Source organism: Gopherus evgoodei, chromosome 1 (genome assembly GCF_007399415.2).
Source record: "Gopherus evgoodei ecotype Sinaloan lineage chromosome 1, rGopEvg1_v1.p, whole genome shotgun sequence".
NCBI lineage: Eukaryota > Metazoa > Chordata > Testudines > Testudinidae > Gopherus > Gopherus evgoodei.
The window spans coordinates 362,564,885-362,707,523 of record NC_044322.1 but is presented as its reverse complement, the minus strand read 5'-3'; the positions used below and the strand labels follow the sequence as shown (position 1 = coordinate 362,707,523).

At 47.3% G+C, this 142,639-nt stretch overlaps 5 protein-coding genes and 1 pseudogene across 6 annotated transcripts in view; 3 read left to right on the top strand and 3 right to left on the bottom strand.

The window, feature by feature from the left end:
• Window positions 1–12,532, top strand: part of LOC115647706 (carboxypeptidase A1-like) — a 32,076-nt gene extending 19,544 nt beyond the window's left edge. Inside the window, exons 4-11 of the mRNA XM_030554426.1 lie at window positions 2,598–2,696; window positions 4,471–4,572; window positions 5,874–5,975; window positions 6,514–6,624; window positions 7,555–7,645; window positions 9,551–9,750; window positions 10,750–10,834; window positions 12,345–12,532. Of these exons, the coding sequence (XP_030410286.1) occupies window positions 2,598–2,696; window positions 4,471–4,572; window positions 5,874–5,975; window positions 6,514–6,624; window positions 7,555–7,645; window positions 9,551–9,750; window positions 10,750–10,834; window positions 12,345–12,532 (978 nt within the window). The remainder of the gene's footprint in view (window positions 1–2,597; window positions 2,697–4,470; window positions 4,573–5,873; window positions 5,976–6,513; window positions 6,625–7,554; window positions 7,646–9,550; window positions 9,751–10,749; window positions 10,835–12,344) is intronic.
• A 2,536-nt stretch (window positions 12,533–15,068) lies between these two features.
• On the bottom strand, window positions 15,069–45,359 carry CEP41 (centrosomal protein 41). Of its 2 annotated transcripts, XM_030579267.1 has the most exons (11): window positions 45,287–45,359; window positions 44,389–44,452; window positions 40,008–40,055; window positions 34,856–34,917; window positions 33,610–33,679; window positions 30,723–30,867; window positions 28,391–28,557; window positions 27,542–27,609; window positions 23,034–23,148; window positions 21,549–21,764; window positions 15,070–20,014 (listed from the first exon to the last, which is right to left on the bottom strand). In XM_030579267.1, the coding sequence occupies exons 1-11, from the start codon at window positions 45,317–45,319 to the stop codon at window positions 19,869–19,871; spliced, it is 1,134 nt and encodes a 377-aa protein (XP_030435127.1). In that variant the 5' UTR covers window positions 45,320–45,359; the 3' UTR covers window positions 15,070–19,868. The 2 variants fall into 2 exon arrangements, with proteins under 2 accessions (XP_030435222.1, XP_030435127.1); XM_030579362.1 differs by lacking the exon at window positions 40,008–40,055 and having other exon boundaries at window positions 15,069–20,014.
• A 10,932-nt stretch (window positions 45,360–56,291) lies between these two features.
• MEST lies at window positions 56,292–84,070 on the top strand. Its single transcript, XM_030579178.1, has 12 exons — window positions 56,292–56,380; window positions 59,016–59,170; window positions 60,720–60,799; window positions 62,325–62,402; window positions 63,456–63,592; window positions 64,957–65,015; window positions 65,843–65,883; window positions 67,544–67,614; window positions 70,611–70,712; window positions 77,652–77,728; window positions 79,681–79,744; window positions 82,380–84,070. The coding sequence occupies exons 1-12, from the start codon at window positions 56,304–56,306 to the stop codon at window positions 82,495–82,497; spliced, it is 1,059 nt and encodes a 352-aa protein (XP_030435038.1). The 5' UTR covers window positions 56,292–56,303; the 3' UTR covers window positions 82,498–84,070.
• Window positions 84,012–121,711, bottom strand: COPG2 (coatomer protein complex subunit gamma 2). Its single transcript, XM_030579058.1, has 24 exons — window positions 121,604–121,711; window positions 116,489–116,541; window positions 115,585–115,665; window positions 114,362–114,433; window positions 109,854–109,933; window positions 108,911–108,986; window positions 108,268–108,360; window positions 106,424–106,510; window positions 102,099–102,256; window positions 101,183–101,316; window positions 100,141–100,208; window positions 99,157–99,345; window positions 97,939–98,034; window positions 97,203–97,446; window positions 94,973–95,048; window positions 93,148–93,251; window positions 91,867–91,992; window positions 90,801–90,863; window positions 90,156–90,295; window positions 89,595–89,766; window positions 87,255–87,352; window positions 86,064–86,202; window positions 85,528–85,626; window positions 84,012–84,459 (listed from the first exon to the last, which is right to left on the bottom strand). The coding sequence occupies exons 1-24, from the start codon at window positions 121,638–121,640 to the stop codon at window positions 84,329–84,331; spliced, it is 2,616 nt and encodes an 871-aa protein (XP_030434918.1). The 5' UTR covers window positions 121,641–121,711; the 3' UTR covers window positions 84,012–84,328.
• Window positions 121,712–123,074: 1,363 nt separating this feature from the next.
• On the top strand, window positions 123,075–135,792 carry LOC115645318 (annotated as a pseudogene).
• A 1,236-nt stretch (window positions 135,793–137,028) lies between these two features.
• The window catches only part of TSGA13 (testis specific 13), an 11,858-nt gene continuing 6,247 nt past the window's right edge, over window positions 137,029–142,639 (bottom strand). The window contains exons 4-5 of the mRNA XM_030554413.1: window positions 141,119–141,231; window positions 137,029–137,225 (exon numbers count right to left, since the gene is read on the bottom strand). Coding sequence (XP_030410273.1) covers window positions 137,029–137,225; window positions 141,119–141,231 — 310 coding nt within the window. The remainder of the gene's footprint in view (window positions 137,226–141,118; window positions 141,232–142,639) is intronic.

Below are 142,639 nucleotides of genomic sequence, written 5' to 3'. Positions count from 1 at the left end.
AGGGTACAGGAGGGAGGTCGGGTGAAGTGGGAGGTGCAGGAGAAGTGGGGTGTGATGTACCCGGGGAGGAGGGAGGAGGAGGAGAGGGGTGATCAGGAGGGTTGGGGGAGAAGAGGGGCAGGGGAAGGGGGAGGTGCGGGAGGCGAGGGCTGGGGAGGGTAGAAGGGGAGAGGTGCGGGTGAAGGGAGAGTACACGGGGAAGGGGTGCAGTGAAGGAGCGATGGGGGGAGGTACAAGTGAAGAGGCTGAGAGCGGGATGGGGGATGCAAGGGCTGAGAGGGGCAGGCACTGACAGCTGCTTCCCCAGCCCCGTGCAGGCAGAGCCGTGAGGACAGACACTGACCCCGCAGGTACCTGAGCCACGGGGATCCCCCGGCGGGGCAGTGTCCCTCGCTGCCCCTCCCGGAGCCAGGCTCTGCCTCTCCCCACCCGTGGCGCTGTGGGGGCCCGGGGCAGGCAGCGCAGGGTGGAGGCAGGGGAAGTGCGCAGCGGGCTAGGCCCGGGGGCAGGAGGGGGCAGCTTCCTGGCAGCTCGGGCTGCCCAGCCACTCGCCCCATCAGTGCCTGAGCCAGGATCCACGTCCCCTGCCCAGCCCACTCGGGCGGGGAAACGCTGCGCCGCCCTGGGGAGACTCGGAGCAGAGCAGTAGTGGCAGCAGGACCCCTCCCTGCATCCCGGGCCCCACTTCCCTCCCTCCCCGGCTCCTCACACCCAGGTTGGACTGCAGTTCAGGCTGCCCTGCCGCTGGAGGGCATCGTCCCCCGGAGCTGAGCCCCTCTAGCCACTGCAGAGCCAGAGCATCGTCCCCCACCACAGAGCCAGAGCATCGTACCCCGGAGCTGAGCCCCTCTAGCCACTGCAGAGCCAGAGCATCATCCCCCAACGCAGAGCCAGAGCATCGTCCCCCGGAGCTGAGCCCCTCTCGCCGCCGCAGAGCCAGAGCATCGTCCCCCGGAGCTGAGCCCCTCTCACCGCCGCAGAGCCAGAGCATCGTCCCCCGGAGCTGAGCCCCTCTCACCGCCGCAGAGCCAGAGCATCGTCCCCCGGAGCTGAGCCCCTCTCGCCGCTGCAGAGCCAGAGCATCGTCCCCCGGAGCTGAGCCCCTCTCACCGCCGCAGAGCCAGAGCATCGTCCCCCGGAGCTGAGCCCCTCTCACCGCCGCAGAGCCAGAGCATCGTCCCCCGGAGCTGAGCCCCTCTCGCCGCCGCAGAGCCAGAGCATCGTCCCCCGGAGCTGAGCCCCTCTCGCCGCCGCAGAGCCAGAGCATCGTCCCCCGGAGCTGAGCCCCTCTCACCGCCGCAGAGCCAGAGCATCGTCCCCCGGAGCTGAGCCCCTCTCCCCGCCGCAGAGCCAGAGCATCGTCCCCCGGAGCTGAGCCCCTCTCGCCGCTGCAGAGCCAGAGCATCGTCCCCCGGAGCTGAGCCCCTCTCGCCGCCGCAGAGCCAGAGCATCGTACGCCGGAGCTGAGCCCCTCTCACCGCCGCAGAGCCAGAGCATCGTCCCCCGGAGCTGAGCCCCTCTCGCCGCCGCAGAGCCAGAGCATCGTCCCCCGGAGCTGAGCCCCTCTCGCCGCCGCAGAGCCAGAGCATCGTCCCCCGGAGCTGAGCCCCTCTCGCCACCGCAGAGCCAGAGCATCGTCCCCCGGAGCTGAGCCCCTCTCACCGCCGCAGAGCCAGAGCATCGTCCCCCGGAGCTGAGCCCCTCTCACCGCCGCAGAGCCAGAGCATCGTCCCCTGGAGCTGAGCCCCTCTCGCCGCCGCAGAGCCAGAGCATCGTCCCCCGGAGCTGAGCCCCTCTCGCCGCCGCAGAGCCAGAGCATCGTCCCCCGGAGCTGAGCCCCTCTCGCCGCCGCAGAGCCAGAGCATCGTCCCCCGGAGCTGAGCCCCTCTCGCCGCCGCAGAGCCAGAGCATCGTCCCCCGGAGCTGAGCCCCTCTCGCCACCGCAGAGCCAGAGCATCGTCCCCCGGAGCTGAGCCCCTCTCGCCACCGCAGAGCCAGAGCATCATCTCCCGGAGCTGAGCCCCTCTCGCCACCGCAGAGCCCGAGCATCGTCCCCCGGAGCTGAGCCCCTCTCGCCGCCGCAGAGCCAGAGCATCGTCCCCTGGAGCTGAGCCCCTCTCGCCGCCGCAGAGCCCGAGCATCGTCCCCCGGAGCTGAGCCCCTCTTGCCGCCGCAGCCCGGGCCCAGCTCCGGGGTATGATGCTCGGGCTCTCCAGCGGCAGGGAAGCCTGAACTGCGGTCCAGCCTGTGCAACTCAGGCTGTCGTGATGCCATCTAGCTACTGAAGCCAGAACTGCAGGGTCAGTTCCAGCTCAGCCTGGAAGCTTCAGCGGACAGGGAACATCCTGGTTCAGGGCTGGCTCCTGGTTTTTTGCACCCCAAGCAAAAAAAAAAAAAAAAGGGGGGGGGTGAAGGGGGCTGGCATGCTGCCCCTTGTAAAGTGCCACCCCAAGCACATGCCTGGAGCACTGGTGCCTAGAGTCGGCGCTGTTCCTCGGTATAATCAATGCTCTTTCTTCTCCAACGCCTGCCTGCTCTTGGTGATGCCTTTGCATGACTAGTCCTGCCTAACAGACTCTTCTCCCTTCCTCTTCCAGGCGCTGGTGGATGAGGAACAGACTCAGATGATAAGTCATCATTTCATGCCCCGGTCTGTGGAGACTTTTAACTATGCTTCTTACCACACTCTGGATGAGGTAACGGCTGGTGCTCACCCATTGACACGTGACCCACCAGGGTCTGAGAGGCGCATTTGCGGAAGGAGAATATGAGACAGGCTTTCACCATTGAATAGGCCACGTGCACCCTCTCCATGGGTGGGCACACACTTTGCATTGTGGGACAGATGCGTTTTGGAATTGCTCTCTCGGCCGTGTTGAGGGGCTGGGATAGTTTGGAGGCTGATTTTAAAGGCATGGCACCCAAACTTCCATCTTCACCACATTCACATGGGTAGGAACACATCCAGCTGCAGTTACATGCAGGCTCTCTAGCCACCAGCCTCCCAGCCCAGGACCCCAGAGCAGGACCACCCTGCCCTGGTCAAAGCTGGCCGGCATATGGGTTTAACACCCAGTCCGCCTCTCCCTCAGTGTGAAGAAGACCATGCACACTTGTTATAACCAAGCAGAGATTTTCCCCAAGCACTCCAGTCAAAGCTCACTGGTTTAGATTAAAACAAAAACAAGTTTATTAACTACAAAAGATAGATTTTAAGTGATTATAAATGGTAGAAAACTGATCAAAGCAGATTATCTGGCAAATAAACAAAAAATGCAAACTAAGCTTAATATACAAGATAGACTGGATATGAATTAGTAGATTCTCACCGTAAGAGATGATACAAACAGACTGCAGATCCTTAAGGGGCAAGCTGCATTTTCTTGACAGCTTGGAATCCCCAGGCCTTTCATGCATAGGCTAGAAATCCCATTAGCCTGGGTCCAGCACTTCCCCCACATCAGTCTTTGTTCCTCAGGTGTTTCCAGAAGTCTTCTTGGGTGGGGAGAGAAGAACAACAGATGATGTCACTTCCTGCCTTATATAGCTTTGGAATATGGCGGGAACCCTTTGTTCCCAAGCTGGTTCCCAGATCAGTCAGTGGAAAAATACTGACATCCCAAGATGGAGTCCAGCATCACATGGTCTGGTCACATGTCCCTGTAGAGTCATAGCAGCCATTACTTACAGGCTGTCTGTAGAGTTCTCAGGAAGGCTCATTAGGTAGGAGATAAGCTTCTCCTAAGGCCTATTGTTTTCCCTAATAGCTCATTGCCCTGAACAGGCCCTTGCCAACCAGCTATCTAGACTGAAAGCATCTTATCTAGTGGGCATTACCCAGGTGTAACTCCATTTGAAATACAGATACACAGTCAATATTCATAACTTCAGATACAAAAATGATACATGCATACAAATAGGATAACCATAATCAGCAAATCATAACTTTTCCAATGATATCTTACATGACCCATCTTGCATAAATTGCAGCATAATTATTCCTTAATCCTATCATACGAAGAATATGGGGTGCAGTGTCACACTGGCCTATAATTTTTCACCTCCAATTCATTGCATTTTCTGTGCAAAAACAAAAAGGAAAGATAACCACTGGCCATATCATCTGAGACTTTCTGGTGAGTAGGGCAGTCGGATACACAACAGCAGCTGGGCAACATGAGGAAGAGCAAATGAAAGTCCCATTCAAAGATTTCAGCAAGCAGTTTCGTTAGAAAGGTCCCCTCCTGAGCAGCTATATACAAATGGCAGAGTTTGTGTTTAAAATTTGGTAAAGGGAAGATAATGATTGGCTAGCCCCTTCCCAAGCCCTACATCATGGATCAGAAAGCACTTGAATCAAACTAGAAAATCGTCCCAGGGATTATCTGAAGCAAAAGGAGTGTGGTGCCAAAACAGATGTATGCCAATCTGCCGTTTAGACCTAACTCCAGCGGCCTCTTTATCCACCAGATCTATGACTTCTTGGACTTATTGGTTGCTGCAAATCCAGACCTGGTCAGCAAAATTCAGATCGGGAACAGTTACGAAGGCCGCCCTCTCTACGTCCTGAAGGTAAAGTCACAGGGGATAGACATGGGGCCTGATTCGGATCTCATACCGACTTCTCGTCGCTGTACCTCCACTAATCTCAGTGGAGTAACTCCTGATGTATAGCAGGGGAGAAGAGAATCAGCCCATATACTCTGTGTAAACACACAAGCTCAACCCCTACCCTCTGTTGCATCAGTGTAAATCAGCAGCAACTTCATGGCAGTCAGTGGAGTTACCCTGGTGAAAACATGGTGTGAGCAGTAGGTTAATCTAGCTTCCTTGTTAATGAAGTTCTGCCATTGCTAGTTAGCAAAGAGGCATTTACTTCCTAAATACCACCACAGAGATTCTGCAAAGCATATTTACCCCACTCTTGCTCTGCCCCCTGCCAACCAGTCTTTCCTGGGGAATATTTTAATTGCTTTCAACACCCTTTTTGAGTTCTGGTGGACGATGTTTGCCCCATGATGGACTCTTCTATTGTCTTCCGTGGGGCCAAGTCAAGCCTTGGCTGGTGGCCTTCCAGGAGAACCCAGGGAATGGGATTTGTGACTCAGTAGGTGATTCCTAGAGATAAGATTTTTCCTGCAAAAAAATGTAGACAAAAATGACATTTTATTGTGGAACTGTTCGAGTTTTGGTCAAAAAAACCTAAAAACCTAGGACAAAACTGGATGTTTTTTGTGAATATTTCCTGTTTGTCAGAAAACCCATTTTCCGTTGAAAAGCTTTTGATGGACACTTTTCTGCCAGGTGTATGACTCAGTTCTTCCCACTGAATCAGTGCTAAACCAATGCCCTGGCATGACATAGAGGGAGTTGTGCCGCTGGAGATGCTGTCTTTTGTATGAGATGTAAAGCAGTGGTCCTGACCCCGTATGGTCATTAAAGATTCCCACAACATGTTTTGCAGGGGTACAGTCAGTAACTCTGGTGCTGGGGCTAAATTCCAGACTGGGTTATTGGTACATTCTGCTGACTTAAATTCCCCCAAAATTGTTTTCCTCCTTTCATAAACTACAGTCTAGTGCTGTTGCTATGTTCCACCCCAGAAGCAGCTGCATTTCAGGGAGGAGTGAAGAAATATACAATACAGTGTATCTATCAACTGCCATAAGGTCTAGTCATTATGGACGATGGCTCCTCTGGGAATATATGAGCTCCCTGTTCCTAAGTATGATGTCATTTAAAAAGGGGGAGGGAGATCTCTGAAGCTCAGAGACATCTGGCATGGCATAGACTCCCTGAGGGGTCACCTGAGCAGCATTCAGATCCGTGGTACTAAAGGATGGTACCCCCTGCATCTTTGCTTTTCCATGCAGTTCAGCACTGGAGGAGCCAAGCGCCCAGCTATTTGGATTGACACCGGCATCCACTCCCGGGAATGGATCACTCAGGCCAGCGGAGTCTGGTTTGCAAAGAAGGTACCGCCGGCAGTTTCAGCTGAGAATGGCACATTCCAGAATGAGGGGTGAAGAGAGACATGGGACCCCACTAGATGGGATTAGGGTGACCAGACAGCAAGTGTGAAAAATCAGGATGGGGTGGAGGGTAATAGGAGCCTATATAAGAAAAAGACCCAAAAATTGGGACTGTCCCTATGAAATTGGGACATCTGGTCACCCTAGCTGGGATGTGCTGGCAACATCAAGCTCACCTGACAGAGTCACGACAGCTAAGGGCTGGTGAAGTCGGTGGTGCTACTTCTGTGAGAGGGTTGGGCCCTAGCAGAGGCAGGAATTGTGCATGAAGGCCAGAAAAGGCTGGGATAAGCTGCCTGCTCCCTTGAAACAAGCCCCCAAAATTGCAGGGTTTCACGATCTGCAGCTGGCGAGGGATAATGGGCCAGGTTCTCAGCTGGTGTAAAGTGACAGCTAATCTACACAGGCTGTGGCTCTGGCCCTATGAATGCAATGAAACCCAGTGTCAGAATGAGTAATGTGCCTGTGCCTCCCTCTTCAGATTGTTGATAGTTACGGCAAAGACCCTTCTCTCACCTCCATCCTGGACAACCTGGACATCTTCCTGGAAATCGTCACCAATCCCGACGGCTTTGCTTTCACCCACACCAAGGTATTTCTCCTTGGCCGCCTCAGCCGGCCTTTATAACAGTGATCAGATCTCTGGCTCGGGACTTCCAGGCAACAAGCTTGTGAGCGGAGGTGGAGGGAGGCGGGGGGCTGGATGGGGAGTGGCAAGAGGGGTCCCTGCAGCTTGGTGAGCCGTGCATTGGGTCCTGATACGCTACTGTTTTAGTGCTACGTAATGGGAGCCATTTCTCCACACTTGGCACATTGTGCAATGCCCACACAAAGGTGAAAGGCCATGGAGCATCACTGGAGGCCACAGCGCTTGCTTCAGTCCTAACAGAGAAGAACTTGCTATGTGGGTCAAAGACTCAGTTGGACCTTGCTGGGTCAGGAAATTGACCTGTAGTTGCCATGAGCCTCTGGATTTAGCTATAACAAGGCAAGTACACTCAAGAGAAGTTAAGGGAGACCAGATCATAGGCACCTGAGTCTCCATATCCTTATTGTTTGATATCTGTATTACAGTAGAGACATCAACCAAGATCAGGATACCAATGTGGTAGCTGCTGTACAGACACATAGTGAGAGGTGGAACCTGCACCGAAGACTTGGCCAAGGCAGGTGAAGGGTGGGAGTGGACAGAGAGGGAGAATTATTTGCCCAAGGTGAAGCAGCAAATCAATGGCAGAGCCTAGAACAGAATCCAAGATTCCTGAGTCCCAGTCTAACACCCTACTGACTGCTCTCCTCACACATTTATATTGGCGTAACTGCATTGACTTCAGTGGATTCACTCCAGCGTGAGCAAAAAGAGACCCGGGCTGCTACGTGCCTAGAGAACAGACTTTCTCCCCACCAGTGCAGTGTGACCCATCGGTCCTGGGAGACGCTAGCCTCATTCAGCCCTGTGGAAAGGGCTGTTAGCAATGTGGCCCTGGCTGGCGCCCTGATAAATCATTCTCCCCTCTCCCAGAACCGCATGTGGCGTAAGACCAGGTCCATCAACTCTGGGTCAGCCTGCATCGGCGTGGATCCCAACAGGAACTGGGATGCTGGTTTTGGAGGTACAGTTTTCCTTTAACCTCTCCTGGGGAGAATTTACGTGGCCTTCTCTGGGCCCAGGGAAGGAGTGAGCAAAAGGCCTGGCCGTGCTATCTACAGCTGGTTAACAGCTTTATCCTGGGGGGCCCCTACACAGAAGGAGCATCTTCTATTGCTTTGGAGTGACTCCAGCACCAGCCCACATGCGTGTGCCCACTCTGCTCTGCTGCAAGGATAGATTGGGTCGTTAAGGACCAAGTGCAGGGGGAGGGCGATAAACAGAAAAGTGGGGGTCGTTTGGGGCATTGCCAGAGAATTTTGTTCCCAGGAGAGAGCCTGGAAGAACCTAAAGGGAACTGAACATGCAGCCTAATCCATGTCTCCCTCTGTCTGGGATAGTCTCGCTTTACCCCACCTCTAAGCGGGAGAGGGGAGTTCAGACTATGGTTGCCAACTTTCTAATCATACAAAACCGAACAGCCTTTCTCCGCCCCTTCCCCCAGGTCCCTTCCCTTCCCTTCCCTGGCCCTTCTCCAAGGTCCCGCCCCCACTCACTACATCTCCCCTCCCTCTCACTCACTCTCCCTGACCCTCGCTCACTTTCACCGGGCTGCGGCAGAGGGCTGGGGTGCAGGAAGGGGTAAAGGTTCCAGCTGGGGGTGTGGGTTCTGGGGTGGGACAAGGGATGAGGAGTTTGGGGTGTAGGAGGAGGCTCCAGGCTGTGGCTGAGGGGTCCGGCATGCAGGAGAGGGCTCAGGGCTCGGATGGGAGTTTGCAGTGTGGGAGGAGGTGCAGAGTAAGGACTCTAGGAGAGAGTTTGGGGGAGGAGGAGGCTCAGGGATGGTGTAGGGAGTTGGGGTACAGGAGGGGTGGGGGCTCTGGCAGGTACTGGGGGATTTAGCTGGTAGTGGGGGCTATGGGGTGGGGCTGGGGATGAAGGGTTTGTGGTGCAGGAGGGGGCTCAGGGCTGGGACAGGGGTTGGGGTGTGGGAGGAGGTGCAGAGTAAGGACTTCAGGAGAGAGTTTGGGGTGTGGGATGGGGCTCAGGGCTGGTGTAGGGGGTTGGGGTGCAGGAGAGGGTGCAGGCTCTGGGAAGGAGTTTGGGTGCAGGAGGGGGCTCAGGGCTGGGGCACAGGGTTAGGATGCAGGAGGGGATGCAGGGTGTTGGCTCTGGGCAGCACTTAACTCAGGCAGCTCCTGGAAGTGGCCGGCGTGTCTGGCTTTGAGGTGGAGGCGCTGGGAGGCTCTGTGCACTGCCCATGCCCACTCAGAACCCCCATGGCTGCCCTTGCACTAGGAGCCAGACATGCCGGCCACTTTTGGGAGGCACAGAGCCAAGGTGGACAGGGAGCCTGCCTTAGCCCTGCTGCGCCGCCAACCAGACTTCTAGCACCCTGGTCAGCGGTTTCGACTGGAGCTGTCAGGGTCCCTTTTTGACCAGGCAGGGCCAGCTCCAGGTAGCAGTGAAGCAAGCACGGATCTGGGGCAGCACATGCTAAGGGGCGGCATATGCTAAGGGGCGGCATTCTGCCCATTCTTGGGATGGTGCAGTCCAGGCGGCTTTTTTTTTTGCTTGGGGAGGCAAAAATGGTAGAGCAGGCCCTGCGACCAGGCATTCCGGTCAAAAACAGGATGCCTGGCAACCCTAGTTCAGACTCCATGGCCCATTCAGTCCTTGGTCTCTGGTTTGCCAGTGGGGGTGGGGAGGAACTAGTTACACTAGTGATGTGAAAACTTGGCTGCTAGAAACTGGGAGGAGACCTCCAAATTCATTCCACCTAGACCACCAAACAGCTAATAGCCCCAAAGAGCTTTGGGTTTGTGCTGGCTGGAGATGGATAACTCCCCCCTGCCCCGTCCATTACTGAGCCACTATGTTTTTGAAGCCACTATGTTTCTGAAGCAAAGATACCCTCTTCCCTTTGCAGGGGCCGGGGCCAGCAGCAACCCCTGTTCTGAGACTTACCATGGCCCCTACGCCAACTCGGAGCTTGAGGTGAAAGCCATCGTGGACTTTGTAAAGAGCCATGGGAACATCAAAGCCTTCATCTCTATCCATAGCTACAGCCAGCTCCTCATGTATCCCTATGGCTACACCAGAACCCAGGCTGCCGATTACCAGGAACTGGTAGGGTCTTCCTCACACCCTCAGGGTGAGGTGGCTGCCGGCTTGAACCCCTCCACCCCAGCTGTGGATTTTCTCCCCACATGGGTTTCTCCTCCATAATCACATCCCCTTTTCTGCTCACACACATTTTTGGTTCAAAGGCCTCTCTGCTCTCCCTCCGTGGCTGCGTTGCAACCAGAACAAACGGGCTTAGGGTCTCAGAGGAACCATTTGCAAATGACTCTGGAGCCTGCAACGACCCCGCTAGGCTGGTGAGAGGGGGGCATTCAAAGGGGTGAGTTGAAGGAAGAGCCTAGGAAACGATGGAGGACGGGTAACAAATCCCATTTTACCATAAAGCAGAAGACAGCTGTAATGCACTCACTGGCTGAGCATGTGCCATCAATACTGCCCTCTAGTAGATGAATTACAGGGAGGGTAAGAGCCCAGCTACTGTTGCAAGCAAACTGAGATCCTTCTTTACATCAGGTAGCAGGTGCCTCTGCTCTGCTTTGGAGCCGGAGGTCGTGGGCCCCACTGAAGTTGCGCACATATGGTTCAGTTGACCTGTGTCTCTCAGGTGGGGCACTAGGTGACGTTGTCTGTCTAGTTCAAGAACTGAGACGTCAGTCAAACCTGAGCTTGGTGTTCAAATGGCGCCATAATCTGCCTTCCCTATTGGGCAGGAGGAGGAGAGCCCAGTACCCACAGGAGGGAGGGAAACATAGGGAGAGTCCCTGGAGGAAAGAAGGGGAGCTCCCGCAATGCCATAATACCAGGGTGATGGGCAAGCAGGAGGACTTCTGCAGGACAGATCCACTCAGCCCTGGTCAGTTGTATATTCCCAATGCCGCTCTGCTTTACTTTTCCAGCCTTTGCATCTCTTCCCCCTGGAAAGATACAACAAGCTGCCAACCTCTCCTGCCCCAGTCTGGCATCCTGCCCCCGCTCCCTCTGAGCACAGACACCACTCACATCCAGCGTCTAACTCATTTTTCTCCCCTTTGCATTTTTCTCCAGGATAATATTGCTAAAGCAGCAGTAGCTGCCCTGTCTTCTCTCTATGGTACTCGGTACAGATATGGAAGCATCATCACAACCATCTGTAAGTTACTGGGGATGACCTGCGCCCTTTAGCCATGGCGGGTGGAGGAGGAACCAGGCAGCTTAGTCACTCTACAGGAAAGTACAACCACCGCGAGAGCCTTTTCCTAGGTCAGACATCCTAGGAAGCCAGTCCCCACTGTCCAGCTGTTAGGAACATTGTCGCTCACATATCAGACCGTTGGTCCCTCAAGCCCCTGTAAAGTCCAAGGACACCCCCATCAGATACCTGACCAGGATGTCAGAACATCTTTAAAAAATGCCGCCCTAGTCCATCCTAGTTTTCACACTGAGCCCAGTGCATGCTGGGTTAGGATTTTGGGGGTTCAATCAGTGCTGTGTGAACACACTAATGCAATGGCGGTATGATGGGTGTCATGACTCAGGCAGTCTCCATACGTTAGTATAGCCACCCCACAGACGCAGCATCTCGCCTTCAACGGAGGGCAATAAGTGGTACTTCAAAGTAAGGCAACCTGATCTTCATAAGGCGTCTGGCCAACGGTGCAGCGTCGAGCGCCTCTGTTTGACCACTGCAGTAAGAGTCTAAAAAAAAGCTTTGAAGGATTCATAGATGAAGGCCAGAAGGGATCATGCATTGTAGTCATCTAGTCTGACCTTGTGCATAAACAGGCCACTGCTAGAATTTCACTTAGGGCTTGTCTTTACTACGGCGCTATATTGGGATAGATACATGGATGCAGCTGCGCTGTTGTAGTATGTATGGTGAAGACACACCATGTCAATGGGAGAGTGCGCTCCTGTTGGAGTAATTACTGCACCTCAACGAGAGGTGGAAGCTATATCGGCAGGAGATGCTCTCCCGCCAACATTGCCTGGTGCAGTTTTAAGTCGATGTAACTTGCGTTGCTCGGGGGGTAAGCAGTAGCGTCGATAAGCCCTGAGTGATTTCTGCGTCCAGCCTATATCTTTCGGTTGAGCTAGAACACATCTTTGAAAAAAGAATACATCCAATCTCTCCATTGCTAAATCAAATCCACCACATCCCTAGCTAAGCTTGAAGTTTGTTTTCTCCACTGTAAATGCCACATTCTAGCCCGTGATGTGGGCTGGAGAAACCCACATGCTTTGTCAGACAGGAGAACGGAACTTGGGCTTTCCCCACTCTTTGTAGCCTCTGTAATTTATTCTTTGAGCGATATGCCTGTGCCACAAGGCTCAGATCAAAACCATCCTGCTGTTCACAGAACTTGCATTGTGGGTTTTTAGATCATCATCTAAGGACCAGTGGCAAAGTTTAACCCCCCTCCCCAAAGTTTGGAAGATGGAGGGTGATGTTGGCCCCTAGCTCTTGTTTTATTCATTTGGTGTAAGTAACTGAGAGCCAAACATTCCCCCTTGTTGCAAGGGCCCATCCCTTGCAACAATTTGCTTCTTGTATTTTTCAGCAGTGACATTTAAAATGACCTTATAACTGGCCCCTTCTCTCTGCACCCATTAGTAATGCTAGCCATCATTTGTTTCCTTTTGGATGTGTTTCCTGAATCTAGATCAAGCTAGCGGTGGAACCATTGACTGGACTTATAACCAGGGCATTAAATACTCCTTCACTTTTGAACTGCGGGACACAGGGAGTTACGGGTTCTTACTGCCTGCCAACCAGATCATCTCTACGGCCGAGGAGACATGGCTGGCACTGATGACCATTATGGAGTACACACGGGACCATCCCTATTAAAACAGGACAGACTGTGAGCTCAGTTTACTTCTCTGGAGGAATCCAGTGAGTGATTCAACTAGCTAAAAACAATTAAATAAAAAAAAATCAAATGAACAAAAAGTGTGTTATTTTTCCATCTGGGTTTGGGTAACTTTAATGGATTCACTTCAAGTCCATCCCAAAAATCTCTCCAAAGCAAAGCAAATGCTTTGTTTTCCTTATGCGGTGGCCTGCACAAGTACAGCTCATAATGCTGACATCCCTGCCACTAGTTTTAGACCCACAGCAAGAAAGCGGGTGTCACATTTCCCCTAAGAGCACAGGCATTGCCCTGCCAGATCTTCTGTTGTCTCCATGGATAAGAAGATTATTTGGTGTCCCTCTAGAACAGCCTCGCTATTGTCTCTCCCATCCTTCACCTGCACCTCCTCAGGAAATCTCCCCTCCATTTTATATCTTAGACTGAACACATCTCTATCCTGTAGAATGCTGCATCCTTAACTGCAACAGGGATGACTTCTTCCAGGAAGCCCATGGAGGGGATGTGATGGGTTGGGTCACAGAAACCCCCTTGGGACTGCCAGCTGATGTGCTGGGACTACCTCTCAACCCATTTTCCCTGGCAGCTTGGGACTTCAGTACTCTGTCTTGTTGAGCCAGACCCGCTAGCCTGCTACAGAACAGACCCAGGTCTGAACCATGTTCCCCACAAGCTGCAGACTTAACTGAAAACAGTTTAAAAAGTGCTCCTGTCTCTAGCACCCAAACACCCAGTTCCCAATGGGATCCAACCCCCAAATAAATCCGTTTTACTCTGTATAAAGCTTATACAGGGTAAACTCATAAATTGTTTGCCCTCTATAACACCGATAGAGAGATATGCACAGCTGTTTGCTCCCCCAGGTTATAATTACTTGCTCTGGGTTAATTAATAAGTAAAAAGTGATGTTATTAATCATAAAAAGTAGGATTTAAGTGGTTCCAAGTAATAACAGGCAGAACAAAGTAAATTACCAAGCAAAATAAAACAAAAACATGCAAGGCGAAGGCTACTACAGTAGGAAACTGAATGCAGGTAAATCTCACCCTCAGAGATGTTCCAATAAGCTTCTTTCACAGACTAGACTCCTTCCTAGTCTGGGTCCAGCAATCACTCACACCCCTGTAGTTACTGTCCTTTGTTCCAGTTTCTTTCAGGCATCTCTTTAGGGTGGAGAGGCCATCTCTTGAGCCAGCAGAAGTCAAAATGGAAAGGCTTCCAGGGCCTCTTATATTCTCTTTCTGCTGGGCAGAAATCCCTTTGTTCTTCTGTGCAAAGTCACAGCAACAAGATGGAGTTTGTAGGCACCTGGGCACGTCACATGTCTATGACTGATTCTGTTTTTTGCAGGCCAATGCCATTGTTTACATGTTAGTTTGAGCATTCCCAGGAAAGCTCAGATGTGGATTGGCGTCTCCCAAAGTCCATTGCTAGTTAAGTACTCCCAATTACTTGAATAACCCCTTCACATTATGCTGACCAAATCTGCCTTCTGTGCTTCCTACAGGAAACACTTTAAAATACAAGCATAGAGCCAATGCTCATAACTTCAGATATAAAAATGACACATGCATACAAATAGGATGAATATATTCAGTAGATCATAATCTTTGCAAAGATATGTTACATGGCATACCTAGCATAAAACATATTCCAATTATGTCATATTTACACTCATAAGCATATTTCTATACAGCATTATGGGATGCAACGTCACAGAGGAAAAGGAATAATTCTGCTCTTTGCTGTGCCGTTCCTGTTTCTAGTGACTGGGCATGAAATCTTAGGACTCTTTTAAGTGCTACTGGCAAAGAGAAACCAAGCTACAGTGAGTTCCAGGTCCATTGTTCATTCCACACAACTCACGTGAGCTTGATCATGCCAAGATACAATTCTTTTCAGTCTGGTTTTCCAAGTGACTTTATGACAGCTGGAAACTTACGTTGGAATCCAATCACTTAACAGTATCCTTTGTTGTATCAAGGAAGAGTGACGTCCACACAGTGTCCTGGGAGACAATGCAGGGGTTAACAATGGACTGACTGGGAGTCTTACAAAAAAAAAAAAAAAAGTGCTAGTTTTTGATCTACAATGAGCCACTCACCATCTAAAACACACATAAAGGACAGAGCTTGGTCCCATTGGGCCTCAAGGGAGCAAGACTGGAGCCCTGCTCTCTAACAGACCCGAGAGCTGGCTAGATCCTCTACTCTGCTGGTTCAAAGTCAGGGCAGGCTGGCAAAGGCCGAGAGTCATTAAGTGTGGTAGCCCACATGGTGCAAGCCGGATGGGCTCAGTTTTTAATGGACAATCCCACATCTCACAAATATCAGAGAATTAACTCCTCTCACCCATAAAGAGAGGTTGCTATCATTTAGGGCTGAGGCACAGGGTGGGCAAAGCTTGCACTGATCATGCCTGTGCTGTATTTGTTTTTAAATGCTAAGAGAGAACGGTCTCCGGCACCATCCTCTCCCCACACTCCCCTGCTATACTGGGAGGCTGCAGCAAAGTCCCAGTCAAGGCCCGTTTTGACACCCTGGCTCTGCAGTTACTGCCCCCACATTATTACTCCCCGCACTGATTTTTCTGTTAGCCCTTAAAAAAATAAAGTCAATTAAAACAATACTCAGCCATGCTGCATCATTTGCTTTTTATTGAATCAAAATTTAAAAACCAAAAAACTCTACAGAAATCTATTCCACCCCCTCCCCCCGGAAAACAAAACAAAAGCACCTGCCTAATCATATGACACAGTTAAGCTAAGATGCAAAACATACGAACCCTCAAAGACAATAAGAGGATAAGAAGATATGTTCTTCAGCTCTTTCTTCGATGCACAGGATTAAGATGATCTTAAACAACCCTGACTGGCTTGGACTCTTCCTCTGATGCAGAAAAGAGTTTCCTAGTAACCCAGGGCAACAGAGGATTTCAGATCCTAGTACTGTAGCTGGATAATAAAAAATCCTTTGCCTCACAATCGCTATTTGATTTCAGCTGAGATACTGTATCCCTCCCCTCTGAGTTTACTGCGCACGTGTGTGTGTGTGTATGTGTGTGTGTGTGAGACAGCCGTTTTGAAAGCGTGCACACTTTAGATACCTCGCATTCAAACATAAAATGTGTTCTTTTTAAGTTGCATTTGTCCCAGTGTTTTAAGCATGTAACTAACAGACAGACATTCTCTTTATTCCACCCCCCCTTATTTTAAACATTCAACAACATTGACCAGATGCAGCAATTTTTAGGGGCACAATATTATTGTCAATTGTCTTAAGCAAAAAGCCGATTGGATTCTGTATGAGATGCCATTTAGCTCACGCTTTTATTTCATGATAGCATGAAAAAGTCAACTCTTACTGCCTGAAAGGGAGTGATGAATGCAGCCCATCAAGCTAACATGCAAACCAGCATGAGTCAGTTTCAGCCTGGATGTTCAAAATTAATAAAATACTTCACATTTTTATGACACTTTCCTAATATCAAGTAAAATCTTTTCAAAGCCTGTAACCGACATCAAATAACAAAGCCTGATAGCACCTCTGTGAGGTAAGGAAGGATTATCAGTCCCATTTTACAGATAGGGAAACTGAGGCAGAGAGCAGCTAAGTGACTTGCCCAAGGTGTAAGAGCCAGAATGAGAACTTGGGATCCCAGGCTCCCAGTTCTGAGATCCAACCACCAAACCATACTTTGCTCTCCAGTTGACTCGCAATATCACTGATCAGTAAATAAAAGATCAAATTTGGCAAAGCCTAGCTGGTTCGTTAAACTTAAATAAATGCACAAAAAAACAAAAAACAAAATCTTTCTTACCAGAAACCTGATAACATAAGTCAGACTATGTGAGAGGTAAGACCAGTTAATACGATTGTAAGACTTACTGAGCAGATCGCTTCCTATGGCTAGGCAAACAGGAGAGAGAGATAGTACCTTACATTCACTGTCCCAATTCAACCGGCCTTGAAATCCCGCACATCTGATTAACCCAACTATTCAATACACACAGAAGTCGACTCTGTAGAAATCCAGTGTATTGGGCTATCCTTGGACAGTCAAGAATTTGTACAAACTCAAAAAACTTTTCTTTCTGAGTAATTAAAATGGAACTTACTGGATTTCCTTGGGAAGTGGGGAGCTGTAATTTATGAATTGGGATCAGGGTTTGTTACATATAAAAATACATATATTTTAAAATGTATAAAAATGCCAAATGTGGCGTAGGGTCTTAGAAGTGCTTGGAGCAAGATGTACTGGGTTGTGTTGGCTGGCATCTGAAACCCATTAATGCCCCACTCAGCAGGTCCTATCCAGAGTCCCCTTGCACATTTGATCTCTGCAGAGCGTGGGAATAGTTTGTATTCATGGGAGCTGTGTGTAGAAGGCTGCTTTCCTGCACAGGATTACAACATGTACACACATAGACCAGCTCCGAGCATCCTCAGTCACATTCTCTGGAGGAAGCCAGATCCAGGTGGCCAGCTTACATCCTGCATCCCCAGGGCTGTTGGCAGTTTTTGTGGCACTTGCCTTTAGGCAGCACCGATTGCACGGACTAAATAAAAACTGGTCTGTTAGTGCTAAAAGGCAGAAACGAAAGCAGGGAATTTTTGGCATGCTACAGGACAACAAAGCCTCTCTCAGGAAAGTGAGACTATGCCATATGCAGGGAGCCGCCTTCCCATACATCCAATGTCCCAGTGCCACCAACTGGTTCTCTAAGGAAGGAAAGAAGTGAATCTATTTACAATCTTTACACCACTTAAAGACATGCTGCTGTTGGCTATACACATACAGTGGCAGATTGCTACAGAGGAGAATAAGATCAAGGTAGGGCTTATCCTGCACAAGGCCAGAGAAGTGTGTTCTTCAGCTTGGCTTTTGAAGGTCACTAGCAGCTGCTGAGCATCCACAGTTCCCACTGAAGTTGATGGGAACTGAGGGCACTCGGCACATTGTAGGGTCAGGCCCTAGGCTTTGACAGCGCTAAGCAGGATCAATTAGAGCACCAATTCCTGGCCACTGGGAAGTCACCCAAGCAAGCAATCACTCTTTCTATGAGGATTCAGATTAAGAGCCTTGAATTACTTCCATGGCTTTAACTGCTACCTATAATTGACATAGTCAGGGTCCATACCAGACTGTTAGATGAGTGCTGACCCCACTCTACTAACACCCTCTTCCCTCCATCTAAATCCACCAGCAAAATCACAGCTCATCCCCCAGAATTTCCCAGTGATGGAAGCAGAAGTGTAGACAGGGGGCAGCAGTGCTGATCACTCACCCTGCTCAGAGTAGGGTGAAGCAGCACTGTGGTAATATGCCAGCACCCTGTGTAAACTTGCACTGTCGCTATTGCTACTTCCAGCTGAGCACTGTCTGTGGTGAATTATGGGCCTGATTTTTCTGGTGCAGGTGAAGCCACAGAGGACAGCAAACCTTAAAGGACAAAATAAAATAGTTGGACTAAGGTCAACCAATACACTAGGTAAAAACTAGAAAGCGGGGCCCACAAGTGGCTGTCCGGAGTCCCCAAAACACAGCTATGCAGGGTGAAGACAATGCGTCAACTAGGTTTCTACCGCTAGTGGGCTCCAAATAACTTCTAACCAGCCACCAAGGAAAGTGCAAGCATAAGCCAATACTGCTGGCTTGGGAGCCTTGTGTTTGATTAAGAGGCATTTTAAGCTTTGATACATTCTATTCAAATCCTCAGGCTCCCAGAAAGTCACCAGATTCATGGCCTCAAAAATTCTGGGCAGCCCCCACCACCAGGGAGCCTTGCTGGAATGTCATTGTGACTATCGGGGACAGTTTTTTCCTAGCCCTGCTAACACCAAGGAAGCTGCAGAGAGATGGTCATGCAATAGTTTCATGCCTCCACTAGTCAGTTAAGATGCAGATCCCCTCGCTACTCTAGTGATCAAGACCTACTGTCAGAAGCTTCTGTTTATTAGGTTATGACAGCTCCATCAGAGGAGCTCAGCAGAGCAAGTCTGAGTTCTGCCCCTTAACTTATTTTAAGGTGATCCATATGCATCGTGGAAAGCAGGCTCATGACCATCTGCCCTTCAGACTGTCTAGACCAGCGATCTTCAGCTTGTAGCTCGGAATAGCTGTGTGAATTACTCAGAGACCCACATGCCAGTTGGGAGTCTGGTCTCAGGCAGAGCGAATGAGCGTTGCTCATCTCGTGCACCCTATACCACCCCGACACACGACTCAGCAGAAAGCAACTCACTGACCAAACTGGCTGGAGCAGCCAGGATCCTTCCAAGCATCCAGGAACACCCTCACGCTCAGCCACCAAGATGGAAGCAGAAAACACCGTGTTGAGAAGAATGGCTGGAAGTCACCAGACAATGACAGGAAGGCTTGACATTGAAAGGTTGTGACAAAGACCTCACGACAAATCATTGTGTGATCAGTTCACTCAGCACTGCAATGTCATAAGGAAAATATCACCACAAAGGACCAGGACATTTCCCCCAAGTCACTTTGTGGTTCTCTTCGCTACGCCTGTCACCAGCAACCTGGCTCGGCAAGCAGAAATTCACCGGGAGAGATTGAAGCCGGATGAGTCAGCTCCAGCTGTGAGCGAAGTCAATCGGAGTTTTGCTCAGCCCATTTCAGCATCATGCCCAAAGTTACCTTCTAATCTCATTTACAAACCAAGAAACACATTGTAACGTACCTTCGCTCAGAATCAGAGCATTATACCACAGCCTGGAACACAGAACAGAGACAAAGGGCCCTGTCAGCTGAAACATCATTCTGTACACTCCTTACAAGAATGCCCTTCTTACAAACACTTTGGACAGTTAAAAAAGGCGTTTCTGGCATCTTGCTCACTTGTCACCAGTTGTGCTATTCGTTGGCTCCATTTCAGCGAGACATCAAGACTTTTGTTTACAGATAGCGGCTGGTCTATTCATCTTTCGGGTGCTCACGTGCGAGCACAGCGCTACATTACTAAGATCCCAGACCCCAGGGGGAATATTTTCTAAGAACACAGACTCCACTGGCAATTTTTAAAGACACAGATTTCATGGACCCACTTCTGTGGGTCAGGGACTTCGGGGAAAAGTTCGTTTTCACAAAACAACTTTATCCCTTTAGATCAGTCTTGGAAAGTTATACCTTTACTTCTTCTACTGAATGTCAGCCTGCTGCACCCCACCCCTCTTGCCATTGTTAGATCATGCATCTATTTTTCCTCTTTGCAGCTTCCTAAAATGACAAACGGGATGTACTGATCAGGGATTCCCAGAACTGGGACATTCGTTTATTCAACTGAAAGAGACACTGTCTTTACTTCCAGGGCTTGTTCTGGAGGCTGCTGCTGCTGACGGAGCGGGTGGCGAGGGAGCCAGCTGGGCTGGCAGTGGGGAGGTTCTGGGTGCTCCGTACAGCCATCGCCTTGGAATCTCGGCCTGAGGAAGCACGGCTGAGACGGCCTGGGGGAAGAAGAACAAAAACTCGTGTGATTTTGTGCTGAACAGACAATCAGACAAAAGGGTTTTGTTTTCCTTTGCCGATAGCCGGGTTGGGGCTGATGGGAGATGCTGGGGTGCAGTTACAACCTGCCCTGTCATTTTTAACTGTGTCCAGACAGGTAGAGATACAGCCCAGGTACATAACAGACCTTTCACGCTCCCTCAAAGAGCCAGTGGCCTGCCACAGAGGGAACGTCCAGACACCCACTGCTGGCTTGTGCCAGCCGACTTGGGCTCGTGGGGCTGTTTAACTGCAGTGGAGATGTTTGGGCTCTGCTAGAGCCCGGACTCTAGGACCCTGAGAAGCGGGAGGGTTGCAGAGCTCAGGCAGTTAAGCAGCCCCGGGAGCCAGAGCCAGAGTCAGCTGGCACAGGCCAACTGTCGTGCAGACATACCCTGAGAGGCAGGCTGTGTGTGTGGAAGATGCAGGCCCAGTGCTGAGAAAGCTGGACCTATCACACCACACTACAGCCCCAAGCCTGCCCGATGCCAGCATTTAGGTGAGGCAGCCTGCCTGTGTAACCCACACACCTACTGGGTGTGGGGTTCTGTCCCATCTAGTGGCACCCAGTCCACTTAGAGAGATTAATGAGTGTTCTATAGCCTTAGCTAACAGCTAGTTGGCCTTTAGGTCATGCGGTAGAGGCTCATGCATGAAGGTCCCAGGTTCAATCCCGCCTGCCAACAACCGGGGTCTGTTGAGTTACACCTGCACTCAGGAGGCAGAAGGGATGAAAAACGTTCTGCACAGAGGGTCTGAGGTGACGGTGGGGCATGACTGCCGTGGCTATGCTTGTTACCACCCACACAGTCTGCGCCTGGCTCATCACCTTCCCCCAGGAAATCCTCCCACACCATTCTGGGGCCGCTAAATCCCACGCGGTGTCCCCTCATCACTGCACTCGGTCTGCCATTAGGAAGTTAAACCTTCCTAATGGCAGACTGAGTGCAGTGATGCTCGGGAGAGGGCTGGGGATGCTCCTCGCAGAGCACAGAAAGCAATCTGAAAGATATACACCCTGCTGAGCCCCAGCATCCCAGTGACAGACCTACACCCCCACAGGCCTTTCACTAGTGCAGCAAGCAGCTGGAGGTGAAGTGATACCGCAGTGTTTTAGTGAAAGGCCTGATGAACTGTGAAAACCAGGAAATTGTCATAAGGCCTCACAGGTACTATGCAGTGCGGCACGTGCCTTCCAATCCCCTGGATTATTTTTAATAGTCTATGGGACAAATCCTGAAGTCCTTACTCAGGCAAAGCTTCCATTGTCTTCAGTGGGAGTTTTGGTGCTCTATACATACACACAGAAAAGCCCCTGTCCACAATGGGATCAGCATGGCATATTAGGGCACAGGTTCTAGCCTACAGTCCCTGGTCAGTATGAAAAAGCACTTTCTTTCCTCAGAGATCTGGTATAGAATGGTGCTGTAGCCAGCTCAGGGGAAGTCTATGGAGTTTGAAGGCACAGTCCCATTGTTTGTCAAGGGGTCTTACTGGCAGTATCTGAGGGGATCTGCTCCTCTTCCAGGTAGTATTCTATCTTTTGTAGATCTTCTGCAGTAAATCTCCATTTATTCTCAGCACGTGCGGGTGTCTCTCTTGGGGTGACCCTTTTCCGGGCAGATCCAGTGTACGTTGCCAACTGGCAAGACACTGGGAATGACCCAGTGACCAGCCCTTCAGGCACCTTCTGTGCAACAACCTTCAGGCCTGGAGACAATACAGATCATATGGTTAGTGATCACCAATTATTTGCAGTGATTGGTCAGACTCTTGACGTAACTTTCACCTCCTGATCACAAGTGACAGGAGGAGAGCTACTGACAGTACTCCTCTGAACTCTGGGGTGAGGCTCAGGAGACACCTATATAGGAGGTCATTCTTCTCAACTGCTGGTGCATTTCGAGTCCTATTCCAAGAGGTACGGAGCTCCCTTGACTGCCACAGGTTTCGGTGGAAGTTGTGGAGGTTTAGCACATGGCAGGATCAGCTCCTAGTCTGCCCTTGGGAGCAGCAAGTCTCGTGAAGCAGCTACAAGATGCAGGCTCTCCAAAGGGCTTTGGAGACTGCAGCATATTTAGGGAATAAAAATGTATAATGCAAAGCATAAAAAAGGGCAATAAAAGTCCAAGTGTCCCCCACTTCCATCTTATCCTACACGCTCTTTGGGAGGGTACTGAGATAAGGGATGTTAATGAAGCTAAGAGAGCCAACCTCTGCCAGTTTTCCTAGGTCCTGAAGCGATGGGCTCTTCAGATTTGCTCAGCGCACACAGAGGCTGGATGTCTCAGGCTGTTCTTGGTAAAAGCTATTTATATAGTGTTGGTACTATAAATCGTGGAATCAAAGTGGGGTCTCAGTGGTGGGATGGATTTGACACCAGCCTTTCACCATTGGTGACGTGGGTTAAAGAATGACCTATTTTAGGGCATGTGAAAACAAGTTGCACGATCACATATTATCCCCCCAGCCTTTGTTTACACCAAGGACATCAGAGATTATTCCCACGGTTACTTGAGCACAAGTGCCTCTCCAGCCGTGCTAGCAATGGCGGCAGCAGCACTATGTGCAGGGCGTTCTTCCATCAGCCCTAGAAAAGTGGGAGCATTTGGTATAGATATCAGCGTGGTTTTTTTTTTAAAAAGATCCCACGTCCTCTTGACCTGGTCTGAGCAGGGTTGGATGTCACAGGGGTAAGAATGTTGCAGTCTAGCACTCCCAGTGAGCGAGAGAATTCCTTAAAATTCTCAATGCAGACACAGCCTAGGAGATACTTGCCAAAGCAAAGCCAAATGGATGGCAGTTTCTAGCTAAGAGAGGCCGAAGACTGGAACAGCCATGGTTTTGTTGGCCAGGACTGTAACACACAGGCAGAGCCATGTATTTAGTTCCATCATTTAATTCAGGCAAGCCTCGCCCCCAACTCTCAATTTTAAGCCAAGTCCCCACATTTATGATGCAAAAGGAAATCCCCCTCACCTCCAGATAACATGAATAAGTTCTCAAAGCCTCTCTCACACATGGTAGTGGCAGCCTGGCTGGCTAGTCTCTCATCATCATCATACAGGATGATAATCTTCCCATGAGCATTTTTCTGGTAGGCAGAGATGTTAAAGATCCTGTATATTTTTTTATTAAAACTTAACATGAATTTGATGTCTGATGTCATCTTCTTGATGCTACATAAGTGGCAGCGACAAGTTGATATGGTTAGCCTGGGGATTACAGTAGATGAGAAGCTGGACAGGAGTCAGCAGTCTGCCCCTGTTGCGAGAAAGGCTAATGACATATTGGGCTGAATTTGTAGGACAACTGCCAGCAGATCAAGGGAAATGATTATTCCCCTCTGTTTGGCACTCCTGAGGCCATATCTGGAGTATTGCGTCCAGTTTTGGTCCCTTCACTACAGAAGGGATGTGGACAAATTGGAGAGAGTCCAGTGGAGGGCAACGAAAATGATTAGGAGTCTGGGGCACATGACTTACAAGGGGAGGCTGAGGGAACTGGGCTTGTTTAGTCTGCAAAAGAGAAGAATGAGAGGGGATTTGATAGCTGCTTTCAACTACCTGAAGGGGGGTTCCAAAGAGGATGGAGCTTGGCTGTTCTCAGTGGCAGCAGATGACAGTACAAGGAGAAGTGGTCTCAGGTTGCAGTGGGGGAGGTACAGGTTGGATATTAGGAAACACTATTTCACTAGGAGGGTGGTGAAGCACTGGAACGGGTTACCTAGGGAGGTGGTGGAATCTCCATCCTTAGAGGTTTTCAAGGCCCAGATTGACAGCCCTGGCTGGGATGATTTGGTTGGGGTTGGTCCTCCTTTGAGTCTTCCAATACTAATCTATGATCTGAAGGGAGCCAAAAGGTTTGGGCTTGAACTCTCAACTAGCTGCATATTACCAAGCTAGAAAGCTTCCCCCACCCCCATTGAGTCTAGTTTTGCATGTGGATGAGACTCTCAGTCAAGGAATGGCAAAAATCACTTTTGCATGCTGGGGCTCAAGCCCTGAGAGTAATCCTAGAGTCATAGGCCTGGTCTACACTAAAAGTCACACCGCTTGGGGTGTGAAAAATCCACACCCCTGGGCAACGTAGTTAAGACAACCTCTTCGGGAGCCTGATTACCTATGCCAATGGGAGAACCCCTCCCGTCTGCGTAGGTAGCTCTACACCAGGGGTCTCAAACATGTCCTGCAGAGTTATTTGCTGCGGCCCGCCAAGCTCCCCGCACCCCCCCTCACCCCCATCGAGTTATTTCCTGCAGCTGCAAAGCTCCCCTCACCTGGCGCTCTCCCCCACCCAGCACGCCACGTCCTGGCTCCTCTGCCTACCTCCAGGTGCTTCCCACCACCAAACACTTTCCAGGAGGGAGGCGCGGGGAGCCGCATGCTCAGGGGAGGAAGCGGAGCAGGAGTGGGAATTTGGGGAAGGGGTGGGAATAGGGGAAGGGAGAGGGTGGAAATGGGTGGAGACTTTGAGGAAGGGGTTGGAATGGGGGTGGGAAGAAGTGGGGTAGGGGCAGGGCCTCATGGAAGCGGTGGAGAGTGGCGGGGCCGGGGGCAGCAGGGATGTGTGTGTGTCAGTGATGTGGCCCTCGGGCCAATGTACTAGTCCTCATATGGCCCTTGTGGTCATTTGAGTTTGAGATCCCTGGTCTAAAAACTGTAGCATTTCAAGTGTAAACAAGCCCACAGAATTTAAGGCCAGAAGGGACCACCAGATCACCCAGTCTGACCTCCTGTATATCACAGGCCATCAAAGCCATCCAGCCTCTGCCACACTCAGACCAACAACCAGAGTTAGACCAAAGCATTACAGCCCTCAGGAGACTAAACCATTGTGCGCTACAGGCAGCGAACAGGAGGGACCAAGGTGCACCAGTGCCCAAGGTCCTTGCAATGGCAGGGAATTGATTTAGTGAGAGATATCCAGATGATCCTAGCAACTGGCCCATACCCCATGCTGCAGAGGAAGGGGAAAATCCTCAAGGTACCTGCCAATCTGACTTGTGCCACCACCCTTCTGCTGGTTAATGCAGAAACACAGAAGTTGGCAGTAAGGAGTGAGGTCTACACACAGCCATCCCTTCCCCCTGTGTGCATGGAAGTCAGACTGGGATAGTGCCCACTTAATCCTAAACTCTCCAGAGAAAGTGTAGAACTGATAAATGAAATTGTTTTTAATTGTTCACTTTATTAATCTAACTTCTGTTCACCATTCACTACACTTGCCTACACTGTAACTTCTGTTCCATATTGTAATTCAAACCCCATTTTAAAACACTCACTCCATTTTGTAAAAGCTTCCTCCAAACTTCATTTTTGCAAACCCTGCTGTAATCTTATTAGTTTAGTTTAGATGTGTGAATCAGGTATGTATGAATGACAGAATCAACCTTCAACCCCAGCCTATCCTGATGAGATAAAGTTCAAATACCAGCGGCTGAAGACCTAGACAACAGCCCTAAACAAAGTAAGAAGCATCCACCCTAAAAAGAAAAGGACAACAGAAGGAAGATCAAAGCCAGGTTCAAGGCTGAAAGTCACACCTGCAATTGATGGGTGATCAATCTAAACCCAGAGGCAGAGTGACACAGCAAAACCTATAGACTTTGAATCCGAACTAAAAGCCTATAAAAAGAAGGGTGTGATGAGAGACTCTGGGGCCATGTCTACATCTAAAATTTTGCAGCGCTGGTTGTTACAGCTGTATTAGTACAGCTGTATAGGGCCAGCGCTGCAGAGTGGCCACACTTACAGCAACCAGCGCTGCATGTGGTGTTAGATGTGGCCACACTGCAGCGCTGTTGGGCGGCTTCAAGGGGGGTTCGGGGAACGCGAGAGCAAACCGGGAAAGGAGACCAGCTTCGCCGCGGTTTGCTCTCGCGTTCCCCGAACCACCCTGCAAACCGCAGGGAAGGAGACCTGCTTGCACGGAGGTTCGGGGAACGCGAGAGCAAACCGGGAAAGGAGACCAGCTTCGCTGCAGTTTGCTCTCGCATTCCCCGAACTCCCCTGCAAACCGCAGGGAAGGAAACCCGCTTGCACGGGGGTTCGGGGAACGAGAGAGCAAACCGGGAAAGGAGACCAGCTTCGCCGCGGTTTGCTCTCGCGTTCTCCGAACCACCCTGCAAACCGCAGGGAAGGAGACCTGCTTGTTCGGGGAACGAGAGAGCAAACCGGGAAAGGAGACCAGCTTCGCCGCGGTTTGCTCTCGCGTTCCCCGAACCACCCTGCAAACCGCAGGGAAGGAGACCTGCTTGTTCGGGGAACGAGAGAGCAAACCGGGAAAGGAGACCAGCTTCGCCGCGGTTTGCTCTCGCGTTCCCGGAACCACCCAGTAAACCTCAGGGAAGGAGATCTGCTTGCTCGGGGTTCGGGGAACGCGAGAGCAAGCCGGGGAAGGAGACCAGCTTGATTACCAGAGGCTTCCTCAGGTATGCTGCGATACCTGCTTATTCCACGGAGGTCAAGAAAAGCGCTGGTAAGTGTCTATACTTGATTACCAGCGCTGGATCACCAGCGCTGGATCCTCTACACCCGAGACAAAACGGGAGTACGGCCAGCGCTGCAAACAGGGAGTTGCAGCGCTGGTGGTGCCCTGCAGATGTGTACACCTCCTAAGTTGCAGCGCTGTAACTCCCTCACCAGCGCTGCAACTTTCTGATGTAGACAAGCCCTGGGTAACATTCTGCTGCCAACATGGAAGAACATCGGTGCCTGCCCAACAGAGATCCAGTTCGGCCTTGTGCCCAGCTTTCCTGGCCAGTTAGCCGCCACAAGCTACAAACCCAAGCTGCAAAATCAAGCCATGAACTTAAGCTATCTTCAGGACTGGTAACTATGCAGCAGCTGCAGAACACCTGATGAATGTGGGTGTGTGTGTGAATATGTGTGTATGGGTATTAGGTATAATGTGAATATGTGTGTGTGTGTGTGTAAGAATTAAGATATTAGTTATTAGTCATAAATCAAATTGTTATCATAATAAATGTGGCATCTTTGTCTTGCCCCCTTTAATAAGATCCTGCTGGTTTTTACTGGTCTAATATAATTGGTATAACAAAAGGCTGACTCCTGTCATGGGAAAGCCAATGGAGCTCCGTTTAATGTCTCAGCCAAAGCGTGCGTCACCTCAACACCAGCAGCAAGTAGCCGTCCAAGCTGTTCAAATCTTGGCCCACACATCAGCACAAAATGGTCTAATCCTGAGAGCTGCAGTGCGCGCACAGCTCCTACTGCAGTCAATGGGCTTTGCAAACGACAAGTGCTTCGCACCTGCATCTTACAGCTGTAACACAGACCCCTAACATCAGGAATATCACCATCAGCATGGGAGGACCCCATCGTGCCCCCCTTGAAGTTCCAGATAAACTCCCATTGAATGTACTGGGAGCAGGAGTTGGCTCTGTGTTCAGGCAATGCAGAAGTCATGGAGTTCCTTTGCCAAAACACTGACACTCCAGAGCATCCACACTTTAAAAAGGATACATATTCCAGAATGCTATTCGTATAAGGGTTCATGGTTCTAGACAGCGTTGCGATAGGGTAGGAGTGAGCTGCAGATACAAGAGAAAAAGGGGTTAGGGAATGAACACCTACGAAACAGCCTAGATGAAGTGACCTGATTAGGACCTGTCAGAGTACAGAGGCCTGGTTTGCAGTGAAGAAAGGGTTAATTTCAGCTCAGCTCCTCCCTCCTTCTGCCCAGGTGCTTTGGGAAGGGAGGAGGAGAGGATGTAAGAGTGGCTGCTTGGGAGAAATAGTGGAGACAATGTCTTTGGGGCCTCTCAAGCTAAGGAGTCCATCCATCATCCCCTCTCAAATCCCACCCAGCCAGTTTCCTTTCCTGCTTATGCTGGTTTATTTCGTTTTCTTATCACAGACATTGAAGTTGCCTCGATTTTCATTTTGCAGGTACAGCCTATGTCAATATGTGAAAACCTGGAGCCAGACGGGGATTGCAAGGCACAATTATTGTATCCTGATCTTGGCTCTCAATAGATTGGAGCTCACACCCCACAGGCCCACCTCACCATCAGCTGGGAAAGGACAGTGTCAGGGCTGGGCTCAGCTGTCAGGGGACACAGGCTACATGTTTCTGAGTATGGATCAATTGGCAGCCACTCTTCACTCTCCCTTGCCTATGCAGTTCGTACTCGCGGTACCAGTTACCCAGGCAGGGCTGTGCATGGGACTCACCAGAATACAGATTGAAATAACATTGCTTCTGCTGCATTCACTGGGGCCCGTCTTTGGGGCAAGACGTGTTCAACGTATTATGCAAGCAGTTGACACTGATCAAGGTTCAGAGAAACCTGCAGTGTTCCCCTCTCTTACCTCCAACGATATGACATTGGTCATATGCATCTCGATCTCGTACGTCAAGCAGCAGGAACGGGCAGTCAGGGTAAGGTTTGTCTTTAGCGTTAGTATCCTTAGCATTAGCATCAGGTTTCTTCCGCAGGCTTTTGTCTATGTCTAGCTCACCGACACCACTGATCACGCTACAAAAGGAAAGAAAGCAGATTATGATGCAAGATCTCCTTCTCGAAGTACTTCTGTTCCTCTTCATTAAGATCAGTTTTTCAGTTTCTTTCTGATCCATTCAGAACCTAACATCACAAGTTACCACATAAGACTATTGAAAAGGATATTGCTACCTTTCTTCAAAATTCATTAATAAACTTAAGGAGTCAAGTGAACAGCTAGAGAGCAGATTTTCCAATTTTTCCTTACGATTACGTCTTAAAATCTAGGATATTTGTTTTCAGAGGTTCTGCACTCCACAGTTCCAGTGTCTGGCCTGGGAATACTCAGTACCTCTGAAACACAGCAAGGCCCCTTTCACAGAAGGTTTTCTGAAAGACTGTGCTGCATCATTTGCTAAGGGGAAACTGGTTAAAAGTTCTAGTACTTCAGTAGGTTACCAAAATGGAGATTTTGGTAGTCCATTCACAGTAAATGATTTGCCTATTCTCTGCAAGCAGCATGCTGCAGAGATTGTGCATGCCATCACTAAGATGGAGAGGAGATGCTCGAGAGTGAAGATCTACATGGTGATCATACCACTGGGTCCTATTCAAGATAAGTTGATTGATAACCAAGATACACAAGGTACCAGCCTGACAGCCTTTGAGATCAAATCCTCCATTAAGCCAGACAAGCTATGGGTAGTGGTGGTACAAGATTCACCCCTAACTTCTTTCTAATATGCCTCAGACCTGGAAAGGACCACATCTAGAAAAGAAAAGAGCTCCATTTTCATGTCCAATCACTAGCACTTCCATTAAGACCATCAACAAGGACACATTCGTTTCAGTTTGGTGGTGGCAGTTTGTGATGCAGATTCTTGAACAGCAGGATTTGGACTGAGTCACACAATCTCATTTCAGGTCAGTCGCTGGACAGCTGCCAGATGGTAACAGCTTCCAGTCACTGCCATAAAGGCCAGAATTCAAACTGAAAAGCTCTGCCTCCCACTGCAACCCCAAAGCCTGTGGCATTATAGACTCAGACCCTAAGGTCAGAAGGGACCGTTATGATCATCTAGTCTGACCTCCTGCACAATGCGGGCCTCAGAATCTCACCCACCCACTCCTGTATCAAACCTGTGTCTGAGCCATTGAAGTCCTCAGATCATGGTTTAAAGATTTCAAGGTGCAGAGAATCTTCCAGGAAGTGACCTGTGCCCCATGCTGCAGAGGAAGGTGAAACCCCCCCAGCGCTTCTACCAATCTGCCCTGGAGGAAAATTCCTCCCCAACCCCAAATATGGCGATCAGCTAAACCCTGAGCATGTGGGCAAGACTCACCAGCCAGACACCTAGGAAAGAATTCTCTGCAGTAACTCAGATCCGACCCCATCTAACATCCCATCACAGGCCATTGGGCATATTTACCCCTAGTAGTCAAAGACGAATTAATTGCCAAAATTAGGCTATCCCATTATACTATCCCCTCCATAAACTTATCAAGCTTAGTCTTGAAGCCAGATATGTCTTTTGCCCTCACTAGTCCCCTTAGGCTGTTCCAGAACTTCACTCCTCTAACGGTTAGAAACCTTCGTCTAATTTCAAGTCTAAACCTCCTTGTGTCCAGTTTATATCCATTTGTTCTTGTGTCCACATTGGTACTAAGCTTAAATAATTCCTCTCCCTCCCTTATATTTATTCCTCTGATATATTCATAGAGAGCAATCATATCTCCCCTCAGCCTTCTTTTGGTTAGGCTAAACAAGCCAAGCTCATTGAGTCTCCTTTCATAAGATAGGTTTTCCATTCCTCGGATCATCCTAGTAGCCCTTCTCTGAACCTGTTCCAGTTTGAATTCATCCTTCTTAAACATGGGAGACCAGAACTGCAGATTTCTAACTCCAAACCTAATATGCTACTGGGGACATTCTGCAATGACTAGAAGTGCAACAATGAATTAATTGCAAACAAATGCTTCTGACAAAAGATGGTATCCGAGTCACTTGAGATCTCGCTGGGATTAGCTGTTAATTGATAACAGGTTCATGAAAACAGCCATCTACATTACTAGAAAGACTGAGATTTCTTGTACAAGACATTTGGAAGGGACAGGTGAAGTGTACCACAGTTGGTGGGGAACTGGGAGGACTATAGTGGGTGGAGGAGGAAAGCCATTCTTTGTGCATTGCTGTCAGGTACCTCTGCAGAGTAGACCGATATGATTCCCCTGCTCCCGTGTTGTTTATGAACCGGGCTGGACTGGCTGGCTTCTCCGTGGGGCTTCCTTTCCCGTTAGTCCCAAGTGTGAGCTCAGCATCAGTCTCTGAAATAACAGTATCACCATCTAAAAAGGCCAAAAAGGTAATGGAAAAGTAAGTTGCTTGTGGATGAAAGACTAAATTCTATTTACAGAAACATGTGTGCTGCAGGTGCTTGTTATTACTCCCTTACATTTAAGACATGATGCTCTCTCAGAGGATCCCGAAGAGTCATTAAAAACAAAAACAAAATCTAAGCACTGGTCCTCAACCAAACCCCAGATCTCAGCATGGCTGAACTTGGGAGAAGTTTGGACCTGTGTTTAAATTTTAGTTAGTACTCCAACTCTGCAATGGGCCAAATCGAAACCAGGAGCCAGATATCTCAGAACACTAGGAGAATTTCGCATCTAGGCCTGGATTTTATAAGTCAGACCCATTCTTAGTACAGTAACGCCTCACTTAAAGTCGTCCCATTTAAAGTTGTTTCATTGTTACATTGCTGATCTATTAGGGAACATGCTCGTTTAAAGTTGCATGATGCTCCCTTCTAACGTTGTTTGGCAGCCTCCTACTTTGTCCACTGCTTGCAGGAAGAGCAGCCCATTGGAGCTAGCTGGTGGGGGCTTGGAAACAGGGTGGACCGGCAGCCCCCCCATCAGCTCCCCACTCCCCTAAGTTACCTGTGCAGCAGCTGCCCAGCAGGCCAGCAATTGCAGCTGTCCCTCCCCCCACTTCCATGTGCTGCTCCTTCCCTCTGCCTTGGAACTGCTCCCCAGAGCTTCCTGCTTGCTGTGGGGGGGGAAGGAGAGAGCTAATGTCAGAGTGTCCCCATTCCCCCTGCTCCTGCACCCCACTTACCCCTTCTCCATATAGAGCAGCGTGGGGACACAGAGGGAGAGAGACAGAGAGAGCTTGGGACAGCAGCTGCTGTCTCAACTTCCTGATCCACTTAAAAAGACAATAAAAGCAGCAAAGAATCCTGTGGCACCTTATAGACTAACAGACGTTTTGGAGCATGAGCTTTCATGGGTGAATAACCCACTTCGTCAGATGCATGTAGTGGAAATTTCCGGGGGCAGGTACATATATGCAGGCAAGCTAGAGATAATGAGGTAGTTCAATCAGGGAGGATGAGGCCCTGTTCTAGCAGTTGAGATGTGAAAACCAAGGAAGAAGAAACTGGTTTTGTAATTGGCAAGCCATTCACAGTCTTTGTTTAATCCTGAGCTGATGGTGTCAAATTTGCAGATGAACTGAAGCTCAGCAGTTTCTCTTTGAAGTCTGGTCCTGAAGTTTTTTTGCTGCAGGATGGCCACCAGTAACTGCACACTGCACCATATTAATTTTAGCTCAGGAACCTATCCATGCAACAAACCTCAATGCCAACTCTGCCCACATATCTACACCAGCGACACCATCACAGGACCTAACCACATCAGCCACACCATCACCGGTTCATTCACCTGCACGTCCACCAATGTAATACACGCCATCTTATGCCAGCAATGTCCCTCTGCTATGTATATTGGCCAAACTGGACAGTCGCTACGGAAAAGGATAAACGGACACAAATCAGATATTAGGAATGGCAATATACAAAAACCTGTAGGAGGACACTTCCACCTCCCTGGCCACACTATAGCAGACCTTAAGGTGGCCATCCTGCAGCAAAAAAACTTCAGGACCAGACTTCAAAGAGAAACTGCTGAGCTTCAGTTCATCTGCAAATTTGACACTATGGTATTTGCTGCTTTTACAGATCCAGACTAACACGGCCACCCTTCTGATACTTAAAAAGACAATGCAGTTAAGAGTAGGTCAGCTTACTTAAAGGGGCAGTGTGCATCTCTGTCTCTGTCTGCTATGCTGTCCCCCTCCCCTCCATTCCTGCTGCCTCGTAGAGTGTGAGAGGTTACATTAACAACGAGTTAACCCTTGAGGGCTCAGCTGAGTGCTAGTTCATCATTTAGCAGCAAGGCATTCCCTGGGAAATATCCCACCATCTTCCACCCTCTAACTTCACCACCTCAACCAAGCTTCACAATCATCATAGCTGTGAACAGGATTAAATTGTTTGTTTAAAACGTATACTGTGTGTATATCTATATAATATATAGTTTTTTGTCTGGTGAAAAAAATTTCCCTGGAATCTAACTACCCCTATTTACATGAATTCTTATGGGGAAATTGGATTTGCTTAACATGGTTTTGCTTAAAGTCGCATTTTACAGGAACATAACTATAACGTTAAGGGAGGAGTTACTGTAGATATAAAGATCCTTTTCCCACTACTGAAGTGTTGCCCCCTATGGCAAGCTGCAACACTAGACCCGAGAACAGGGGGTTGGGTGGATGCTCTGTTGTTTTTTTTAAAGGAAGCTTGACAGGAAGGGTGTAAAGACGCACGTATCCAACAAAAACTACCAGGGAAATCAGCCAAACACATTCTGTACCAGAGAATTATGATCACAATAGTAGCGCCAGCACCCTAATCTTTCTAAAAGAGGCCATGTGCTCATTAATGGTTCAGGATCTCCGTTCTCAGTATTATCCAAAAAGCAATACCTGCTTCAGTAATAAAAGGGCCATGTACTGGGGCCATCAACACTACTCTCAAGAGTGCCATAGTGGGAAGTTTCCCATCCAAGAACTGAGCAGATCCAAACCAGCTTAGCTTACTGAGCTCATAGCCCAAGGCAAAACGGCTGCAGACTAAAAACTTAACTGTTTCTCTCTCCAATTAGACAAAATTCAGCAAGTTGTCAAGTGAGTTTACTGGGATCCAGCGTGGCTCATCATCCCTGCAATAAATATCATTACAGTACCTTCCAGCTTTTGGATCTCCTTCGCTGACACTTCTAATGTTTCATCAGATAGAGAAGCAACTTGGATGACCTGTAGGAAACAATAATAAACCTGGTACAAGTGTCTTGTTGGAGCAGGGGCAGCAGCGCTGGCTTTTCAAATAATCCGAGCATTCTGCGCATCAGAACACAGGGAGTGAGGACATCCCCTCTGTTGGTCTCGAATGTGACTCCATGCCCCCACGTCACACAGAGGTCTCACATCTTAATTAAAACAAAAAGCCACATGGCTTTAGAATGAAGAGACCCCCGATAGTCCATAGAAATATCCCTTAAAAAAAAAAATCAAATGTAATAAAGATTATAGCATGTTCTGACATTTAGAGAACGTTACCTCTAAGTTGTGATCTACACATTGCAGAGCCCTCACTAGCTTAGCAGAAGAGTTACAGCATTTATCTGCAACCGTGCAAGATGCCTTATTTAATACAATATAATGCATTCATAAATTAGGGGCCAACCCTATAAGCCTTACTCATACATGTAATCCTATTGAAGGCAGTGGAACTAATTATATATAATGGCTGAAGGAGGGGGCCTCTACCAAAGCAAATTTATGTTCTACTTTAGGAAGGGAAGGGGAAGGAATCTCCCCTTTCAGGTTTTTACTAGTTACCTTGGCCCATTCTCTCTGGCTTCTGTAATTTCTGATCATTCTTTGTTTCATTTTTTAATATTTTGCTTCATTGGTATGTTGCATTTTTTCCACAAAGAAACACACAAAAACCTCTAAACATAACAGCCCTCCAGCCTTTTAGTGTTATGATGTCATGCGGCAACTGCTTTGTTTAAACCACTGTCAGATCACATTCAAGTGCTATTTTATACAGCCCCATTCATTAGGGAATCTCTAAGCACCTTACAAAGGGAGTATTATTATTACAAACCCATTTTACAGATGGGCAGAACGGAGTGTTCTACAGCATTCACTAATTCGGAAGCTCCATATAAGTACTGACAACTCAGAGTTTCCACTGACTTCAGTTGCAGTGAAGGGTGCTCAGCACCTCTAAAAGTTATGGATTACGTGATTTACTTTATATAAAAAACAAGTGTGTAGAGGGGAACAATGGCAACAGCCTGCTCTCCAGAAAAAGCTTTAAGTGCAACAAAAATAACACTAGACACAATATTAGAGTGGTGCTAACAAGAACCTAATCACAAGCAGGCAGTTTTCAGAAGCCAGCTGGAAAATAGTCATACGTACCAGCTGGGCAAAAGTTGTCACTTTCAGCCTCTTGAATAGCTCATCTTTTTTGTATCTGTAATCTTTAATAAACAGAGAGTAAGTATGTATTTTCCCATATCCATTCACAGCATCAAAATGATGAGAATTAGTGAGAGCCATCACCACACAACCCAACCTACAAAAAGACTAGAATTTCTGGGTGACACAGGCTGCTGTAACTGATGGGAAGGTCAGAACAAACCTGAAGGTCCAAAAGAATTTAGACCTAGGACAGATCCTGCCCTACTTACTCTAAATACACATTTCTTGAGGGAGGTTTCCACTACCCCAGAGTAGGAAGAGTTCACAAATTCATCATTCCTATGGCAGGTATGACAAGAACGGACACTGTGCCAGTCAGACTCCTTCCCCACAAGTCCCCCATTAACTTTGGTGTGCTAATCTCCCCTGCTGTTCGGTTTCAAAGTCATTGCTGCTGCAAAGCCTCTTAAGCTACAGACAACATCCCTATGACCTAAATTTTTATCCCATGCATTGTTTATAGTAGAGTTAGATCATAAGCATTCTGAGCCAGGGAATGGGTCTAAGTTTAAGAAACTGCTGTGTACAAGTAATAAATTTGCATACTATAATTGATTGGTGAAAATACTTCAGGTCTTCCTACTTTATTTTAAATAAAAGTAAAATCTGGGACCTCATTGGTTACGTCAATATGACTATTTACAGAGGAGTGCGATTCTCGCAAAGCACTAGAGTACAGACAAGTGAACATTATACAGTTCTGTTGTGGATACCGCATTCAGGGTTGGAACCCTTGTTACCAGAATTATATTGGACTAATTGTACAAAAGGACTAGGAAGGCTCTCAAACAGGAACAGAAGTGATCAGAGGGATTGACTTATGAAGAAAGATTAACAGAGCTAAATATAGATCATCTGGCTAAGAGATGGCTAAGAGGGGCAATGTAACAATGGACAGAGAAGCCTCCACACAAAGGAATGAAGAAATTATTTAGTGCAATACAAGAGGAGTAGCGGGGTAAAGGTAAGAAATGAAAATGTAAGATGAATATCAGGAAGAACTTCTTGATGTGAATCTGTTAGGATGTGAAAGTCTCCCAAGTGAAGCTGTAGAAACCTCATTCCTTGGGGGCATTTACAGCTAGACAGGACAGAGCGCTGGAGATTGTCCAGTACGGAACAACCGTGCACTGGCAGGGAGGATGCACCAGATGTCCTAATAAGGCTTTACCTTCTCTAGGGTCTGCAACTGTTACAAAAGATTGTGTGCACAACTTTTTAAACACTCAAACCCCATGTTTCTTTCCCTCCTCCATTCTCTATGTGCTGCAGCCCTTTAAGAGAATCAAAATAGGTCCAATCATTTCTCCATTCCTTTACTACACCACAGGTCACAGAATGATCATCAGAAGAATGTTAATCATTTTAAGAACATGTCCCAGAAATCTCACTCTACTGGGGACTGATAATGGAATGCAGACCCTTTATCAAATCCAGGCTGCTAAGTACTTAAAATTGCTACCATCTGTGGACTATTCCATGGTTTATGTGAAGGAGTTTGCTGGGTCTCAATCCAGATCCGAGTAGACACCACAAGATCACCAATAGAATTAGTACTAGTCAGCTCTCTTGCTGGCCTCCTCTTGGTTGAGAAGATTAAGTGGGCCATGGAGACTGAACTCCCCTCACAATTCATAGGTCCTGGCTACATATGGAGTGGGAGTGCGGAGAAGTCTTGCATTGCCAGTGTCTATCACTGCCCTGTGGCTAAGAAAACTTCAGTCTCCAGGGCACCTTTCAGCCTGAAGGTCACATAAAACCAGGGTGACCAGTCAGCAAAAGTGAAAAATCGGGACGGGGGTGGGGGATAATAGGAGCCTATATAAGAAAAAGACCCCAAATTGGGACTGTCCCTGTATAATCGGGGCATCTGGTCACCCTACATATAACAGACCCCATGTGCATCCCCACCAGCTTTTGCATACACAATTTGAAATATTCTCTATCCTTGCTACTTGCTTACTCTCAAAAACACACACTTCCTGGGGGAGACTTGGCTGAGCCATTTCCACCACTCTAGAGCAGGAAGAGTCCACAAATTCAGCATCCTGCCCTATACAGGATCTGTTAAAACATGGAGAGTAATTACTAGCTGCTAAGGGTCCCATACTGGTCTGTGCCAAAGTAGAGCAGAAAAAAAAAATACAGGTGTAAAACCTTGAAACCCTCTTACAAAGGTGTCCATGGGATCCATTAACATGCCTTCGAAATCTTGGTTATAGAGTTTCAAATGAAAGATCTACACACAAGCTAAATCCTGTGAAATGAGCTGCCTTGGACATAGGGTGACCAGACAGCAAGTGAGAAAAATCAGGATGAGGGTGGGGGGTAATAGGAGCCTATATAAGAAAAAGACCCAAAAATCCGGATTGTCTCTATAAAATCGGGACGTCTGGTCACCCTACTTGGACATATGAAAGACTGGGATGACCATTGTGGTTCCAGAGAGACTAGATGTTTCAAGCCTTATGCTTAGACCATTAAGCCACCTCCTGCACCTCTATTCTTATTAGATAGTGTTCGAAACACCCATATGATTCACGAGTAACAGAAACATCTTTTTTCTGAACAGCTTGCTTCCTCTTTCCTGATGCAACAAAACTCAACACCCCTAAAGCCAATGACATTTGTCTCCCAAGGCTGAGATCCCCAGCCATGGCTCTGAGATAACCCCTCCCTCAGTTCAATGTCTGGATGAAAGCAGTGAAGATAAAGCCCAACTATAGTTTAAGAAAAAGGTTTTGAAGATATGTATAAAAGTCAGCCGATCCTTATTTTTTGTATCCTAATGACTAATAATTAAACATTGCAACTATTGGATGGTGTTTAATCTTCTTCAAATCAGATTTATTCACAAAAAAAGCAGCTGTCACAAATCTTTATGACTTAGTTCTACCCCCTAGCAGTTAGCACGAGCTCAGAGGACTGTCACTTTTACCAAACCTGTATCTGAATTGGAGCAAATCATATTAAATATTTTGTTGGGGACTTACACTAAACAGCAGAAAGCTCAGGGAAATGCTGCTTCTCATTGCAATATCAACATTACGTACCTGGCTCTGACTCGGAAGATCCATCTGGATTTTCTGACATTATGAATCAAGGATCTGGTATTAAACTGCAACTGTCCTGCTGAAGATTTACAAAGCCCTTTTTCCCTGGGCTTCAGCAATGAGTGAAGCAATATATATTTAAGAACGGATCAGATCTTGCAGCAGCTTCTCTCAAGTCTCTGCTTCAAAGGACTAAAATCAGAGTTTCAGCTATCTTATCAGTTTTGATTTTCCAGTAGGTTTACAGTATTGAGTCTGACTCTCTCAAGTTACACAAGAGACAGAGAATTGACTGTACTAGGCATCTGATGTTGTGTCCAACTGGTGTCATCTATCCATGAGAAATCAAGGGGAAAAAGTTTCTAAATTGCTCAGGAACACAAGGTGCCCATTCAGCAGAAATGTGATGAGAAAACCTCTATTATACCCTGGGATTTAAACAAGAAGCCTTCAGCACAAAAGGAAATTAGATTCACAGCACAGTTTAAAACTGAAGACAGCAACACAACAAGATTTGTGGTACAGATACCACTGGATTGCCACTGCTTTTTACATACTGAAATCTTAGTCAATTGATCAACAAAGAATATCGTGAAACAAGATAATTTTCCTTTTCATTTTACCAAGAGACTCACAACTAGAAACAAAGAAGAGAGAGCAAAAAGTGAAAGAACATTTTTTTAACAACTCAGCTTCGAACACTTTTGTATTTCAGATACGTGATCTCCCTTGTCATTTGAACTTTATGATGTTAAAGGAACAGCATAAAACAGTTTTAAAAAACTCTGACAATGGGTATACAAAATCCTAATGACCTGAGGGTTTTGTGACTTTTTTCTTCACCTCTCAATAAAAACCGGGTTATTTGGATTTAAATAATTTTCCTGCCTTCCCATGCATTAATAGCAGTGCTGGAGACTGAGAACAAGAAAGCAAAACTGACTAGAAATAGAAAGTGACAGTGGCTAGTCTAGTTTCACTGGCAAAACTGAGTAAAATGCAACAGAGAGATACTAAGTGATGAGGAGTAGTTAGGGTTTCATCAGCTTCAAAATCTAAAGAGTTAAGATATGCTGTGGCAAATTCACTCCATAACACCACAGACTTCAGTGGGATTACACAGGGATGAACATGGCTCATTTACATTTTAACAAAGTGCCCTGTTAAAAGTCTAACTAGATCAGAAACAAGGCCTCAAGTTCAAGCACACAACCAGCTGAAGTAGAAACAAAAGCCATTTAACTCTAAAGATATTATCGATAGTTCCTGTAGAGGGAGGTCTTTTAGTTGTGCCATTTACAATCGGCTTAGGTTGACTACGGTTAATACAAATTGCATCGTACCACTCCTGGGGAACAGTTTGTCTATCATCCCTAACACTGCCTTTACCGGAGAGAAGGTCATTGGCAGACCTGTCCCAGTGTGTGTGATGTCACCTTCTAGTGGCCGTGGTGTATAGATAATGCAGAAAAGCAAGTGCAGCAGAAGAAGAGAGAAGGAATTACACCTCTACCCTGATAGAACTTGACCCAATATAACACGAATTCGGATAGAAAGCAGTAAAGCTTTCTACAGCACCACAAGAACAGTATTGGACTACCAAGATCCCTCATCACCAAGCCAGTCCTGAACTGGTCTTTTCCATCTGCAGAATTCTTTGTACTTGGTCCCGCCCTCCCACAATCTATCCTCATTTGTCCTCAGTAATATGACATGCACCAGGCAACTGACTGTTTCTGGATGAGCTCCCAGAACTCTCTGCTCTGGTGCTTTATATAAAAGCCTAACTGTAAAGGATTTTGGTGATCACATTGCTTGATGCAGAAACAGGGAAGATATCTAAAAGAGATTATGGTACACTATCTCTGCACCACACCCTCTGAATGCTCACAGCACCTATTTATAGTTAATGGGATTTGGGCACAGGTCCTAAGAGCAGGTTACACCACTCGCTTCCAAAACGAAGGGGCCAGGACTCACTGTGCACCTTTCAACAAACCCCTTGAGTTAACCTCCACTCCCCATATGTTACTCACTTCTCTTGATCTCTTCCAATTTCTCAATGTATTTGGTCAGGCTGTTTCCTACAACAGAGAACAAGTACTTTGTAACAGATTGTTTTTATAATATGAGTTTTCATAACATGAATGCCTGAACACTTACAAAGGGAAAAGACTGGATTCTTGCAGCCTAGCAGCTCTGGGAGAAGCGATGCTTGCACCAGCACCTCCCTTACCATGATAAGCCCACCCAATACCAACAAGAAACAAGGAAGGAGTTTCTCCTCTTAATAGCCATCTCTCATGATGAGGGGTCTAGCCGAACAGCCAGACCAGACAGAGAACAGGCGGAACTGACTCAGGCAAGCATCCACCGAATGGGCAGTGCTCAGTAGATCCAAGTCTTTGGGAGGATCAGAGGTTAGTAAATTGTTTTGCACAACCATATTTTTAAAGGATGTGTTTAACTGCTACGCAGGAAGCCAGTGAGCATCCACTTAATTTATTAGCAGAATTTGCAGTGAAGCGATACAAAAGCATGGACAGTCTGCCAACCAAAACAGCAGCATGCTTAAAAGCACTGAGAGGGCTTGTCTGCAGCCTACTGGTTCCACCCAGAATTCCCCTGCCTATTAAAAGCACATGTGGTTTTGGCAATGCTTTGCAGAATGGAGAAGTGATCTTTACAAAGGATGTTATTTGGGACATCTACCATGTGATCAGAGGAAGGGACTGGGAGTCACAATCTTGGGGTTCTATCCCTGGCTCTGACCCCTACTTCTAAGCTGTTTTCTCTCTCATTACTCTGAGACAGAGGGGTAAATATTATTGGGGAAGAGTCTGCTCTGTTACCCCAGTATAAATGCAGAGTACCCTCCTTGACTTCCAGAGTTACTCCTGATTTACACCAATTAATGAATCAGAATTTTCCCCAATACTACTTACCCCTACCTCACAGAGGGGCTGAAGCTTAGACGTTTCACATCTCAATTTAGAGTCTAAGGTTTCCTGGGTAGGAACTCTGTCTTTCAGTATTCAAGGTGTGTTAAGCACAACCACAACCTACATAGTTTATAATCAATTCTTAAGTGTCTGGAGCTCCTCGGACACAGTCACAGTTTATACTATGTCATATGGAGCAAGGCTGATCTCCACCAGAAGAATATTTTTTAATTTCATTCAGTGGTCTGGTCTCCACCTGAAACGTAGGTCGAACCAGGTAGATTGCTTGGGGTGTGAAAAATTCACACTCCCGACAGATGAAGTTAAGTTGACCTAAGCCAGAGTGTAGACACCACTAGGTCAATGGAAGAGAGCAACTGCCTCTTGAGGGGGTGGATTAACTATAGCAGGGGTCGGCAACCTTTCAGCAGTGGTGTGCCGACTCCTCATTTATTCACCCTAATTTAAGGTTTTGCGTGCCAGTAATACATTGTAATGTTTTTAGAAGGTCTTTTTCTATAAGTCTATAATATATAACGAAACTATTGTTGTATGTAAAGTAAATAAAGTTTTTAAAATGTTTAAGAAGCTTCATTTAACATTAAATTAAAATGCAGAGCCCCCTGGACCGGTGGCCAGGACCCAGGCAGCGTGAGTGCCACTGAAGATCAGCTCAAGTGCTGCCTTCAGCACGCGTGCCATAGGTTGCCTAGCCCTGAACTATAGCAATGGAAAACTATTTCCGTCACCATAGCAAAAGTGTCTACACTACGGTGCCATAGCTGTACCACTGTAGCATCTGTAGTGTAGACAGAGCCATAGGGAGCTGGTCTACACTACAAAGTTAGGTTGACTTAACTACATTCCTCAGACCTGTGAAAAATTTCATGCCCTGTGCAATGTAATTAAGCCAACCAACGCCATGGAGTAGGAATTGCTAGGTCAATGGAAGAATTCGTCCATCAACCTAGCTACTGCCTCTCAGAGAGGTGGATTTACTACAGCAACAGAAGAACCCCTTCCTTTGCAGTAGAGAGCATCTATACTACAGTGCTACAGAAGCACTTGGCATTTCTAGTGTAGACATATCCTGAGATGGACAGGGAGCCACTGAAGATTAAGTAATATAGTCCTGTTTCCAGTGTAACTTGGCTGCTGCATTCTAGATCCCTTAGAGGAGTGAAAGGAAGACTATTAACAGGGCATTTGCAACAGTTAAGATAAGAAAGCAATTAAGATACAAGTAGGGATTTAGGTGAAAAGAGGCTCAAGACAAGGACTAAGGGCTAGTTTGCACTGGCAACGTTAAAGCGCTGCCATGGCAGTGCTTTAACATGGCTTGCGTAGTCACGTGGAGCTCTCGCAGCACTCTTAAAAAAAAAAAAAAAAAAACCACCTCCATGAGGGGCGTACCTCTCAGCGCTGGTGCACTGTCTACAGTGCTGAAACTTTTTTTCACACTCCTGAGCGAGAAAGTTGCAGTGCTGTAAAGTGCCAATGTTGACAAGCCCTAATTCTGGAAGTCTCTGGGAGGTTCTGATGTGCGATTTGAGACAATAGAGATGAGGTGGTGGAGGAAAAGAATTGGGAGATGAGGTTAGATTTTTAGATTTGCTCCCAAGACAAGGTCTGAGATGGGATGAAGAGGTCGATAAAAAGGGCACTCATACCCAAGTCAAAGAGTTCAGGCTTTGATGCATTTGTTAACTGGAAATATTGTGTGATGAAGAAGTGACTGTGTGAAATTTGGGGCCTTTTAACACAGGAAAATCTGAAGAAATTGAAGACCCACCCCCTTAGTCTAGAATTAGTTCATTCTTTACCTGCATTCTGTTTTGTTTCTTACATTGTGATAATTTAATAATTTCTAGCATAGCTCAGTGGTTTGCGCATTGGCCTGCTAAACCCAGGGTTGTGAGTTCAATCCTTGAAGGGACCACTTAAGGACCTGGGGCAAAAAATCAGTACTTGGTCCTGCTAGTGAAGGCAGGGGGCAGGACTCGATCTTTCAGGGTCCCTTCCAGATCTATGAGATAGGCATATCTCCACACATTTATTTGAGGGAGATACATTTGGGAGTATCTGCCCTAGAAGCAGCATCCAATAACATTTCATAATAGGAAAGGACAAAAGGACCAAGGTTAGATTCTTAAGAATCCAGAGAAGGAGGACAGTTCCATCAATGGTTATTAGCCAAGATCGTCAGGAATGCAACCCCATGTTCTGGGTGACACTAAGCCTCTGAATGCCAGATGCTGGGACTGGATAACAGGGGATGGATCACTTCATGACAGGTCTGTTCTGTTCATTCTCTTTAAAGCATCTGGCATTTGCCGCTATCAGAAAACAGGATACTGGGCTAGGTGGACTATTGGTCTGACCCAGAATGGCCATTTTTATGTTCTTATGAAGAGGAAAATGAAAAGCTGAAACACAGGGCCAGGAATCAGATCTAGGTTTTAGGTCAAGCTCTGCTTCCAATTCACTGTGACATCTTGGGCAAGTGAGTTAAGTGCTCTGTGCCTCAGTTTCCCCCAAACATAAAATGGAAATATTTGCTCACCTACCACATAGGGAGAGTTATGATCAGTGTTTGGACAGAAATTTGAGGATATAAATAGCTAAAGATTATATATGATCATAACTTCTATAGTCAGTCACATGGTAACTCATCCCACCTGCTCTTCCACCCCCCAGTTATGCATTTACTTTAGAAGGGATGACTGTCATCTATCTAGTCTGATCTGCAACTTCTAACACATACCCTACATAGAACTTTCCCAAAATAAAGCCTGTTTGAACTAGATCACATAAGTACAGTAGCGTTATGACAACTCAAGAGTTTTAAAGAACCATCAAACAATAGGTAGAGTCTGACTATTAAATGACAGCTAAGATAGAGGAGATTACTCAAATGGTGAAAAAACAACGCAAGAAAATAACTTAGGATGGTCCAATGAGGCATAACTAGCTGTACTGGAATGAAAATGAAGTAGCAAAAGTTTAGGTTGTATAATCAGGAAAATAGGCACCTATTCGATGGTGGCATAACTTACAAGGGAAAGTGGCGGACGCCTCATTACTTAAAAAATCATCAGACAAGTCACATGAAATGCACAAAAAATAATTCTGTGTTAGCAAGGAAAAGGATGGGGAAATAGAAGGGGGAAATCTAACAGCAGCCTTTAAAACACTAGCTTTAATTTCAAATCAGGGGTAAAATAAAAGCTTCTATAAGAAGGATACACTAGAAAAGTCAGGCCCATGAATTTTACTAAGCATTGTTACATCAGGAGTCTGACATCAATGACAGTCAGATGAGAGGCTCCATTTATGACCACAGATTTGAAGTTATTTCAGTGCAAATTTGAAATAGCCAGCTGAGCACAGGCAGTTAGAGGTGTAACACATCATACACTGGTATAGTTTGACATCTGATTAGTGGAGTCTTACACAAGGCGATATTTTCACTTACCCGTGTCAAGGCGAGATTTTATGTGTTGATATTTAGGATTCTGTGGAATTCTTTTGGTCAAACACTGTTTGGGGGGGGAAAAAAGACAAGCCTTGACTATGTAGCCATGTACTGGCTGCAGGTGCTGCAGCCCTTTTGTGAGACTGCTTCAACCAGTCTCTCCAGAAAGGCCCTAAACAGCTGTAGAAAAAAAAATGTGTATGGGGGACACAGAGCTGGGCCACCACATCCCCTACAGGTAACTACAGCCAGAGAAAGCCGGAACTCATTTTAAATGGCCTCTGTACCCCAGTCAGCTGGCAAGCTTATTTGATGGTGAAACACCCCAAGCCCCCTAGTTCTGGGGTAGAAGAAGGAAAACCCTTTAACCTCTCAATTTCCATTTCAGGATCCCCCCACAGTATAATTTTTAAACCTCAACACAGAATTTCTCCCTCTCTCCCATGCGAAGAGGCTGCAGCACAGGGGCTCCCAGGGGATTCACCCTCCAACACCCCCCATCCCACTGGCAATTTTCATCCTCCTCCCCCCAGAAACCTCTCCCGGCTCCTCTAGGGACCCCTGGGATTCCCGCCTGAACCTGCTTCCACCTCCAGCCCCTCTCCCGGGATCATCCAGCACCACCCCCTTGACTGAGCGCCCCCGCCCTCCCCGGGGCTTCATTTATCACCCCCCCCCGGATCAGCCAGCACCAACCCCAGGACCTGCCCCCGGTCTCAGGGACTGTTCCCCCCCCCCGATCATCCAGCGCTGCCCCTTGGACCAGCCCCCCCGGCTTGCCCCCTCCCGCCCCATGCGATTCGTTTCTCACGCCCGTCAGGATCGGGTCCCGCACTACCCGCGGGGTCAGCCCCCCCGACCAGCCTCCTGCCAGGGACCCCGCGCTCCGCGCTCTCACCTCCGGGTCCCCGATGCGCCTTCTTCCCGACATTTTTTCAAACTGGCAGCTGAGCCGCGACACCAGCCCCCCAGCACCGCCCCCTCCGCCTCGAGCCGCCCCCCTCCAACAACCCGCCCGCCCATTGGGTGGCCGCCGGGCCCCGAACCAATCACGGGTACCCTTGCTCGGGGAGCGGGAGGCGGGGCCCGGCAGGCGCTGACAGCCATCAATGGTAACCTGGCAACGGGGGACGCCGCCGGGCCGGCGCGCGCCAGGGCGGGCGGGTGTCTCGCGCCGCAGCAGAATCGCAGAGAGCGCCCTGCGCTCCGGGGACCCCGCCCCCTGCACGAGCGGCTCGGCCTGGTCCCCGGCTCATCCTCCCTACGGCCCTCATTGCAGACCCCCCTCCCCGGGGCTGCTGTCCCCTCCATTGCAGACCCCCCTCCCCGGGGCTGTCCCCGCCACTCCCCCCACTGCAAACCGCCCTCCCCGGGGCTGTCCCTGCCACTCACCCCATTGCAAACCCCCTCCCCGGGGCTGGGGCTGCTCCCTCCATTGCAACTTTCCCTTCTCCGGGGCTGTCCCCGCCGCTCCCCCCACTGCAAACCCCCCTCCCCGGGGCTGTCCCCGCCACTCCCCCCAATGTAAACCCCCTCCCCGGGGCTGTCCCTGCCGTTCCCCCATTGCAAACCCCCTCCCCAGGGCTGTCCCTGCCGTTCCCCCATTGCAACCCCCCTCCCCGGGGCTGTCCCCGCCGCTCCCCCCACTGCAAACCCCCTCCCCGGGGCTGTCCCCGCCGCTCCCCCCACTGCAACCCCCTACCGGGGGCTGTCCCCGCCGCTCCCCCCACTGCAACCCCCTACCCGGGGCTGGGGCTGCTGCCTCGTCCACTGCAACCCCCCTTTCCCGGGGCTGTCCCCTGCCACTCACCCCATTGCAAACCCCTTCCCAGGGGCTGTCCCTGCCGCTCCCCACACTGCAAACCCCCCTTTCCCGGGACTGTCCCTGCCGCTCCCCCCATTGCAAACCCCCTTCTCCGGGGCTGTCCCCGCCGCTCCCCCCACTGCAAACCCCCCTCCCCGGGGCTGTCCCCGCCACTCCCCCCCATGCAAACCCCCTCCCCGGGGCTGTCCCTGCCGTTCCCCCATTGCAACCCCCCTCCCCGGGGCTGTCCCCGCCGCTCCCCCCACTGCAAACCCCCTCCCCGGGGCTGTCCCCGCCGCTCCCCCCACTGCAACCCCCTACCGGGGGCTGTCCCCGCCGCTCCCCCCCACTGCAACCCCCTACCCGGGGCTGGGGCTGCTGCCTCGTCCACTGCAACCCCCCTTTCCCGGGGCTGTCCCCTGCCACTCACCCCATTGCAAACCCCCTCCCAGGGGCTGTCCCTGCCGCTCCCCACACTGCAAACCCCCCTTTCCCGGGACTGTCCCTGCCGCTCCTCCCATTGCAAACCCCCTTCTCCGGGGCTGTCCCCGCCGCTCCCCCCACTGCAAACCCCCCTCCCCGGGGCTGTCCCCGCCACTCCCCCCAATGCAAACCCCCTCCCCGGGGCTGTCCCTGCCGTTCCCCCATTGCAACCCCCCTCCCCGGGGCTGTCCCCGCCGCTCCCCCCACTGCAAACCCCCTCCCCGGGGCTGTCCCCGCCGCTCCCCCCACTGCAACCCCCTACCGGGGGCTGTCCCCGCCGCTCCCCCCACTGCAACCCCCTACCCGGGGCTGGGGCTGCTGCCTCGTCCACTGCAACCCCCCTTTCCCGGGGCTGTCCCCTGCCACTCACCCCATGGCAAACCCCCTCCCAGGGGCTGTCCCTGCCGCTCCCCACACTGCAAACCCCCCTTTCCCGGGACTGTCCCTGCCGCTCCCCCCATTGCAAACCCCCTTCTCCGGGGCTGTCCCTGCCGCTCCCCCCATTGCAAACCTTCTCCGGGGCTGTCCCCGCCACTCCCCCCATTCCAACCCCCCCTCCCCGGGGCTGTCCCTGCCGCTCCCCACACTGCAACCCCCCCCTTTCCCGGGACTGTCCCTGCCGCTCCCCCCATTGCAAACCCCCTTCTCCGGGGCTGTCCCTGCCACTCACCCCATTGCAACCCCCCCTTCCCCAAGGCTGTCCCTTCCGTTCCCCCATTGCAAATCCCCTCCCCGGGGCTGTTCCCTGCCGTTCCCCCATTGCAAACCCCCATCCCGGGGGCTGTCCCCTGCCGTTCCCCCATTGCAAACCCCCTCCCCGGGGCCCTCCCTGCCGCTCCCTCATTGCAACCCCCCTTCCCCAGGTCTGTCCTTGCAGCTCCACCCCCCCATTGCAAACCCCCTTCCCTGGGGCTGCCCCTTGCTGCTCCCCCCACTGCAACCCCTCCCCCCGGGCTGCCCCCTGCTGCTCCCCCCCATTGCAAACCTCCCTCCCCCATTAACACGGGGGCTGCTCCCTATGTCCCCCACATTGCAAATCTACATCATTCGCTAATACTATGTGGCTGCCCCCAGCAGCTACCCCTCATTTCAAATGCAAGCCTCCCTCCATCTCTTTTGGCTACTCCCTGCTGCACCTCCACCTCTCCACTCATCCCAGTGGTCCCTTATGACTGCTCCTTGCAAATTCATCCCATTACAGGCCCAGCTGGCCCCTTCTGATGCATTTCCCTGCCACTAGTAAACTCAATTCTTCCTTCCTTTCCTTCAGCTGCTCCTGGCAGTTGCACCAATTGCAAACCCAGACACACCCAGTCAAATGGGTGTTCCCTCCAACACCCCTGTTTGCACCCCATAATCTGCAGTCAGAGTTTAGCCACCTGCAGATCACCCACTAGAAACCAACTCTGCACCCATCAATTAAACTACTAAGGTTACATCCTGCACGGCCACACCCTCCATCCACACTCTCCCCCACAGGTCCAGCCCATACAGCCAATGCCTGTGTATAATCTACTGGGAGGGACAAATCTGTCTGCCCCAATTCCAGTCACCTGGGACAGGGCCGTTCCCTAGCCATTTGGGTGCCCTATGCAGCCCTCCCCGTGGGGGGGCCCAGGCCTCCCTGCCCCACAGTCTGGGAGGCAGGAGCTTTGGGGGGCCCCACAGGACCAGAGTGGCCTGGGAGATTAGTGGGGGGGCTCGGAACACCCCGCTCTGCTTCCCTCGCCCTGGCCCCAGCTTGGGGGCTTGGGGGAAGGAATTCCCCCACCGGCAGTGGTGGGAAGCAGAGCAGCCTGGCCTCAGCCAGCTCTGCTCCACCAGCTCCCAGCTGCCACGCTCCGCTTCCTGTTGCTGGTGAGTGTGTGTGTGTGGGACCTTTCCCCAACCTGCCCCCTCCCCCAGTGACACGGCTGGGGCCATGTCGCTCCGCTTCCCGCCATCGGTGAGTGCGGAATCGCTGGGGGAAGAGGCAGAATGGGGGCGGGCCAGGGGCAGAGCAGGGAGGAAGGGTAAGAGGTAGGGCGGAGGGTGTTGTCCGGTGCCCCACACCACTCTAGGGACAGCCCAGCCCCTTGCAGGGGGGCTGGCTGAGGGATAGGGCTGGTCGCTGGAGCTGGTGCTGCCACATATGCAGCATGCAGTTGCCTAGGGCACCATGAAATTTGGGGTTCCCTACGCAGTTGCGTATGTTGCATATGCCTAAGGACGGCCCTGCCCTGGGACATGGCAGTGCTACGTGAGTGCTTTTGTGTTCGCATTCTGTGTAGGAGAGACTGAAGGAAGGGGAGAGAAAACAAATCCAATAGAACTAGAAAATGGAGGGTATGGGGGTTTAGAAAATTGAAGCGAAACAGGCTGTTAAAAATGAGAAAGTGGGAAAGAAAAATTCTACTGAGGAAATAAACACACTTCATATATCACCTGCAGAGCCATATACCATATATTTGAGCCAGCTCAGTTCTTGGGAAGGGTTATTCTATTCCTACAACATTGCACAAGCTTCCCCTTACCTAGAAACCATCCCTGAGAGAAACAAGGGGGAACAAAAAGTTGTGCAAATGAGCTAGCTTTGCAGACTTCCCCTAAGAATCATTCAGCTCTGTTAGGTCCTGGCAATTCTAACCAAGTCCTTGCCTTGCCTTTCATGCCTGTTCACCTGGATTATTCATTGGAAAAGGAGAAGTGGGCAGCAGGGCACCAGAGCTGGCACTTGGTTACAGTATGAATGGTAGAGATTCGAAAGTATGACTGAGATGTTAAACGTCTCATTGGCAGCACATAGCAAAATCCTTCTTCCCGGAAGAAGAAAAGATTGGAAATCAGGAGACTAGTTTTCTTCCTGGCTCTGTCACAGACGGAGTATAAAGCTGGTCAGATAGGACTGTTTGTAGGTGTCCAATCTGGACCTGACTTGCACCCACAACTCCAAATGAATTCAATGCAGGGTAGGAGTGCTCAGCACCTGTGAAAATCAGGGCCCACCCGTCTCAAATTTGACACCCAAAATCAGTGGCTGTGTTTCAGTATGTTGGCCGGTCTGTGTCGCCTGCAGACTGTGGCTAATGATACTTACATGCTTCAGAAGGAAGTTGTAAGCATTAATTCACTATGGGCCTAAGTCACACGAGAGAAACTCCCCCTGACTACATGGGCTTTGGACCAGACTGTGATGTTTGAAAAGTGCTTTGAGATCCTCAGATGAAAGGCATTTTATACAGTAAGGGCAGCATGTTATACTAGAGGAGAGGGGGATAGTTTAGTGCTTTGAGCATTGGCCTGCTAAACCTAGGGCTGTGAATTCAATCCTTGAGGGGGCCACTTCGGGATCTGGGAAAACCAAAAACAACCAACAACCACCCTGTCAGGGACAGTACTTGGTCCTGCTAGCAAAGGCAGGGAACTGGACTCAAAGACCTTTCAAGGTCCCTTCTAGGTCCATGAGATAGATATATCTCCATATATTCTAGGGAGATGGTTTAAAAATTCAGGTCTCCACCCCCCAGATTCTCCTCTTGCACAAAGATCTTAGTAAAGATTTAACTAACTAACATATTAAAAAGCTTTAAAATATAGAGGACAGATTTGGCACAATGGCCATCAAACCACTCCAGACTTGAAGGACCCCACACTTGCTTCTAGCCCATCACTGAAATGAATGCAAGATCAGCACAATTTGGCAGACTGGAATGCTGGAAAGTTTTCAGTTCTTGATTTTCCATTCAGCGCTGCCAGGCAAAACAGACGGTTCCCCCTTCACTGATTTCCTTTTCTTACCAAATTATTCATCTTTGACTGGGGTTTCTTCCCAAACATCCCAGCTAATAATACTTTGCGCTGATATAGCACTCATTACGTGAGGGTTTCAAACTGCCTTACAAACTTTCAATCAGCCACCCAAAGCCTTTGTGAAGTATCAATCTATCTCCGAGGTAGGCAAAGTACAGCCCACGGGCCACACCCAGCCTGTGGGACCCTCCTGCCCAGCCCCTGAGCTTCTGGCCTGGAGGCTAGTCCCCTCCCCCTCTCCTACTGATCCCCCTCCCCTGCAGCCTCAGCTCACCCTGCCACTGGCACAATGCTCTGGGTGGCAGGGCGCCGAGCTCTTGCCAGGCAGTGCAGCTGCAGAGCTGCTGCCCAACCCGGTGCTCTGTGCTGCGTGGTGGCATGGCTGGCTCCAGCCAGGTGGTGCGGCTACCTGTCCTGGTGCTCTGGATGGCATGGCTGTAGCAGCGCCAGCCACTGGCACTCCAGGCAGCGTGGTAAGGGGGCAGGGAGCAGGGGGGCTTGGATAGAGGGCAGGGGAGTTCGGGGTGGTGGTCAGGGGCCGGGGGTGTGGATAGGGGTCGGGGTGGTCAGAGGGCAGGGAACAGGGGGGTTGAATGGGAGCAGGGGTCCCAGGGGGGCAGTCAGGAAGGAGAAGGGGGGACTTGGGAGGGGCAGGGGTTCCGTGGGCAGCCAGGGAGAAGGGCTGGTTGGATGGGGCAGGGGTCTGGGGGGGGCAGTCAGGAATAAGAGGAATGAGGGTTGGATGGGGGAGCAGGGAGTCTGAGGGTAGACAGAGGACAGGGAGGGGTGGATGGGGCAGGGGTCCCAGGGTAGGCTTTCAGGGGTCGAGAAGCAGGAGGGGATCAGATAGGGTGCGGAGCCGGGCCACACCTGGCTGTTTGGGGAGGCACAGCCTCCCCTAGCCGGCCCTTCATACAATTTCGGAAACTGATGTGGCCCTCAGGCCAAAAAGTTTGCCCGCCCCTGATCTATCTTAAGGGTTTTCTATAGCGCTTAGCGCTCTTGTATCATAATTCCAGGCGCTGTTTTACATATGGGGAAACTGAGGCATGAAGCGGTGGCATGTTTTGCCTGGGGGCACAGAGTGGGTCAGTGTGAGAGTGAGACTGGAACCCAGGAGTCCCTAGCCTCTGTACCAACTACTAGACTGCACTGCTTCACCATACTGGCTTCTCACGGTCTCCCCTCTGCTTTCCAGTCGCAGGATGCTAGGCTTTAAGAATAAAAATCCCTACATCTATGCAGCACCTTTCACTGCAGAAAGCTTTAAAAACGAAGAGCTTCATTCTGCAGCAGTGCTGCCTTTGGAACAGCCATTGGCATAGTCAGTTTTCGTCACAGGTGTGTCACGATTTGACGTGGTTCATGCCCATGAGATCCAACTTCACGGCGGACTATCGAAGAGCAGGGCTGATACCCCACGCCGGTGGCACGTTCTATAATTAGATTTCACCAACCCAGTAACAAATGTGAGCTCCTGGATCTCTGTCTGTAGCAGTCTTACCATGGAGTCAGACTGCCCTCTTGGGCGCTGCAGGCTGACTTGCCACCCAGGCAAGCTGGACTTAGTAATAGCTGGTTGCTGTACACCAAAAATCACAAAATACTCAGGTTGCTCCAAGTCCCAAGAAACCAGTCACTCATAGGCACCGACTCCGTGGGTGCTCCGGGGCTGGAGCACCCATGGGGAAAACTTAGCGGGTGCTCCGTACCCACCAGCAGCCATGCTCCCCCCACCTCGCCTCCTTCTCCCCACCCCAGCGTGCCGCGTCCCCACTCCTCTCCCTCCCTCCCAGCTCTTCCCACCCCCTGCCCCCTAACAGCTGTTTGGCAGTGCTCAGGACTGTCCAGGAGGGAGAGGAAGGAGCGGGGACGTGGTGCGCTCAGGGGAGGAGGTGGAGAAGAGGCGGGGCAGGGGCAGGGACTTGGGGGAAGGGGTGGAATGGGGGCCTGGTGAAGGCAGGGCCCGGAGCTGGGCGAGCACTCACCAGGCAGAGGGGAAGTCGATGCCTATGCAGTCACTTACTCCAGATCAACTTGTACCTTAGCTCTCACACCAAACACCATGCTCACAGCCAATTGTACAGTAAACTAACTAAGGATTTAACCAAGAAGAGATGAGAGACTTATTTACAGGTGAAAGCAGGCAACATATATGCACAAATGAGTTAGTCTGTGGTTCCAAAAGGTGACCTAGATGCAGTAATCTGTCCACGGAATGTCTTTTAGGGCTAACCCAGGCCAAGCAGCATGGGGATCTCTTTGCTTATGTTCAGGGTTGCCAACCCTCCCAGACTGGCCAAGAGTCTCACGGAATCAGCCTCAATCTCCCAGTTGCTATTGAAAGCAATCCGGGAGATTTTAATAGGTGAAAAGTCTGGTCAGTGGCGCAGCAGGGCTAAGGCAGGCTCTCTATCTGCCCTGGATCCGCGCAGCTCCCAGAATTGGCCAGCATGTCCGGCTCCTAGGAGCACGGGCAGCCAGGGGTCTCTGCACGCTGCCCCCACCCCGAGAGCTGACCCCACAACTCCCATTAGCCAGGGACTGCAGCCAATGGGAGCTGCAGTGGCGGTGCTTGCAGGCAGGAGCAGTGCATGGAGCTGCCTGGCTGCCTCTGAGCCTAGGAGCCACAAGGACATGCCTCCGCTTCTGGGAGCTGCCCGAGGTAAGCACTGCCGGCCAGAGCCTGCACCCCCTCCCGCACCCCAACCCAGCCCTAATCCCTCTCCTGCACCCAAACTCCCTCCCAGAGCCTGCACCCCGAACTCCCTCCCACACCCCAACCCCCTGCCTCAGCCCTGAGCCCCCTCCCACACCCAAACTCCTGCCCAGAGCCCACACCCCCTCCTGCACCCCAACCTCCTGCCCCAGCCCTAATCCCCTCCCTGCACCCAAACTCCCTCCCGGAGCCCGCACACCGAACTCCCTCCCACACCCCAACCCCTTGCCCAAAGTTCAGCCCGGAATCCCCGTCTGCACTATAAACCCCTTGGCCCCACCCCCCAGCCCAGAGCCCGCACCCCCTCCCACACCCCAAGCCCCTGCCTCAGCCCAGTGAAAGTGAGTGAGAGTGGGGGAGAGCAAGCGACAGAGGGAGGGGGGATGGAGTGAACAGGGGAGGAGCCTTGGAGAAGGGGAGGGGCAGGGGCATGGCCTCAGGGAAGGGGCAGGGCAAGAGTGTTTGGCTTTGTGCGATTAGAGAGTTGGCGTCCCTTCTTATGTTTACGAATCTTTGCCCCTCAGGCTCCAGCCAGCATAAGAGAGATTGCAATTCTCCTTGTCAGGAATTTTTATCCCCTCCTCTCCAGAATCCAAACTGACAGGATGAATTCATATGTAGGTCTCTCCTTCCTGCAAGGTGTTAGGAATGCAATCAGCAGGGCCTCTCTCCTTTGATGCTACACAATACAGTAGAACCCTGTTTATCTGCCCCTCCATTATCCAGCTCTCCATAACAGAACCACCAGCGCATGTAGGTCCGGAACCGGGTGAACTCTTTGGTGGCCACTAGATGGTGCTGCAGCTTCGCCCCACCCCATTCTCTGGATTATCCAAATTTTTGGTTATCCAATCTGGCTCTGGTCCCAGTTAGATCAGATAAACGGGGTTGGATGTACCTCATTTGCCTTCATCTTTTATGCTGGACAAGCCCTTTACCTTAATTAATGTTTCTTTTCCCGTTTGGTGAGTTACACGATTACAGAGGGTCACAATGCAAGCACTTATACGTTGGCTATAAAGGTTATACGTGAGCTCAATACATGCAGCATCCTACAAGCATCTTATAAAGTCTAAACACATCAATTTAACATCTAATATCTATTTGGATAAGGGTAACAGACAGGTAAGCAAGACTGGTTTCCAGTTATGTATTTGTCAGTGTTCAGTGAGGCCTGGGGCCTTGGCATGAGTTGACACCTGATCTGCCTGCATCACAATAGGAGTTACCAGATTGCATCAGACTCAAGGTCCATCTAGCCCAGTAACCTGTCTCTGACAGTGGCCAGCACCAGTTGCTTCAGAGTATGGTGCAAAAACCTTGAAGGAGCAGATGTGGGATAATCTACCTCCTACATAGGTTCTCATTCTAATCTCCAATAGTTAGAGACTACATAAGTCCTGGAGCATAAAGTTTCATATCCCTTCCAAAATTGTTATTGTCATTAATTATGATAACTCTGGATGTTCTTGACATCCATGTAAATATCTTCCAATGGAGATGCTACATAATTGGTTCATACATATAGGGATCATGTGACCTTCTACTGAAATGCAGCCACTTCTGGGGTGGAAGGCCAATACTGAAAGAGACAACTAGCACACCTCGAGGAAGAAGGTGAAGTAGGCAGGAGGCGACTGGAAGGTGAACTGGGGGAAGCAACTTAGAGCTGGATAGAAGGACAATGACCTAAAATTCATTGAAATGAATAAACAAGTCTCTAGTGGCTAGAGGTGTAGCAGATGTTTATAAGAAAGCTGCATAAAGAAACTTTTCAAATGCTGACAACCCATCAACTCCTGAGAAAAGTGCTGGGGGTCTGTAATAGCCACAAATGTCAGGACTGCTGTTTTCTGACAAATGTGTCAGACAGCAATGCTGGCATCACACCATGTGGGGAGGCCGGGACATCAGATCTTAGTCACTAGAAATAAGTCCTCGTTTGGTAATAACTCACGCAAGGGATATGCTCCCTGAATTGGTCTGAAGGCCTCTGCCTTCTCCTCTTGCCAGTCCTTCAAAATACACTTCTGCCACAATGTCTGAAATAAATCAGCCAATTAATGACCATTTGACTGGCATTTGGGGATAGCTGGCTCTGACTTTATATATAAACAGAGGGAGTTTGCCTGGGAGTTCGCTTGGGAGGAGTTCCCACAGTTTTGTGGGATCTAGAATTCAGGTTGTGAATGTTTTCTGAGACCGATTAAGGCCTCAGACAGCGACCCCTTCCTACTTCTCCATGTAGGCACCAATGATACTGCTTAGAATGACCTTGAGCGAGTCACTGCAGACTACGTGGCTCTGGGAAGGAGGGTAAAGGAGTTTGAGGTGCAAGTCGTGTTCTCATCTCATCCATCCTCCTTGTTGAAAGAAAAGGACCATCGAATTGTGGAGATAAATGCGTGGTTACGAAGGTGGTGTCGGAGAGAGGGCTTTGGAGTCTTTGACCATGGGATGTTGTTCCAGGAAGAAAGATTGCTAGAAAGAGAAGGGCTCCACCTAACGAAGAGAGGGAAGAGCATCTTCGCAGGCAGGCTGGCTAACCTAGTGAGGAGGGCTTTAAACTAGGTTCACCAGGGGATGGTGATCGGTGCAAAAAACTGCAGCTGCTAAAGGATGCATGCAAAACTTGCATACCTAGTGCAAAGACCTGCAGCAGCAGATGTGTGCATGCAAATTCCTACAGGCCTAGTGCAAAGAACTGCATTAGCAGAGGGATGCAGGAAAAGGCCTGCATAACTAGTGCAAAGAGTTGCAGCAGCTGACAGATGCATTCATGCAAAGGTCTGAAGGCCTTGTGCAAACACCTGCAGCAGGAGCTGGATGCTGGCAAAAGTCTGCAGGCCTTATTGGAAAAACCTGCAGCAGCCGAGAGATGCAGAAAAAGGCCTGCATGCCTAGCGCAAGGAGCTGTACCTGCAGCGATGGCATATATTTCCAGTGCAAAACGCAGCATCAGGCATTCAGGACGCATTCACCTTGCAATCAGAGCCGCAAAAGCCTGGGCAGTACCACCGCGCCCCAGCAGGTGTCGGTGGCGCCCGACCTTGGTTGCGGGACCGTCTAGCCACGCTGGGGAGGCTCTATGGAAAGGATGGGCGGGCTGGTGGGCCGCGCATGCGCACTCTAACGCCCTGGGGGCCCGCCCCTCTAGGAGCATGGAACGCGCGTGCCGCCCTGAACCCTGAGCCCAGGTAAGGGGGGCGCGCAGCGCGCGCCCAGGAGCCCCTCAGCGGGGACGAGCTCGGCTCGGCTCCTCTGTCCCGGGGGGCGGGGCCTTGCCCCCCCGGAAACTGGGCTGCCCATTGGGGGGTCTGTGCCCCCGGGAAAGGGGGCGTGGAAGGTGGGGGGACGCTCTGCCCCCCAGAGGGGGAGGAGTATGGGGGAGGGGCTTAATATCTTTAGGGGGGGTTGGGGAAGTGCTCTGCCCCCCTAGAGGGGTTGGGGGGGCTGTGACCTCTGGAGAGGGTGCGGGGGGGCTCTGCCGCTCCCAGAGGTGGGGGGGTTGTGCCTCCTGGAGGGGCTACATGGGGGGCTGTGCCCCTGCCCCCATAAGTGAGGGTGGGGTCAGGGGGTGGTCGTGCCCCCAGGAGAGGGAGCATGGGGGGCCCCTCCCAGAGGTGAGGGTGGAGTTGGGGGGAGGTTATGCCCCCTGAAGGGAAAGTGCTCCCTGAAGGGGGTGCATGGGGGGCTGTGCTCCTGCTCCCAGAGGTGACGGTGGAGTGGGGGAGGGCTGTACCCCTGGAGTAGGAGGTGGGGCTTTGCTCTGTCCCAAACTGTTCTGACAGCATTTTGTTTTTCTCTCTTGCTAAATACTGAACACTTGTAAAGAGTTGTCTGCTGGGGCATGTCACAAAGCTCTGTGCTAGGGTGACCAGATGTCCCGATTTTATAGGGACAGTCCTGATTTTTAGGTTTTTTTTTTCTTATGTAGGCTCCTATTACCCCCACCCCTGTCCCGATTTTTCACACTTGCTGTCTGCCTGTCCGCCCTACTTCTGTGCAAGACAGACTTGGGACTAGTGACCTATTGATAATTAATGCTATAATTGCACTGTTACACTAGTGTTCTCAGAGAGACTCCTGCAGCATGGGGCTCTCTCTAGGGGCCTCTCTAACTCAGTGTGGGTCCGGTTTGGGGTCTGTGTAAAGTTAATTTATGCTTTTGTTTGCATTTTTAAGACACTTTTGTAGATTCTGCTGAAGCCTGTAACATTGAATAATGTAACAACTAAGGCTAAGACTCGCTCTGAAGGCTGAGAGGATGCTTTGGCTGACAGGATCCAAGAATGTGTAGGGGGAACCAAGCTTAGATATTGTGACTATAGTCTTTGGCAGCTTTAAGTTTACAACCCTAACTTCTGCCACAAGAGAAAGCAGCCTGCAGAAATTCATCAGTAGTTTTTGAGGTGTAATTTGACCTTGTACTATTCACTTTAAAATAATTCATTGGATTTTTAAATGGGTGTAAGCAATGTATTGTTCAGTTTTGTGATATAACCTTACATAGGGCTGATTTTATTTCCTCTCAGAAGACCAACAGTGTAACAATTCTAGCCTTTTGTTGATGGCTTAAATAAAAAGATCACAATTACATTTCCCTTTGTGTCCCATTTTTGACGTGCTGCACTTTGGGCAGCCGTAAGTGAAAGAGAACAGCACGTTTTGCTTTACACTAAGTGCACATGAATGGTACAAAGTAAGCTTCGACAAAACCTCCATTATAGTCCTGAAAAGCCTTCAGGGAAAGGTTGGTTAAAACTGATTCTCTGTTGCAAGCCCTCTGCTTGCAGTTGTTCGCTTGCTTTATTTCACTATGGCAATGGTGTGCAGTAACACAAATGAAACAGCATGCAGGGCTGGCCTTAGGCCGGGGCAACGTGGGCCCTCACCCAGAACACCATAGCCAGTGGGGGCAGTAGCCCCCTGGTGCAGAGGCAAGGGGGTCGGGCTTCCCCTTTCTGCCTGCAGGCTGTGGCAGGAACACCCTGCTCCTGAGCAGAGGCCCCCTGCTCACTGTCCCACATGGTGTCCCTCCCAGCCTGGCTCGCTGATGGCTTGACAATCCTGGAGTTTGAAGTCCTCTCTCTAACCCCAGAATAAATACAGTTGTGGTGCAAGTTTGCCCAGAACCATTCCACATGTGTGCCTCAAACTCCTGATTTGGAGGCACCAGGGGTTAGGGGGCCATTTAATCTCCATAGCCCATTGAGTCCTTGGTCTCTAGGCTAAGATTGGCACTTATCTGGTTGGCGGATGTTGTAAGGTGATGATGTTATGTAGACACTTAAGAACTTGACTGACACACCAAACTGATTTCACACAGGCTACGTGTGATATAAGGCACAGAAAATGAAAATGATGTAAATGCCTAGAAGAATATCAAACAGGCAAACCTTTGATTGTGGTCAACCTGGGCTGAAAATCCTATGACGTACAGAACTGTGCTACTGATCAGGAAAGGACTGTATAACCCTGGGAGCAGTCAGTCTGGCCTTATGGTTGCTACAAAACTGGTTAGTTTTGGTCTGAGTTGTGATTCCCTTACTAGTAGTTTTGTGGCAGGATTTCAGTGTTAGCAGCAGCAGAGAGAAAGGTTTCAAGACTAATGTGTCTTGGTATCTTGAGAAGGTGAAAAGCAGACACTGGTGGAAAGATGTGGTGTGAGGGTGAATTTCCTGGTGAATGTTGGGTAATCAGAGCTTTCAAACTAAACCAGTGGTGTGTGTCACAATGAGGCAGACACAGGAGGCTTGATGCAACTGTGCAGTCTTTCAGATGGGCAGATCGTGCCGTGTTTGCTCATTCTGTGTTTGTTTTCTCTGGCAGGATGAAAGAGTGGTGGATTCAAGTGGGGCTGCTGAGCGTACCCCTCCTTGCTGTCTACCTGCACATCCCTCCGCCTAAGCTGTCCCCAGCCCTTCACTCATGGAGGGAGTCAGGAAGGTATTTCACATACAAGACCCAAAACATCTTTTATAGAGGTGAGGAGTGACAGGGGGGCGGTGCATCCACATGGAGCTTTCTGCAGCACTGAGGAGATCCTGCGTTCCTCAGCCTGGGGGTGCCAAACTAGCAGACAGACCTTTGCACTGTGACTGAGAACTGCCTAGCTGCAGCTGCTGGGCCTTCACTATTCTCCCCCAGGTGGTGCTACAAACTGCTTCTCTCTGCAGTGCTGCTGGTCTATGCCACCAGGCAATACTAGAGAGAAGCTTTGAAAGCACTGGGAGAGAAGGTTGGGGAGGAACATATGGAAGCTGGTGGACTGGCACAGAGTGGAGAGCCCCTGCAAGACATGCATGGGGAAGAAGGGTGAGGGAGGGAGACACTGAAGAATTTAGGGGAAAGTAAAGACATAGGCATGCTGGAAAAGCACTGGAGAATTGAGGAAAACATAAACACTTGGGGGAGACAGGGAGCAGGAAAAAAAAGGGAAGAGCAAAACATTTTAAAATAAATACATAGACAAATAAAACTGGGGTGTGGAGGGAGAGAGACTGGACAGAAACAGGTGAGATGGGAGCATTTGTATTGGGATGTGCCCTGAAGGGGCATGCAGATGCCAGTCCATTGTGAGAGGGAAGTTAAAACTAGGTTGAAACTATGGCAATGATTGAAGAGATGATGAGGGGAGTCCTTGCTCCCTCGCTCTTGAGGTGTTTTCTCGCCACACTACACAGAAATGGAGCCGTCTGGTCTCCTTGAATTAAGTGGCAAATATAGATCGGTTAATTCACTTTGGGGGGATTGGACCACGGGTCTAGAACCAGGGTCAGTATTGTTACTATTAAACATTTATATCATGGTAGTACCTAAAGGCCACAAGCAGGTTGGGCCTCATTGTGAAGTGTGACAGGCCCTAAATTGTGGCCAAATTGCAGTTTTAAGTACAGATGCTCACAATATACTTTTCCCCAAGTATTCCCCATGCCACGGTTTCAGTTGGGAGCAGTATTTTTCTCCATTTCCTGTCCTTAACCTGCTGCTGTGTGTTGTGAAACAGCTGTCATGTTTTACCCAAGAGATGGCGGCATTTGAGTGTCTGGTTCCTAGTTTCCCTATCAGTTTAAAATTTGTGTAGTGCTTTGGGATCATTCAGAATGAAAGGTGTTATGTAAATGTAAGATCGCTCTCATTGCTCCCAAGTTGTCTGTGTACATAGACTGGATCGATAGCCTAATGTTGTGAGCCCCCACGTGGTGCCATTCCACCAAGAGTGTAAACGCATTCCTTTGCGAGGTGCCTCTGTCCAGCTCCTAAGAAACAATAGCCCTAGCAGCAGCAGGTTTTTGGCAAAGTCTTGGGGGGTTTGTCTGTGTGTTAGGTTCTAAGAATGCTTACCGTGAAGGAGCCTTTGTGGCTGGAGAGATCTAATTTTTTAGTGTTCAGAAACCAGGAGCCTGGAACACACAGCTTGGTTGATATTACTGTTGGTCCCTGATACGTTATCCTGTGCAGCTGTTTTAAAGTTTAAAGAGAGAGCCTCCTTGGAGTGTAGCGTGCCTTGCTGATGTCCTGTTCTCTCCTCAGATTCATCAGGTGCACTTGGCAGTTCAGATATTGTGGTTCTGTTACACGGCTTCCCAACCTCCAGCTACGATTGGTACAAGGTGAGGGGACCAAGTAAGCACAAAGTGTGGACTGTGTGAGTAAAATCGGTGATTCTCACTTCCCCTGGAAACTAGAGGGGAATCCCTCAGGAGGAATAAATGGACCTGTCTGATCAGTGAATCATGGAGGAGAGAGCGATTCCCTAGTTTGTGACAGAGTTCTTGTTTTGGCTCCCTCAGCCCTCTTCACTCTTTTTTCTCATAGCCAAGACTTTGCCCTTGGGTGAAACTTGCAAAACAATGACAAATTGTGCCAAGTGTGGCTAAGCCATCACCTGCAAGACCCTATATAACCTTGTTTCCACCTACCTATGTCTCTGATATCCCTTCCTCACCCTAAATTCTTCCCACTTCTCTCTTGCCACTTCCTCCTTCATCTCACACCCTTTTTCAGGCCTTTTCTGATTCTGCCTTCTGTGCCTGGAGCGCTCTGTTCTCATCTGCCAAGTGTCCTGCCCCGCTTCAGTTCTTTCCTTAAGACCCACTTTTAAGCATCCCTTCTACTCATTATTAATCCCTTGGCCCTTCCGCTCCTGAGATTTTTATCCTATGATTTATTTTGCATGTGTGTTCTCAGGAGCAGGAAACTTGTCTTTATACAGAAGAACCCTGTTATCTGATCTAATTGGGACTGGGGCCAGATCACATAATCAAAAATTCAGATAAGCCAGAGAATGGGAAGGTGCAAGGACGCAGCACCATCTAGTGGCTACAGGAGAGATCATCTGCTTCTGGACTTGAGTGTGGTGGTTGTTTGGTAAATATGGAGAGCCGGATAATGGAGGGTCGAATTAACAGGGTTCTTTTGTACTTGTAAAGAATGATGTCAGTTTCCTGTGCTGTGTAAGTGTTTGGTGGTAATAAGTGTGGCATTCCTGGGACCAGATGCTGGATTTTGTAAGTTCCAAAGGGAGCAAAAATCACCTCTGGCTACAAACGGATTCCAAGATGATGGTGGCAGCTTCTCCCAGCTGGCCTATATAAATATTGATATTTTCTTTTTTAAATAATTCCATAAAGGCCTCTCGCTGAGAGGCGCAGCTGTCATCTCAAAATCTGAGTTCTTTTGAATACTTGCATTTTTTGGGGAACAGGGGCACTACCCTTGTAATGGATGAGAAGGTGGACTTCCCTGTTGAGTGATTGTGGTGTCAGATTGACAGGTTCTGAAGGCAATTCCCATATGGTACATCTGATCAGAGGATATAGCTATCAAACTGGGTCTTACGTTGGATGGAGAGGCAAACCAGAGGAGAACCTTGGGATCTAGCCAATGTGGCCTTTGCAGGGAGAAACCCCATCACGGGGAATGGGTGAAATAACTCTTTAGAAGATCTGTTGGCTTTTGCTGTCATGAATGTACTGGTTATTATGATAACTCAAATCCACTACAGTTCACTATGTGTTTGCAGCGTGTGTATCTGGGAGGAGCTTTAAGAAACACAGAGTAGAACCGTCCATCTTGTGCGTAGGCTTTGGAGATATGAGTGTATCTGCTTTTATGATTTCCTCTCTTCTCTTACAGATTTGGGAAGGGCTGACCCAGCGATTTCACAGAGTGATCGCTCTGGATTTTGTAGGATTCGGTTTTAGTGACAAGCCTGTAAGTGGTCCTGACAGATGATTGTGTAGTTTCTTTTGTAAAATGAACTTAATAACGAAAGTGCATCCAGACCAATGGCATCACACATGCTCGTGCCTGGGAAGATGGATTTTATTTAGTGTGGCTTTTGATGACATCGGTTCATTTCCCAGGTTGCTTTCTGTCTTTATCCACTTACATTTTTTTCAGGATGCAGTGTTGTTGTAGCTGTGTCGCTCCCAGGATATTAGGCACACAAGATGGGTGAGGTAATGTCTTTTATTGGACCGACTTTGTTGATGAGAGAGACAAGTTTTCAAGCTTACACAGAGCTCTTAAGCTTGAAAGCTTGTGTTTCTCACCAGCAGAAGTTGGTCCAGTAAAAGCTATTACCTCACCCACCTTGTGTCTCTAATATTTTTCAGTAACAGAAATAAAGATACAATTGTTAGAATATGATTGGGGTCAAAATCAAACGTCAGAACTGGGACATGATGCTATGTTCTCTAAAGTGATCACACTCCACTGGAGTGTTGGCTCACCTCTGTAGAACAGTTTTGTTTCACTTTTCACGTTAGGCAGCTCTGACACAGGTAAAATGCTGGCAAAGGGTTACTAGCTTGTGGTTATGCTAGTGTAATTGTAACCTTGCAAACAAATCACTGAGTGAGCTTGATAGTACTTAGCTCTTCATCTTGAAAGAGCTTGACACACACTAGGTAATCATCACAGACCTTCTGTGAGCTGTTTCATTATCTCCATTTTATAGATGGGGAAATTGAGGCACGTGGCGGTAAAATGATTTGCTCAGGGTGTCTCAGTAAATCAGCAGGAGCCTGGGCTAGAATCTGAGTTGTTGGCTGTCAGTCCTGGGCTTGTATCATGCTTCTGCATTTGTCCATGAGCACTGGTGCTCAGTTGTGTGCAGGCACTGAACTTGGTCACACTGGAACTGCCAGGGGGGCTGTTCAGAAGAACCAGTATGGTGATATTCCAGCTCTCTGTAACTAATAAGATAAAAGTGTATGACATTTCTCTCACTGGAGCTCTCTCTTGCTTTTGCTTTTTAAACAGAGGCCCCATCGCTATTCCATTTTTGAGCAGGCCAACATCGTTGAGGGGCTGCTGGGGCACCTGGGTCTCCGAAATCAGAGGATCAACCTCCTGTCTCATGACTATGGAGACACAGTTGCACAGGAACTGCTCCACAGGTCACTGGAAGCACTAAAGCTCTGAATGCTCTTCGTCGTCCTCCTAGGGTTTAATTCCCTGAAGCTAAGTAAAAGTAAATGGTGCAGAGCCCTCTCTTTCCCCATCCCACCCCTGAGATTCAGGGTGACAGCAAGAGGTACCAGTGCGATACCATGCTGATGGATGCAGTAGAATAAGATAGGTAGATAGATGGAGGGAAGCTGATAGGCTGCCACCATTGACTTCAATGGGAGCTGTGTAGACAGATACAGTGGAAGAGTCTTGTCTAGCCATCTCCAAAACTAGGTGCACAACATACTCTTTGTTTTTGAGACCTGGAGGCTTGTCAAGGATGTGAGGATTGAACAGGACAAGTCTTTACAAGCCAAGAGCATCTTCTGTCACAGTTGACCAGGGTCTGTATGAAACCACGGGGGATGGTTATTCACAGATGGAAGGACTCTACCTAGGTTAACACTTTTCTTCCTGTCAGAAATGTTAGCAGCAGCTGATAATGCTTTGCTTTTCAACTTCTGATCTCAAAGTAGGTGGCAAATGTTAAGGATTTGGCCTTGCAACCCCCCTACGAGGGAGGGAGCAGATAGAATGCCCCTTTATGGCTGGGGGAAATTTAACCAAAAAGTGGCTGAGGGATTTGTCTGAGGGCAAGTCACTGGCAGAGGAGGAGTCAGAACCTGGGTTTTTTAATGTGCAGTCCCTTGTTCTAATCAGTGGACCAGGCTCCCTGTGGTTGGGAAGTGCTGCAAGGTGTAACTTCTACACAGAACTCCTTAACGTGGGGTGGTGTGGAATCTCTAGGTACATGTCAGATGTATAAATGTGAGTGCATTGTATTAGCATTTAAGAAGGTGTTTTTACAAATTTTTATTATTTAGTACAAACAATTTAGCCATGTGCTATGAGCTCCCAGTCTAACCAGTTAATGATATGAGTAGGGCAGGGTGGGTGGTAAGCACTGCTGACTTTTTAACTAGTCTAAAGTGAAAATTATTCAGCAAATAGAACATCCAGTAATGCAAATCCAGTGTGCCTATTTTCTGTATCCCTCTTGAGATCCAGGCCGAGAGGACTTTCCCCAAGGCTGCTGAGACTATTTCATAAAGCATGCGTTAGGGAAGGCCTTGTTTACTCTCTTAACAGTGATTGCTGCAATGGGAATGAGCTGTACAGTGAGGAGAGCTGTAGGGAGTCCTTTGACACTGCTGTTCCTATGCTACTTTCGAGATCAGGTCTCATAGGTTACTTTGCATCCTGGATTATGTTTTAATAAATGGCGATATTACTGCAGTCTGTTGGTCAGTCATTTCTTGGAACTGGCTGAGAATCGCTCCAGTTTAGTTCAGCCTTGTCTTTTGTTCTCCAGGTATGAACGCAATAAAACTGGATGTGTCCTGATCAACAGCATCTGTTTATCCAATGGAGGTAACTGTTATGCTTAGAGTAACATGATCTGTGAAGAATGAATTGGTGGGTCTCGATCCACTTCCCTGATGTTGGTGCCTGCATCACCATTGAGACTAACTGCTCCCTTTGCTGGCAGTCTCATCACAGCGCCAAGGGCTGAATGGGCACAAGAGAGTGAACCCCCCTTTGACTCAGAGACGGGCCCTCCAGGCCAGGGATTAGGCACGCTGGTGTAGCAGTGTGGGGAACCTTTCACTGCTCTCCCTTTTCTGTGGGTTAGTGGAAGGTTTCAGTGCTGTCAGTGTCACAACACTAAAATTCACTCTTAAGTGGGGAAGGGGGTGGGGGAATGGCTGGCTATAGAACACAGGAAGGCTGATTAAACTGGACAACAGATACGTCTCCCTCTGTTTTATTAGTAGCAGATTGATCCTGTTAATGCAGCTTGTAAGGGCAGACGGTCTCTACTGTGGCACATTTCTGAATGGTGCTGCCACTGAGGAGTAAGAATTTCTTCCCTTCTTTATGACATGATTTTTGGCCACTCTTTGTGAGAGTAGGTGCCTGTCCTGACTTGGCTGGTTCAGTGCCGTGATGGCATTTGTAGCCTATAACAGTGGCATCGCTGCCCCTCTGCCATGCACAAAAATTAATTCTATTAAGTGTTTTTTAAAAAGAAAAAAAAAAAGAAGACTCAGCCATCCCCATTTAAGGTATTCATATCTGGCTGCCAGCAAATGCATTCACTGAAGCTCCACAGGCAGGGGGACGGCAGAGGAGGAAGACTAGGAAATGTCAGAGCACAATTAAGTAACTGCAGTGTCTGTTTTCTGAAACACTTCCAGGTATTTTCCCCGAAACTCATTACCCCAGGTTCATTCAGAAGGTGAGCTGCTGTGGTCGCTAGTTTTATGAAATCTGGAAGTATCAAGAATAAAACTTCTAGGCCTGAGTTTGAGTGTGTGCCCTTTTTTTGTCCTAGAATGCATCCTTTTCCAGCTACTGTAATTTGTTGGCTTGCTTTAAATTACTGCATGTAAATGTTTAGGTGCCGTTAAGGGGGGAGCAATTATTCAGGCCACGTCTACCCGAGCGAACTCACCGGTGCAGCTGCACCGCTGTAAGATCACTCGTGTAACTTCTCTATGCCAATCGGACACAGCTCTCCCGTCAACCTCATACAACCACCTCCACGAGCGGCAGTAGCTAGGATGGCGGGAGAAGTTCTCCCCCCAATACAGCGCTTGGCACACTACCACATGTGCCGGCAACACTTATGTCACTCAGGAGGGTGTGTTTTTTCACACCCCTGAGCGACATAAGTTTTGCCGATACAAGCGGTAGGGTAGGCATGGCCTCGGAGAACAAGAGTTGTTAAACGTTATGTTTCATTGTACCACCATGTGCTTTGATCTTACCAGAACTTGCAGGGTCAGGTTGGTAGTGGGGTGGAATACCTATTGGAAACACTGAGGCTATGCAAGCGCTGGTTATTCTGCCCAGAGCCAGTGCTCTCGTCTGGTGGTAGTGGCTGCTATCCTCCCGTACAAGCAGTCTTTCAGATGAGTCATAAAACTGATGGCCACAATTGGTGCAGTTTAAAAAAACCTTCCATTTAAAAAAAAGTCTTATACGCCCAAAATGTGCTCAGCATCTCCAAGACACACTAGCCTGGTTACAGTCTGTTCTTGAATTTCTGCTGCTGCTCAGAGTGAAGACTTAGCAGAGACATGTCAACTTCCACTGCTGTTATTGGGGAAGCCACTGTGTCTGGCTCTGGGCACTACACATTAGGAAATGGACCAAAAGCAGGTCAATTTCATGCTGCTGGTGCTTTTGGAACACTCTAAGCAGCAGCAGAGCCAGGCACTGGAACTCCCTGGGGGAGGGGTCAGAGAAACAGATGTCTCCCCATTGCAGCAGCCAGACAGCAGGCAGTAGGTGAGGTAGCTTAGTGAACACCTTCACTCTTTGCAGTAACTAGCAGATTCTGGGTGGGAGGCTGGAAAGGAGGACTGGAAATGCTCCTTCTCCATACAGTAACAAGCAAGCGGGACTTGGAAGGGGGAAGGGATTCAGATTTATCAAACACCGACTGTCCAGACGCTGATGTGAAAGATGGAGCTTCTGGTCGGAAACCCATCACCTTTCCCATTCTCATTAGTGATGGGTGAGCTGCTCATCCCAACAAGGCTGCTCATCCTTCCCTGACACCTCCTCAAAACAAAACAAAACAATTTATTGCCTTCTGGTTACTAGGTGCCTAATCATTTTCTCAAGTCTTGGCTTTAGTGTCTTTGATCTGAGGTTCAAATGGCCTAAAGAGATCAGTGGCTGAAGGTGCTTCGGTTCAGTGTGTTGTTAACTTTGTAAAATCTAACAGTAACAATGGATTTACTTCAGTGATTGTGGGGAAATGGTGGTTCTGTAAGACTGCTGGCTCATGGGGGCCTGGTAGCTCTGTAGGAAAGGCCCACTGAACAGGCAAGGGCTCATTGCTGTCTATGTGGCATTTAATGGCGTTTTTCTCCTTGCTTCTGCCAAAGATTCTCAAGGATGGTGGCCTACTGTCCCCCATCATCGCTCGGCTAATGAACTACTACTTCTTCTCCAGAGGGTGAGTTGGTGTTCTGAGCACTACACACACTGTAGGGGACAACCCTGTTGTGACAAATGTATAGATTAGGTAGGAGTATAGCCCAGGAAACACTCACTTGTATAAAAGTATTAAGTCATGCGTCCTCTGTAGGCTGTAGTTACTAGATGGCTACTTGTTCATACATGTAGGGGACAGTCGTTCACTGTCGTTCCATCCAGTTCATCGGTGGTAGGCAGAGGTACCGTGTTATGCTGAAGATATTCTGAAGTTCAGACAGACTTTATTGGAAGCACTGTTCATGTCTAAAGAACTTGTTTCCCTTTCTGATTTGGTGCCTTACACTAGGTCCCACAACATTGTCCTTAGAAAACTACAAAAATGTGGTTTTAGATGAAATTACTATAAAGTGGGTGCAAATTGGTTGAAAGACTGTTCAGAGTCATTATCAATAGTTCATACTGGGGGGATATATCTGTTGGGGTCCCCTACGGGTCCAGTACTATTCAATCTTTTCATTGGTGAATTGGATAATGGAGTGGAAATTATGCTTATAAAATATGTGGCTGACTCCAAACTGGGAAGTGTTGCATGGACTTTGGAGGGTGATGTTAGAATTCAAAACAACGTTGACATATTGGAGAATTGGTCTGAAATCAACAAGATGAAAATCAGTAAAGATAAGTGCAAAGCAGGAAGGAACAATCAAATTCACAACTACAAAATAGAAACTAACTGATTAGGTGGTAGCACTGCTGAAAAATAGCTGTGGGTTATATTGAATCATGGCCTGAATGGGCCAGTAATATGATGCAGTTGCAAGAAAGACTAATATTATTCTGGGGTCCACTAACAGAAGTGTCGTATATAAGACATGGGAGGTGATTGTCCCGCACTGCTCTGCACTGGTGAGGCCTCATCTGAAAAACTGTCCAGTTCTGGGCACCACACCTAGGTGTGGACAAATGGGAGAGTCCAGAGGAGAGCAACAAAAATGATTAAAGGTTCAGTAAACCTGACCTGTGAGGAAAGTATAAAAAAGCTGAGCGTGTTTAGTCTTGAGAAAAGAAGTCTGAGTGGGGACCGGATAACAGTAGTCAAATATGTTAAGGTTTGTGATCAATTGTTCTCCGTGTCCATTACGGTAGGACAAAAAGTCCTGCAGCCAGCAAGATTTAGGTTAAAGATTAGAAAATACTTTCTAATGATAAGGGAGGTTGTGGAACCCTGTCATTGGAGGTTTTTAAGAACAGGCTGGACAAGCGTCTGTTAGGAATGCTCTAGATTTACTTGGTCCCGTCTCAGTGTATGGGACTGGAGTAGATGACTTTTCAGTGTCCCTTCCAGCCCTATATTTCTCTTGATTCTTAAAGGTGCTGCCTGCAGACAACAAATATAACTCCTTTAAAGACACATCAGTCAGGACGTGGAACAGGAAAAGCAGATAGGGAGTCTCAGGATTCCCTCATCTGTAGCCATGCAGAGTTATGATTTAAGCATTAGGGGTGAAACCTTCACATTCCTGAAATCAGTGGCAATTTTGCTATTGACTTCATTAGGGCCAGGATTTCATCCTAGGTTCAGAATGCCTAGATCAGGGCTCTCCAGCCTTTTTACGCCCAAGATCACTTTTTGAATTTAAGATCAACCCCGCCCTTCCCCGAGGCCCCGCCCCACTTCCTCCATTCCCCCCTCCCTCCCTCCCTCGTTCACTCTCCCCCACCCTCCCTCACTTTCACTGGGCTGGGGCAGAGGGTTGGGTTGTAGGAGGGGGTGCAGGCTCTGGGCTGGGGCTGAGGGTTTGGAATGTGGGAGGGGGCTCCAGGTTGAGCCTGGGGTAGGGGGTTGGGGTGCAGGAGTGAGGGGTGCAAGGTCTGGGAGGGAGTTTGGTGCAGGAAGGGGCTCTGGGCTGGTGCAGGGGATTGAGGTGCACAAGGAGGTGAGGGGTGTGGGCTCTGGGAGAGAGTTTGGGTGCAGGAGGGGGCTCTTGGCTGGTGCAGTGTTGGGGTGCAGGAGAGGGTGAGGGATGTGGGCTCTGGGAGGGAGTTTGGTGCAGGAGGGGGCTCCAGGCTGGGACAGGGGTGCAGCAGGGAGTATAAGGTGCAGGCTCTGGCTAGGAAGCACTTAGCACAAGTGGCTCCTGGCCGATGGTGCAGCAGGGGTCAGGCAGGCTGCCTGCCTGCCTGCTGTGGCCCCACGCCTCTCCCGGAAGCAGCTGGCTGCTGGCACGTCTCTGTGGCGAATGGGAGCTGCAGGGACGGTGCTGGGGCCGGGGACAGCACGTGGAGCCATCTCACCTGTCCCCCTACCCCCCGCGGGTCTGCAGAGACATGCCATCAACCAGCCACTTCTGGGAGCGGCGTGGGGCCACAGCAGGCAGGCAGCCTACTTGAGCCTCACTGCGCCGCCAGACTTTTAGTGGCCCGGAGATCATGGTCAACTGGCAGAGGCTCCAGGATTGACCCGTCGATCGTGGGTGACCACTGGCCTAGATTCATTTGATCCCACTGGGATTTGACTTCAGATGCCCCCGCTCTGGGCTGGGTCCCATGCAGTTTACTAGGTTGAGGTTTTTCAGATGTGACTTAAATAAATGAGATTTCTCTCTTTCCACTCCCCCCGACACTCAGCATGGACCTTAGAGATCCACAGTTGGTTTTGACACCAGTACAATGCTGCTGTACTTGGTTTTCCAGTGCTGCATGGGGAAGAGCAACAACAAAATCACTGTCCTCTCCTATAAACAATTCACTGAAATTTCTGTTCATTTTAGATGCTCTGAAACACCTTTCCTTCCCCACTTCAGAATCACTGCTAAATCTGACACTGTCCTTTTAATTTGGATAATTTGGGATGCTCCAAGGTTGTATATTTTACAAACGAATCTTGTAATCATTTGACACTTTTGCCCTGAAACTAGTTTTTGTGTCTGGTATTAAGTGGTGTTATATCCTGTTCATTCTGGGAGGGGATATGTACTGTAAAGAGCTTCATGCCTCTCTGAATTTTTTTTTCAGACTTGGTGCAGTCTTTGGTCCGTATACGCAGCCTTCAGCGGCGGAATACTGGGACATGTGGACAGCAATCCGGACAAATGATGGAAACCTTGTTGTTGACAGGTATGTTGCTCTCTAATTTCCTTGTCTGTTGATGTCTCGCACCAGCTCATCCCGGTATTTCCAAACTGAGAGCCATGAAGCACTTACTGGTGGTCTGCAGAGAGCTGCCTGGTCATATAAGAACACAAGACTGGCTAGTGCCTGGTGTTTCATGGGAATAAACAAAACTGCTTTTATCGAGTGATCCATCTCCTGTCGTCCAGTGACAGCTCTGGCCATCAAAGGCTTAGGGACACCTGAAGCAGGGGCTTTGTCACCGATCATCTTGGCTAATAACTATTCTCCATGAACTTATCTAATTCTTTTGTCCCAATTATACTTGAGGCCTTCACAACATCCCCTGGCAATGAGTTCCACTGGTTGACTCTGCGTTATGTAAAGTAGTACTTCCTTATGTTAGTTTTAAACCTGCTGCCTATTAATTTAATTGGGTGGTTCTTGTGTTATGTGAAGGGGTAAAGAACACTTCTTTACTCACTTTTTCCACTGCGTTCATGATTCTATAGAGGTCTATCATATCCCCCTTTAGTCATCTCTTTTCTAGGATTGAACAGGCCCAGTCTTTTTAATCTTTCCTTCTATGGAAGCTGTCCCATTCACCTAACCATTTTTGCTGCCCTTCTTTGTACCTTTTCCATTTCTAATCTCTTTTTTGGAGATGAGGCGACAAGAACTGCACACAGTATTCAAGATGTGGGAATACCATATTTATACAATGGCATTCTATTTTTTCATCTTATCTGTCCTTTCCCTGATGGTTCCTAACATTCTGTTAGCTTTGTTTGACTGCCGCTGCACATTGAGTAAATGTTTTTAGAGAACTATCCAAGATCTTTCTTGAGTACTAACAGCTAAATTAGACCCCATCATGCAGTATGTATAGTTTGGATTATTTTTTTCGAATGTGCAGTACATCACATTTATCAACATTGAATGTCAGCTGCCATTTTGTTCCTTAGTCACCCAGCTTTGTGAGATCCCTTTATAAGACTTATCAGTCAGCTTTGGACTTAACTATCTTGAATAATTTAGTATCATCTGGAAACTTTGCCACATTACTGGTTACTCTCTTTTCCAGATCATTTATTAATCTGTTCAGTACAGATCCTTGGGGGGGCCTTGCCATTTTGTTTACTGACCATTTATTCCTGCCCTTTGTTTCCTATCTTTTAACCACTTACTGATCCATGAGAAGACCTTCTCTCTTATCCCATGACAGCTTTGCTTAAGAGCCTTTGATGTGAGACCTTGTCAAAGATTTTCTGAAAGTCCAGGAACACAGTGTCAACTGGATCACCCTTGTCCACCTGCTTGCTGACACCCTCAAAGTATTCCTATAGATCAGTGAGGCATGATTTCCCTTTACAGAAGCTGTGTTGACTTTTCCCCAACATAGCATGTCCATGTGTCTGATCATTCTGTTCTTCAATATAGTTTCAACCGATTTGCCCTGGTACTGATGTTAGGTTTTGTGGCAAATTGCCAGCACTATTTTGATGGGTCTCGCGCTTTCTCTTCTTTGGGGAGGGTTCAGGGCACCATTTCTTGCCCCTGCAGTGGAATGTTAACTGCCCCACTAGTGTCCTAGAGGAGGGGAGTGGAGAGGGAGGGACCTGGGCCCACCCTCTACTCCAGGTCCCAGCCCAGGGGCCCTGAGGATAGTGGTAAACCACTTGAACTGACACTTCCTTCCCCTGGGCTACTTCCCTCTCCTGCCCTTCAGCTTGTGGGGGCTTCCTGCCCTCCCTCTGTACAAGCCAGGTGCCCCTTTACCTAGGATCTTGGACTTCTTAGCTCACCGCAGCACTTTTCCAAACTGTCCTCTGCTTCCCTTCAAACTGTTCTCTGCTCCAACTCCCACACTGTCTGATTGAAGCAGGGGTTTTTATCATGTGACTGGCCTCAGGTGCTCTAATTAATCTATAGCAAACTTTCTTCCCCTTACAGGGAATAAGGCTCCCTTCTATCCCTCTCCTGCTGCCCTCTGGCCATGCTGTATCACAGTTTACTAGCTTGTAATTGCCAGGATGGCCTCTAGAGCCTTTTATAAAAATTGGCCTTACATTAGTTATCCAGTACTGAGACTGATTTAAGTGAAAATTCACATACCACAGTTAGTAGTTCTGCTGTTTCACATTTGAGTGCCTTCAGAACTCTTGGGTGAATCCCCTCTTGTCCTGAAGACTTATTACTGTTATCAGTTTGTTCCAAAACCACCTCTGTTGACCCCTCAATCTGGAACAGTTCCTCAGATTTGTCACCTAAAAAAAATGGCTCAGGTGTTCTCTCTCACGTTCTCTGGAATGAAGACTGATGCAAATAATTCATTTAGTGTCTCCACAAAGGCTTTGTCTTCCTTGACCCCTCCTCCAAGCAATGAAAGAAGAGCCCAAATGCCTATAGAAATAGCTGGAATTAAGGAGGAGAGAGGCTAACCTGTGTGTATTAGCCAACGTAGCGGTTGGCATGTGGATGTTGCCCAGCTGTAAATGGGATTAAGGTTTGGAGAGGAGATGGGCCATGCAGTTGTGAATGGGGAGGGGAGAAGGTGGACCACAGGATTATCTGAGGCATGGTCCACACTGTGAAAGAGTTGGACAAGCTCTGCGCTACAAGGAGTGGTAAAACTGCATGAACATTCCTCTGGATGATGGAAAATACCGAAGTGTGGTCTGGGGGCCAGGAATGCCTGAGATCTAGCTCTGCCACTGACTTTTTCTTTGGCTTTGGACAAATCAGTTTAAACTAGCCCAAGGGGGAAATGGGCTTGTGCTTTTTTTTTTTTTTTCTTGATCATGTATGATGCAGCTTGACTTTATTTTTCTTCAGAATAAGTTAGGGGGGGGGTCCTGCTTGTGGCTTACCTTTGAATAACGGCTGCCAAGTTTGGTCCTCTCTGATTTGGTGGGAGGCTTTTCTTGGACAACACAGAGATGTGGAGTGGGAGCTCTCTTGGCCCTCAGTTTAATCAGTAACGAGGAAGGGAGTATTAAATCATCAACGCAAGAGCTTTTCTTCCAGCTGTTTGTTCAGAAGGCATTTGAGTCAAATAAGTGTTAATGAAAGGAAACAAGCAAATGTTTTAATCAGAATAAAAATCACCTCCCTCCTCAGTTAATTGGATTTCACTTCTGTGGTATCTTTGGCATAAATCTACTAGTTTTCTAGTCATGCCTAGTGTCTTCTAGGAAAAATGTAAACCGCCCCACTCTTTTTATTAATAAAATTAGTAAAAGATGGTTACTCACCTTTAACTGTTGTTCTTCGAGATGTGTTGCTCATATCCATTCCAATTAGGTGAGCCTGCACCGCGTGCATGTTTGTCGGAAGATTTTTACCCTAGCAACACTTGGGGGGTCAGCTGGGTCACCCCCTGGAGTGGCGCTGTTATGGCGCCGGATATATACCCCTGCCAACCCAACGGCCCTTCAGTTCCTTCTTGCCGGCTACTCCAACAGAGGGGAAGGAGAGCGGGCTTGGAATGGATGTGAGCAACACATTTCGAAGAACAACAGTTACAAAGGTGAGTAACCATCTTTTCTTCTTCGAGTGCTTGCTCATATCGATTCCAGTTAGGTGATTCCCAAGCCTTACCTAGGCGGTGGGGTCGGTGTGAGATGTTGCAGAATGTAAAACTGCTGAGCCAAATGCCGTGTCATCTCTGGACTGTTGTACCAATGCGTAATGTTAGGCAAAGGTGTGAATTGATGACCAGGTCGCAGCCTGACGTATCTCCTGGATGGGAACATGGGACAGGAAGGCAGCAGATGAAGCTTGAGCCCAAGTAGAATGGGTGATGAGGTGGCTAGTTGGAACGTGAGCCAAATCATAGCAGGCACGGATACAGGATGTCACCCAAGATGAAATTTGCTACGAGGAGACCGGTAGGCCCTTCATACGATCCGCCACCGCTACAAAAAGCTGAGGTGACTTTCAAAAGGGTTTTGTTCTTTTGATATAAAAGGCTAGGGCCCTGCGGACGTCCAGGGAGTGCAGCTGTTGTTCCCGACGGGACGAGTGCGGTTTCAGGAAGAAGACTGGGAGGAAGATGTCTTGACTGACATGAAAAGCAGATACCACCTTAGGGAGGAAGGCGGGGTGTGGTCGCAGCTGTACCTTATTCTTATGAAACACCATATATGGGGGGTCCGCAGTGAGGGCCCGAAGCTCAGATACTCACCATGCCGATGTAATAGCGACAAGGAAGACTGTCTTCCAGGACAGGTACAGCAGCGAGCAGGTGGCCAGTGGTTCAAAGGGAGCACCCATTAACTTGGCTAGGATCAGATTGAGGTCCCAGGTAGGGGTGGGGCGTCTAACCTGCGGATATAAACGCTCCAAACCCTTGAGGAATCTTGAAACCATGGGGTGAGAGAAGACTGATCGCCCGTTGTCCCCTAGGTGAAAGGCGGAGATGGCTGCCAGATGTACTTTTATGGAAGAGACCGCTACGCCGTGTTGTTTCAGGGACCAGAGATAATCCAGGATAGTAGGAACTGGCACGTGCGTGGTAACAGTGCTATGTTGAGCACACCAGCAGGAGAAATGCTTCCACTTGGCCAGGTATGTCAACTAGTGGAGGGCTTCCTACTACCCAAGAGTACCTGTTGAACCGAGGCGGAGCAACGTAACTCGGACTGGCTTAACCACACAGCAACCATGCTGTGAGGTGAAGAGACGGTAGGTCTGGATGGTGAAGCCTGCCGTAGTCCTGAGTTATGAGATCCGGGCAGAGTGGCAGGGGAATTGGGTCTGCCACTGAGAGGTCGAACAGCATGGTGTACCAGTGCTGCCTTGGCCACGCTGGGGCAATCATGATCAGGTGGGCCTTGTCCCTGCGGAGCTTGAGGAGGACCCTGTGGACCAGCGGGAACGGTGGAAAGGCGTAGAGGTAGGTGGTTCGTCCACAGTATTAGGAATGTGTCTGAGAGGGAGCCCGGGGAGTGACCCTGAAAGGAGCAGAACGTGTGGCACTTCCTCTTCTCGCGAGAGGCGAAGAGGTCTATGCGGGGAAAACCCCACTTCTGGAAAACAGAATGGATGACATCCAGACGGATTGACTACTCATGGGCTAGGAAGGATCTGCTGAGGTGATCTGCCAGGATATTCTGAACTCCTGGGAGAGAGGACGCTACCACATCGATTGCGTGGGCTATGCAGAACTCCGAGCTGAATGGCTTCCTGACAAAGAGGGAGGAGCATGCTCCGCCCTTCCTGTTTATATAAAACATGGCTGTTGTGTTGTCTGTAAACACTGAGGCACAACGGCCTTGGAGATTTTGACAAAACACCTGGCACGCTAGATGAACTGCCCTCAGCTCGCGAACATTGATGTGTAGGGCTAGTTCTTGGGCCGGCCAGAGACCTTGAGTACGTAGACCCCCTAGATGGGCACCCCAACCGAGAGATGATGCGCCCCTGGTTAGGGCCATCGAGGGTTGAGGTGAGTGGAATAGCATCCCTGCACAGACCGATGAGGGAGTCAGCCACCAGGTTAGGGAGCCTAGAACGTTCAGAGGAACAGTGAGTATCTTGTCCAGGCTGTCCCGACCCGGTCTGTAAACTGAGGCAAGCCAGGTTTGGAGTGGCCGGAGGCGTGGTCTGGTGTGTTTGGTCACAAAGGTACAGGCGGCCATGTGACCTAGCAGGCTGAGACACGTATGAGATGATGTTGTCGGGAAGCCTGAAAATGAGGCTGCGGCAGGCAGGCTCTGGCCAGATTGGAGTCCAGAATCGCCCCGATGAAGTCTGTTCTCTGCGTAGGTATCAGAGTAGACTTCTCCATGTTGAGCATCAGGCCTTGGCTCCTGAAGAGAGCTTTGACGATGCACAGGTGATGTTTCACTTGTGACTCGGAGGTCCCTCGAATGAGATATGGGTAAATCATCGAGATATGGGTAAATGTGCACTCGCCGATGACGGAGGGTGGCGGCGGCGACTACAGCCATGCATTTTGTGAATATACGCGAGGCCGTAGAAAGGCCGAATGGAAGGACTGTGAACTGAAAATGTTGACGGTTGACCACAAAACAGAGGTACTGTCTGTGTGGTGGGTAAATTGCGATGTGGAAATACGCGTCCTTCATATCGAGGGCGCCATACCAGTTTCTGGGATCCAACGACGGAATAATGGTCCCCAGGGATACCATGTGGAACTTCAACTTTATCATGAATTTGTTGAGTCCTCGCAGGTCTAGGATTGGTCTTAGACTTCCCTTTGCCTTGGGGATTAGGAAGTAGCAGGAATAAAACCCCTTGCCCCTTACGTCTGTCGGTACCTCCTCTATAGCTCCAATGGTAAGGAGCGACTGGACCTCTTGTAAGAGGAATTACTCGTGAGAGGGGTCCCTGAAGAGGGACAAGGAGGAAGGGTGGGAAGTTGGGGTTGAAACAAACTGAAGGTGATATCCCAACTCTACCGTGCAGAGGACCCAATGATTCAAAGTTCACTGGGACCACACAGGGAGGAAATGGGAGAGGCGGTTGTAAAAGGGAGGAGAAAGATCCGGGAAAACAACTGGTGGGCCGTCCTCGGGCGTCCCTTCAAAAGGTCTGTTTAGGTCCCGCCGGTGGTTTAGGTGGGCCCTGATTTTGACCCCCTTGGGTCTCCCTGTTCCCCGCTAGGCTGCTGCCTGGACTCCTGGCTCCAGCTCCCCGCTCCAAGCTGGCTGCCGTCCTGGCTCCGAGCTGGGCAGTTGCCCAGGATCTGCTCCCTGGCTGCACTGAGATTCCTGGCTCCCTGCTGGGAGCCCGGCAGCCGCCTTGGGTTCCGGGTAGGGAGCTCCCTGCTGGGAGCCCAGCAGCCGCTCTTGGATAACATGATCGTGGGCAGGTCTTTAGTGCTAATCCTTGTTAGACCAATTCTGAAAGGGTAGGCTTAAAATGTTCCTTTGTTCGATCAAGCCCTGTCATCTCTCTAATGAGTCAATTGTTCTTCAGTATTTTACAGTATATAAATCAAAGAAAGAAGCACAGAGACCGTTGGGTTGGGGCTCTGACATCCACCTCTGTTCCATGTAAGTAGAAAATAGTTTCCTTTGAGTTATTAGTTTGGGGAAATTCCGTGACCGGTGTCTAACTGGCCTGCAGAGTCCAAGCCTCCAAGCACGGCACTTGATGTGAGATCTTTCCACTTTCACACTGGGACCAGCCAGGATTTTAGTCCCATGTGACACTGGAGTGTATGTGGCGCCCTTGCAGGACTGTCCCTTACAGCTTGGATTTTTTTCTACACATCCTTGTTGAGTTGCCAAATGCAGGGACCGGGACCCAAGGGCCCCTGCTGGCGATGAAGTTTTTGAGTGGCCAGGATATCAGCCCTGCTTGCTGTCTACTGCTAGTTATAAGTGCCAGGGAAAAATGGCAGAAGTGAGTTCTTGGAAGGGATTTGAATGAGCCGTGGGGATGATTTCGTGAAGTGGTTTAGGGAGGGCCAGAGTGTGGATGAATGCACAGACGTGAGTGGGAGAAGGGAACAAAGGCTGGCAGCAGTGGCTCAGGGAGGGGAATGAGTGATAGAGCCTGGAGTGCGAGGGTAAGTTGAACTTGATCCACAGGCAGGATTGTAACCAGTGTAATTCTTGGGGAAGCTAATTCCTTTGAGGCACCTTGGATCCTATTGCAGATCTCTAACACCTAGTGGGGGTGTCAGGTTTGCCCCTGAAAAGCCTAGGCCCTCTTCAAACTTGGGAGACTCTTCAGGCCCCCAGGGAAAGGTTGGGTGCTATTTGGGGTGGGGGTGTTCATTTCAATGGAACCTGCCTTGAAGCATCTTCAATCTCCTATAACTTCCCCTCTAGAGCTTCCTGTGACTTTATTATAGGTCATTTGTTTAATCTGATTAGCCTTGTTACATGGGGAGGGGGAGGAGGGAGCTTGCTGAGCTGTGTGTAATGTGCTTTAGGGAAGGATAGCTTGAAATAGGAATATTACAATCCGACTTAATGTATTCTCCCAGTGTACTGTCATTCCCCACCTTCAACTGCTCTATTAAACAGCTGCAATGTCATCGTCAGCCCTAAGAGATGACTGCATTTCAGTGGAGGTTGGAAAACCTTGTGTGAACCCCCACATCTGCCTCGGAGGATTTGATATCCAAGGGGGAAAAGGGCTAGCACAGTGCCAAGTATAAGGGAGCTGCCCTTGGCAAGGAAAAATGAGATTCTCTTACGGCGCTGCGTGGGCATCTGAAGCTGCTCAGTGTGCTCATTCGTTTTCAAATGGAAATGAACTCTTTAACTAGGGCTGAGGAAGTTAGGCCTGGGCTGTGCATAGGTTTGGTACCAGCACTATTATGGTTGAGAGGAGACTTTTTTTAAAACTGATGCCAGTCAAAGCAGCAAAATGTCTAGTGCCCACAGCTGCATTGGTATAAAGGTGCCTTATAATGGTCTAACTTGCTCTTATTCCTGTACAGAAATAAGCGTATAGCTCAAGAAGGCACCTTTGTACTAACAGCACCCACCCTAAGGGGGTTGTGCTGTGTTAACTCTACTGGTATGAAGTGTTTCCAGTCTATGGGAGCAGACAAGCCCTTAAGGGCCTGACTTGCCTTTTCAGCATGCAAGGGTCTCACTCCTGGGTTTTCACTTGTGTGCAGTATGTGCGCTCAGCCCAGGCTTGCATGTTACACTTTGACTATCTAGGGGGAAACTGCAAGGCACAAGGTTGACTCAACTAATCAATCCTGTCACTTCAGGAGCACGGAACTCTCACCCCCAAGTACTGCACTATAGTTGTGTGCCAGATGCCTGCAGTGCTGGCCATGCTTCCTGGCTACTGCACAACCTAGTGAAAAATACCCCCTCAGACTAGTTGTAAACACTCATTGTGCCCTTTTGAGAATATACTTTCAAGGCAGAAAGGTTCTCACTTCTCCAGTGGCTGCTGGCTTTAAAGAGGGATTTCTTGCATGGGTAAAGGTACCGTGCATGTGGATGGAAGCTGTTTGTGTTCTTCCTGTTTGCAGTGCATCTCATCTATGGGCCCTTGGATCCTGTGAATCCATATCCAGAGTTTCTTCAGCTCTACAGGTAAGCCACATTTTAAGCACAGCTAGAGACTGACTTTTGATGCCATGGCTGCTTTATTGAAAGCACTGGAAGTCACGGGTTGCTGCGGTAGTTTGAGCACTTCTCAGGACCCCCCTCATTTGAGATGACTTGAGTTTAGGATCCGAACTAATCATCTATTTGAAAATGACAGCGTTAAGACTTTTTTTCATTTCTGTATGAGATCATTAAACTTTTCAGAGTATTTCAGTATGTAACCAGGAATAACTAGAAATCTCCCTTGCTGAATGTGAATTTGTAAAGAGAATTTAAGTTAGTTTGGAAGGATCTGTCAAGGTCAGATGAGAGTTCCAGTCTGGTGTGGATTCAGTTAAGGGATAGGTTTGGGGTAAACTATAGTCTCAGCAGGGTCTTCAATGTATAACTGATCTAATGGCTAAGATTGTTCCAGCTCTCCCTATTAATCATTAAGTAAAACATACCTGAAAAGTGCGAGACCTTTGCTATCACTTGAAGGAGCAGCTCTCTTCCTGGGGTTGTTTCTGGCAGTGGAAGCTTTAGTTGGGCGCTCACTCAGTGTAAGGGGGATCTCACTACACTAGAACACATAGGTGTATCATCACACTACACCCCAGACTGTAAGGCAGTGGTTCTCAACCAGGGGTATATGTACCCCTCAGGGTACACAGAGGTCTTCCAGGGGTAGATCAACTCATCTTGATATTGGCCTAGTTTTACAACAGGCTTCATAAAAAGCACTAGCGAAGTGAATACAAACTAGGGCTGTTGCAGTTAACTCATAATTAACTCAAATAACTTAATCATGATTAACTGCAGTTTTAATTGCACTGTTAATCAATAGAATAACCACTGAAATTTATTAAGTATTTTGGATGTTGTCTACATTTTTAAATATTGATTTTAATTACAATACAGAATAAAGTGTACAGTGCTCATTTTTATTACAAATATTTGCACTGTAAAAAATTTTCAATCCACCTAATAAATACTGTAGTGCAATCTCTTTATCATGGAAGTTGAACTTAAACATAGAATGATGTACAAAAAACTGCATTCAAAAACAAAACAATGTAAAACTTTAGAGCCTACTTCAGCCAATTGCTCAGACAAACAAGTTTGTTTACATTTGCAAAAGATAATGCAGCCGCCTTCTTGTTTAGTGTCACCTGAAAGTGAGAACAGGCATTTGCATGGCACTGTTGTAGCCAGCGTTGCAAGATATTTACACGTCAAATGCGCTAAAGATTCATGCATCCATGCTGATGACAGGTTCTGTTTGATAATGATTCAAAGCAGTGTGGACCAACGCACGTTCATTTTCATCACTGGAGTCAGAAGCCACCTGCAAAGGTTGATTTTCTTTTTTGGTGGTTTGGGTTCTGTAGTTTCCACATTTGAGTGTTGCTCTTTTAAGACTTCTGAAAGCATTCTCCACCCCACATCCCTCTCAGATTTTAGAAGGCGCTTCAGAGGCTTAAACCTTGGGTCGAGTACTGTAGCTCTCTTTAGAAATCTCACATTGGTGCCTTCTTTCCGTTTGTCAAATCTGCAGTGAAAATGTTCTTAAAACTAACGTGCTGGGTCATCATCCGAGACTACTATAACATAATATGGCAGAATGCAGGTAAAACAGAGCAGGAGACATACAATTCGCCCCCAAGGAGTTCAGTCACTAAGTAATTAACACATTTTTTTAAACGAGCATCATTAGCATGGAAGCATGTCCTCTGGAATGGTGGCTGAAGCATGAAGGGGCATACAAATGTTGAGCATATCTAGCATGTAAATACCTTACAACACTGACTATGAAGTACCATGCAAATGCCTGTTCTCACTTTCTGGTGACGTAAATAGGAAGAGGGCAGCATTATCTCCTGTAAATGTAAACAAACTTGTTTGTCTTAGCGAGTGGCTGAACAAGAAGTAGGACTGAATGGATTTGTAGGCTCTAAAGTTTTACACTGTTTTGTTTAGTTCAATTATGTAACAAAATCTACATTTGTAAATTGCACTTTCACAATAGAGAATGCACTACAGTACTTGTATGAGGTGAACTGAAAAATACTATTTCTTTTGTTTATCATTTTTACAGTGCAAATAGAATAAAGTGAGCACTGTACACTTTGTATTCTGTATTGTAATTGAAATCAATATATTTAAAAATGTAGAAAACATCCAAAAATATTTAAAGAAATGGTATTCTATTGTTTACCAGTGTGATTAATCACAATTTTTTTAATTGCTTGACAGCCCTAGTACAAACTAAAATTTAATGCAGAGAATGACTTGTTTATACATCTCTACTAGACACTGAAATGTCAGTACAGTATTTATATTCCAATTCATTTTATGTATTTATTTAGACACAGTGCCTGGCAGTAGTGATATAAAAGCATGCAGACTGAGTGGGTGATAATGTAATGCCCATGCTAATGGAGGCCCCCCCCCCCCTTTGGTTAAGGATGGCCACACAGGATCACAAGAGATCTTACTGCAGTTACAGGGACCACTCCACCTCTTGGAGCAGCCTTGAAGCTTAGTCTGATTACTTGTCTACTCCACTCCCTGTACGTCAGATTTAGTGCCTGCCTCCCCCTGGAGCATGCAGTTACCAGTTGTTGCATTCTTTCAACAGGAAAGTGCTTCCTATGTCTACCGTCTCTGTTCTGGATGACCACATTAGCCACTATCCACAGCTTGAAGATCCTGTGGGCTTCCTGAATGCATATTTGAACTTCATCAACTCCTTCTGAGCAGCAAGGTGGTCTTTCCCTCTCATGCTTTGGCTCAGTGGTGTCTACTGTATGAGCCAGGGTGCTTCCATTTCCAGACCTGACACTTCACTTTCCTGTTCTGTGCAGAGTGATCTTTGGGTATGTTAGACTGCTGCATACGCGTAAGGAATTGAACCTTTAAACACTGGGAAGGATTAACCTAAAGGGAAGCATGAAAGACAAAGGGAAGTTACGGGGCTACTGATAGTAGTTCTGGCCCTGGGCTGACTTCCTAAGCCGGAGGGCACAGTTGGGAACTAGTGGTAAAGGAGAGGTGGGTCACTGCTAATCATGCTATTCCAAGACTCCTTGCAGCCAGGAGAAGCCCAGCCTATCCCAGGAAGCCAGTACCCCATTTGCAACCACATGCCATGTAGTTTGTTTTCAGAACAGTAAATCTTTCTCTTCTCTGAAAGTGCATTTAACTGAGCTACTGTCTAGACAAGTTTTAAAATGGGAAAATACCTACATTATAAAGATGTGAACTAGTAATTAGTTGTCAGGCCTTGTTACCTAATTCTTCATTTGAAGGGCTTGTCTACACTGACTTTGCTGCTCTAGTTAGGGCAGCAAAATCCCCTTTGTGTGAATAGTTATACTGTGGTGTGAGTGCTCAGCTTGGCAGAACTGTCTATAGAAGGGCTTTTACTGGCACAGCATCTCCCCTGACTAACCCTGTTGTACAGTAAAATAAGTGTGGAACAGTCCTGAAAGGCAAGTTTCCTTCACCACCTAACCTCTTATTAGTACTCAACTCCATAATGCAATAACAAGGTGCAAATTAAACTGCATTGTAGCCTCACCAGTGTGTCTTGGAAGAGATGTGCTCTACTATACATACAGTGCCAGAATCAGCCTGAAGCATAAAGTCAAGTTCTTTACTTGAAGTGTTATTTTCAGAAGCTGTGTGTATACTACACAATTTATAACAATCCTAAGACTGATTGATTGCCAATATTAAAGCAATAACTACCCTTTATAATTCCCTGTGGTTTTAGGTATAAAAAACCGAAGTACTGGCTCTGTTGCATACAGAGGCTTTATGTGACCTCATACTACGGAAAGTAGTCTCTTTCCTAAAGAGTTGCAAGTACTCCCCTTAAGAGGGACCATATTTAACTCAATTTTAGGCTAAAGGGTCAGAAAGAAGGTTCAGAACTGAAGTCATGTCATACTTCTAAACTTTAGTTATTTGTTCCAACATTGAGGTTGTATGGCTTTCACACAGCGCCAGAAGCAGAAACATTACAAAATTGACTGTAAAGCCAAGTTGGCAGGGGACTGAGAACCACTGCTTTTTGCAACTGACCAGATTTCTAGTTTCTAGCATCCCATCAAGAGGAAAGGTTTCCAATATGGGCTGCTTGTGCTGTACCGAACAGATTTATCAGTGGTCCACCCAGCTGGCAGAGTTATTCTCCCAGGTGATCAACAATACTATACCATGAGTTGCTATGGCAAAACTTTTAAAGATTCTATTTTATTAGCAACAATTCAACAACTGGAATGTTCAATGTTTATTTTCTGTTAATAAAAATCTGTTTTGACAAAAGTCTGATTCCAGTTTGTTTTTATCCCCAACAAATCTTGTAAGGTCCACAGATGCAATCGGGCAGAGGAACATATAACTGATGACCAGTGGGGGAGTGAGACCCAGCATTAAGTGTGTGTTACAGCCAGAGCTGCCATTACTGCAACCTCATACAAAATGACAAAATAAAAACTCCATGCAGAAAGTCAGACAGGACAGAGTCAGGCTGTTTGAGATCCTTGAGGTGAAATTCCCCTGCAGGTATTAAAATAGCATGACTCAGCCTACAGAGGCCAAGATGACATCTACTGGTGTTTCATCCTTGCTCCTGACAGTCACCTGCATGGTCACTCCATCTCCTAATGCCAGCCTGGATCTCACCAGCACATCATAGCCACCTCTGTACACACCTGGGGAAAAAGAGCAGGATTTTGCAGAGTAGATTAACAGTGAAATAGCTCCAGTAGTTACCCTTCAGTGACTCAAAGCCCGACCTGTGAACCTGACAGCTGTACAGCCACAGCCTAGATAATGCAAGAATTAGTTAAGCTGCAGCCACCTACAGAATGGAGCACATGCTTTCAGCCAAGTAACACCATTCAGACAGACACCATCCTTACAGACTGCTAATGTCAAATGGATTCGGGTTTAAGATGCGTGACACAGTGGATTAGACACAGGGCTGGCACCTGGAGCCCAGGCCACTCCAAAGAGGTAGTGATCATTCCTGCTACATGCCCATAAACAGAGCTGCTCTGGGTTCCAAGCCATAGCTGAGAAAGGAAGAGCCTGTCAGGACTCACTGTAGCCTTTCCTCCTACTGCTGTGCCCCTAGTGACATTAAAGCAACCCTGGAGAATTACCCTTTTTCCTAAGGGTTAGGGCTCCACACACAGAACTATGGATTGTGTTCCAAACCCTATTTAATAGTCACTGGATATACAAACTCTGTACACGGAGCAGATACAGAATCTGAATGCTTAGAACTGGATAGTGTAGTTTTAATGCAATTTTGTATTTTACTGTTAATAGAATAAGACAGAGTAGAAATAAGCTGAGTCTTTCCAATTTCATGGATCCCCAAAATGTGAGAGGAACAGGGAGTGTGCTCACCAAATGCAACTGCCTGGATTGGTAGGGCAGGATTTTAGTGAGCAAGAAGTTGCATTAGAAACTGAGGAGTGCTCTGGGGTGTTCTGACCTGCCACTGGAAATGGGTAGGGAGCTTAGGTCCTTTCACAAACAGGTTTGATACATGCTGCTGAGAAAAAGCAGCAAGGAAAGAAAGGATGGAAAGGTCTAGTATTGAGGTGCACCTAACAGCATCCTGTAAAGGCAACATGCTTTTGTACATCGTTTGTAATCCAGTCTTTCTCAGCATTTGAAAACACAATCTCTTGGCCCCCGGGAAGTTGCAGTGTAATAAGTCTGTGTTGCAGAGGAGCATGGAAACAAACCCATCAGTGGTGGATGCTTACCAGCTAGATACAGCGTATGGGAATTTTTGTTCTCTGGCACTTTATCGGACCTCTCACATGGCTGCATGCCCAGGAACTTGATGATGTTACCGACAGCTTCTGCATTGAGGTTTAAAGAGGAAAAAAAGGTTATTTTCACATAGTCTGTTTACATTTTGATGCCATGTTTCCTGTGAAACTTTAATTCACAGTTAGAGAACATGTTCTGAGCATGACTTAGGGTTTAACCAATCTAGCTCATTAACTGGAGTGCAAGGCCTCAGGGACCTGCCAACCTTTTCCCCCATCACAAATAGTTGCTGAAGAGTGCAACTTTCCCCCAAGCCACTAATTTTCAGAGGTGAGGTGCAGTTTCCAAACCCATTACTGAGGCACATAGCCATGCAGCTGCCACACTGGGGACTCAAATTTACCAGGTCCCAGAAGGATCTTTCTAAACTAGCATAAAAAGTTTTTCCCCCAAACACCGCACACATTGTTTCCACAGCTGGGCACAGTCCCATCTGGGTTACCAGGGGGAGAAGGAATCATCTCACCATCAAGAGTTTTAATTGAACTGAGAGCAAAGGTTTCCTCTTTCTCAAAGTCATCGCCTACTTCCTCCCAGGCAGCTGCAAAGTTGGGCTTTAGGACCTTCTGAATATGATCTGACACCGTTACCTCCAGATCTTCCAGCTGGCAGAGAAATGAGGAAGAATTTAGGCTGCATAGAATCACGCACAAAAGGATCTTCACCTTATGGTTCGTCTAACACTTGGAGCTGGAGCTGTAATTTCCATCTCGGGCAGACATAGTCACGCTAGCTCAGACCGAGCTAGTGCACTAAAAACAGCAAGTGCAGCCTCTGAGGCAGGGCCGAGTAGCTGCCTGAGTACATCCCTAGGGTCTCAGTTGGGACTGTACTCAGGGCGGGAAGTCCATCCCGATGCTCACACCACCACAGCAACACTATTTTTACCACACTAGCTTGACCAGAGTTAACGCACATACATCTATGCAGCTGCAACGGTCACCTCCAGCGTGAAGTGCAGACATGTTTACAGGGCGGGGAGGAAGACAGCAGCATAGGATATAGTTATGGCTGGTGCAGCCCCGGTACACTAGACTCATTTCACAGGATAGCTGCAGTTGAACATGGGCATGAAGGCCCCAGAAAGTAGAGGCGAAGTAATGCTTACAGGATTTATTAAAAAGGCTTAAGACTCTTAAACAAATGTGAGTGAAATGAGCTCCCTAGCAGAGGTGCCATCCAAGAAGCATGCTCAATTACTACAACTGGAGGTCATGTTCAAGATCCTATGATAAATCTAGGGGAAGTGACCTTGCAAGAAGCCAACAGCACAAGGGAAGACTGAGGAGTTACTTTGTATCCCAACACATGCACCTCGCTGAACAGAGTTAAGCCACAGGGAGCTTCTAAGTAGAACATAGACATGACCCAAGACAGAGTGCAGGCAAACAAAGTCGGGTGGGGGAGGGTTGGACAGGGTCACACAAATGGAGTCACCGCACAAAGATTTGGCAGAAGCGAGGTTTTAGGAGGGATCTGAACAAGGCAAAGGGTGAACAGCTGGAATGATTCTGGGACGTGTTCCAGGCCGGAGGGTAGAAGAAAAGGAGGGGGGGGACAGGGAAGACACAAAAGGAGACTACGGCAGACCGATGAGAATCCCACAGCGACAGGAAGACACATACACTTTAGGTGCAGCAAACAAGACTGAACTTACCACATATTCATCGTCATAGCCATCATCCTCTGGCACCCCTGTGTTTGGGTTGCAGTCTCGGACTGTAAATTTCATTGTGCAGCTGAAAGTACAAGCAACTGGGAAAAGGGGAGAGAATCAAAAGCACGTAGTTTCTTTTGTCTAAACGGAGCGCTGAAGCTCTCCTTTCCCATAAAGGGAATAGCAATAGCACCATACTGATGATCTCCTCTCCAAGATACAGATGTAGCAGGTTCCCCAGGTAGCCTGGGAATTAACACCACAATTTAAAGACAGAGAGTTTATTGGGGAATTTTACACTACATTCAGGGTGAGGGAAGTTTCCCAGACAGGGAATATGCAGAAATTAAAGCATACTGGGACCAGCCAATGCCCTTTAAGACTTTGGAGTCAGCTCAGATAGGTATTCATAGCCATTAGAAACCGCTGCAATGTTCTCTTGCCATACAGGCTATGATCCAGAAACCTGAACCCCACTTCACTTCTAAAACTTCCTAATGACATTAAAGTGTAACAAAAAACCCCAGCCCCAAACACAAACATTTAACCAAGTTAAACTAACCTCAAGCCCAGTGGGATTTTTAATATGAATGAAGGGCAGACAACAGCCTCTTCTACCCTGGAAGAAAATTCTCTCAATCCCATATGTCAATATTTTAACCCAGTGTATGGGACAGAGAACTGCACTAGGAAAACATCTCAATCTCTTTTACTGGAGATACTGCAAGGCCCATCTTACCAGCCATGTTTTCATTTGCATTAGTGTTACGAGCCCTGTCACTACAACTCTATGTCTAATACAGCTGATGAAAGAGGGATGCTAATCTGGTTCATTACCTTATTGAACAATTAGAAAAGCTGATACATTCAGTTCATAAAACAAGGGAACAGGGGGTTGGGTGGAAATAAGGAATCAATTTGGGATGGTGATGTGAAAACATCTTGATAGAAAGACACAGCACATGTGTAAATAATTAACCTTGTATCATTTGTAATTTGTTAAACTGGTTTTCTTTCTATTTGGAATGGGCCACATAGGGCATTGCCACCATTTTGGGCACCAACAGGACAATGACGGGAGGTAAGATGGGGGCGGGGCCTGTTATGCTGAGACATATGGTGATTGCATTGATCACAAACTTCTTTGAGAATAGGAGTGAACAGACCGTTGAATTAATGCAACGGTCAGGACAAGTTAACCAGAAGCCCACCACCTAAGACCGGGGTTGTAATCAAACCCAGGAGTTTGGACAGAGAGAGACAGAGACAGACACAGTGTGTGTGCGCGCGTGCATGTGTGCGCGCGTGTGCAGAACACACAGAGAACAGACAGACCAGAGAGAGAGAGAGCAATATAGGCATACGGAAGGAGTAGCTGAAAGCAAACCATCCAACTCCAGAAAAAACCTGGGTAAAGGTTTGTGGGTCGGGGATGTGGGCAGGCTGAAAAGAGTGTTCTTGGTGCTGTGAGCAAAAGAAGCTGTTTCATGCCATTTGATTCCTTCTGCATTCAGAGTTGTAGGGCTTTGTACATTCTTTGTAAATAAACAAAACTGTGGCAAAGAAATACCTAGTCACAATTTCTACTCCCAACATTCCCTAGGGCCCCAAACTCTGGCTAGCCACTCGAGTCAAAAAGGGGCAACATTAGGCTAATTCTGCTCCTGTGTTTAGTTTCAGGCAGTACCCATATTTTCCAGTTTGCTGCTTTAATAACCTCAAGACAACAAGAAGGAAACAAACTCAGTTTCCCTTTGTTATTAACTGCATTGCTCCACCTCCTTTTACATATTTTTCTTTCAACCATCTAGTGTAGTTATATGTATTTCAAAGTGTGTATATTATTTCGACTAACTGTAGATCCTACACAAACACTGGTGACACTGACACTTGAAAACAAAAACTAAACAATGGCAGAATCTAAGCCCTCGTCCAGACTAACCCGCGGCATCGGCGGGTTAAAATCGATTGCTCGGGGATCGATATATCGCGTCTAGTCTGGACGTGGTGTATCGATCCCCGAGCGCGCTTACATCGATTCCGGAACTCCATCAATCTGAACGGAGTTCCGGAATCGACACGGAGAGCCGGGGACATCGATGCAGCGCCGTCCAGACTGGTGAGTACCTCGATTTTAGAAATTCGACTTCAGCTACGTTATTCTCGTAGCTGAAGTTGCGTATCTAAAATCGATTTTAATTCCTAGTCTGGACGTGGCCTAACATACAAGACATACAAAATTAACACATTAAATGCAAATCCTAAGCACCTTGCCAGTGTTTCTTTGAGAATACATTCAAGTGGCCTACACATACAAAACTTTATCCTTCCATTTGGTACCTGCAGTGGGATCATCCTGGGGCAGTCGGACGAGAGTGTAACACATGCCCGGCTGGTTGTAAGAAAGGCTGGCTGCTGGGATAGAGCGAATCACATCGTAAGCGTCCGACGGTTCCATCTGCACAGTGACCCTCTCTAATAACTGGTCATTTAGGGTGTTTGTGCAGTCGAACTGCAAGAGCGAAGCATAGAAAGGAGGGGACTTGAGTGCAGCAAACACTTTTCTATTAAAGATTTTCTGAAATCAGCTACCATATTGCTGTAAACATGGAGAACATCCCACCTCATTACCAATCATGCCTCTGTGGTCCTGATGGCAGGGAAAACTCTACAGACTGACTCATGTCTCCCGCACTCTTGATTTTCAGGACAAGACTACTCTTCACTAGCCTAGAAGCAGAAGACTGGAGGTCTCCAGGTATCACAAATAAATATTCAACTTGGTAACCACTGTAGCTCCCACTAGGACAGGATGTTCTTCTCCAGCACACACAATGCATTTATGAAATACCCAGTCTCTGAAGAGTCCCTTTGGAATACCAGCAAATGTACTTGTCTTACCTGGAAAACCATATGATTAGTGAACACGTGCTTAGTACAGCAAACAAAGTATTCTGTTTCTGCTTCTGTAAGCTGAACTGGCTCAGATGACTTGAATAAGGGACCCAAGTTCTTAAACTCAGGAATGGCAGCCAGTTGCTCTGCACAGAAACAGATGGACAGTGTTAGACACCTTTTGATGACAGATTTGAGAATCACCTCCTTCTCTACCAGTGGTAAAACACTTGGCACATCCACACCTCCCTCCACTGGTCTTCGAGCATTAGAGCAGTGGTGCCCACACTTTTCCTCTCACATCCTCCATCCCCCCCCCCCCCCCCGTAATGGCATGTGTCCACACCCTCCCAGGCCAGAAATGGAGTCACAGCTGGGCTGGAGGCTGGGAATGGAGCCACAACCAGGGGCAGAGAGCGGGGGCCAGTGGCCGAGCTGCAACCAGGAGTGGGGCCACAGCTGGGGCCATAACTACAACTGAGGGCTAGGGGGGCAGGGCTGGAGCAAAGCTCCCTCTAGGCACCCCATCCCCCCCATGAAGGCTGCCCTGCTGTGCCCCCTGAAACAGTCCTCTGTACCTCCCTAGGTGGGCATGCCCCCCAGTTTGGGGACCACTGCATTGGAGACCCCACTGATCCCCACTTCCCATACCTTGGAATATGTCGTGGCGGGACGGAGCAACTTTCTCAGGCTTGCTGGCCACTAGTGCAATTTCTGCAAGAAGAGAAGCAAAGATACTGTGTTGTAAAGCTTCTCAGACACTCATTTCAGGCCTCATTAAATCTTCCCCTACAGATTCATTAAGCAGTCATGTGTTCCACACATTTACTGCATGTTTCTCATCTAAACTTTTACATACACTAATCAAAGCATTGCCTCTTCTCCTCACAATCTGTGACCTCCCAAGAGAAGAGAGATTAATGAATAATGGTAACAGATCCCCACCTTCAGTCAGGAATTAAACGCTGCTGCCATCACCAAACATATTAGGAATTCAGGTCTGACTTTGACTCCACGACTACTCCAGCTATGGTGCGTAATACAGCAGCGGAGCTATGTTGTATGAATACAGTATTGCATAAGACAGGCTACCATTTTTCATATGGCACCAGCTTAATATTTACTCTTTTCTCAGGAGACCACATCATTAATCCAATTCCAAATCATTCATTTCCCCCAGCCTCCAAGCCTACTGGACTGCATGAAAGAATTATATTAATGTTATTTCTAAAACACTGAGAGATCAGAAATGTGTTAAGCATGAAACAGAAAACTGGAAAAATCATTTTAAATATTTTTGGTTAATATAGCTCTTCTAATCCACAAAGATCCAGAAGCTGTTCATAAATTACACACACAGCAGCTTGGATATGCATGCGCCTCAGGGGTAGAAGGCAGCAGCAAACACTGCACTAGAGTAGGAGAGAAGACTCTGGGCCAAAGACACTTGCAGGCAAACCACGTCTTCTTATGGAAAATGCCCTGCTCTCCAATGTCAAGGAGACGCAAACAGGACCTCACCAGACCCAACACACCAGGAGTTAAGTGGTATTAAATGTATCCATCTCCAAAGGGTGATGGTTGTGCTGATCCCGCTGTGATTGGAGCATGCAACTTCAGGAAGTCCCCCAAGTATTGGGATCATAACCTTGCTGCTTGGTCTATGAAGCCAGCCCCTTCTCTAGTAGGTGCTACTTAAAGGAAGCCTGAATATTACCTGCTCTCTGTTCAAAGATTGGTGCAGTAGCTAATGGAACTGTCTTCATGTCAAACGGCTTGTCAGAAGGCTCCAGTGTGTACTGATGCAGGGCCTTCTCCATCCCAGGAACGGAGACTGTCAACCCTGCAAAATACAGGGGATTAATACAAAGGGTGTCTGCTTCACATTAGAAACTACAAGGTCCAGGGAGGAAGCAGAACATACAGTGCTCACTACACTGAGTAAGAATGTAGGGCTGTCTATTTAACTGGGAGCTGCAGAACAGTCCCAGAGTTTGATCATCAGGCCTGTGTCTCAATTAACTCTCTTCTGAAACCACACAAGGAAAGCTTTAGAAAGAGCTTAAAGCTCCTCTACATCCTTTCAGTTGGTTTGTGTCAGTGAGTTGGATGCATGGAACAGCCTGGCACAAATACAACCTGGGTTTAGTTTAAAAGAAGATGACAAAAAGCATTTTTAACCCCACGATGAGCAGAGCACTGCAAATGCCTTCAGATGTTAAAGAGCTTAAAAAGTCTGCTTTGAGCAAGGCAATGACAGAAAACTGGTGCACAGAGGGCACCTGAGGACTGAGAGGGTTGACATGCAGTATGAATACATCCTCCTAGGAGGGGAAAATTGTTCTGCAAATACACTGTGTCTTAATAATAAATCCTTTGCGCATATAACATTTCATCCAGGGACCCCAAAGCACTTTACAGCCAACCACCAGTCCCCTCACCAAGATCGCTGTTTCACCTTACTCACGGTAAAATGGGGGATAAGTGTCTTGTCCGAAACAGAACCCAGGAGTCCTGACTACCACTGCCTATGCTCTAGCCACTACACAATACTCCCTCCACAACTAAACATTATGTAGTATTCAGATACTTTACTCAGAAGCGTTAATGCACATAGTGTTTAATATATGGAGATACACCTATTCATAGAACTGGAAGAGACTCGAAAGGTCATCAAGTCCAGTTCCCCTGCCTTCACTAGCAGGACCAAGTACCATCCCTGACACATTTTTTGCCCCAGATCCCTAAATGGCCTCCTCAAGGATTGAACTCACAACCCTGGGTTTAGCAGACCAGTGCTCAAACCACTGAGCTATCCCTCCCACATTTAGTTAGGCTCTGTTCATTCCAGGCATCCTGACAGAAGTGATCAAGGCTGCACTGGAAATGACTGCTGTTTGTAATGGAATCAACTAAGATGATGATACACCTGTAACATACAATAAGAAAAGTGAAGTTTTCTAGGATGAGCAGTGCTGCATTCACTTCCATTACCAACCATTAAAGATATAGGCAGCATTCAGTGCAATCTGTCTCTGCTGCAGCACATTTAGGTAGAACGTTGCTCTGTCACGAACTTCGTCATCGCTGTCCATCATACACCTGTTTGGGGAATGAGAGCATTGGGGTCAAAATGGTTCAAAATCCAGCACTATGGAAGGAACTCTGTGCTTGATACTTCAATGCTACCCTAACTCCTCTAATGGATTACCCGAAAAAAACACAATATTATAGCAGTGATCTATGTAAATACTCCATGCCATCCCCCATCTCTAAAATATTAAAATCCAAGTCTGTTTAGCATAGTAATTCACTTGGCTTCCTTGTGCACACAAAAGAGTCTTCTCCATTATGTATACGGCAGTCACTTAAAGCATTCATACTCAAGTGCAACGTATCAAAGGAACTGAGGAGATCACCAATTGAGCTGGTACCCTGTAAACCTGGGTCAGGTTACATAAAAAACATACCTGCAGCTACTGGGGTTACTGATTCTGACAGGAGTTTGTAGCTGAGGCCTGGCCTGACATGAATAATTAACACATGGAGGGAGGCCTCATTTTTTGGAAGATAGAGTTAGGGACATAAATGAATCATCTGGTTGAAAACAGAATGTTTATGCTACATAAGATAAGTAAATAGGTCAGTAGGCTAAGTTGATGGAATGTTTGAGTCAGCTAAGATAAGAGGGAGAAGTCACAGGGAATTATTTAATATGAAATAGATAACAAGTCATGCAGAGACGAGTAAAGAGGAAGTCGAACCATGGTTAATGCGTGGACAACACATAGTGAACAGGGACTGGTTCCTGCAAATTAATCAAGCCAATCCAAAAATGTGTGATGCAACATGAAGTGTAATGAAAGAAAAGGGAGAAGGTTTCTGTATAACTCTGAAGCTGAGATGTACCCTGCATCCATCCCCCCTGCGTTTGAGTCTGGTCAACTCAGCATAGCACTGCTGTATGCCAAACAATGATATCTGAGAGATGAAGGCTGGAGTCAAACTGAGTTCTTGGGAAGCCGAGCAGAAAGAGGTCTTGGAGGGAATCCCAACAGGGTTTTTAAAAGCTTTATTGTCAGAGACATGAACCAAATCAGAGGGCACAGAAAGGGGACACATACATCAACATGGCTAACAAGTCATCTTTTAGGAATTCAGTTCTAGGTGGATTATGATTACTATTATATACACATGGCACCTTTCACCCCACAAGACCTCAAAGCACATTCATTACCCATTGAATTGCTGCCCACCACTGAAGTGAAACATGGCAATTGTTTTAAAATGCACAGCAGTGCTACATACGTGTAGGTGACTGTCTCCAAGTACAACTGACTGTACAGAGAATATTAAGGAGGCTGGATGGTTTTACTGGAAATTGCACAGGACTGAGAGCCTGGAACATCTGAGTTCCAATCCCAGCAGTCACTATTTGGCCTTGGGCATGTTACTTAATCTAACAGTAAAGTGAGTTAAAACCTATTGCTTCATGGGGCACGAGAGCAAAAACATTTGTAAGTCATCCCCTAGGTGTACTACTCACAATGGAATGTTTTAAACACTCTTACTTTTCATAAAAGAATCACAAGTTTACATGACTCCAAATGGTCAGGACCTGTTTTGAGAGTCACTCAAAACACTACAACTTTGGTGTCCCAGTGTTCCCCAGCACCAGGAGTGACTCAAAGGGAATAATGCCACCTACCGACTCCATCTCCTGTTCAGCATATTGGTTCACTTCTATTCAACTACTGACTTGGCTTGACCCTATTCAGAGTATTAAAGAACAAAGCACATACACTGGCATTTACTCTGCTCACCTCTGCAAAAGCACCAGGATGCTTGGAAGAAGGTTCTCATTCTGGGCCCCAAACTTCGCTAATGCACTCACAGCAGCTGGACGGGAGAACAAAGGGGTAGGAAAGGTGTTCAGTCTGTAGCCAGACGTCTATTCCAAAACATGCACAGAGGATTTTTAAAGCAAGCACGTATGCGATTGTCCTGCAGCTCCCTGATTGTAGCTTCAATCTGTGCCTCACCAATTGTAGACTCTCACACAAATGGAGAAACTGCCTTTTAATTCTATTTAAAAGATGTTTCTTCAATACTAAAAGGCACCTGGCCAAGAACCCTGGGGCCTGTCCTTCAGTAACAGAAGAGGGACAGGATGGGCAGCACCAGTACAATCTTCCTCTGCATCATACCCCACCACACCACTTTGCCTCAAAATAGTTCTGGAAGAATTATCTAGCGGTGAGGATAGTTCAATCTCCATAGCACATTCCAATCCTTGGCTGTTCTGGCACTTGCTGTCATGGGTGCAAATACACACATCCATTAGAAAGTACACTGAAGCAAGCTCATTTTCCATAGGTGGCAGTGACTTTCCTCGCTGTTGACCTGGGCCACCAGATTGGAATCAATGACTTCAAGATGAAAGGCTCTGTATCCCAATGCCTATCCCCTAATGCAGCCAGTCCAAGCTAATAAAAAAAAACAACTTTATTTGACTTCAACTCTGGCTTTGAGGGAGCTTTATATATGCAAAGGGAAGAATTTAGCTCTTTATTAAATTTCACTTTTGAAGATCCTTCTGCTAGAAAGATCTGTGGCTACTATGCTGAAGTTTCTGTACAACAGGTCTGTGTTGGGGTGTCCAACCCACACAAGGCTTAATGGGGTGATGGTCGCTAGCTGGGTCAATTAACTGCCCAGGCTGCACCTGGAGGAGGAACCGGGGAGCAGGGAATTAGACAGGAGCTGAAAGCAGAAAGGGGCTGTAGGGGAGTAGTCTGCAGTCACTCCCATGGTGAAGGGAGGTGTTTTGGGGGCTATACAGAGTAGCCTACAGTCACTCCCTGAGAGGAGGGAGTTTAGGTTGGCAAACCCAGGGAAGGGGGAGAGCCAGAAAGGTAGGAAAAGCTCAGGGGAAATGCAGCAAGGTATGGGTTAGGGCCGACCTTGGCTGCTGCTGAGAGAGTCCCTGAGCTGGAATTGCCGTAGAGTGCGGGCCCAGGTCCCCCTGCCAGCCACTGAGGGAGTGGCACTAAGAGGCAGCGAATGGGAAGACTGCCCAGGATTACTGGAGAAAGACTTTGGTATCCCGGAAGGGGAAAACATATGAAACGACCTGGCTGGAGAGCTGAGTCATGAAGAGGCAGCCAGCCGCCCATGGAGCGAGAGTAGGGCTGCAGACCCAGAGAGAGAGGCAGAAGATGGCATGCAAATGAAGATAGGGGCATCGACCAGGCAAGCTATTCCCCAGAGTGACCAAGAAGAGGCGCCATTCTAGCAATGAGTGGCGCACCCCATGACAAGGTCTTTATGGCTCCCATCGGATGCTGCGTATCTGGTCCCAGGCCTCAGTGCTAAACAATCGCACTCAGAAGAACAGGATTCAATACAATACAATCTGTTTCACAACAGAAAAGTAAGCTCAATTTTAATTTCCCTTCCTAACATACTAACTCCTCTACTGGCTCAGAGTGAGGTGATTTAAGGGGTTGGAGTATATTCCATTCTGATCTGATTGTGGAGAGGGGAAGGTCAACTGCCTTTAAAAACACAGTCTAAAGATTCTCTGAGGGGGGAAGGAGTGCAACAGATTTCAGAGGAGAGTTCTTAGAAGAAAAATCACTTTTCCATAGAAACAAGAGACACATACTTCAAGTCTGGAATAGCTCGGCTTTTACGATGCCAAGTCTGACCTGTACAGACTCATGCATCAACTTAAAAGAGTGGCTAACATTTCTCCTCCTTACTCACTGTCACTACTTTACCTTTGGCATCGATGCTCACAAGGGAAGAGCCAGAAGCTAACAGCTATATATAGCAGACGGTGATCATGCCCCTTAGAGCAGGAATATTTAGCATTCATGCTAACATGACATGAGATGAGTTAATGCAAACAGCCAAGAGCAATCCAAGAGCAGGCACATTGCGAGACAGTTATGGACTGTTCCTTTAGAGCACCCTCCCACCCCAGCACCTTGTTCCAGACTCCATGCGTGCACACATGAAGCCAACCAAGAATTTAATTGTGTAGCTTACCAGCTCTCACTGCTTCGTTCTCCAGAACTACCCGGTTGAAGATGAAGCGGATGTACTTGGATGGGGATGGGGTCCTTGGCCCTTCTTTGCCCAACAGGTGGAGTATCTTTGTAGCTAGAACAGTGTGTTCACAATCTTCAATGAACTCACAGAGGTGAGCCAAGCCTGATTCCTTACTCTCAGGATTCTCCTCGATAATGCTGATTATACAGTCCACAATGGCTCGCTTGTACTCAAAGCCACCCTAGGAGGAAAAAGCAAAGGATGCTCTCCCTGCAGGCGCTGCTCAGAAGGCAAACACAGCCCTTCATTGTACAAGAACAGGTGCTCATTTGCCCTCACACTATGAATACAGTTTCCCTCCATTAAGGAAACAAAAGTGTTCATATACACACAGAATCAGAGGAGGAGGAAGAGGAGGAGGAGATGGGCTGGGTGTCCTCATAGGTCCTTCCCAGATCCCTGAGGCCAATGCAGGGTTGTTCTTGATAATACATTTTATAAATGTTTATCCAGGCCAATTTTTGATGTACCAAGCGATTATGTCGGCTGATCTGAAATGTGGCAAAGTCACATATCAGATAGCTCAGGAATCGAAATAAGGTCTTGTTCAGAAATATCAATCAAGCCCCACAGATGCTGTACAACCACCAAAGGAAAACACTAAAAACATACGATTCCCCCTGTACCACCACACTACATGCTAGTAACTACATAAGAAAGGCTTTAAACCTACATCATCCCTGAGCATGTTGGAGAGGAAGGTCATCATCACACTGTGTTTCCGTGGGTATTTCTGGCACAGGGCACTGATGGCCTGCACGACAACCACCTGCAAGACAGAAGAGGACACAGGACTTTAGTATCGTGCATTAAATTCTCTATGAGACCTCAAGCTTTGATCTTGCCAGATATAAGCTCAGCATTCAGAGAGAAAAAGCTAAGTGCTAGTGATTGAGAAGGTGGCACTTTTACTCCAGCTGGATACTGAGCCAATGTGCTAGCATGATGCTGGGCACTGTGATGCTGGAGAAGCTGTTTTGAGCTGTATGTCATAGGCCTCCCCGTTTAGTAATGGGAGATCCTATAATGCTTCTGGCAAGCGCAGGGGTGATTTTCTAAGAGCCTGGCCCAATTCCAGTTTGGGTAATTGTGTTGTGTTATACACATTCCCTCTGCAGTTTCAAGTGCATCTAACATTCATCTCTTCCTGTCTTACAATGAACAATGATTACATAGATTTGTTGTTCATAGGTAGACAGTTGCCACATCTCAGCAACTACATTTCACTGGGGGTGTATGTGGGTGAAGCAATTGCTGTATCACTACAGTGTGTGTCCTCCAGTGCCCCATGTGAAAAAATTAACCAATAATGTTAAGAGGGGCATCTCCTGCAGATCTCTGCCTCATTCTGGGGTCCAGAGGAACAGTATGTGATTATGCTATTAAAGGCTGATCGGAAGTACACAGGGGAAAGAGGTTAGAATGTGTTAGCAGCCTTCATTTTGGTATTTCTTGACTGCCGAATGACCAGCCTTGGTATGTTTATTCTGGAATTTGATATAGTTTAGAGACCATGTGAACTATCAGACTGCAAAGTGTGCTGTGGTACACCTGGGTCAAATGTGCTGGATATACATAAGGATCATTATCAAAACCCTTCCTCCCACAAGACAGTTACAATGGACAGTTCCTTGCTACAGTGGTGCTTAGAGTGCATTGCAGTTCAGTCAACAGCAGACAGTGTGTTTCTTATCCCATAGGATCTTTGGGAAAAAGGAAGAGAAGCAGAAAGGTGGCCCTCTGCTGTTAACAGACTATATCTCAAGAAATGCCAGCTGGCTTCATGGTACAAGGCTAAATGACTGAAGGCTTCTCTGCAGCTGGAAAAGCTTCATAAAACAGGAGGAGGAAAATCTGCAGTAGTAAAGGTCAAAGGCCTCCCATGCCTCACCTTAAACTCATCTGATATTTCTGACACAAAGGAGGAGATCTGTTTCATGAGCCTGTCTACGCTGCTCTCGCTCCCTGTTTTCAGGAGTGTGGTGATGGCCAGAGTAGCGATGCTGCGGTTTGAGTCAGTAATAAGGTTTTCCAGGTCCAGGTTGCAAGCAGTTACTGCGGATGGGTGCTTCATGGCCACCTGGAAAGAAAGTAAATCGGGCAATAATATCCTAGAGCAAGGATCAGAACATTTGCTTTCTGTTCATTCATCAGGGCTTAGTGCTTACAGAACAAACTGGCCAAATACACATAGGCCACGGCTGTCAGCAGGGACCACACACACCAGAGACCCCTTTGAGCTTCAAACACACAGCCTCAGGCTCTCACTTAAGCTGCAGAAATAACTCCTTTAACTGTAAATAGCAGGCAGTTATAATTAGCAGAGCCAGCAGTAGAAGGAGTCATGGTTACATGTCCTACACCAGCGTAGGACACTTGGAAGGGCTGGTTGGTGTTGTAAGCGCTGGCGTTGCTCTATTTATGTGTTCCTAGCCTTTGCAGTTCGCCAGCTTGAAATCAGATCAGATTACTGTTTTATTCACCCCACATTCTTCCAATTCAGAAACTATATACAGGCAGCCAAATCACAAGAGTTAGAGATTAATGCTTTGTACCCCAAACTTCAGAATCCCAACTTTCCTATGGTAGAAAGCACTGATTTACAGCTATAGCAGATCACAAGTTATCCAACTATAAGGTGCACAAGTCCCTTGGTCCACAACTGAGCATCATTAGCCTGACTACTATCGGATAGCTTTTCGTTGTAATGGAAGGCTGATTGTCAGCATGGAGAGACTGCTCATACAGTAATCACATGAGTAACAGCCCTACTTCCTTAGGAATCACTTTTTCACATAGAAGTTTGGTTTCCTTCAATGCTTTGCACACTAAGTTTTATACCTTAACACTTGTTTAAGAGTTCTCAGAAACTCACCTTGTTAAGGGTCCTTACAGCTGCGTATCTCAAGACAGGTTTGGGAGAACTACAGAAGAGCTGCAACACTGAAAATAAAGCATTTAGAGAAGTGACTTATAATGCTGGAGTTTACAGAGTAGTGTGTTTCAATAGACACTGGCTTTCAATGCTGCAAATCCAGACACTAGCATGCCTGGGAGAAAGACCAACAACCCTTGTGACCAGGATACACTTCAAAAGCGCAGCAGAGAATTACCTCAGGTGACACACAAGGGGCAACAGGTTCTGGATGATGCAGGAGAACTACCACACTCCAGTACATTGAGAGTGAATCACACAAGCATTACACAATTCAAGTTAGTTTCATGCTGAGACATACACCTCGAAGAAGCAGGGGCAACTAGAGAGAGAAGGATGTCCAGTGGTCCGCACACATAGGCTGGCTCTACTGTTGGGGCATTTAAAGGTTCTAGTCAAATAAGTATTGCTATCTATCTCCTCATACTGTTACATTCACCATCCATGAACAGTTTCCTAGTATCCTAATCCAATTTAAATTTCACCTCCCAGCTTTCAGCTTATTTCAAAGACATAAGCTTTTCTACCACTTGGAGTTCATATCTACCAATCTACCCTCCCCAAAATCTTCCTCTCTCCCCTCCCCACACCCTGGCTTTCCTCAGTCAGGGAGAGGATAAAGTATTTGGTACCCTTCTGGTGACCAGTCTCTTGAACCTTCTCTCCAAAGCCCAAGTCATTTCCCATCCAATTGTTTCTAATTTAGCAGAGAGAGTCAGGAAAAATTATAGTTGCAGATGAGAGAAAATGTATTCTTATTAGTAGTTAATATTTTAATGTATAGTATAGCAGATGTTGCTCTTCAATTTCTTGGTTCTGTGTTCTGCCACCTTGCCTATCCTCAGTCCTACAGTATGACAAACCAAACATACCCTGATCTCCTTCATCTTTAAAATATCTTAGCCAACAAATACTGCAGCAATAAAGTATTTCCAGAACATCCCAGCAGCAGAGGGTACAAAGGGTTCATTCCTTGACTGACCTGACACAGCAGGGGCCAGCTCCCTTGGTGTACAGTTTGGAAGATGGATGATTGCAGAGGCAGCTTCGTAAATAACCATCTCATGTTTATTTCGCAGACAGCTCTCAATGAAGTCAAACAATGGACTCTCATGCCTGCCAATGAAATGGAGCGCACACAATTTCAAACAGAAGCACTCTTTATTTTCTTAGTAACATGATGAAATATTTATAAACAACTTCTTCTGTGACACTACATGGATCTCTTATCTGGGGACAGATATGCAATCAGATTTTTTTTTTTTTACGCTAAAGTTATAAGTTACAGTATTGACTCTGCTAGAACATGGCTCAAATCATTCACATTACCATGTTTCCCCACTTGTAATACGAGACTAATTCTTGGCTACCCAATAGCACACTATACTATGGTTCTATTAGCTAGTACTCTAATCTCTAAATTTGTTCAAACACCCATTCAATCTTTAACAAGTCAGAAGGGATACATTTAGAAGAGAAACATCTTGATATTTATTGTAGATCACATCCAGTAAGCAACCATTTTCACTGATAAAAGTCCTTCAATCCAGAGTTTAAAGTCTTAAACACTACAATCTTTATTCTACTAGGATGAAAAATCAGATGGAAAGAGACCTCTGATCAACAAGTCCATCTCTCTGCCAGTACAAATAGATTCTTAATGGATGTTTTTATTGCTGTATAGTCTTGTTTTAAGTGTCCCAAATAGCAGAGGCTCCCCAATTCCCTCGGGAGACTCTGCCACAATGAAAAAGCACATGGTCAGGAAGATTTTTTTTTGAAATTCAGTCTAATCTATCCCTTTACTCTCAGTTACACTCTGTTGTTACCCCAAGTTGTTTCTCTATTCTTAGTGTTTATACACCACCATATTTTTAGATGATTGATTCTACTCTTACCCCTCTTCAGATTCTTTCAGAAGCCGGCTGGCAATTCGGATCAGCATGCAGTATGCAAATTGAGATTTCAGTCCAGATTTGGTGAATTTATTCAGCATCTTGGAAACTGCAAGGCGATCATTCTTCCTGAGGTGGTAAAGCAGCCCCAATGCATGATACTACAAAATCAGAGGGAAAATATGATATACGTATAAGGACAGTTCCTAACAAAACTAAACACCTTAAATACATGTTCCCTTAGGAAGGATTTGATATTACCACATTTTCTGAGTGCCATAAGTAATCAGACCAGCTATTTCCTAAAAGTACCTTGCCATCTTTATATGAAAACAAGTTACTTCCAGATGATTAGAACTACAGTTCCAGCTGTTCCCGCATGGTCCTTAAGGGGAAAGATGTCAGAACCAGATATTAGAGAGGGAAAGATCTATAAAACCAACCTGTCCACAACCCTGACAGGGCTTGCCACTGGAACATCAAATGTACCCATTTACAAAACCAGGCTGCATAGAAATAGTACGTGCATTTCCAATGCACCTTCCATCTGAGGGATCCCAACTGCTTTACAAACATCAAATAACCCTGAAAATACCCTTGAGGCAGCTAAGTATTATCCCCATTTTATAGAGTGATTCCAAAGTGGGCTTGCTTTATTTTGCCTTTTAATTACTGCCCAAGCTTTTTCTCCAGAGTAGATTAATTTATATTAGGGCAGCCAAGCGATTAAAAAAATGAATGATTAAGCACACTGTTAAACAATAACAGAATATCATTTATTAAAATATATTTTTGGATGTTTTCTACATTTTCAAATATATTGATTTCAGTTACAACATAGAATACAAAGTGTACAGTGCTCACATTATATTCATCTTTTATTACAAGTATCTGCACTGTAAAAAACACAAAATAAATAATATTTTTCAATTCACCAAATACAAGTACTGTAGTGAAATCTCTTTATCATGAAAGTCGAACTTACAAATGTAGAATTATGTACAAAAAAAAACTGCATTCCAAAATAAAGCAATGTAAAATTGTAGAACTTGCAAGTCCACTCAGTTCTACTTCTTGTTCAGCCAATTGCTCAGACAAACAAGTTTGTTTACAATGCAGGAGATAATGCTGCCCACTTCTTGTTTACAATGTCATCTGAAATTGAGAACAGGTGTTCTCATGGCACTGTTGTAGCCGACGTTGCAAGACATTTACATGCCAGATGCGCTAAAGATCCATATGTCCCTTTGTGCTTCAACCACCATTCCCAGGGACATGCGTCCATGCTGATGAGGGATTCTGCTCACTAATGATCGAAAGCAGTGTGGACTGACGCATATTCATTTTCATTACCTGAATCAGATGTCACCAACAGATGACTGATTTTCTTTTTTGGTGGTTTGGGTGCTATAGTTTCCGCATCAGAGTGTTAAGACTTCTGAAAGCATATTCGACACCTCATCCCTCTCAGATTTTGGAAGGCACTTCAGAGTCTTTAATCTTGGGTGCTGTAGCTATCTTTAGAAATCTCACATTGGTACCTTCTTTGTGTTTTGTGAAATCTGCAGTGAAAGTGTTCTTAAAATGAACAACGTGCTGGGTCATCATCCAAGATTCTTATAATACGTAATATATGTCAGAACGTGGGTAAAACAGAGCAGGGGATATACAATTCTCTTCCAAGGAGTTCAGTCACAAATTTAATTATTGCATTGTTTTTTTAACGAGTGTCATCAGCATGTCCTATGGAATGGCGGCCGATGCATTAAGGGGCATATGAATGTATAGTATATCTGGCATGTAAAAATATCTTGCAATGCTGGCTACAAAAGTGCCATGCAAATGCCTGTTCTCACTTTCTGATGGCACCGTAAATAAGAAGAGGGAAGCCTTATCTCCTGTAAATGTACACAAACTAGTCTGTCTTAGCGATTGGCTGAACAAGAAGAACTGAGTGGATTTGTAGGCTCTGAAGTTTTACATCGTTTTGTTTTTGAGAAAAGTTATGTAACAACAACAAAATCTACATTTGTAAGTTGCACTTTCCGGACAAAAAGACTGCACTACAGTACGTGTATGAGGTGAATTTAAAAATACTATTTCTTTTGTTTGTTATTTTACTGGTCAAATATTTGTAATAAAAATAATATACACTTTGATTTCAATAACAACACCAAATACAATATATATGAAAATGTAGAAAAACGATCCAAAATATTTAATAAATTTCAAATTGGTATTCTATTGTTTAACAGTGCAATTAAACTGTGATTAATTGCGATTAATTTTTTTTTAGTTAATCACCTGAGTTAACTGCAATTAATCAACAACCCTAATTTATATCAAGGCTTAATAAATAGCTGAATCTGGAAAATCACAAATCCAGTTGTAGATTTCTGTGTTTGGGTAAGGATCTAAATTCCAACTGTTGTCAGCTCAATTATGCCCTAAACCAGGGGTAGGCAACCTATGGCATGGGTGCTGAAGGCGGCACGTGAGCTGATTTTCAGTGGCACTCATGCTGCTTGGGTCCTGGCCACTAGTCCGGGGGGGCTCTGTGTGACGAACTGGGAATGTTCTTGATGTTTCCTCTGAATACTGTGTTGGTGCCTCAGTGTCCCCTATGCAGTTCTTAAGTATCTAGGTGGTGGGATAAGGGCATGTGATTGCTGAAGAGTAAAGGGACAGTGCACCTAAATGCCTGGCACTCTGTCTCCTAGCAACTGATGGCCTGGGCCCCTTCTCTGCAAAGGTGCCAGCTGAAGGTGTTGGAGACAAAGGGATCAGGTGACCTCCTGGCCCGAGAAAGGAGCAGAGCAGAGAGGAGGGGCTAGGGGGGTTGTTAGTCTGGAGTTGGCTGGGGTCGAGGAGTGGAGGGCAGATTTGGGGGGTCTGGCTCACTGCCCCCAGAATGGACCCGGCTGAGGGGTCCGGTTCGCTGTATCTACAAGCTCTGTTTTAGACCCTGTTCCTGTCATCGAATAAACCTCTGTTTTACTGGCTGGCTGAGTCACGTCTGACTGCAAAGTGAGGGTGTGGGACCCGGTGGCTTCCCCAGGAACCCACTGAGGCGGGCTCGCTGTGGGAAGCACACAGAGGGGCAGAGGATGCTGAATGCTCCAAGGAGAGACGCAGGAGGTGAAGACGTGTGAGCTTCTTGCCCTGAACAAGTCTGCTCCAAGGGAGAGGAGGCTCCCCAAAGTCCTGACTGGCTTGGTGGGGAGCAGTTCCAGAGCATTGCCCGGTGACTCCGTGACACTCTGCATTTTAGTTTGATTTTAAATGAAGCTTCTTAAATATTTTTAAAACCTTATTTACTTTACATACAACAATAGTTTAGTTATATATTATAGACTTATAGAAAGAGACCTTCTAAAAACATTAAGATATATTATTGGCATGCAACACCTTAAATTAGAGTGAATACGGAAGACTCAGCACACCACTTCTGAAAGGTTGCCGACCCCTGTCCTAAACCTTCAATGATTATTTTTATATTTCCTAGGTCCCTGAGAGACTTATTTAAAAACTGTCCCTCTACAAACACAGACTTAGAGTCTTTCCAATAGTCCTAACAGTAATTTTTCTTGACCAAAACCAAGAGATGTAGGGATTTTTTGGTTTGATCCATTGAAATTAATCCCTAAAGAGATTTCAGATTCAAAACAAAACTCCTTCTATCTGGACTGGTCACGAATTCAGCTAAATAAGGTCCCAACCACCAGAGAAAATTAGTGGGGAAAAGGTAATGGGATATACCAAACTGCACATATAATTAAGAAGCTAACATTTTAAGTGTGGAAAAACCTCAGTTTTTTTACACTCATTTTTCACCATTTCCTAAAAAAGAAAAGGATGCCTATTTTGCTGAAAGTCCATGTGTTTTTAAAAATTCTCCATTAGTTTGAATGGCAAGTTAGAGGCAATTTTCTAAGTGTAATCACATTGACTGGTGTCATGAATTTTACTAATTGCCGTAATTAAATGATAACTGCTTCAATAACTTAACATTTTCTGCTACTTACAGCGATTAGTGACACTGAATGAACAAATGAATAAGGTCCTGAACCTGTAATGTGTTGCATGATGATGGATCCCTTCATCCATGCTCTCCCACATAAGTTAATAGACATCTGCCCACCACATCACATGGCAGGATGAGGGCCCAAGGGTAGCGCTTCCCATTATTTAAGCATTGTTCTATCAGCTAAGTTAAGCTCTGAAATATGGACTCCATGGACTTATTACAAAAATTACAGAAAACCACAAGCATGGTATAGCATGTTTATAGCACTCATGATACACCAACCTTATGCTCTGAAGCATACCTGCACCATGATGTTGTCATTAGATGCAGCTTCCTGGGCTTCGTTGATCCACCGTTTGACCACATCATAACTTATCTTCATCATGTGCTAGAAGTAGAAACAAAGAACATTATAAACGAACAACACTGACTTTTACTAGCACCTTTTTAATAATAATAATAATTTACTGGGAAGTTTTAAGAAAAATTACTAGCATAACCCATGATTTATCTGTCTAGGACTCTGCCCCAAGCCATTGAGACAAAACAATAAGATCCCCTGCAATAACTAATTTGTATTTTGCATTCTGTTAAATGTTGACACCTGTACATAAAAGAATTGGTGGGGTTTTCTTAGCATCAGAACAAGAGAGGAGAAAGCACTAAAATTGTCTACCACCCTACCCCTTTAGCCCCATAAAAAGCTTTAATACTGGCCACAAATGCAACTTTTTGTTCTAACTTTCAAGGCCCTGCATAGCTCTACTCTGCCTACTTATTGGGCCTTGTGTATCATGCTCCTCCTCTCTCTCTTTGCTCTACGGAAGATGCCAGCCTTATTGCCCTACAAGTCCTCCTCCCACTGCCTTCCTTATGTGCATCTCCCAATCCCAGGGACTGCTGCCCTGGACTGAGGAAGTATAACGGGACCCAGCTGGGGCCATCACTTCCCCATAGCACACAAAACTGCAGCGAGATCCTCCAAACTCTGGGGCACTAGGACCCATGTGATGCCTCCCCTCCCACCCATGTGGGTTGCTTAGAGGAACCAGCCAGTCCCTCTAGCTGGCAGGGGCAGAACCAACCAAAGCAGGGACCTTTAGACCTCTGCATATTCAGAGAACTATACAGTTTTAATTGGCTTTTCTTTGCCCTGTGCTGATTGGCTGTTTGCACCAACCTTCTTCCTCCCTCAGTGTCTTCACCTCAGTTTCACTCACCAGCTGCCCCTCTTAGCCTCTTCTTCCCTGCCCTGTCCCCCCCATACACCTTCCCTTCTGCTTTCTTTCCATTTACTTGATCCCCTCCTAAGTAAAATCACACACACAAAAATTGTGGAACTAACCTGACATTTGCAACCATCACATTGTTCACTGTGCTGGTGAGTTCTATCACTTTCCCCACACTGAGTCTGTCTATTTAGCCTGTATGCTCTTTGGGGCAGGGGACCGTCTCCCACTCTGTGCTGGTACAGTACCTAACACAATGGGGCTTTACATTTGGGTAGCTCTTAGACACTACCATAATAAAGATGTTAAACACAAAATAGAGTACAGCGAGTCAGACCCTCACCCTCATTTTCCCCCTGCACCATGCAAGCACCTTCTCCCACCCAACACTGCTTAAGAGGAGGAGGGAGGGAGATTACAATACAAATATAAAGCTAATTCCTTCCTGCTACATTCCCAATGTATCTTGTCCTCTCTATATTCATCTTACACCGTTGAGTTATCAGGGCAGAGACCATCAGTGATTGTACAGAGCCAAGCATGCTTGTTGGTACTTAAATAATAACAGAATCGATAAACATTTCTTATTTATACAGAGGCACAGGTGGGTGCAGCACTTGCAAACCAAGTCCCTGCCCAGAGGAGCTAATGCTCTACATTAAATACAAACACAAAATGAGCTATTAAGATATGGAATAAAAGTAATTAGTGCTAAGGAAGAAGCCTGCTTGGGGCATGGGAAGTGAAAGGCAGAAATCCCAAAGTAGGAGAAGACAGGACTGGGCAAAGAGAAAGGAAATAGGAGGAGGAACAATAACTAAGATGTAGGCAGGGCAGAGCTAAGCACAGAACACTCAACACTTCCTCTGTCATAACTAAATAAACCAGATTAATGTAATGCTATTTCTGCACTTACTAAGGAAGACACTAGAGCCGAACTTGATACACTGGGGACTTTATCCACGATGGCCTGCTTCATGTACCTCTCAATGGCCTGCAACATTGTACCCTATGAAATGAAAGAAAAGCAACACGTGGTGTTCATTTCTGGAAGCAGGATGTGATCAATGCACTAACCAATGTAATTTCAAAGAGACACAAAAATATACACAGTATTTACATGTATTTACAAATGCAACAAGGGAACAGAACATGCACCTTGAAGATGGCACCTAGACTGCTTTAATGACATTACAGTCAATCCTTGCAACACGCACCTCTGTGAGGTAGCCAGGTAGAGTGTGCTTGCTCCCTGGAAGTTAAGTTGACCAAAGCTACAGAGCAAGGCAGTGTTGGAGCTGGAATTATAACTAAAATTCTTGTCCCCTTATCCCATGTTCAGTCTGCTAGCCAAGATGCTTCTCTGTGGAGTTAGAGAGAAATTTTGGCACATCTTCTGGAGTGGTAAAACTAGATCTAAACCTCATTCTTTAAAAACAGTTCCACCCAAAGAGGCTGCTCATTACTCCAACAGGGCATTCTGCAAAAGAGATGTTCCTCTTTTCCAAACCCACTCAAACTGATTCTCTCCCTCACTCATGCGATTGTTCTGTACTTACATCAGTGATTCTACAGAGAGCCCTAATGGCCGGGCCTCGGTATACATCTTCCTTCCCGGTCATGTCTTTGGTCAAACTAGAATAATTAAAACAGATTGTTAATATCATTGTTGTTATATTACTAAATATTTATATTATGGTACCACATCCTTTCTAAAAAACATAGCTTGTTATTTTTATAAGCCATCATTCAAGTGATTATCTTGCAACTGCTAAGACCCACTACTGGCTAGACAGCACCCGTGAATCATTTACATTTGGCACTACAGAGCAGAAGTACACAAATCCATAATACAGAACCGAAACTAAAAAGATTCCATTACCATAAGCCTAGAACTTGATTTTTTTGGACAAAATTGGCTGTCCTACTGTATTCCTGTTTCCTCTAGCTCCATGGATTTTGACACTAAAAACGACATACTAAATGGCTAATTAATTGGGTTTACTAGTTAAAAATATTACTTCTTTCCAACTGCCAAGCTACCAGTTCTATCTAGGATCTGAAAATCTGTCTGGAGTCTGGCTCTTACATTAGTTACATACAGTAACAAAGATTCTGTGGCCAGAACCTGATAGTTCTGTTGATGAAGTCAGTCAGACTATAACCCAGTTCAATCTCTCTGTAGGGTGAACAGAAGGTACAAGCTTCTTTTTAATCAGAAACGTTCCGCAGTTATGACAGGGAGAAGATATGCTTAGCAAGAAATAATCATTTTATGCTTTAGTCACTTTTCTGTTTACAACCACAGCTTAAAGAAGTTAATACAGCTCACTTTGTAGATTTGATGATGCACCCAATTTCATAGAACATGTTTGGTTTTCCTGGCTGTCCACTTTATACAGATCAGGGAGCCAACCTTGTGAAAAATGCAGCAGCTGAAGTAACAATACAGTAACATTTAATTATTTGCTTTAGAAACCTGTAGTTGGATTTTTCTAATACCTGCTGGTGACAATGATGACATCCTCAGAAATGTTGGCCATCTCTTTGATAGTAAGGTAGCACATTCTCCTCAAGGTTTGCTGTGGGAGTTTATCACAAAAAGCATTAAAGACTTGCCTACTTAGAAACAATATTTAACTCTAGTTACTACAGACAAATACTCCTCCCTCCGCCCTTCAATTATACGATCTTAAAAATAACACTAACCACTATAGCAACTTTCATAGAAAGCTGCTTATACAAAGACTAGAAACTTGGAAGCTACACACTTCTGCTAACAGGATTCCCGCAATGTTACATGTTATTGCCCAAATCCATAGAATAACTTGGCTAGTACAATATGCCTGTCCACACTGGTGAGGCAAACTAGGCAAGAATACAGTTAGTTTAGTCTATATACTTCTGATACCAGCATACAATTTTTGTGAAACTTCCTAAAGTGATTATTCATTTTTCAAGGTTAAATGTTTTGGGGTATTTTAAATCTACAGTAGCTAGAGTTTTAACAGAACAAGTTTTGACCCTTCATTACAATTAAGTTAAATCAAAGCGATATTACTTTAAATGGGACCCTGTGCAGATCATAAGAGAACAGCAAGAGATTTCACTGGTTAGCCATGACAGAAATCACATTTTAAGACTGTTCAGTACCGAGATAGTCACTCATATTGTGTATTATAATTAATTAGAAACTTTTCAACAAGACTCCCCATTTCCAATTTCAAATGGAAGAAACATGCATAAAATAACAATATTTACACCCTAAATATAACTATTTGAAGGCAAATGATGAAGCCTAATAGGCTCACAGTACAAGAGAAATTGGTATTGCAGAATCTGGATTTAAGAAAGGTCACAAAAATCTGACATTTGTGATATTTTGCATCTGGGCAGAAGCACTCTGAAGCACCCGACACAGGCCATCAGAAGACAGAATACTGGGCTAGATGGACCATTGGTCTGACCCAGTTTGGCCATTCTTATGTTCTTACGAGGTTGCTTATAAAATTTTCCCTATGAATAATACACTAATATAACAGTAAGTTAGGATTCTAGCAGAGATGAAAGAGACCATCAAACTCTGTCCACTCCCCGAGAAGATACAATTTTCCCATGTTTCCTCAGAGAAAATTTGGTTACTAACCTTACATAACTGTTGTTCTTCGACATGTGTTGCTCATGTCCATTCAAATGTAGGTGTGTGCATGCCCTGAGCAACATCGCTGGAAAGTTTTTCCCTCAGTGGTATCTGTTGTGTTGGCTCTGTTGCCCGCTTCAGTCATGCTCCCAAGCACCAGTATAAAGGGCCCTGCCAACCCGTCATCTCCTCAGTTCCTTCTTGCCAACTAACTCCGACAGAGAGGTAGGAGGGTGGGTTTTGGAATGAACATGAGCAATATATCTCAAAGAACAAGAGTTATGGAAGGTTAGTAATCGTTTTTTTCTTCTTCGAGTGCTTGCTCATGTCCATTCCAACGTTGCTGACTGCCAAGCACGTGTAGGAGGTGGGTTCGGAGTTCACTGACAAGCAGATTGTAGCACTGCTCTGTCAAATCCAGCGTCAACTCTGGCCTGCTGAGTGATGGCATAGTGAGATGCAGAAGTGTGGACTGAATACAACATTGTTGCTCTACAGATGTCCTGGATAGGAACGTGTGCCACGAATGCACATTGTGACTGCCCAAGCCTTGGAGCATGCTGCCGAGGCCGCTGCACCCAGGGATGCCTGTAGGGACGCTTTTGCCACAGCCATGCCTTCCTCTATGAGAGCCGTGAATTCTTGTCTCGTTTCCTGAGGCAGCAACTCCTTAAACTTTTTCTCAGAGTCCCAGGCATTGAAATGGTACCAGCTCAGGAGTGCCTGCTGGTTGGTAATCCTGAGCTAGAGACCCCCTGTGGAATAGACTTTGCTCCCAAAAAGGTCTAACTTTTTGGCATCCTTGGCCTTCAGCATTGGTTCCTGTTGGTTCTGCCTTTCCTGCTGGTTGGCAGCCGACACCACCAACGAACCCACTGGTGGGTGCGTGTTCAGGAACTCAAATTCTTTTGCCAAGAAAAAATATTTCCTCTCAGTCCTTTTTGCCACTGGCTGCAGGGACGCTGGAATCTGCCACAGAACCCTGATGGGGTCCATGGCTAATTCGCTCAAGGGCAGTGGAACTCTAGCGGGGCCTGTTGCCGCTAGTATGTGCACAAGAGAGTAGGAGGATTCCCTAATTTGCTCCACCAGGATCCCCAGGTTTTGAGCTACCCTCCTTAGAAGCTCTTGATGTGCCTTATAATCCTCCTGCAGGGGCACAACATCAGTTCCCATGACTGACTCATCTGGGGAAGGGAAGGATGCTTGGACCGGCTCTGCTCTTTGCCCTCGGCACCATCCAGATCCTGTGGTGCCATTTCATGATACATGTCACTGGCCTTGGTACTGGAGCCTGGATCATGTTCTGGTGGTGGAGGTTGTCCAGGCTCCAAAGCCACCAAACATGACCTCCTGGAACGGGACCCCAGCTGCACTGGGAATGCTAAGGGGTTCCAGAAATGCCACTGCACGGGGAACTGCTACTGCCCTGGTGGCCACGCCACTGGTGGGACCCCTTGACTCGGGTCTACAGCCGGATAGTATCTAGACTGGCAGTGCCAGCTTCTCCGCAAGATGTAAGACTCCACCTCCGAGTCTATCTCTAAGGATCCCTCCAGAGACCAGGTTGTAGCAGTGCTGACCAGTGCCAATGAACGGTGCTGGGAGGAACGGGACAGGGACTGAGCCTTCATGGCTGTTTCCCCTTCTAAACAATCTGTGGCCTTGAGCCTGCAGAGGTCTGCCTTGTCAGTGCTGCCCTGAACAGTTCCCCTATGGCCGGGACAACTGTACCAGTAGCACCAGTACAGTCCTCACTGTCATGAAGGCCTGCAGTGTAAATGGCACCAACAGGGTCATGAGGCTCCAATGCCTCTCTCGCAATGGCGAGTCTGTCAGTGCCGGACTCAACAGCTCCCGTTCCAAGACTGGAATCAACGGTGTGGCATAGGATGCCAGTGCCACAGGGTGGGCCGACCCAGGTCGTACCCTGACAGCATCCCTCTGTGGCGCCGATCTCAGTGTCTGAGATTAGCCTGACACTTAGGCACCGGCGATGATGAACAGTGCCTAGTGACTCTTGCTGGCGCATCTTTCTTGGGCCCCGGAGACGCTTGACAATGCTGGGGTTCCTTAGATGCAGTTGGAGTGTCTCTCCTCAGAACCAGAGATGGGGAATGGCGCCAGGTGTCTTAAAGTCAGGCCAGGATGCTCCTCACCTAGGCTGAGGTACTTGGTGCCGAGTCCGAATGTCCTGGCTCCGATGGACATCAGAGCACTGTCTCCAGGAGGACAGAGCGAAGTCTAGCATCCCTATCCTTCTTTGTGCGAGGCTTAAATTCCCTACAAATCTTGCACTGCTCCTGCACACGAGCTTCCCCCAGCCACTTGGCGTAGTTAACTAACTAATAACTGAAATTTACTGCTAAACTACAATAACCTATATACACCAGGAGTAGAGAGATTCCACAGAGGAGTACTTGCAGAAGTAAGAACGAAACACAAATGCAGCAACCGTCATGGGCTGAAAGAAGAAACCGAGGGGGTGGTAAGTCAGCAGGGCCCTTTATACCGGTGCTATGAGAGTGTAACTCCAGGGGGCACCAGAGCTGAGCTGACAGGTACTACTGAGGGAAAACTTTCCTGCGGCAGTGCTCGAGGTGAGCACGCACCAACACTGGAATGGTCATGAGCAAACACTCAAAGAAGAACATATCAGATATTAAATGGTACGACATACATCTTAGCCAAAAACATAACCCAATGCTTTGAAAACATTCTAATCTCTTTGCTTTTAGCAGGTTTACCCATGAGTCAAACTCCTTTCTCAGGAATGCTGGAGCGCTAGTCTGTAAACAACACCATCTTAATTTTCAGAGGGGTAGCCGTGTTAGCCTGGATCTGTAAAAGCAGCAAAGAATTCCGTGGCACCTTATAGACTAACAGACGTATTGGAGCATGAGCTTTCGTAGGTGAATACCCACTTCGTTGGATGCACGTAGTGGAAATTTCCAGGGGCAAGTATATATACGCAAGCAAGAAGCGGGCTAGAGATAATGAGGTTAGTTCAATCAGGGAGGATGAGGCCCTCGTCTAGCAGTTGAGGTGTGAAAACCAAGGGAGGAGAAACTGCTTTTGCAGTTGGCAAGCGATTCACAGGCTTTGTTTAATCCTGAACTGATGATGTCAAATTTGCAGATGAACTGAAGCTCAGCAGTTTCTTAATTTTGAGAGGCAAGAAACTAAGGCTCATATTGTGCTTTCAAACTGAGCACATTCCTCTATCTAATGTACTTATATCAGAGCAATGGGACTATTTATGAACACCTCACAATTTCTGCTACTATCAGAGGGTTCACAAAGATCCCACTGAGGGTACAATGCAGACCAAAAGCACGTGAAACATTTTTCCTTAAATACAGAGACTTACATCATTAGACTGAAATAATCTGGTCATTGCAAAGAATGCTTCTGTGGCTTCAGTAGTTCCAAAATGTTCACCCTAAGGAGAACATGCAAGCAGCAGAAGTTAGAAACCAGTCAAAACTTAACTGTCCAGTAGTTTTCTCTTTTAGCTCTCTCTCGTCTATAATGCCCACTTCGATCCTTGGACTCCATCCTCTGTCTCTAAACCTTTTTCTCTTTTTTAAATCTTTTCCCCATTTTAGAAACACTCCCTTCTTCACCTTGTGTTTCTTATAGAGCACAAGACAATCTAATTATACTTTTTAAGTAGCTTGTTTTAACAGGATAATCATCCATGATACACCTCTACCTCGATATAACGCTGTCCTTGGGAGCCAAAAAATCTTACAGCGTTATAGGTGAAACCGTGTTATATTGAACTTGCTTTGATCCACCGGAGTGCGCAGCCCCCTCCCCCGCATCACTCCTTTTCCATGTTATATCCAAATTCATATTATATCAGGTGGTGTTATATCAAGGTAGCAGTGTACAGAGTTTGTTAATTAACCTGTGCTCCCTCTGCTGTCTTTACAGCGGCAGGCATTATGGTTTTTGTTTTAAGATATTGTCAACTGAGAAGAGGATTCTCCTAGGATTTTCCAATATAAAACCTGTGCTGATTCAGATGCAGCAGAACATGTTGGACCTTGTAATTCCTGCTGGTCACACGTGAGTATTAAATAGTGCCCCCTGCAGTCCATATTTCATGTACTCACAGACATTTAGGTATCTAAGCTAAACATAATTCCTCAACATGGATTCCTGTTCACTACATAGGCAAAGAAAGAACATGTGACAATCATTACCCAACCATTTTATTGTTCATACTCTTGTTTAAACATGGCTATTTCTACAATATGAGAAGGCTGGTTCTGGCTAACACGGCATCACTGTAAACAGGCATAAATGGGATGCAGCTCCCAGAAGTCTATCATAAAAAGTCTTCAAAGCTTCAGTAAGCTACGTCTCATCTCCCCCAAGGAAAGCTGAAAATCAAAACCAAGATCATAACATTATATAATAGGCTTCAATGTCTGTTACCCTTAATAAGCTGCCCTCTAGACTGACAGCATAAAGTACAAGTTGTTTTGCTATCCTTAAAGTACAGTAATTCTTTCATGCTAAACTTTTTTTAAATCAGAAAAGACTAATCCTAGGTGTGTGTTTGGGTTAGGAAGATCCACTTACCTGGTTCAGTAAGTAAAGGATCTTGGTAAGTATATGCAGGCATCTTCGTGGATTTATGGGAGTCTCATTAAAGATGCGAGCCTGCAGACACAGCAAAAAATATTGCATTATTGCATAATTCATTGGTAACAATTTACCAACTCACCCCATGGGATCAGGATAACTCATTTCACCCAAGCAGTCTTATTGTATACTACATCTTAACATGGATGCCAATTAATAAAAGCACTTAGCTGAAAAATGGACTCTGTGTTAGACAGATGGTTGTGAAGGGATTTGAACCAAGGACTGGATCTCAGGTTCCTGGGTTCTAATCATATAGCCAATCAGTGGCAAAGATTGGGAATTTCTATTAATATTGGATGTCTTTGGGTTTTCTATATGTCAGTTTAGTTTAGATTTTAAAAGTTTCCTTTCCAGCATCTGCAACCAAACACTGAAGCACTGTACTAGTGCAAGGGAACCTGAAGGTGAAATTAATTAGTCTACTTTCACATTTATAGCTCTTTGTATCCAAAAAGAGCCCCAAACTCTTCACTGACCATATACATATAACTGCACTAACATACAGCTAGCCACCTCTAGGGTGCCCAGATGTAGCCAGGCGAACTACTACTGAAAAGCATGCTGCATGGCATGACAATAGGGACACAGAAAAACAGCCTCTTCCGTAAGGACCACTGGATCTTTAATGTCCATGCAAATTAAACAGGTCCTCTGACTTCCTGGGTCTGATCTGAAAGATCCCCACACAGTAAACTGCATGTGCACTCAGTTTATTTTATCTACCTTGGAAGGATTAATTGACCATGCATCAGTCCAGATACTTCAAACTTGTTACTTAGGTCACTAAAACATCCAGCCCAAAGCTATAGCAATTTCATAATATACTTTCTGTTCATACCTCTTGAAGGACAGCACTCTTCTCCAAATGCTGGAAGGGATTGGAGCCACTACCTAAATAATAAAACAAATCATTGATGGTTACCCACATGCTAGAAGCCATGGAACTGAACACACAGAATGCCAGCTCTTAAACTTGCACAAGCTCTCTCACTATGAACTGTGCAGAACGACGTGTCAAGTGGCTCTTAATGCTGCTAAGTGGCGTTGCAATCTGAGAATCTGCTGTTCCCCAGGAGCAGCATCTAGGCTAGTTTCAAGCGCTGCCTGTTTAGGGTGTGGGGAAAAAAAAGCCAAACCCAACTTTTTCAACACCGTATCTCCAGCCAGCCAGCTGGTGAAGTTATCACAGCATCACCATCACGTGAGGCTGCTAGCTCCCTTTCTTCTCACCTCAACTACTTTATGTGCCTTAGATGCAACAAAGAGGAAACACCTTAGGGTAAGGCTGTGTCTTGCCACTGGAAACACTCACGTATTGGTTGATACATTGCCCCTCACTCACACAAACCTATAACCTGCCAAAATAGCACTGCCACTACACACACTATAATCCAGGAGTGGCCAAACTTACTGACCCTCCGAGCTACATACAAGAATCTTCAGGAGTTCGAGAGCCACAAGGCATGCACAATCTGCCCTGCAGGGTGGCTCCTGCTGGAACATGTGACCAAAGCCCCAAGACCCTATTCCCTGCAAGGCAGAAGCCTCTAGCCTCACCACCCCACCGCAGGGCAGAAGCCCCAAGATCTCTTCCCCCAGGTCTAGTAGCAGGAGAATAGGGGGAAAGTGTTGGGGAGTCCGCAAGCCATACTTTAACTGTAAAACAGCTCATGAGCCTCGGTTTGGTCACAGCTCAAATAATCACTAACACTGGGCAGCTTTAGCAAAACATTAATATAGGGCATGATAAAAAAAACCTGGCCTTAGAAAATCAGAAGTTACATTTCATAGCATATGCCTAGTCCTAGAAAAGTTACGATACCTACTGACCAGAAGACTAAACCTACCAGCTGCAGGTATGTGTGAAAAATTAGAAGAGGAACTCCAGCAGCAAGGTCCAAGAACAACGATCTGATTGAAAAACCCAGCCCCAGTGTCACCTCTAGCTGTAGGAAGGGTAAAGTGCTTGCATTTCTACCATGGGTGCTTGTCCCTGAATACTGCTTATAGGCTCCATCTTTTGTATCAGCTTCTGGATAGCACATACCTGGCAAATTTGAAACCCCAGCCCCCTCCACCTGCTAAAAAGTAGTAGTTTTCTGGTGCCTTCTCCTCTACCCCTGAGACTTCTGGTTGCTACAGAAAGGGGACAGGTTTCCATCCATCCACCACTATGACCACCCTTAACCTCTGCTTTTTAGATTATCTTCTCTAGCTAATAATCCCAGTTCCTGCATCCACAGGAGGGGCAGTCAATAGGAAGACTGTGGGCCAAATCCGGACTGTCAGATGGTTTTGAATGGACTCTAAAATCTTTTGACAACTTATTACTGTAATTATTGTTATTTTTGTATTATTTTCTCTGGAGTCTGGACTTTGACCAAGAAATTTGAACCTTGAAGAAAAAAAAAATTGCTACCCCTGCTCTACTGCTACTAAGGTTATGTCTACACTGCAATTAGACACCCATGGTTGGCCTGTGTCTGCTGACTCAGGCTTGCAGGACTTGGGCTAAGAGGCTGTTTAATTACAGGGTAGTCACTGGGTATGTCTACATTGTAATCAAAAACCTGCAGCTGGCCCATGCCAGCTGACTCGGGCTTGTAGGGCTCAGGTTGCAGGGTTGTTTCATTGCACTGTAGACTTCTGGGCTCAGCCTACGAGGGTCCCAGAGCTCCCGCTGCAACCTGAGCCTGGAAGTCTACATTGCAATGAAACAGCCCTGCAGCCTCAGTAAGCCCAAGCCCAAGCCCAAGCCAGCTGGCCTGGGTGCGGATTTTTAAGTGCAGTATAGATATACCCATTGTGATTTAGGCTGCAGCCTAAGCTCTGGGACCCTCCAACCTCCCAAGGTCCTAGAGCCTGGGCTCCAGCTCAAGCCCAAATGGCTACACAGCAATTAAACAGCCCTTTAGCCTGAGCCCAAGTCAGCTGGCAAGGGCCAGCTGCAGATGTTTAACTACAGTGTAGTCATGCTGCTTGACACCAAGGGTAGCGGGCAACTGATAAGACTCTTGACAGTTTCATTGCCGCATAAAGGGTTATGAAGAGCAGAAGTAAAATTATGCAGTCTTCTTAATTCTACTCTTCTGTTTGTGGCAACGCTCAGAGGAATAACAGTGGCAATGATGCTGTCTCTGCAGACTTAGGAGATGACAGTTCCCTGTTGGAAGATTATCTTAAAAACTAGGTCTAGAAGAATTTGCTAAACTAACATTTAAATTTTGAAAAAAACTCTGGCATAGCTCCCTTTAGCCACTCATGAAAGCTTCCCACTCATGAATAGATTTATTTTCCAAAACCTAGCATAACTGTCTACATGTCTACTAGATCACAAAGAATTTTACACTACCAACTGAATGATCTGTGTAGCATATGCAAGGGGAGAGATAGCTCAGTGGTTTGAGCATTAGCCTGCTAAATCCAGGGTTGTGAGTTCAATCCTTGAGGGGCCACTTAGGGAATCTTGGGCAAAAACTGGTCCTGCTAGTGAAGGCAGGGGGCTGGACTTGATGACCTTTCAAGGTCCCTTCCAGTTCTAGGAGACTGGTATATTGCCTATTATTATGAGCATGGAATAGACAGGGTACTTTAATTACTACAGTGAGTGTGGTATAGATGGACACAGTGATTTGGGCCCCAAACGCCATTCCTTCTCGGCCTCACTGCCGAGGGGCTGCCAACAAGATTGACTGCATATGCCACTTTTGCTATGTTTTATTTTTATGATGTTGACTCCTGCTCAGTAGAGAGACAAGGTAGACAAGAATATCTTTTATTGGACCCACTTCTGTTGGTGACATAGACAAGCTTTTGAGCCACACAGAGCTCTTCTTTGGGTCTGGGAAAGATACTCCCAGTGTCACAGCTAAATACAAGATGGAACAGATGTGACACTGTGAATACCTTTCCCAGACCTAAAGAAGAGCTCTGTGTGGCTCAAAAGCTTGTCTCTCTTACCAACAGAAGTGAGCCCAATAAAAGACATTGCCTCACCCACCTTGTATCTCTAATATCATGGGACCAACACAGCTACAATAAGAACAGATATAACTTAGATAAATGTTTCTAGTATCAGAAGGGTAGCTGTGTTAGTCTGGATCTGTAAAAGCAGCAAAGAGTCCTGTGGCACCTTATAGACTCACAGATGTATTGGAGCATGAGCTTTCGTGGGTGAATACCCACTTCGGATGCATCCAAGAAAGCTCATGCTCCAATACGTCTGTTAGTCTATAAGGTGCCACAGGACTCTGCTGCTTTTACAGATAAATGTTTGTACTTCACGGTCCAAGAGACACAAACATGGCTTTCATCTCAGGGCCAAACACATCAAGACACCTGATCATAGCCTTTGACAGTCCGAGAGACTACCTACACTGCATACCTGCCCAGTAGAAGTGAGGCCAAACCACGAATGTGACAACAGCTTTATTCGGAACACTGAATGCTATTTTAAATGTATTATGAAACAGTTTGAACAGCACAGTTCCTCCAGCCCAATACACTGATGGGTTAAAACATAAGAATGCCCTTACTGAGTCTGACCATTGGTCCACCTAGCCCAGCATCCTGTCTTCCATCAATGGCCAGTGCCAGAGGCTTCAGAGGGAATAAATGGAACAGGGCAATTATTTCCATCCCGTTTCCAGTCTCAGCATCCGGTAGTCCCAGGCTTAGGAACACCCAGAGCATTGGGTTGTTTAGCAGTGTTAATTTGACAGCACACTTCACTAGAAAGACTCAAATGGTTCATAGTTCTCTTTGACTATGCAGAACATCCCAACTGCGACCAGCCGGTTCCACACATGGTACTACAGCATTTCTCACAAGTGGCCACTGGGGTATCTTTCTGCAGCCACAACAGCCTCCTGGGTGGAGACTGGGGAGGCGGGGGGGGGGGAGAACACGGGGGGACAGCGGCCCCTCCTTGTAGTGCCCAGCTTTTGTTCCTGGTTGCCTTGGTGTTTGCTGGTATAACTCACACACCTTTGCAGTGTGGTGTTCTGTCTCATCTAATGGCATCGAGATCACTTCAAGAGAGAGATATTAATGAGTCTGCTCTGTTAGCTAAGGCTGCAGTCAGTTGGCTTTTAGCTCATGTGGTAGCGCAGGGGTTCTCAAACTGGGGGTTGGGACCCCTCAACAGGTCACAAGATTATTACATGGGGAGTCATGAGCTGTCAACCTCCACCCCAAATCCCACTTTGCCTCAAGCATTTATAAGGGTGTACAATATATTTTAAAGTGTTTTTAATTTATAAAGGGGGGGGGGGTCACACTCAGATGCTTGCGATGTGAAAGGGGTCACCAGTCCAAAAGTCTGAGCGCCACTGTGTAGAAGCTCCAGAAGTCCCAGGTTCGACCCTGCCCGCCGCCGACCCGGTCTGTCAGGCTCACACTGGGACCAGCCGCCTCCTGGGGGCTCCGGGCAGCACCTCTGCAGACAGGAGGGGTCGCTGCGGGCGCTCAGCGGGCTTTGGCCTAGGCGGGGCTCAGCTTCGGAAACATCTGCAGGGCGCCCCCCCCGGCACGCTGAGGCCGCCGAGAGCCTGCTGTGCGAACCCCTGGCAGGGCACAAATCTGTGCCGACACCGGCACCCTCCCTCAGGCTCAGCAGCACGAGACAAGCCCCCTGCCAGGGCACAGCAGCCCCACGCGGCCCGGGGGCAGCCAGCTGCCGGGTCCTGCACAGCCGCGGCGGGGGGGGGGGGTAAGAGACCCTCACTCCCCATTGCCCCCGGGGAGCTGGTTAGGCCCCTTCGCTCCCCACATGACCCCCCCCCACGGGGGCAGCTGAGGCGCCGGGTCCCAGGAGGATACGGCCAGGCCCGCCGGGCTCTGACTGACGGGCCTGCCCGGGGCGGGCCCCGCGGCCGCCGCTACTCGGCAGGAACCGCACCGGGCCGGACACGCCCCCCGGCCCGGCGCCTAGGCCGCAGCCACACCCCCGTACCGGTCTCCTCGTCCTTCTTGTCGAACTTCTTAATCATCTCGGGGCCGCCCGCTCGCTTCCCTCAGCGCCGTGAGCAACCGCCGGGGCCGGGAGGGAGCGTCCGCCGGAAGGCCCGCCTCCAACCCCGGCAACGCGCCACATGACTGGTCCGCGGATCCGCCATTCACCTTGGAGCCACGCCCCCTCACCGCGTCCGGCGCCTTGTTCCACGCCCCCCGCGACCAACCGTATCCGGGGCCTGCCCCCTTCGCTCTTAGGAGGGGGGGGGAGTTTTAAAGGCACAGAGCCCATATTTAGGACAAGCTTCTCCCCAAAACCCTGTTCCTCTCCCAACGAGCTTCGCTTTGGCGCTGGAGCAGGGTTCAGGTGCCAGGCTGCGGGGGCGCCGCTGGGACCCAGAGTGTAGAAAATTGTGTCTGCTGCTGGTGCATATGTCTCCTCTCTGCTCCGGATGCACAGGGGTGGTGGAGTGCTGTGCAGGAGGGAGGATGCACAGGGGTGGTGGAGTGCTGTGCAGGAGGGAGGATGCACAGAGGTGGTGGAGTGCTGTGCAGGAGGGAGGATGCACAGAGGTGGTGGAGTGCTGTGCAGGAGGGAGGATGCACAGGGGTGGTGGAGTGCTGTGCAGGAGGGAGGATGCACAGAGGTGGTGGAGTGCTGTGCAGGAGGGAGGATGCACAGGGGTGGTGGAGTGCTGTGCAGGAGGGAGGATGCACAGGGGTGGTGGAGTGCTGTGCAGGAGGGAGGATGCACAGAGGTGGTGGAGTGCTGTGCTGGAGGGAGGATGCACAGAGGTGGTGGAGTGCTGTGCTGGAGGGAGGATGCACAGGGGTGGTGGAGTGCTGTGCAGGAGGGAGGATGCACAGGGGTGGTGGAGTGCTGTGCTGGAGGGAGGATGCACAGGGGTGGTGGAGTGCTGTGCAGGAGAGAGGAGAGCAGGAGAGACATAACAGGCAGGAGAAAACGTGATAGGGCATAACAGAGAGCAGCAGGGAGAGCGAGGGGGAGGAGCCTCTTCTGTACCTCTCTGGCACCCCCAGGAGCCTGGACGGATTCACACCAGCTTCTCAGGGAGCTTCCTGTCTCCTGCTGCTTCCCTGAACCCACTTGAGGAGAACAGGCAGTCAGCTGAAGTAGTAGGAGCCGGTTAGGCCCTTAAGAGCTGAGATCTTCCCTCACTCAGGCCCTGCTACCAGCCTGCTTATTTGTCCCCTTCAACTGAGTGTTGAGAGCCACTCGAGCTGGCACAGAACAGCAGTCATGAGTGAAAGAAGAAAACGCCCCTCTGGGGCAGCATTCAGAAAAAGAAAGCAAAAGACGCTTTTCTATCTAAGCAGGAAGGAGCTCTCCGGAGATACATAGACACAAATGGTCACGGTGAGCCTTCTGGCCCCAGTGAGGAAGTGAGTGGTGAGGAGATGCCTGATCTTCCAGTTAGTCAGAGTGCAGGCACAGGTGAAAGTAAGCCGGAATGGTCCGGTACAGCATACCGGCAAGAGCCAGTACGCACTGGCTTCCGTGGCGGGGATTTAGAGGGCTCTGGGCTCCCCGCCGCAGCGGGCAGCCCAGAGCCCTTTGAATCCCGCTTGGGGCTTGGGTGGCTGGGCTGGGGCTGGGATTTAAAGGGCTCAGAGCTCCCTGCAGCTGTGGGCAGCCCAGAGCCCTTTGAATCCCGCCCGTGGATCCAGTGGCCAGGCTGGGGCAGAATTTAAAGGGCTCAGAGCTTTCGCGGCTGCAGGCAGCCCAGAGCCCTTTGAATCCCGCCCGTGGCTCCAGCAGCCAGAGCTGCAGTGGGGATTTAAAGGGCCTGGAGCTCCGCAGTGGCCAGAGCCCCGAGCCCTTTAATTTGCCCCTGAACTCTGGGGGCTCCCAGCCATCTCTGCAGCTGGGAGCCCCGGGTTGATTTAAAGGCCCTGGGGCTCCCAGCCACAGCTGATGCCCCAGGGCCTTTAAATCTTGAGAGGCCCTGCCTCTTCCAGTTGAGGCCCCGCCTCTTCTGGTTGCAGCCACGCCCCCTCAGGACTCCGGCAGTACTGGTAAGTCCTATAAGTTATTTTCACCCCTGAGTGCAGGTGACCTGGCAGCTACTGCAGCATCCATATCTCCATCTCAAATGGATGCAGGGCCGGCTCTAGGTTTTTGCCGCCCAAAGCAAAAAGCTTTTGGTCCGCCCCCCACTTTTTTTTGGCTTTTACACATGTTTGAACTTTGCAATTTTTTTTGACTTTTTAAAATTTTTAAAAAATGAAAACAAAGAATTTGTAGTTAGTGAAATATAACAATTTCTTACTAGTGTACTCATTTAATTTTAACAAAATCACAATTACAAACAATTTGGGTTCAACTATACACTGTAATGAAAAATGTTAGTGTCTTCCGGTGCACCCAGTTTCTCATAAATTACAAGAATTTATATTAACTGAATTTTTTTGGTTTTTATACTTGCGCAGTCTTTTAATAATTTAGTGAAATCTAAATTTTTTGCAATGGAACTTTCAATTGAAATTAATGCGAGTCCTGAGAAAAGATTTTGAGACATGGTGGACCTCAGATAATTTTTTAGTAATTTCAGTTTTGAGAAACTGCGCTCACCCGCACAGCCCCTAGCCCCCTTACCTGGCAGTAGGTACCGGTGATCTGGTGGGGCCGGCGCAGCTGTAGGCAGGCTGGGGCAGTGGAGGGAGGCGGGGCCCCATGCCAGTGCTGGGGAGCAGGTGCCGTTGTTCCAGCAGGGCTGACTGAGGCAGGGGTCCCTCACGGGGCCGGGGGACGTGGCGCTGACTGGCCCAGAGAGGCAGGCACGGTGCTGATCCAGGCTGAGCAGCAGCAGCAGAAGCAGGGTGGCACGGGGCATAGCGCTGCAGCAGTGTCCAGGGGAGCCCAGGTCTTGGGGCCACTGTGTGGTGGCGGCAGAGGACACAGAGATGGCAGCTACGCGGCGCTTCTCGCAGGGGCGGCTCCAGGCCCCAGCACGCCAAGCTGGTCCCATGGCGTGCCTGCAAGAGGTCCTCCAAAGCCGCGGGACCAGTGGACCTTCCGCAGGCAAGCCGCCGAAGGCAGCCTGCCTGCCGTGCTTGGGGCAGCAAAATGCCTAGAGCTGCCCCTGGCTTCTCGGCTGCTCCCTGGCACCGCTTCCCCAAGCAACATGCTGGCAGGGACTAGGGCAGGGAGGGACCAGGCTGCTGGGATCTTTCCCACCCAGTGCCCAGCAGAGGGTGCCCAGCCATGACTGGGAGCGGGGCGGACTGGGGGCTGCTGGAGGGATCCCAGGGCAGCCACCACAGGAATTGCCAGTAAACGTTCCAAGACAGCTTGACAACGTAAAAAGGATGGCCGGAATACTGTCCCTGGAAATGTGCCGCCCCAAGCACGTGCTTGCTTTGCTGATGCCTGGAGCTGGTCCTGAATAGATGTAACCATGCACATTCCTGAAGAAAAGTGTAGGGGTATGGCTACATTTGGAATTTCAAAGCGCTGCCGCGGCAGCGCTTTGAAGTGTGAGTGTAGTCAGAGCGGCGGCGCTGGGAGAGAGCTCTCTCAGCGCTGCATGTAAACCACATCCCTTATGGGTGTAGCGTGCAGTGCTGGGAGCCGCGCTCCCAGCGCTGCTGCCCTGATTACACTGACGCTTTACAGCGCTGTATCTTGCAGCGCTCAGGGGGGTCTTTTTTCACACCCCTGTTGCACCGCTGTAAAGTGTGAGTGTAGCCAAGGCCTAGATCAGAGAAGAGTGTGGTGGAGATACAAGAAACAGCTGCTGCTGAGTTTAGTTCCTTAAGTCTAAATGATCCAGGACTCTGGACCCACTAGAGCAGTAGCCTGAGGGACTTCCTTGTACTGCATGGGCCACAGCAAGTGAAAAACTTCATGTTCCTCAAAGACAATGAAAATAGAAGTTTCCATCCAACACGTTACTGGCATGAAATCCCCAATGGTGACAAAGTGGAGAGGCCATTACTTATGTACTCAAAAACCCAGAATGCTGTATACTGTTTTTGTTGCAGACTCTTCCAGTCTAATGTTCCAGCCACATTGGGTTCTCCAGGAACAAAGGACTGGAAAAATCTGGCATGCCATGAGAAGGCAGAAAATCAACACAGAGCATTCCGTAGGTTGAAAGAACTTGAGATGAGACTAAGGTTAAAGGCCACCATAGATTATCTGCATCAGAAGAAGATTGCATCAGAGTCTCTTTACTGGCAAAATGATCTGAAAAGGCTCATTGCCATTGTGAGAATGCTTGTTATCCAAAACCCAGCATTGTGTGGCACTTCAAGTCAGCTGTATGTGCCAAACAATGGAAACTTCCTTAAAATTGTGGAGCTGATGGCTGTACTCCAAGAGCATCTAAGAAGAGTCACCACCCAAAAAATGTACACACACCACTACCTTGCAAAAACAATTCAAAATGAGATCATACAGTTACTGCCAACAAAAGTCAAACAGAAGATTGTGGCAGATCTGAAGTCAGCAAAGATATTACTCTGTTATTCTGGACTGCACACCTGACATCAGCCATATGGAACAAATGACTTTACTGGTGCGTTTTGTAACAACAACAGAACCTAATGAAAATGTCCCTGCAATCGTGACTGTCAGAGAGCATTTTCTAGAATTTATTGACTTTGATGATACTACAGGAGCTGGTATGACAAATGTGCCTCTTAAAAAGCTGAAAGATACGGAAGTCACGATAGCTGACATGAGAGATCAGGGCTATGATAATGGTGCCAACATGAGAGGAAAGAACAGAGGAGTGCAGACATGGATCCAAGAGTTAAACCCTTTATCTTTTTTTGTCCCATGCAGTTCTCATTCATTGAACTTGGTGGTCAGTCATGCAGCATCAGCTTCTAGTGAGGCTGCTGAATTTTTTAATGTAGTTCAAAGCATCTATGTATTTTTCTCTGCATCAACTCATCAGTGGCAAATTCTGAAGCAACATCTGGGAACATCCTCTCTGACACCGAAATCACTGAGTGCCACACAATGGGAAAGTCAAGTGGAGGTGATAAAGCCTATCAAACACCAAACTGGGAAGATAGATGATGCCATAGTTGCCATTATGGAGGATAATGCTATGACAGGAACTGTTTGTGGGAGAACAGTGGCAGAGGGAAGTAGAATCACCAGAAACACATAACTTCAAATTTCTGTGTGGCTTAGTGTTGCGATATGACATACTGTTTAAAATACATTTTGTAAGCAAGAGACTCCAAGGTGTTGACCTTGATGTATCTGGAGCAATGGAACAACTGGACAAAGCAAAGTCATACCCACAGTCTTACCGGTCAGATGAGGGATTTCAAAACTTCTGAAGAGTGCACAGAAGTTGGCAGAGGAACTGAAGTTATTTTCCCACCCATCCAAGAATACAAGAGTCACCGAAGAAGAAGAAGACATTTTGATTACGAGGCATGGGATAATCCCATAAGAGACCCAAACACCAATTCAAAGTTAAATTCTTTAATCAGGTGCTAGATTGTGCAATACAGTCAGTTGAAGAACGTTTCATGCAGCTCAAGGAACACAGCAGTATATTTGGGATGTTGTATGATATTCCAAAACTAATCACTATACCTGAAGAAGACCTACACCAGCAATGCAGGTCACTAGAGACAGTGTTGACACATGATGACATGCGCGATATTGAAGCGGGTGATTTACGTGATGACCTGAAACCCACCCTCCATCCGGACCCCCACCCCTGCACCCAGACTGCCCCCTCCTGAGCTCCTTGCAGTCGAACCCCACTTGGATAATCAGCCCCCCACACACACCTGGACCACCCAGATGAGCCCCCTGCACTCGGACTCCCAAACCACTAAGCTCCAACCAGCTGCACCTGGACCCCTACCCCACCAAGCCCCACTCTCCCAGCATGGAGACCCCCACACTGAGCCCCACACACTCAGACCCCCCTGCTGAGTCCCAACCACTGTCACCTGAATCCCCTGCAGAGTCCCATTGCCCCTGCACCCAGAAGCCCCGAAAGAGCCTTCTGCATCCAAATCCTACCCCTCCCGCAGCTCCCAACCCCCCACTACTGAGCCACCCACACCCAGATTGATCCACACAGAGTGCTCTCACCCCACACCTGGATCCCCCCACACTAAGCCCCTCCACACTTGAATCCTGCTGGGCTGAGTGGACCTGCCCACATCTGGTGTTTTGGGGGCAGGTCCAGCCCTTCTGCTGTGTCAGGGTTGGGTGCAGCCTCACCACAGAGTCCATGTCCGGGGAGGGCTGCTGGATGATCTCCCAACTGGATGCAGCCAGTGACCTGTGCCTCCCACTGCCATGCTGGAGCCTCCACATTTATTTATTGACAAATAAAATTTGCAGAATTTTAAAATATTGTATACAGAATTTTAATTTTTTTTGGTGCAGAATTTTTAATTTTTTGGCACAGAATTCCCTTGGGAGTAAGATGTATAGATTTACATATAACTATATTTAAATGCATATTGTTTGCTTACACCAGTGGTGCACGTACGGTGGTATGATATGGTATACCATATCAGAAAGATATTTATAACCGGCCCAGCGTACCGGAAAGACACAGGAGGAGCCCAACCCCAGCCCTGCCCCCAGCCCTTTCACTCAGCTGTGTATTCTAAGTCCTGCCTGGAGTCTGTACAGCAGAAGTCATGGCACAGTAGGAGAAGGACAGATCCTCCCTGACAGGTAATGTGGGATGGATGTGGATCATGAGGAGGGGATGGGGAGAGTGCAGGGGCCCTGGGATGGGGGTGGGGCAGGAAGGAGTCACATGGAGAGTCACATGGGGAGGTCGTGTGCCCCCCACATCCCTCCCATGAGTGCAGCGTACCAGAAAGAAATGATTTCTACTTGCACCACTGGCTTACACCCAGTTCACCAAGAGATCTAGATTGCTCCAAATCAGCAACCTGTGCTCTTCGTTATTTGCCACTCCCACGCATCTGCCAACTTTATTAGTGAGGATTTTATGTTTTCTTCCAGGTCATTTATAAAGATGTTAAATAGTGTAGGGCCAAGAACCAATCCCTGCAGGACCCCTCTGGAATCATACCTGCTCAATGACAATTCTAATTTACAGTTACATGTTGAGACCCATCAGTTAGCCAGTTTTAAATCCATTAATGTGTGCCTGATTAATTTTATATCATTCTAGTTTTTAATCAAAATATTGTGCAGTACAAAGTCAAACACCTTACAGAAGTCTAAGTATATTCTGACAACACTATAACCCTTATCAACCAACTTGTAATCTCATCAAAAAAAGATATCGAGTTAGTTTGATGGGATCTATTTTCCATAAACCCGTGTTGATACGCATTAATTACATCACTTTCCTTTAGTTATTAATCAAGTCCCATATCAACTGCTCCATTATCTTGCCTGAGATCAATGTCAGGCTGATTGGTCTATAATTATCCGGGTCATCCCATTTACCCTTGTTAAAAAGTGGTACAGCATTAGCTTTCTGCCAGTCTTCTGGAACGTCCCCATTACTCCAAGACTTATTGAAAATCAACATTAACGGTCCAGCAAGCTTCCCAGCAGATTTTTTAAAAATTCTCAAATGCAAGTTATATGGACCTGCTGATTTAAAAATGTCTAATTTTAGTAGCCTCTCGTTAACATCCTCCAGAGATACGGAATGGAAAGAGTGTTATCACCATACAATGAGACTGTATCATCTGTTTTCCCTCAAATTCAGAACAGAAATATTTATTGAACACTTCTGCCTTTTCTACATGATTATTAATAATTCTATCATTTCCATCTAGTAACGGACCAATAGAATTGTCAGGATTATTTTCTTCTTAATATATTTAAAAGCTCTTTCTTATTGTCCTTATCTCTGCTGCCATAGCTTTCTCCTTGTGTCCCTTGGCTCCCCTTGTTATACCAATTATACTAGACCAGTAAAAACCAGCAGGATCTTATTAAAGGGGACAAGACATTTGTCACATTTATTGTCAATACCATAATAAAATAAAAGATAACAGCAAACAATATTGTTTGGCTACTTATTCCTATGATTACTTTATATATATATATATATAATCTCCATTCACACAATCATTCATACAGGTTCTATATAGATATTATAGTTACCAGCCTAAAGTTGCTTGTGACAGTATATTGGCCAGGTATCCTGTACACAAGAGTGGAGCCGAGTCTGGGTCAGGTGCACCTGATGCTCCTGGAGGCTGGCAGCAGAATCATAGACTCAAAGTCCTCAGTCTTTAGAGTCCAGTTTTATAGGGATTTTTCCCTATGTTAGTTCATGGGAGTTGTTTCATTCTGCTGTTGCTAGATCAATCAGCAGGTGGCTGGCTCCATTCTGTCAGATGTTTGTTAGGTGGTTGGGGTGGATTCCAGTTCGCCCTCCGGGGGTCATCTGGTTGATTCCACTTGACACCTTCTTCGGCCGACACTGAATTTTTCAGGCTGGTAACTCCCTAACCATTCATTCATCATTTAAACTAGGCACTCATTCACATACACTCTTTATCTTTTGGGGTGTTAAACTAGGCACTCATTCACATAGACTCTTTATCTTTTGGGGTGTTAAACTAGGCACTCATTCACATACACTCTTTATCTTTAGATAAAAATGAATTTACAGAGGTGGGGGTCTCTATTTGTAGTAATTATACAGTTTTGCCTGAGGCATAGGGTCAATTGAGGGCTTGCGCACTGAGTCAATTACCCAATTTAGCAGCTTACAGAGTCAATTGACAGCTCCCGCGCTGAGTCAATGGACCAATTTAGCACTACAAAGTTTCACTTAGAGAACAGGCGCTTAGAGTCTATTGACATTTAACAAGTTTTATACAAAGTATCTCTTTTGAGCAGGCTTCACACAGACACAGCTATTCCTAACAATAAATCATTACAAATTTACTTCTAACATAAACCTTAAGTTATAAAGTATCAATTAACAATAAATCAATAAATCATCCCAAATTTACTTCTAACATAAACCTTTAAATATCCCTTCATAATCCCCCTTTTGACACTACGATATACATATATTCGTTAGTGTCACTTTCTGTGTAACCTGTTTACAAATAGGTACTGTGAGGCAACATGGGTTTGTGATTCTAATCTACTGGACATTCTTTTTATCCAAAAGCACATGCTAAACATTCCAATAATACAAATACAATTCAATACTAAGACAACTAACAAGGATGTAGCATTACTGATAGGATGCCAGTAGTGGTTGGGGACCATCCAGAGAATATATCATACCAATGATAAGTTGTTATTTGTTTCTCTGCAGTGGCAATCCTTAACATGTCCCCGTTGGCATGTATAATATGAATAGTCCGATTTCCTACTTGGTTATCTGTTTGTTCTAAAAATTTGGTCACTTCTTTACTTTTAATTAGGCTATTAGTAAGGTCTTGCCATTTAATTTCAAGGTTAATTGAGAAGTCGGCCGGCTCAGCTGTTAGTGTTAGCTGAGACTTTTTTGGCCGAGACAAATAGTAAGTGTGATTTTTTAGTAAAAACAGTGCTAACATTGCATTTACTCCCATCCTCCCAAAATACTTCCTCCCACGAGTGGATACATACACATTGTCCATTGTACAATACTCTGGTGTCATTATCCAATTCATCCCACATACATGATCCCAATGAAACATCTTTACTGCAAGGCTCTGGGGCAACGGGTAAGGTGAGGCATACCCACTTTTGAGGAGTCCATTGTGTACAACCTCTAGTGTCCAATAGTTCCCCTTTTTCTCCAGCCCACTGGCTTGAGGTCCGAGGCAGCCAGAATGATCCCAGGTGTAATATGGGGAGTGGGCTAACCTTCCACACCTTTGCCTCCAGAGACTGCTGATGTGCTATTTTTACAATTATTTCCCCAATTAACAAGTGTGGTTTTACAATACTGGAAACATACTGCATCAAGTTATATTGGTAAGTATTGAACAGAGATCTTTTCCTTTGGTTTAACAAATGCATTAAAACCTTAATATTACCCGAAATTACTCAAAACATTTCATGTTCCAAAGTAGATAGGGCAAGTATCTGCATTTCAGTGCATCCCATAGCTATAGCCGTGTGGTTTCCAACTTGTAGATTTTTCTCATGGAGTAACCAGGCGTTGTATTTAGCCATTGCCATAAATTCCATTTGGCTTTTAGGTTACCCAGGCCAATTTGGATTAAGTCTACATTCGCGTGTACTTGTTTTTGTATAAGGCTGTCCTGTAGTTGGGCCAGGGAGCTTAACTTGTTCTTAATAGTTTCCAAGTCCACTGAGTTTGCAAGTCCGGCTCCTGCTGCAAATCCACCTAGCATAGTATCCATAATGTCTCTTATGGTTCTGGGATGTGGTGCATCTGGGGGGGATAGTTTGTGTGTCCTTATCCAGGCTTGTAGTATAGGGAGGGAAAAAGGCTTACACTTTGGTTCTGCTTTTGAGACATTTAATCTTGTCCAGTCCATGTCAATTTTTACTTCTACCAGCAGGAGGCTCACCGAGACTTTCACCAGAGAAGTCTGAATTTTAAATAAGGCTGGTTTTGTCATTGGTAATGGGGTGTTTTTTATAAACATATGTTCTTTCTCCCATTTCCAGTCACATACATCAGGGAATGGTATCGTATGTGCACGGTTTGGGCAGTAAACTATGATTACGGTTACAAGGGTCCCTAATTTCATGAACCCGTCCCATATATAAGGGAGTGAAGGGTAGTCTGAAAGCATCGTGGCATCTCCTGCATATCCTTCCGTGCGCAACCCTACCATCCAATGTTTTTTCCGTCCTATGGGGATTGAGATATTTGCTTGCAGTCCCAGTTCCCCATCCCCAACATATACATGAGTTTCCCCTAAGGGTGTTATTGTGAAATTAGTTTTTAAATCGATCCATCTTAGGTGAATATCTGGTTGTCGTACTGGGGTCCATGGAATGTTGTATATGTGTGAGTTGCTGTGTGTCAGCAATGCGGTGAGGATTGGTTTTACCTTGTTCCAGGTATGTTGAAGCATGTCTATCATTGTTAGGGATTGGCGGAGATTTGTGCATTTTTCCTTTGGGGACAGGCTGTGTCTTTATCACCGAGATTAGGGCCAATGTTGTGATCCAGACCAAGAACTGCCGTGGCTCTGTCTCCCATTTTGTGCGAGGCATCGTTCTGTCTGATCTTTTACTACCCTTTTGAGAAAAGCGGAGATAGGGTTAGAACTGGCAGTCTCAGCAGCCGCATTTCACGCCCGATAGTCCTGTAGGAACAAAAATACATCGCGTCCACAGTGGGTGTTGTATCTGGAAATATAATTGGAACAAAATAGAATTAATTTATGCAAACAACTTCATTTGTGAAACATGAACCCACTTTAATTTACCATTTTTGTCTATGCGGTAAATGAGAGGGCTGAGGCGGTCCACTATGGAGTAGGGACCGGTCCATTTTGACTCCAATGTGTGATCCCTTTTGCCCAACTTCAAATACATTACCTGATCCCCTGGTTCCCACAGTAGGGAATCCCCATTCTTATTTTGATCCATTTTTGTATTCCCTACACCCTTATCAATTTGCTTCAATTCCTACCTTCTCATTTATATTCATTACTGTCAACTTTCCCCTTTCTTCCATTTGTTATATATATATATAATTTTTTACTGCTGTGTTCACTTCCTCTCTAAATCAGGTTGTATTTTTAAACAGACAAGACTTCTTCAGTTGTAGGACTGTGGCTTTTTGAGCATCTAGTAAGGTGTTCTTAAATTATTCTCAATTATCATTCATAGGCTTGGGTTATGGGAGGTTACAGGTATCGTTTGCAAGGATGAAAAGCTACATACATAAGATGTTCTTAAATTATTCTCAGTCATCATTCACATTTTTCTGATTAAATTCTCCCTCCTAGTTGATTTGGCTCATAATTGTTTTCAGCTTTGTGAAATTATTCCTATTAAAGAATCAAGTATATATATATTGCTGATCTCGACTTTATTCTGCTTCCACATGATGTGATTGGTCATGATCACTTGTACCTAAATTATTACCGGTAACTTTTAGTTCTGTGATCAGTTCTACTTTATCTGTTAGGACAAGGTCTAATATAGAATTTCCCCATGTTGGCTGCAACACTTTTTGAGTTAGGAAATGGTCATATATAATATTAAGAAATTTGAAGGATGTTTTAGCACTGGCAGCATGAGACCTCCAGCATATGTCACTCAAATTGAAGTCCCCCAAGATCAAACAGTTTATTTCCCCAATACATTATAAATAAGTGCTTAAGGAGGCAGTCAATCTGTTCCCTGGAGTGATCTGGTGGTCGGTAGTAGACACCAACTAATACCTCATCTTGTGCTTTATCTGTTAGGACATTGACCCATAAGCATTTCAGATCATTCTCTTCCAGATTATCGCTGACTCAGAAACAGGTATTTGACATAGAGTGCCACTCCTCTTCCTTTTTGCCTACTTCATACTTCCTAAATCAGTTATAAACCGTTCTAATTGTGCAAATCATCCCACTAGGTTTCAGTCATACCACCTACTTCTAATTTACACCTGTCAAATTACTAATGCATCATTAAATAATCTCTTGGCATTAAGTATGCTAATTACTCGGGCCCAAATCCATAAAGATTGTTTTCTATGGCAGTTAGAAGCTGTGGCAGGATGTATCAGCCCCACACTGGTACAACAGGGGTTAACTTCTGCCTTAGCCTAGGAGGCCACACACAACCCGCCTTCCGGCTCTGCTGGGCATGGTCCAGCTGAAAGCAGGATATAAAAGCCAGCAGAGCAGCTCAGTCTGGGCTGACTGCCCGTGAGGAAGGAGGTGTGTTGCTAGCTCCTGAGGGAGAACTGCCTGCACTCCCAGATGTGGAGGCTAGCCTGTTGGAGATGGACTCCGACATACCGGCATAGGACATTGCGGAGAGGGGAGAGACTGGAGAATCCCAGAGACAGAGAACCTCAGAGACTCGGGTAGGAAGTAACTCGGGGAAGTATTGTGGGGAAATGGTTACAGAACCAGACAAAGGCTCGGCATGTTTTAGTGGGAGCCCCACCAAGCTGGTGGTGGGCAACCTCGCCACTGAAAGGCCCTGGGTTGGGACCTGGTGGAAATGGCGGGCCTGAGTCCCCCTATCCTGGCCACTGGCCACCTTGGGGTGGTGGCCCCATTCACCAGTGGATGGACTCTGACTGCTAGGCCACACTGTCCCAAGAGTGAGGACTATAGTACTGACTCTGGCCATTGGGTTGCACTGCCCTGAGAGCAAGGGCTGTATTATGGAATCTGGCCACTAGGCAACACTGCCCAGAGAGTAAGATTCACATTCAGGACTAAGGCCACAAAGCTCTGCTGTCTGAGATGTGAGGCAGCCCTTCTGACTCAGCTGTGGGACTGTGATGCACCTTTCCTCTGCCCCCATGGGGTGATGAGGAGTATCAGCCTTGAGACAGAAGCCTAAATACCTTTGGGGATTTGATGCAACCAAGGGAGGTATTGGCATGATGTATTAATAAGAAGATCTACTTAATGTCTGACTAATTTGGGGCTTTGTTTTCACTAGGGAAAAAGTGTGATATTTTACCACATGTTGACTATCACATGGATTGATGATTAGCTTGTGGTAAAAGCCTAGTGCGACAACTGTCAATAGACTTTGGTAAGAAATCCAATATGGAGTTCTTGGTGTATCCTGCCCACAGGTCTCCACTGCGATGGGAGAAATTACAATTCCATCCTAACCTACCACATCATGCTGGAGCACTCCGACTGTTCTTTCATGGGGCCATTTACAACATCTGCAACCATAACCTCAATATTGAGTTCCCTCCTACCCTGAACAGGCTGATAACTCAGATGGTATCCTCCATCACTGCTTCCCTGAGGTTTGATGGTGCTTTGAATGTGGATCTCACTGAATTCCAAACTAACTTGGTGCCTTATCCCTGGATACACTTCTCCATCACTACCTCTGTGCCCATAATTTTGGCAGAAAAAGCTTAGAATGAGCAGCTCTTGGTGCCTGGAATCACCGACGTTTGCTTTGAGTTCTCCAACCAGATGGTGAAATGTGACCCTCGCCGAGGCAAATACATGGCTTGCTGCCTGCTGTACCGGGGAGATGTGGTGCCCAAGGATGTGAATGCAGCTATAGCAGCCATCAAAACCAGGAGGTCCAACTAGTTTGTGGACTGGTTTTAGTTCAGACTGGCTAAAGTTCAGCTCTTCTTTGGGGTTTGGGAAAGATACTCTAAGCATCGCAGCTAAATGCAAGATAGAACAGATGCTCGGAGTATCTTTCCCAAATCTGAAGAAGAGCTCTGTGTGACTAGAAAGCTTGTCTCTCTCACCAACAGATGTTGGTCCAATAAAAGACATTACTTCACCCAACTTGTCTCTCTAATATCCTGGTTCTGACACAACTACAATTACACTGCATACACAGGGGGAGGATATGACATACTGACAGTATCTGCTTAACATAGCTTACCTCTCCTGAGCTGTTCACTGTTTGGCCTCTTGTTCACTTTAACCCAGCATCCCATCATACCTTCCCAACAGCATGCTCTTGGTGGAGTCAGTTAAGACACTAACATCTTGTCAAACCTCTATTCTACAGCAGGCCTCCCCTGTGTTATGATTAAAGTTAAGCATGCGGTCTGTAAGACATCTTAAGCCTTGTAGCTTCTTGCAGTTCACCATTGGAAAAGATGCAATGTTATCAAATTTCTTGAACCAAATGTACTATTTCCATTCTGTGTTTTGGGTGTGGGAGGACAGGGGGAAGAAGTGAGGGGTATTATGAGGGTGACGAGATGTCCTGTTTTTATGGGGACAGTCCCATTTTTTGGGACTTGCATTGGATGTTCTATCTTTGGCTGCTAGATTGCCCCCTACTCCAAATTTTGTTCCCTATGTAGGTATTTATGTTAAGATTTCTTCTTCTGTAAATGAGGCTGAAACGTGTTAACACCTAGTGTTGCTACTTTTTTGATTTTACTTCTGCCCACCCACAAACAGAGCCTTGGAGGGCTGGAGGACTAGAGCTATTTTATGAAACTGGAACCCGAACAAGTGCTCTGGGAGTAGATTTTCTTTCTTATAAAGAATGTGAGATGCTATTGGGAGTTCACTTGGTTAAATAATTCGATATAAGCCTAATTGCTGACTGCTGTCATAACAGTAAATAAAGATAGAACTGACAGTGCCCCCTTCTAAGGCAATGTTCATAGCCCAACAACTAATATTTTGTAATGACCCTTGTTCTTGGTCCCACAAACATGTATACTGCAGCATCATTCTCCACCGTAACCCCCAAATCATGCAACCTCTGTTAAAAGGTGTCTTTGCAGGGGCCAGCTGAGCTTTTGGGGCTCCAGAACGTTTAGTGGTCTGATGGCTGCATTCATCCAAATAGCAGTGACTCAATGAAAGGCTTTATTTGGAACTATCTACAAAAGAACTGCTTACTACCCACTTTGAGACTTTCCCATACTTGAAGCTGTTTTCCCCTGGTACGTTGACAATGGGCTTTGCTTCAAAAAGAGAGGAAAGAGTTAATGGTTCCCACTGGCAGCTTGTTTCTCTTGTGGGCTTGCTGTTCTTTCTTGGAAGGGATTGCACTTCCTTTGTATCTACAACAAAGCACAGGGTGTTTCAGAGGGAGACAGAGTATAGAAAAGGCTGATATACAGGGTGGCTCCTCTCTTCTCCAAATTATACAGAGGTATATTTTTAATCCCTTTCCTCCCCTCATATAAACCCCAGAGGGAGTAGTTTACAACTGGAGTCAAGAGCTTTCTGTATGCAGACAAACTGGAGTTGCTTAAATATACCAACCAATAATGCTTTGTTGGGGACACACATTTATATGAGCCTTTCAAAATTCTAATCAACGTTTATCAGCCCAGGTTCAAGCACTACTTCCCACCTTCTACTGTGCTGTCTGGGGAGGGCAGTGGAAACAAAGGTGTTCTTTCCTCGGTTAAAAGAATCAAATTCAAAGTGACTGAGTTGAACTTGGCAAGGCTGGGTAACACACAGAACTAGCATCGAGGTAGCATACAACTTTTTAGCCATGTTCCCATGCTACCAGTGAGGGTTAAAGTCTCTTTTCTACTATTCCATCTGTCATAGGTACTTATATGACCCTCATTAAAAAAGTATGAGTGCCTCTCAGTCTTCAGTAGAATCATAGAATATCAGGGTTGGAAGGGACCTCAGGAGATCATCTAGTCCAACCCCCTGCTCAAAGTAGGACCAATTCCCAACTAAATCATCCCAGCCAGGGCTTTGTCAAGCCTGACCTTAAAAACCTCTAAGGAAGGAGATTCTACCACCCCCCTAGGTAACCCATTCCAGTGCTTCACCACTCTGAGTGAAAACATTTTTCCTAATATTCAACCTAGACCTCCCCCACTGCAACTTGAGACCATTACTCCTTGTTCTGTCATCTGCCACCACTGAGAACAGTCTAGAACCATCCTCTTTGGAACCCCCTTTCAGGTAGTTGAAGGCTGCTATCAAATCCCCCCTCATTCTTCTCTTCTGCAGACTAAACAATCCCAGTTCCCTCAGCCTCTCCTCATAAGTCATGTGCTCCAGTCCCCTAATTATTTTTGTTGCCCTCCACTGGACTCTTTCCAAGTTTTTCACATCCTTCTTGTAGTGTGGGGCCCAAAACTGGACGCAGTACTCCAGATGAGGCCTCACCAATGTTGAATAGAGGGGAATGATCACATCCCTCGATCTGTTGGCAATGCCCCTACTTATACAGCCCAAAATGCTGTCAGCCTTCTTGGCAACAAGGGCACACTGTTGACTCATATGCAGCTTCTCGTCTACTGTAACCCCAAGTCCTTTTCTGCAGAACTGCTTCCTAGTAATTTGGTCCCTAGTTTATAACAGTGAATGGGATTCTTCCGTCCTAAGTGCAGGACCCTGCACTTGTCTTTGTTGAACCTCATCAGGTTTCTTTTGGCCCAGTCCTCTAATTTGTCTAGGTCCCTCTGTATCCTAGCCCTACCCTCCAGCGTAACTACCACTCCTCCAAGTTTAGTGTCATCTGCAAACTTGCTGAGAGTGCAGTCCACACCATCCTCCAGATCATTAATGAAGATATTGAACAAAACCGGCCCCAGGATTGACCCTTGGGGCACTCCACTTGAAACAGGCTGCAAACTAGACATGGAGCCGTTGATCACTACCTGTTGAGCCCAACGATCTAGCCTGCTTTCTATCCACCTTATAGTCCAATCATCCAGCCCATACTTATTTAACTTGCTGGCAAGAATACTGTGGGAGACCATATCAAAAGCTTTGCTAAAGTCAAGGAATAACACGTCCACTGCTTTCCCCTCATCCACAGACCCAGTTATCTCCTCATAGAAGGCAATTAGGTTAGTCAGGCATGACTTGCCCTTGGTGAATCCATGCTGACTGTTCCTGATCACTTTCCTCTCCTCTAAGTGCTTCAGAATTGATTCCTTGAGGACCTGCTCCATGATTTTTCCAGGGACTGAGGTGAGGCTGACTGGCCTGTAGTTCCCCAGATCCCCCTCCTTCCCTTTTTTAAAGATGGGCACTACAGTAGCCTTTTTCCAGTCATCCGGGACCTCCCCCAATCACCATGAGTTTTCAAAGATAATGGCCAATGTCTCTGCAATCACATCCGCCAACTCCTTTGGCACCCTTGGATGCAGCACATCCGGCCCCATGGACTTGTGCTCATCCAGTTTTTCTAAATAGTCTCGAACCACTTCTTTCTCCACAGAGGGCTGGTCACCTCCTCCCCCCCGTGCTGTGCTGCCCAGTGCAGCAGTCTGGGAGCTGACCTTGTTTGTGAAGACCAAGGCAAAAAAAGCATTGAGTACATTAGCTTTTTCCACATCTTCTGTCACTAGGTTGCCTCCCTCATTCAGTAAGGGGCCCACACTTTCCTTGACTTTCTTCTTGTTGCTTACATACCTGAAGAAACCCTTCTAGTTACTCTTAACATCTCTTGCTAGCTGCAACTCCAAGTGCGATTTGGCCTTCCTGATGTCACTCCTGCATGCCTGAGCAATATTTTTATACTCCTCCCTGGTCATTTGTCCAATCTTCCACTTCTTGTAAGCTTCTTTTTTGCGTTTAACATCAGCAAGGATTTCTCTGTTAAGCCAAGCTGGTCACCTGCCATATTTACTATTCTTCCTACACATCGGGATGTTTTTTTCCTGCAACCTCAATAAGGATTCTTTAAAATACAGCCAGCTCTCCTGGACTCCTTTCCCCCTCATGTTACTTTCCCAGGGGATCCTGCCCATCAGCTCTCTGAGGGAGTCAAAGTCTGCTTTTCTGAAGTCCAGGGTCTGTATTCTGCTGCTCTCCTTTCTTCCTTGTGCCAGGATCCTGAACTCAATCATCTCATGGTCACTGCCTCCCAGGTTCCCATCCACTTTTGCTTCCCCTACTAACTCTTCTCTGTTTGTGAGCAGCAGGTCAAGAAGAGCTCTGCCCCTAGTTGGTTCCTCCAGCACTTGGACCAGGAAATTGTCCCCTACACTTTCCAAAAACTTTCAGTTGACGGGGAAGTTGTAGGCCTTGGGGCCTTTCTTGGCAAGAGTTCTGGTTATTAGGTGCATGGGTTTGTGCTTCTGAGGAACTTAGGCTGGGATCTGAGCTTGAGGAGATCTAGTGGGAGCTTTAAGATAAGGAGTCTGGGATTTGAGGAGGGGAGAATCAGAGGAGGGCAGGTGTGGGATGGAGACAAGGTGCATACTTACTTGCCAAGGGAGGCCACAGGGCCCAAAACTTCCCTATTAGCTGACTTGGACAGTAATTTGATATAGCTTAGGAAGGAAAATATCTAGGGAGCAGCACCATTTGAAGGTTGGAGGAGCAGCAACTGGTCTGGGAGGGAAGTGGTATCTTCAGGAGGAATTAGCCGTATCAGCTTGATGTTTGCAAATAAATTGACATTACTGCAATACATAATATGCTGGACTACTTCTTGCATGGCTGAAGAGAGATGTGGCTTATCAAACACTGTACATTTAAGCAATGGAAGGGGGGAAATGAGCCTGTGGGTTGGCATATGCACAGGCATCGGTACTGGTGCTGACATAGCACAAGGGCTGCTCTTCTCATGGTAGTTTACTTTCTGGACTGTGGATAAAACCAGAACAAGAGCAGCTCTTAGATACATCAGCTCCTTAAATTGCTCCTGTGAAAAATGTAGCCACCAAGAACAAATCCTGAACACAGCTACTCAGCTCTGGTTGTGTTTCTGTGGAAGCCAAGTGCATCACCTTACTGTAATGATTCAGTAATCTCTTCCTCCTTTTTAACAGAGGAGAGTTGGATAGTCAGAGCATCTATCATACTTTCCTCTCCTCCCACCCAGACATGATCCATACCTACAAATTGTGGGTGGGGAGGGAGGGAAGTGGCTTCAGTAGATACTACTGAGCATGCTCAGTCTATGTGAGTATGCTCAATACAAGCCAAGCAGCAATTCTGGGTGAGGGCATGTGTGGTACCTTCTTACCTAGTCTAGGGAAAGCTTGAAAGTGGAGATGGGGGTACAGCTTTAGCAATCGCCTCTCAGCACAGCTTTTGGAAAACTGTCCTTCAGTCTTGAAATCAGTGTCTGTGGAAAACCTGCTGTTTGGAATGGAAAAACTTATTCAGAAGAGCTGCACCAATTTATGCTTGAAGATCTCTGTAGCAAGCCCAAACACGACATGGCTCAGTAAATGATATTGCTCTAAGACAGAGGTCCACCAAGTGTGGGGTGTAGCCCCCTAAGGGGGTAGGGAGAAACCTTCAAGGGAGATACGACGGGGCCTGGGCCAGCCACCACGGAGGCAGGGAGGGAGTGCCACTCAGCCCTTCCCTGCCCCCAGCTCTGCTCCAGCTGCATCCCCAGCTCCTGGCCCCCCACCTGACCCCATCCCCGATGTCAGTGCGGCCCTTTCTCAGACCAGGAACAGCCTCCAGCCTTGGCTGCAGCTTCATTCCCAGCCTGGGGCTGGGGCTGGGGGCAACACTGGGAGAGGAGCTTCACCTGGCCATGTGCCTGGCTTCTGGCCTCCAGCACAGCCCAGCTGCAGCTCCACTCACACCCCTGCCTTCAGCCTCAGTCCCACTCCCGGCCCCAGACCCACATCTAGCTGTGGCCCCAGCCTCGGCCTCCATTATCCCCGCTTGTGTCCTCCCCGTGAGCCGCGGTCCCAGGGAGGCTGGGGAGGGGCATGAACCGGGGAAAGTGGGGGCCCAACCTGCAAAAGTTTGGGGACTGTTGCTCTAAGATGAAGCATAACCCAATGCAAAATTCCTCTAGTGCATTAAGGGATAGCAGCCTACTACTGCTGCCAGCCAATGGAGTTATTCCTTTAGCTCAAGTGCCTGCGGTGCTGAAAGTCCCTAGTGGAATCACTGTTGACAACCCATCTGGGGGTGGGCCTTGCACCACAGAAATTGTAAGTACCAGAAATTGTGCTGTAGAAAACAATACTACACTAGGTCCCAATGATATAAGAATGCAGAGCTTGGATGTAATAACGAACCATGCAAACAGGGCCAAAACATATGTGCAGAATTGTTCTCTTTGGCCACCTTGAATCATGAAAATAATTTTTTGCTGATTAAATTTAAACACACACATTTCATCTTCAAAACACTTTTTCTCCCTCCTCCATGATAGCTTAGAGCCTTGCTACCTGTACCAGGCTCACCTCCAACCTGAGAGTCATTGGAACAATGAAAAGAGTCACACCCTACACACTACTGCAATGATATTTGTACAACTGTGCCTTGTGAGGTATCATTTGAAAACGAACATCACACTGGTCAATAATATCATTGTGGGATATGTGTGATGATGCTACATATGGAGTTATGGATGTCCTCTGATTTTATGTTTTAAAGTCTGTATTGAAACAGGACTGTCCAGATCCTGAATACAAATGAAGCCGCATGACCAGTAACAACGGAATTACAATTTACCTAGGCAGTAAGTAGAACCATCAACGTTCACAAAGCGGTTTGGGAGTCAGTATGTCTAGAT

Excerpts from the sequence above, each read along its gene's own strand:
- CEP41 (XM_030579267.1), bottom strand. The coding sequence starts at position 45,319 with ATGTCGGGAAGAAGGCGCATCGGGGACCCGGAG. Across the intron at positions 40,056-44,388 it reads AAAATCTCGCCTTGACACGG|GAAACAGCCTGACCAAATAC; the intron begins GTAAGTGAAAAT and ends TCTCTGTTGTAG. Across the intron at positions 20,015-21,548 it reads GATCCCCTCAGATACTGCCA|GCCGTCTCAGCCGTGCTTCC; the intron begins GTAAGACCCCTT and ends TTCTTCCCCCAG.
- MEST (XM_030579178.1), top strand. The coding sequence starts at position 56,304 with ATGCGCACTCTAACGCCCTGGGGGCCCGCCCCTCTAGGAGCATGGAAC. Across the intron at positions 67,615-70,610 it reads TACTACTTCTTCTCCAGAGG|ACTTGGTGCAGTCTTTGGTC; the intron begins GTGAGTTGGTGT and ends TTTTTTTTTCAG. Across the intron at positions 79,745-82,379 it reads GAGTTTCTTCAGCTCTACAG|GAAAGTGCTTCCTATGTCTA; the intron begins GTAAGCCACATT and ends TTCTTTCAACAG.
- COPG2 (XM_030579058.1), bottom strand. The coding sequence starts at position 121,640 with ATGATTAAGAAGTTCGACAAGAAGGACGAGGAGACCG. Across the intron at positions 100,209-101,182 it reads GCTGGCCCCTGCTGTGTCAG|TGTTGCAGCTCTTCTGTAGT; the intron begins GTCAGTCAAGGA and ends CTTTATTTTCAG. Across the intron at positions 93,252-94,972 it reads ATCCTGGTGCTTTTGCAGAG|GTGTATGATGGACAGCGATG; the intron begins GTGAGCAGAGTA and ends TTCCCCAAACAG.